Below are 101,240 nucleotides of genomic sequence, written 5' to 3'. Positions count from 1 at the left end.
AGGTATTCAGGTGTTAGGGAAAACTGGCACCCTGGAGAGCTGCTGCCAGAGGAAATTTTATTGGTCTAGATACAGCCATTCATCTGGCTTGGAATACAGCAAATTCATATGTTCAGTACAGCCAGTAAGTTGGATGCATTGCATTTATTGTTATCTAGCCATTCTTACTATTTGCTAGTTATGGCAGGGTTCATAAAAGAGATCAGTGAGAGAAATCATTCACAATCCTGTCTTTCAGAGTCGTGCTGAGGCTGAAAATGCCATGGATGAGGCAGCCTTGAGCTGTGATTCAATTCAGACTCAGTCCAGTCCATCGGTTAGTCTGCTAAACTGCACAGGATACTGTGGCTAAACTGGATGTGACAGAAAATTCAAGTGGGCTTTTTTCACTCTTGCTTTTTGACCCTTCATATTTGCATTTTTAATTTATCCTTGTACTTTGTTTTTTGAAATTAAGATTTTCTTTTAAGATTCAAGATTCAGTCTGCCAGAAGGGCCACATGGAGCACTTGGAAAAGATAGGGTCACCTCTGTCTGCTGTATTTTGATGTGACTTATGTGAATGTAAACGTTATGCTAATTGCAGTAATAATATGCAGTGACAAATCCAAATTAGCCACACCCAACCTTTTATAAGAGGGCATGTGATGGATAGCACAGGCACATCTCAAAATCAAATACAATATTGGAGGACAGCAGGAGGGAAGATGAGTTAACCAGTCACAGGTACTATTAATAAAGGATCAGACAAATCAATACAGTAACTAAATTAAATGGCTATGTTTGAAGATACTAAACCTCTGAATACTGAGTTGTGAGAGATAAACAATTGGAGTTGCTGCCCTCATTGTGTGCTTGGCAGTTTCTGGGAAGTAAAAAAAGAAACAAAATAAGTACCACTAAATAGAAACGCAAACAATAGATATATAAATAATTACATAAATGAAAAATATTTGTATTTATTAAAATTGTAAACAATATATCACAGTGATGTATTTATTATTAATGTTTATGTTCACATTCCTTTTGTTGCCTCCTCTTATTTTCTGTGTATAAATGTTGATATTTATGTTTTTTCTCATTCATTGCTTATATGGTGTTGATTCTATTATTTATTTTGTAATTATATTGGTTATATTATGCACAGATCTATCACTGTGATATTTGTTGATACACATAATAATTCAAATGTTTTTCATTAATATAATTATTCTCAACATTGTTTGCTACTCTGATTCAGTTTCCTAATTTATTTATTTATTCACAATTTGGAGGATGGCTTCTTTTTAGTTGTGTCCCTCAAGTTTCTGGCTGGCAGACCGCTGTTGAAGCTATTGAAGCTGAGATGCAGTTGGACTAGATCCAGACTAATCTTAAGATGCAGAGAAAACAAACAGAATTTTTAAAAATGCAGTGAGGAAAAGCTGAACTGCTGCCAAGCACATCAGCCATCCCTGGCAAGGAATAGTGGAAAAATCTCCATAGCAAGTACTTGTGAAATGGGGAGACCCACCCAAGTCAAGGAACATTTTGTAATGGTGGGAGGTAGTTAGATCAGTGGCACTGTTTTCTGTCCTTGAGTGAGATGTGAAGTGGGGGAGCCAACAGCCCCAAGTGAGGTTATATTTATTTTATTTATTTATTTATTATTTCGATTTTTATACCGCCCTGTCCCCGAGGGGCTCTTATAGATTAGCTAAAAGGAAGAGGAAAAGCTAGTATGAGGGTGCCGATGGCACATAAAGTACAGGTGGAACAAAACCTTCCAGGGTTAGTCTCCTCAGTTAGTCTCCTCAGGAGTAAAAGGCTGTCTTGGAAGTAGAGATCTTCTTGGAAGTAATAGCGTACTTAGAGGTAGATCAAGAGAACCAGGGAGTGTGGCAGGAAAAAGAGGGGGGAGAAAAGACTTCTGGGAAAGTCCAGGAGTTCCAGAGAGGTGATGACTAGGGGCCCCGGTCAAGGAATTCTAGGAAGGAACCTGGAGCGCAAGCAGTGTCTTCATGGAGCACACAAGGGAATAGGTAGATTTCTGGGCAGAAATTGGTTTGAACCCAGAACTTTTTTGTTTAGGAAAACAAACACAAACAACAGTCTACCCAATTCCTCTGGAGTCAGCCTGTTATTGAAGAGTCTGGAGACTGATGGAACTCCCAGGTAAAGAAGCAGCCTCTGTGATAAGGCAAGTACTGGCTGCTATAAACAACCTTGGCGCCTTCATAGCCTTGCCAGTAATGAGCAGATAACCCTGTTCCTGGTGAAGAGGAAAAGGCTCACTGCAAATGTGTCAATACACTCTTATTATATAAGATGTATCCTTACAGTCTGTGGTGCTCCATTGAGAGCTGACCTACTATAAGGAAAGCCCTGCGGGATTAGTACAAAGTAGGTCTATCCAGTGCAGTATCCCATTTTCCTCAATAGCCAGCTTTCAGGAAACTGCTGAACAATGTATGAAGACAAAACTCCGTGCCTCTGTTCCCCTGCAACTTGAGATATACTGCTTCTGAACATGTAGTCCCTTTTCTTGACTACAGTCATTGATGACATATGTCACCCATTAATACATCTCATATTCCTTTAAAGGCACCTAAGCTAGTGACCATCAACATAATTAATTTATGGAACTCATTACTACAATGTATAATGATGGTCACTAGTTTAGATGTCCTGCATATACTGCCTATCACCCCCACCCAACCCTTTTTGAATCCCAGCATTTAATAAGTTGGGAGGACAGGAGTTCTCCCTATCCGTTTTCTCCACATCATGCAGAATTTTAGAAACATCTAACACATCCTCCCCATGACCTCACCGTCATCTTTTTAAAAAAGCAATTTAAAACCTCCAAACTCTTAACTTTCTTGGTAGAGAAATCTGCTTTCTGATGGGAGCCAAAGGTGCATATAAGCAAGCAAAGGAAGCAGCTGTGTCCAGAATGTTTTTATGCAGAAGCGAGTCCCATTTCTCCCAATCGCTTTAACTTTCCAAAGTAGCAGCCTGCGAGACTTGACTGCAATTCAGTGCAGAATTCTGGTTATGAATTTCTGACTGCGGTCGGAACGAATCTGCTCTTCTCTAGGAAGACGAGAAAATCGAGTTCTAGAGCTCCTACATCCTTCACGTACTTTTGGGGAAGGAAATGAAAAAGAGAGTGCAGGACCGTGTTATCATCCACTGTCTTCCTATTGGTTGCAAAAGTTGCCAATAAGGAGGGAGCTGCTAACATTTTGGGAGCGTGTTCATGTTTTTCCGGGTTAAGAAGAAGGAGAGGTTCCTTGGAGAGGCTCCGGAAGTTTATGGCAGGGGTTGAACAGCTGTTCCTGTGACTGGCGAGAAGTAGGGCTGGGTAGCATCATCTGCAGCAACAGGTGAGCAACGTGGGGGTAGGGACTCGAGGACTGAAGGGCAGGGAGGCTGGATAAGCTTACACTTTCGGAGGGGGGGGGGGGGCGGGGTTGTAGCAAGAAGAAAAGCCAGGAATGGAATGACTTGACTGCTCCGTCCTCAGGGAAAAAAGGACGGATTGGCAGCTTCTCAGAAGGGGGTGACAAGATGCAAAGGGAATTTTTACTACTGTTAACAGCTGGATAGAAAGAGAATTTGGGCAAGGGCACCTTCTTCTCCCTGTCCGACCAGCTTCACAGGCTCAAATCCCTTTTCCCTGTGCAGCTATTAATTCAAAGGCTGTGCTGAAATAAGATTTCTCCTCAAGTGTTCTTGTAAAAATTGAACACTTTGCCATACGAATGCTGAGCTTCTCTGAATTCTCAGGGGTTGCAGTCAAACTGGTTCTGGTGGGTTTTCGGGCTGTGTGGCCGTGGTCTGGTGGATTTTGTTCCTAACGTTTCACCTGCATCTGTGGCCAGCATCTTCAGAGGTGTACCACAGAGAAACTGTGTCTAGTGAGAAGGGAAAGTGAGAAGGGACCACACTAACTTTCCCTTCTCACTTAGACACAGTGTGAAACAGACTTTTCTCTGTGATACACCTCTGAAGATGCCAGCCACAGATGCAGGTGAAACGTTAGGAACAAAATCCACCAGACCACGGCCACACAGCCCAGAAAACCCACCACAACCAGTTGAATCAGGCAGTGAAAGCTTTCGACAATGCAGTCAAAGTGGCTTTGCAAGTAGGCTGCTTAATGGTGCAGATATGTCAGGATAGCATGTAAGCAATGGGAAGCTGTTGAGTCTTTAAAGCTGCATCAGTTTTCTCCCCTTTGCCCTTCTCTGCCCGGTAAATTTCAACTTTGAGGGGTTTTGTGGGCTTGTGGGAAGAAGGTTTCCCAAGAAAATGAGGAGCCAAACCGGGGTGGGGGCAGACATCTTGGGGATTCTGAAGGAGACAAACAGAGGCATGTGGTTTGAAGAGAGGACCAGCCAGATGGAGGGGGAAAAGTAAAACCGAAATGAACAGTGTCTGAGCAACAAACCTGGAACCATTGAGAACTTAAACAGGGATATATCTGAGAGTTACATAAAGAGGGTAGTATTTAATCTTTTATTTTTCCTAAGCTCAGATGCTGTAGTATTTTTCTGTTCAACTGCTGTAACAAGATATTTTTATACAGTTAAAATATGTTTTTCTTTTTCCTGAAATTATAATTATTTGATCTTTGAAACAACAAACTCTAAACTTGTCCCTTACTTACCAGCGTTTGGACTATGGACAAACAGCTTGGCTTTAATCTTATCTCAAGTGTGAGATTTTTAAGCTTTTCCTGTATCACTGTTAGACATAGAAAATATTTTGCATTTGGAATTGGAACAGTCTAAAACTACTAACTGTCAGGTTGCAATACTTCAAGGACCCTGTTGGTGATTGTAGAGAGTACTTAATCAAAGAAATAGGTAGAACACGCTGGAGGGGTTAAATAGTCATTGAGGTCTAGCAGCTTGATCTGGTTAAATAGATCGCATATTGCCATTGGTAAAAATGGGGACCTATGGGGTCTATTTTACTGCAAAGGCCTCTTTTACGGGATGCCATACTGGGGAGGGGTATCCCTCTCCTAGTCTCCACTCAGTTATTCATTCAGCAGTTGAAATAACAATCACAGTTCATCTTCCTACGTAAAGCTGGTAACCCTATATTTGCTATGGGTCCACCAAGTGTTGGTGTATAGTTCAGTTTCCTGAAGTAACATTTTTATTATCTATAAAAGTAAAGGATTATTAAAAGGGGATTAGAGGGAAAGTCTTTTCCCTGTTACAGTTAGATTATTTTTTTATTATGATTTATAAATATTATTAGAAATCAGAGTTGCTAACATTGTAATTTGGTGTGGGGTTTTTTTCCTTTGACCTGTATTGACTTGGGCCACTTCTCCACACACTGAAAATCCCTGCTAATTATTACTAAACAAGCAAGGACCTGCAAGGACTTGGGGGAGGTGTTTTATTTTCTCTTCTCCCAGTATTTCTCTTTCTCTTTCCTCCAAGCTCCCATAGCCCCTCTCCCTTGTTTTTCAAGTATGTACCTGGAGTTCCAATTTGTATCATGTTTATGGTAAACAGGGAGAAAGAGCATAAGTCTCCCCCACACAGCGTTTGCCCCCTCTTCACCATCTACTTTAGTCACAAAGCAAGTCAGGCCTGTATGCACCCAGGGATTTCTGAGCACAGAATTTCAGAACCACATCTGTTCACCAGGGATTTGAGGGACATGTAAGCTTGATCATGTGTGATATGGTCCTCCCCCTACAATTATGAGAATTCTTGGCTTGTTGAACTTCGCTTTTGTGTGTTTCTTCTCAGCAGGATTGTGGCCATGGCTGCCGATTCAGATGTGCTCCATTTTCAGTTTGAGCAGCAAGGGGACGCCGTGCTGCAAAAGATGAACCTCTTGCGGCAACAAAACCTCTTTTGTGATGTGTCGATTTACATCAACGACACCGAGTTCCAGGGCCACAAGGTGATTTTTGCTGCATGTTCCACTTTCATGAGGGACCAGTTTTTGCTCAACCAGTCCCAGCAAGTGCGCATCACCATCTTGCAAAGTGCTGAGGTGGGCAGGAAGTTGTTGCTGTCATGCTACACTGGTGCTCTGGAGGTGAAAAAGAAGGAGCTTTTGAAATATCTCACGGCAGCAAGTTATTTGCAGATGGTGCATATTGTAGAGAAATGCACTGAGGCGCTGTCACGGTACCTGGAAATTGATGCCTCTGTGGAGGGCAATAATAGGAGCCCTGAAAAATGCCATTCTTCTGACATGGAGCTGGGGGACAAAGAAGCCAGCTTGGATAAAGATTGTGAAATAATCGAGATTTCAGAAGACAGTTCTGTGAATGTAGAGGATCACATAAAGCAGGAAAAAAGGGATGTTCGGCAGCCACCCTTCCAACATTTAATATCTGAAAGGAAGGATGTAAACAGCCCTGAGATATCGACTGTTGAGATAGGATACAAAGACGATGAAATCTGCATTTTCCAAATGGATTCTATCAATGCGCCTGGTGTAGAAGATGAACAGTATTCACAACCATCTACCTCCTCCAAAACAAACTTATATTTTCCTGAAACTCAGCACTCCTTGATCAACTCAACGGTTGAGAGCAGAATTTCAGAAGTGCCCGGGAGTCAGTTCCCAGGTTTCAGGGGCGAGAACCCAGAAAGAGCTGTGAGTGCTGTGGCTGGGTTCCAAAATCCAGAGGACTCCAGCTACTCATGGCGCCACCAGTGTCCAAAATGCCCCCGGGGGTTCCTCCACCTCGATAACTATCTCCGCCACTTGAAAATGCACAAACTGTTCTTGTGTTTGCAGTGTGGGAAAACCTTCACGCAAAAGAAGAACCTGAACCGGCACATCCGAGGGCACATGGGGATCCGCCCATTCCAGTGCATGGTGTGCCTGAAGACCTTTACGGCCAAAAGCACCCTCCAGGACCACTTGAATATTCATAGTGGAGACAGGCCTTACAAATGCCACTGCTGTGACATGGACTTCAAGCACAAATCAGCCCTCAAGAAGCATCTGACATCTGTGCATGGGCGGGGCAACATGGACAAGGCAGCCTTTGAGTCTATTACTGAAGTCAGAATAGACTATGATTAATGCATGTTTAAATAAGGCCAGGATCCTTGTAAAATAGTGAAATCAGCCTCCCTCTGAGACCCCAGTTCAACATGCTGGCCAATATTTCTAAAAGTATTAATTTCAGGCTTGCAAATTTCAGCCTGGTTAACTTATTTAAGGATCTCCTCCCAGCAGGGAAGCTTAACAAAATGTGTCTTGTTTCTGTTGTATAAATTATTTATGTAGCTGTATGTGTGGACAAATGGGGTAGTAGTTGGTTTTGTGGACTTGTCTACTACTTCTGCGTTGTGTTAGGTATCCACAAATGAAAACTATTAATAATAATCATTATTACTATTTATTAGCAAGGCTACTCAGACTTTGGGCCTTAAAGAGGAATGACTGCACAACTGGTGTTTCTGCTCAGGCAAATCTGAATTATTTCATGCTCAGAAAAAAGAGTTGGGGGCATTTTCACACTTTTCTGCTATCCCAAAGATTATTGATGAATCAGTTAAGACTTTCTGTAATGGAAAGCAAACTGCAGGACTGAGATCTTATTTAAAAAATATTATACATACATACATAAGCCTTTGTTGGCATAGTCAGAAAGAGTTACATAAATCGGGAACAATTGCATGAATACATAATAGATAAAAGGCCCCATGGGGAGCACAACAAATACGTTCTACTAGGAACTCTCAGCTATCTCCGCAATGAAATTGGCGATCTCTTCACAAAGACTGGGGTCCGAGTTGTTTAACAATAGAGTTAACAGTCAGATCAGGCAGCCCAGATTGGAAGAAAAAGTGTAAGTTGGTATATTTAGATCTGATGTTATCGAATCTGGTGCAGTGCAAGAGTTGGTGAGTCAGGGTTTCAACCACTTTAAGTTTGCAACTACATAACCTTGCGAATTTATCTAAATTGCTGAACCTACCCTTTAATAGGGCAGAGGGCATAACGTTAAAAGGCGCAATGGTAAGGGCTCTCCTTGCGCGTGGGTTCGTTAAGATATGGAGGTAAAAAAATATTTATGAAGCAGCACCTTCTTTTCTTCTTCATTCAGCTGGGCATCAGCATGACCAGGGACCACTTCAGGAGATTTGTGGAAATGTTATATTTTAACCCCATTTACACCATGAGATCCAGTTTGATCTGAGGGTCCCAAGCAGAAGGGTCTAGCTGAAAATTCAGTGCAATGGCTATATCCATAGGCTTCCTTTGTCCCATGCAACATCAGCCTAGTTTGGTTTCCTTTTTTGCTAGTTAGATGTGTTATAATCACATTGTTACCCATCCTTATTTTAAGGGACTCAAGTCCGTTTTGATGGTTCTCTATTCCTCCACTTTATCCTCACAACAACCCTGTGAGATTGGTTAGTTTAAGCAATAGTGGCCCAAGGCCGAGCGAAGGTTTAAAGCTAGGTGCTCCAGTTCTCCACTCTAACCACTTCTCCTGGTGCAGTAGGAAATAAATTTCTTTGCCTTCCACTTTGTTCACTAGCAAATGCATACATATATAAATATAAAATTGTTCTGTAGCAATTTAATAGGCTGGTCTATCATATGATCGGTTGGTCTTAGCTTTGGTACATTTGGATGTAAATATTTTGGTGTATTAATCATTAACTTCTAAAGCCGCAGAAAAATGTTTACTTGTACAATATTCCACAATCTGGAATGTAAACCCTCCTTCATCTCCAGTTCTTTGTAAAAGTGTTTTGTGTGTGTTTTATGCAAACAGCTGTGTCACAACTTCATGAGGGTTTCATTAGCTACTTCATTACAAAGTGCAGTTTTGTAATTACATACTGTTATATTGTTATTGCTTTGCATACATCTTTCCTCCATGTGGTTGTGCTGAAAATAAAGACTCCCCGTAATATCTGAGATACATGGCTGATACCAAATGATTTTCAGACATACCTATCTTCTGAAAATTACCTGAAGCGTCAGCTTGGGTGATGTCCACTTCCTGCTCCAGCAACAAGACAGCAGGAATGCCCACTGTGCTATGCAAAATTGTTTGAAAACTGAGACATTTTAAAAAGTGACCAACTGGAGCAATGGAAGTTGTAGCAGGACCTGCTATAGTAGAGCATTCAAATGGAGATGATGCCTGCCTGTACTACTCGTGAAGTAACAGAAGCAGTGTTGCCATCCAAAAAACGCTGGCCAATGTTTTGGGGCTACAAAAAAGAGTGTCTTATGTGTGCCAAAAAGAAGAGTAGAACAGTTTGGATTTATACCCATTTTTTCTGTCCTGTAAGGAGTCTCCAAGAGGCTTACAAACCCCTTCCTCTCTCCACAACCGACACTTTGTGAAATAGGCAGAGCTGAGAGAGTTCTGGGATAATTGACTAACCCAAGGTCACCCAGCAGCAGTGGCGTAGTAGCGCACAGGGCGCGCGGGGGGGGGGGCATGGCAGGGGTGCGCACATGCCCTGGGTGCAGTTTCCCCTCGCTCCAACTGTACCCAGCAGATTTCATGTTTAGGAGTGGGAAAACAAACCCAATTCACCAGATTACAGTCTGCTGTTCATGTGGAGAAATCAAACCTAGCTCCCCAAATTAAATTCACCACTCAACCAATACACCAAGCTGGTGCTGCTTTAATTTTTGAAGTTATGAAATGTATGGACACTATATTAACTATATTAACCATCTGCCCGTTCATGAAGTCGGGCAGATGGTTCGAGGGCTGAGGGGAGGGAAGCCAGCGGGTCAATTCCAGCTGTCAGCTAACCTCGCCTGTTGCAAAATGAAAGGCAGGATAAATACGGTAGGAGAAAATTAAATATATAGGAAAGATTGTAACATAAACCTGTAATTTCGAAACCTGAGCTTGCAGAATGAATAAGGGTACATAGTTAAATAAATATTAGGGAAAGGATTTGTTTGGCCTTTTTAGTTATGCATAAATTAACAGAAGCCAATAAGCTCCTGAGCACCTTTATCTGTCCCGCCCCTTTTTGGACTTTCTTTGGAGCAGGGCCGCTGCCATTCCCGGAGAGCCTCTATGATCAACTATATGTCCCTTCTAGTTCTTAGTCTCCATCGTGCCCTCCAAGTGGGATCGGGCGCCTCTTTCCCGTTCCGTTTCAAACGACCAGGAAACGCGGTGGGTTGGGCTTCGCTGGGAGAGTCTCGCGAGAGGTGGGCGGGGCCGCGAGACGTGGGCGGGGCTCCCGGCTGTCACCGCGATGAGGAGACGCCGCCGTCGCCGCCGACGCTGGGCCGCTCCGGGGTGCCCCCCTCAGGGGGTGTGAGGAGAGGCCGGGACCGACCGCAGGTACGGGAGGTGGACGGTAGCAGCAGGACCGCCGCCGCCGCCGCCAATAGTTGAGGGGTGGTGTCCCCCCTAGACCCCGCCCCCTCCCACCCAGACTTCCGCGGTGGGGGAGGCTGTTGGGTCCCTCCCTTGGAGGCCTCCGCGAGCCTCCCACCCACCAAGGAGATAACGCCTCTCAGGGCAGCTGTCTACCCCCCCCCCCTTTCCCGGTATCCCCGTGTAAGACGGAGAATGGAGGTGACTCTGTGCAGTCTCCATCCTTCGGGCCTCCTTGAGCCCCATCCCCTCACTGTCCCCCCGCCCACACACACAGGAAGGCTGTGCACATTTGCAGGGCAGCCCTTGTGCGGGAGAAGGGTCTGCCCTGGTAGGAGAAAGCAGGGGCTCCCCATCTTCCCTTCTCTCCGACGAAGACATCTTCTTTTCCTCCTCCTCCTCTTCCCCAGCCATTGATGTGAGAGAGGGTGGCAGTTCAAGGGTAGCTGCTTCACCCTCATCTTTCTGCTCCCAGAGAGGTGGGGGCTGATACTGACATTCGGGGAAGGCTGTGATCACTTCCTTGGGGAGGGGTTAGGGGCATACTGTCAGGTCTATGAGGAAGGGAATGGATTTATTCCTGTCTTGTGGTGTCGGTAGACTGGGAACTAGGAAGGGGGTTGGAAGAGGGAGAATGTGCGTCTTGTAGCCCCATGTCTGTTCCTAATGCTGTCAGTGGTCTCGTTTGGGGTGATAATGCCTCACAAAAGTGGAAGTCCAAAACAAGTGTATGCAAATTTGAACACAGGCAACCTTTTTTCCAGCCCACCCTCCCTTTTGTCTTCTGTTCTCTCTTGCCTACCCCCGCTCATTCTTTTTCCTTTTCTAGCTTTCATTAGATAAACACCAATAACAGAGGGTGGATGTGTCAAATACCCCTCCCACTGATTTAACACGTGCAAGGCCATCTCTAATGTTTAAAAGGCTGAAAGTCAGTTTTCATGTTACAGAGGACTGGTCTTCAGTCTTTGGTATTCAGAGCACTGTTAAGGAATGTGAAGTTACATATCTAGATTGTTAACCTTCTAAGCAGCCTATGTGTTGCCATTAATATAATGGAGCCAAAAGCAACGTATTTAGGAAGCCCATCCTCTTGTCATAGGTTTTCCTCAGATACAATTTGAACACGGGAAACATTCATGTGAGAAGTTTCCTGAAAACAGGTAGATGCTGCTGATCGCAATCACAGATACATGTATTTTGCATTCCTGGAAGATGTGATTGTTCTCTGTTTGTGTACAGCTCTCTATACATACGCATCTGCTTATCTGGCAAGTGACAGTCTACATATGTGATACATGCTTTTTCCTATGTAGAGCTGTTTTCCAAGTAGCAGTGCTATCATGTTTGAAGCAGCCCCTTAAATATAGGTAGATGTCAAGCAGAACTCTCCTCCATACTGTAACCTGCTGAATATTTAAGTTTCACCAGTCTTCAGATATTGCTGCCCCTTTAGACTTATTCAGAAAGAGTATACCAACATTCTGTTGTGCATATTCTGATACTGCAGATGAGGAGCAAGCTAATTAATTCTATGTGTTTTCTGCCATTATACCTTCTCTTAGTGAGGATGTTAATGCATTCACACTCAGCCATCATCTTCAACTTTTGTTTCACTCCTATGAAAACATGGGAAAAGCTCCTTTGAATGTGGGAAAATTGATGAAAAATCAGTAATGGTGGCTTTGAAGTTCAGAAAGAAATTTGAAAGGCCCAAATTTTCTTTCAACTGGCTTGTGCTTTACAGCATCAAAAACATTTGCTTGGTGGTTGAAAGGATGTTTGCCAGTTAGCTTAGCAAGTGCTGATTTTTTCCATCTTTTGGAAAAATTCTGCATTATTCAGAATCTTGCTTTTTTTCCCTCAGAGACTTACCCAATAATATTTTAATGGTGTGGTTAAGCCAGAGGGGGACATCCGGAGGCCAAGGTGTTCTTATGGCAGTAGCTACGACTCCATGTTGAAGGGACAGGGATTGGCCCAATAAAACATACAGCCTTATTTAGGTGTTTATGTTTAAAACTCAAACAGGTCAGTGTTTTCCCCTGTATTTATTTTTTTGTGTTCTTTGTTCTTTTGCTTTTTTGAAGTTGGGGGTGGGGGTAAGCTGTTGATATTTGAATAAAATCATCGTAAACGCTGAACAAACTGAATAAAAACCAGTCAGCCTGAATTAGTTTTTTTTTCATTCTTCTTCTGACTTAACCCTTTCCACCAACTGAAAGCCACAAGCAAGGAATTAATTGAGTGTCAACATTCATGAGCCATTTTTCTTTTGAAAGACATGTGATGTGGTTGAAGGGAAAACATGGGGAGCTATGAAGAAATATGTATGGGTTAATGTGTATAGGCCAGGGGAAGATTGTTTTGCCTTAAACTATTTGCTCAGAGCTGCCTTGGTTTTAGTTATTAAGTTAGGAAGTCTGGTACAGTCTCTTGGAAACATGAATTCAGATCCTCCTCCCCTAGGCTTAATCTAGTCTGTATTATCCACCCACTGACTGAATGGGAGGGAAGTGTTGGGTAGGGAACTCTGGATGTGGTTGGTGTTTCACACATAAAGACAGGTGTCAAACTTGCCAGCATTCACACCACAGAATGTAGAAGTTTTACTTCTTGAGGCAAAAAGGACTTAACCAGAAGTCTAAGAATGGCGTTCTGCACATGGCTAGGGCCACTGTCATCTATATTTAATTGCATCTTCCAAGACTCATCCTTGCCTCTAAATGAGCCGTGGTTGTGGCAGACATCACGCAACATGTTCTATCTAGAGGAAGTTTATTTAGGCGTCAAATCATCACGTCTAAACGATGCAGAGGGCTATTATTGTGACTGCTGCTCTTTCCTTGACTTTGGCTATGACTCAGGTCTCCTTATGTCTCCTGTGGAAGCAAACCAGTGTGTAAAGAAGCAAAGGCCTCTCTGTAAGTAATTGCATATTTGCTCCTTGATACGTGGGAATAGGGAACTGATTTTTGGGTACCTCAGAACTCTTTTCCTTCTTGTGTTAACAGGATGGATAATTCTTATTCAGCTTGGACAGATGGCAGGGTAACAGTTAAAAATCTCACTATTTGCAATGGTGTCCCAGATTATTAAAACTAAGATTATGGAATACTGTATATTTTAAATGAAATTTAATTCCTGATAAATCTGATTCAGATTGCAGCCTCACACCAGGTAGGTGTAACTACTTTAAATGAAACCTGTAGTCCAGAAGACCGCTGAAGACATTCACTTAAAACCAAATTAGGTAATCTAAAGATTATAAATTGTTGTCCCGGTATCCTTTGTTATTTGTCTTGAGCGTTTTGAAATCTGAAAGATACTGTATCTAAGCATGAAAAATCTATTTGGTGATCATGGTTCACAGTCATTGGTATTCTTTATTAGAACAAACTCACAGAAATCTGTTAGTGGGTTTAGAAAGTTCAGCAAAGATAGACTAGCTTTCCTGGAAGATACTTGCCTACTTTCAGTTGACTTGGATGTCCGCTGTTCAGTTGCAAAAGAATGTAGGAGTGTGTTCAATGGCATTTATATAATTCAGTTCAAGCAGCCATGGGGCATAGCCGGCCTGACTAGCTCCCTCCACAAACTGAGCATGTGCTTTAGAACATGTTTCAGAATTCTCTGCAGCAGGTTGAAGTTCCACAGTGTCCCAGTTGATGTGGAAACCACTCCCTGAGTTAGCTTTAAACCCTTTGATCTTTTGAGCTTAACTCTCACAAAGCAAATTGCTCTTGAGATGCTTTCTAGAATATTCTTGGAGTTCCAGAAATCTTCAAGGGGAGGCAGTAGCTCAAGTGGGAGTGAGTTACTAAGGACACCCCTCTGTGCACATCCTGCTGTACAAACCTGGCACAGTGGTGGAGGAACTGAGAGATCAGGATCAGTCAACATTGATGGAACATTGTGGAAGTGGCAGCCTCACATATGTTTGGCCCATACTACCCTGCCTTATTCATTGTCTCATGTCTGTGGGAATGGTCTACGTCAGTGGTTCTCAACCTGGGGGTCGAACAACCCTTTCACAGGGGTCGCCTAAGACTCTCTGCATCAGTGTTCTCCATCTGTAAAGTGGATAAATGTTAGGGTTGGGGGTCACCACAACATGAGCAACTGTATTAAAGGGTTGCAACATTAGGAAGGTTGAGAACCACTGGTCTACGTTTTGTGTTTTTGGGCTGTGCAGCCGTAGTCTAATGTTTTTTGCTTCTAATATTTCGGCCACATCTATGGCTGGCGTCTTCAGAGGCATGTCATGGTAAGACACGTTTCTCTCCATTACACAGCCATAGATGCAGGCAAAATATGAGGAGCAAAACCTACCCAGCCATGGCCAGTTGATTCTGGCAATAAAAATCTTCAACAATACATTGTCTAAGTTTTGCGTACAAGACTCTGTGGAGCAACATGTACAGTTATGGTTAGGTATTAATAAATTAATAGTAAGAATGAGTTCGATCCTGCCAGCCTTTTCAATAGTCAAAAAGGAAGAAAGTGGTCCATTTTGACCAGCAACAAGGCCATCCTTGGTAATAAAGGATCAAAGCCATGTAGGACGGGGTAGTAATGAAGAGGAGAATTGTGTGAGATTAATCAATGAAGCTAGGATGCAGCCTAGAACCTTTTAATTGTGCCCAGAGGAGAGTCCAGTGCAGCCTAGTTTTAATAATCAAAAAAGAAGAAGAGAGCAAGAAGTCTATAGGAACACCTTGTCTAAAATTCCGATTGCAATCACAAGAAGCCGCCAAGCCATTAACTCCTTTTGGTGCCTTCCCATCAGTTAAGGCTTTTTTCAGAAGCCCTGCTCTGTGTGCCTCCATTCTCAGAGATGGGATGAATGGCTGTCAGAGACATGAATTTTGAGGTACCTTCTCCATCATGTTTAGCGTGGCTTTAGAAAGTTGATGAAAACTCTACTCCCCCTCCCCCCAGGTTTTGATTGATTCACACACACACCCTTCTTTGAATGCTATTTTAATTCTCATTTCAGTGCTCTTTTAAATTTAAAAAAAACTGTTAAATGCTCAACTCCTAGTTTTGACTGTGGGTTTTGGCTGTGGCTGCAGCTACGTTCAAAGACTTGTTTCTTGTTTCATTGGGATTAATTTTTTAGTGATAAATTTTGTTGCCTCTGAAGTCAATGTCTTGAGAGACTATAAATATTTTAAACCTAAAAATACATATAACATGTTGTTTTTTACTAGCATCGGCTGCTCTGATGTGGTTGCCTCCATGCTTGAGCGCTATTCTCCCATCGAAATCAAAACTTACTCCTAGCTGTGGTTTTGTGGAGATGGACTTTTAAAAGCATTAAAAACTGCAGACGGGGGTTACTTTAGATGCTACCGGAACATGGAGAATTTGTGCTGTTCTTTGGATCTCTGATAAGTGATTATTGCCAAACTCATTAAATTAAACGTTTCTAATAACTTGCCGCTCCACTGTCATTTTATTTAAACCTTTGAAATTAAACTGCTAAAAATAGAACAAATTCTGATTGTGAAAGATTGCTTTTAAGGTATTGTGGTGGTCATAAGGACATAAGAAAAACCAGGCTGGATCAGGCCAAGCCCCATCAGGTCCAACAGTCTGTTCACACAGTGGCTAACCAAGTGCTTCTAGAAAGCCTGCGAATAAGACTACCACAGCAGTATCATTCTGCCCATGTTCTACAGCACCTAATATAATAGACGTGCTCCTCTGATACTGGAGGGAGTAGGTACCTCATGACTAGTCTTCATTTTGACTAGTAACCGTGGATAACCCATGAACATCAATACTCCTCTTAGAGCCTTCCAAATTGGCAGCCACCACCACGCCCTATGGCAGAGAGTGCCACAATTTAATTATGCGCTGTGTGAAGTAAAACTTCCTTTTGTTTGCTTTGAATCCCTCACCCTTCATCTTCAGCAGAAAACCCCATGTTCTAGTGTTATGAGAGAGAGAGAGAAACTCCTCCCTGTCATTCTCTCCATACTGTGCATAATTTTATAGACCTCTACCATGGCTCCCCTTAACCATTTTCTTTCTAAGCTAAACGGCCCTAAGCAATTTAACTGCTCTTCAAAGGGTGGTTGTTCCAACCCCCTGATCATTTTGGTTGCTCTTTTTTGCATCTTCTCAAGTTCTGCAGTGTGGTAACCGAAACTGCACACAGTGTTCCAAATGTGGTCTCACCATAGGTTTGTTTAAGGGCAGTATGATTGCAGCAGTTTTATTCTCTGTTCTTTGCCTAATTAATGGCTGGCATGAAATTTGCCTTTTTCACAGCAGCTACACACTTGGTTGACATTTTCATTGGGTTATTCACTACCACTCCAAGATCGTTCTTGTGGTCTGGCACATCCAGCATAGGTTTCTTCAGTGTATATGTGAAGATTGGAGGGTTTTTTTTGCCTCAATATGTATCACTTTACACTTGCTCATGTTGAATCTCATTTGCCATATTAATGCTGAGTCCTCCAGTTTGGAGAGATCCTTTTGGACCTCTTCACAATCTGTTTTTTGTTTTAATCAGCCTAAATAATTTGGTGTCATTTGCAAACTTCGTCCATGGTGTTAATGTGCCCTTTGGTGTTATGATCCCAAACAACAAAAGTTTTGACTACTGTGGGATGGTGTGGTGATGAAATAGACAATTATATAGCTCCTCTGTGTGTGTGTGTGTGCGTGTGACTTATAGCAACCGTAGGCAAACATTATTTTGGGCATTGTTGCATCCACTTGGTGATGAGTTAGTGTGATCCTTTCAGCCTTATGTTTTTGAATTGTATGTTTGACTGTTTACATTGACCATCTTGTAGACTGGATGTTTGAAAGATGGGGATAGCATTGTGTTGAAGGAAGACTCGCCATGGTTGGCATGATGCCCTTGCCTTGGAAGGGTAAAATATACCATCAAAACGAGTTCTCCACTTCAGAAATACCACAACAGCACACAGATCAACTTTGAACAAATCAGAAAGAATAAATCTTTCTCAAAGCTAGAAATTTTGTATGGAGATAGGAACACTTTGTATCAAGTATATCCTGTTGCATTGAAATAATTAGGTAACCAAGGTTCCAAACATAATTTTTAACAGATGGTTATAATTAAAATACATTTTTTTAAAGGGAGAGAGGAGCAGGTCCTTAAATCAGTGGCATTCTAGTAAGCCTTTTAATGCGTTCCTGGGGTGGTCACCCAGGGAACTAGAATTTTTAATGACAACTGTAGAACCAATTGGGAATTTGACTGATGGGTTTTTTAATTTGTTTATGTGTTTTAATTGTTGATATTTTTGAATTGTTAGCCACCCTGAGCCCAACTTTGGTTGGGGAGGGGTGGGATGTAAATCCAATAAAATTAAAATTAAAAAATGAATTGTCAAGTAGCCAAACCCAACTGAACTATGAAGCTAGAAGTTGTTAGAAATTCAGTTCCAAATCCACCTCACATGCAAGAGCAGCAAAAATGGGGGCGGGGGGTGTCTTTGGTTTGTTGCTGAGCAGCAGAAGTGCTAACACAGAAGGTTGTTAGCTGCAAGAAGCTATCCAACTGGTTTACCAGATTGTAATACCCAAAAGCTACCCAGGATTGTGATACCCTGTTTGCTACTGGTTTACCAGATTGTGATACCCAAAAGCTACCCGGATACCTGTTTGCTACCCTGTGTTTTAGCTTGGAGTGTAGCTTTGGAGTATTATTGGGCAACTGTTAGTTGGACAGTAATAGTAATGCAGAATGTGGATGCTGACTTCCCAAATGTTAACTGTTTCAGTTTTATAACTGTTTGTTTTAAGCATCCATGCTGAGGACTCTCTGTACTAATTTTTTATTTCAATAAAATGCTGAAACTTTGCAGCCTGGCCAGGTCATGCAAATGCTCTTGGGTCGAATCCTGTGCATACATTCCACTAACAGTGGTACTTTCCCTATGCAGAAAGCCTTTCAAGATAGCAGAATATTCCTTATACCAGAAGAAAGCATTGACATTAAGTGGACACATCCATGGGATCTGACTCTCGTTTTGCATAATTTTTGTGAGTAGCAGAGCTCTGTCCTCCAGCTTGTGAGGATGGTATTAAGCCACTTTTGGGGTGTATATTATTTCACCAGGCATTCTCGCACAGCTGCATCCATAATGACCAGAAACTTCAATTTTACTGAAGGCTGAGTGTGTTGACCACTCTACCTATGTTCACAAAAAGTGATGTCCACCCTTTTTTTCTTTATAAATATATAATAAGTGCTAACTAATGTTTATTCCTTTAATTCTTCCCCGTATGGTAGCTGCCACTAGGAATATAAATTTTTTTAATACCCTTATCTCCTTTTAGTAGTTTGTACGAGCTTATCAGACAAAGTGGATGGTTTACATGGACCTAAAGAAAACAGGGTGGGATTCCAATGTTTCTTCAAACAAAGTGGGATTTTATTTATAACGGATAGGTAACTTCGAGGTTTCACGCAAAATATTTACAAAATAAAATCAAACTGAAGCAGCAAATACTTTGAGGACTTTACAACGTAAATTCACTCTGACACTTTCTGACAGGTTCTCTCTCATAGTTCTCTCAGACGCTCTGTCTTTATTTTGTCTAACAATTTATTGAGGCTCTGACTTTCTCTGCATACTTTCTGACATACTGACTAATTCTCTCAACACTGAGTCTTTTCACTCCGAAGCCCTAACATATTCTGCCATGCTCACACAGAGCTTTAACTCTCTCTGACTAGAGTTTTGACACTCCCAGTCCTTTCACTCTGAAATCCTGTCACCTTCTCCTCTCTCTCTGACACCTGCCAGTCCAGCCCTCCCACGTGCACACTCTAGAATCAACCAATCGTATTGCTCTCACCCGCCCTTTCTCTCTCCAACTCAGACCTCAATTTAAAGTCACACACATTAAAATCATTACACTGGTCTTCTCAGGAAGCTGAATTCTCAGGCCAATACATCATTCTATAATTTGTCTGTCTTCCACTTTATGTGTTAGACATGTACATATCACTAGGTATATAGGGAAAACTTGATTTGAATTGAATTGGGGGAGGTATATGTTTAGGCTGGAGTTTGTGTTAAGTTTCCCAAAACTGAGATATTAAGAAGGAGTATGTTGAAGTGGATTCACAGCAGTATCATCAGCACTTGTCCCTAATGCTGTGCCTATATTTTAACTGCGTAACTGAACTGCTCCAATCACAGAAGGCCATATTTATGTTTCGATGGGGGAGCACCCTGAAAAAGCCACTAAAAAGTGGCTGAGTCTACGCAAGAGATTTGTGTCTTAAAAACCTCCTAGGGTTTCCTTTGGAGTACATAGATCCATGCATATCTTTGATGCAAATGTCTTTGATCATTTCTTAACTGCTTTCCCCTCATATATTTGAAATAAATACCAATATAGAAATGCAATGAAGTTATATCAAGAGATACGGAAAATGGTCGTTATCCAAGCCTGTATTCCCTACATCTGCCTAGAAAGAAGGGTGTAAATAGTCTGTGCACATGTGCAGATCCTCTTGATTACCATTCAGCTACACAGCTTCCATATCTTACTTGCATATCTAGTAGGCTGCTGGTAAGCTAGGTACAAGCCTTTTTGGGTGGAGTCAAATGAAAGATATTGATGACGGAAGTGACTATTTTGTTTTCATGTTTGGTATTGTAGTGTGGTGTTGTGAAGTCATTCTATTTTCTGCTGGCGATCATGGGACCAGCATGTACAGAAGCCAAATGAGACGGGGCTGAAGAGAATCGTGCAAGACTGAGTGAAAAAGCTGCCTCAGATTGGAGAAATAAAAATTTAAAAATCCCAAATGAGCTCTTTAGCAGATTGAGCAGGCAGATGCATCAAATTTTTCCCCCCTGCACATTATGTAATTACGTCATATCTTCTAAAAGATGCATCTTTTTCCAAGCCCTTAATCGTGCTACTAAAGTAGAACAGATATGCAGATCAGATGTTTGGTCAAATGTCAAGTATCGTTAATTGCCTGGCAGATTTATCATAGTCAAATATCAAATTTTCCATGAGTTCAAGAATGCCGTTGTTCTAGTGGCAACTCCTCCCTTTTATTTCATTATTGTTTTATTGTAAATGACAGCTGTCTTTAAAACCTGTTTTTGGGTTTTAATGGTTGCTGCTGCTTTGCTTAATTTCTGTTCTCATGGCACTTTTAGTGTTCCACAGTAAAAGCAATTAGAAGATAACTAAAGGCAGTGACGTAGGTATAGGTTTTTATGGGGTGGGTTCGGAGGGCGGGGCCACACCCCCACCCGCCCCTGGGGCATGGCCATGCCTTCCAAGCCCTGCCCCCCAGCCTCAGTGCTTATGAAAGCAGCTCTTCGAGGCTGGGGATGGCAGTCTCTTCTGGGGGGTGCACGGGGGTGTGTGCGGGTGGAGCTTCGGACATGTAATGGGGGTTGAACCCGTGAAACCCCCCCTTACCTATGCCCTTGATAAAGGTAAAGGTATTCCCCTGTGCAAGGACTGGGTCATTACTGACCCTTGGGGTGATGTCACATCACAACATTTACTAGGCAGACTATATTTACAGCGTGGTTTGTCATTGCATTTCCAGCTCATTTGACCATCCTCAGAAGGATGGAAGGTTGAGTCATCCTTGAACCAACTGCCTGAAACCGACTACTGTTCAAGAAATTGTTCACCATTACACAGATCTTAACCATTCATTGCATTTTTAAGGAGGATAAATCTTTTTTCTTCCTGCCATATGAGTGAATCTGGTTTTTTGTTTTTGTAATTTGTGTAAGTTTTGGTGCTGTTGATAAATGAGGTATCTTTTGAGTTGTTCTGTTGAAGTCAGTGCTTTCAGAATACATGATAACATTTGTCCAATCAGTTGACCAGATATTTTTGACTAGGACTTCCTACCTGGTGGTAAAGTTGGTTCTTATAGTTGGACTTCTGATAAGACTGGTTGGGTCAACAGAGCTGCTGTTCTCTCACAGCATCTCCATCACTGAATTATTTTTGGTAAAGCGTAATAAATCTTGTTCGTGTAATACAATCCAGAATGACCGTTGTTTTTGAGACAGAGAGTGCTGCTGTTGTGCAGAATTAATGTGTTTGAATTGTAATTGCACTCTTTCAGCTTCCAGGTTAGGCTGAAGCCTTTCTATCAGCCCATATTCCAGGGCATGGTATGAAAGCCCATTAAGTAATTTTCTTGTCATATACACCATCCACTTTTTTTTTTGAATACCTGAACATTTCTTAACAAAATAAATATGGTCTTAGCAGGATTTCATCTTGAAGTGGGGGGGATCAGTTTCAGGGCCGGCCCAAGCAACATCTGCAACATTGCAAAGAAGCCTACTGTTTGAATCTCATGCTGCCTTATTGATGCTCAGATCTCAGGTGGAATTTAACCAGCTGTTCTGCTGATGAAAAAGGAAGAAAGGGTCCCCTTCAACCTCCTTAAATGCCATGGCAGGGAGCATGGGACCAGCATGAACCCACGCCATGTGGAATTGGGGAAATAGTATGAAGAACTGTGTGAGAATGTAGACTAGCCCCCACCCTTTGTTCTCTGCTTCTCTGCATCTTTTTGCATTTGTGAGTTCTCCGAACTCCAGTCTTCCATTCTCTGTTTGCACTATTTTTTCCCCCACTGAGTCATTTGGATTCTGCTACATGAAGTCTCCAGTATGATAGCCACCACAAAATGTAAGGAACAAAGCAGAATTTGCCTACTTCATTCCAGTTGTATAATATTGGGCAGAGATATATCCAGGCTTTTAAAAATCCTCATGTATCAAATAGTGAGCTGAAATAGGCTATCTGAAACCAGATAATTGCTGAACAGTTTCTTGCATTGTTCTGAGTCATAGGGAAAAAAAACACCTAGTACTTTGTATACTACGTTCCTGGCCTGAGGCGAGCTAATTCTTTTTCTGTGTTCATGTGCTTTTTTTTGCAACTGAAGACTAGCTTAAAATTTGCTCAAGCTGCCGTAACCCACCTGCCTCGGAGAGATATTTTCATCCGCTTTGCTAGGATAGAATCTCAGACCTCACGGGTCATGGATTTTTTAAACTGGTCTTCCCAGTGGTAAAATGTGTAAACCCCCAGTCCCTTCTGAACATTAATCCATTTCATTTGTTTCCCAGCTGCCAAACACTAGACGGTGAAATAATGGTTTGCTAGCTGTCGGGGTGAGCGCCCATCTTCCACAATGCCTGTGCAGGCAGCACAGTGGACAGAATTTCTGTCCTGTCCAATCTGCTACAATGAATTTGATGAGAACGTGCACAAGCCCATCAGCTTAGGCTGCTCCCACACCGTTTGCAAGACCTGCCTGAACAAGCTGCACCGCAAGGCCTGCCCTTTCGACCAGACAGCCATCAACACTGACATCGACGTGCTTCCTGTAAACTTTGCACTTCTCCAGTTAGTTGGAGCCCAGGTAGGAGCTTCTAAATCCATTTTTCTCTGTGTAGCCAAAGCTACCTTCCGTCACGTGGATTTATTTATTTTACCAAATTCATGCCCCATCTTCCTGCCATTATAAGGAGCATCTTATGGGTCTGTGTTCCAATTGGGGTAAGGGTAGGGGATGCAGATTGGTTTCTGCTGCTCTGGTGTGGGTGGGTGACTTTTCCTCCTCACATACAGTTTCTGTGATCAGAAATGGCCCTACTGAACTACTTTTAAACCAATTTGGGGGTGGGAACTGCATGGTGCCCCTCCTTTTTGTCTCCTGGGGATGAAAGCAGGGGCTGTTTGTTTTATTTATTTATAAGATTTATGCCCTGTCTTTATGCTACCAAGGAATTTTAAAACAGAATAGCATACAATGTATCACAAAATGCATTGAAAACAAAACAAAAGAATATATATATGAGAAAAAAACAGAAATATCAATTAAAACACCAAGCAGGGACGGGGGGATTATCGAGGAAACACCAGACAACAAAAGAAAGTCTTGAAAAAAGAGAGGACAAAATGGGGGGGGGGGGAAGCGTTGTATATCACCTTGACCTTCACAGCAGCCCTGATCTATTTAGCACACACAGACTCCTAGCAACTGTTGTTTGCAGTTCAGTTTCATATTTTGAAATCCACATGTGAATTCCCCTATCACTTATGTAGCTTGGGCCCTAAGGAGTGATATAAAAACCCAAATGATGAGAGTGAGTGAGTGAGTGAGTGAGTGAGTGAGTGAGTGAGTGAGTGAGTGAGTGAGTGAGTGAGTGAGTGAGTGAGTGAGTGAGTGAGTGAGTGAGTGAGTGAGTGAGTGAGTGAGTGAGTGAGTGAGTGAGTGAGTGAGTGAGTGAGTGAGTGAGTGAGTGAGTGAGTGAGTGAGTGAGAGAGAATCTTCCTAAGTCTACTCAAGGGGTAAAAAAGAATGTTGAAAGTTCAAGTGCACTATTTGTTAACAGCCAGTGAGGAGACGAATGTCTTGAGCCTTGGGAAGGTTGGAATGCTGTTGTATATCTACCTTCCCGCACAGACATCAGTCAGCTGTGATCAGAAACTGGGTGTGGAAGAGCTGGGAATGACCTTTCTGTGTTTATCACATGTGCACATTGGATTCGTAACTGCTTGAATCAGCCCTCTGTCTCTGTTCTGTGGAGAAGAATGGCTAGCTGTGTTATCAGGCTTGAGTGACATTCTGTTTTTCTTCTTGGCCAAGTGTTTCCCAAAATTCTTGTATCCTAAACAACTCCCTTTTCAGAGGTTTTAAATATGGAGCAAGATCCCTCTGCTTCCTTTTCCTTGTTAGGTCAACATTTAGAGCTGTTTCAGTTCAACCGCTGTGGCCTTTTGGTCCATCACACTATTTTTTTGGCCTGTATTTCATTGCGGTCCATCTTGTTTTATTAGTTCTTCTGCTACATCTCTGGTTTGAGCTGTACTCAGGTTAAGCTGTTGCTTTCTCGGAGTGCACAAGATTTTCCAACTTTGTTTCCTTCCTGAGTGGAGAACTTCCAAGTCAAGCTCTGCCATAGCCCACTTTCTCTGACGCTCCATAGTGTAAATTAGCTGGTTTATCTGACCACTATAGCTGGAAATGGTCTGGCTACAAAGAAATAAATCTTACTGGATCAGCCGCATTGTCAAAATATTTTTATTGTGGATTTATATACTTTTCACTGTTGAATTCATGTACCTGTGTGCGTTAACCTGTGCCTGGTGTCCCATGCAGCAGCAGGAGTCGTGCCTGCCAGTAACTGTTCTTTTGCGCCATTGACAGGTACCTGATCACCACACTGTCAAGTTAAGTAACCTAGGAGAGAACAAGCATTACGAGGTAGCAAAGAAATGTGTGGAAGACCTGGCACTTTATTTAAAGCCGCTGAGCGGAGGCAAAGGTAAGTTCTTACTGAAGAATCTCCGCGTGGGTAAGCGAAAGCAGCCAAGCCAAGTATTGGTTTGTCCTGTTAAAATCAAAGGCTTTTGGAATTAAATCCTCTCTGTTACTGTATCCAGTGGCCAAGTGGGTGGTTTGTGACAGCCATGAAAAATAACAGCAACAATAAACCAGACCACCTGCAGCTAAGACAGATTTTTGTGAGTGAGTGTGTGTGAATATCTATATCTGCACACACATGTACATACATATGTACACACACACACATATGCATATAAGACTTGCTCTCTGTGTGTGTACTGTGTGTGTGTGTGTGTGTGTGTGTATTTTGTAAAAGTCAAATAAAACAGGGGAAAACTCAGTGCATATACTCCAGGAAGCAAGGAATGTTGAAAGCAGTTGACTCAGTTAATGGAGGAAACCAGAGGGAAATGAGGAAATTATTCTGAGATTTTCTGGAATCCTAGAGGAGGAGGTTTGTGAGTGTGTGTGTGCCTGTGTGTGAGGAAGGGTCTTACAAATTGCTTATCTGTAATTCCTCCAGGCTGTAAGCTTGTTCCTCTACTAGCCACTTTCATGGCTGATTGGCAGCAGTGAAACAGAGCCCCTCGTAGACAAGAGAGCATTTGCAACTATTTAACAAAACCTCAAAAGGAAATGAATTGTTGTAAATATATTTCTTCTCTTCTTTTTTCTTCTTTGTATCAAGCTACTTTATGTATGCAATAAATAAAATAGACAAAATATGTCTTTCGGCATACTGGCTTTCTGTACACCATAATGTACAAAATATGAAACTGTGAACTTAAAAAAAACCATTCACCTGTTAAAGATTAAGCATGCCCATTGGCATCAACAATTTGTGTGAAGCTGACAGATAAAACTGTGATGAAATGTAAAATTTGTGCTGAAGATCCTAAGAGCTTATAATATACAGAGCAGAATTTCCCAGTTATTTATGCTTCCCCATAATTTTTCATGGGCCCTCAACCTGCCACTTTTTCTTATAGCAAACTTGGGACAGCAGGTGGGAGAAAACTGACATCGCCTTCACTCGTAACAGTTTAAAATAACCTGGCTACGGAGATGAAAATAGGGTTGTGGGATTTTGCTGTGAGACACGTATCCCTTTACCCTACTTTCCTTTTCCATATCAAAAGCTCCCTCACTATACCCCCTCAAATTTTTATTTCACCAGCCGCTTCCTGCTAACCTTTTCCTTGTCCTCAGCCATCAGAGCTCTGAGTCTGTAGCAACTGGAATATAGGCTGCTCAAATCTGGGGATACACAAGTAGAAAGCTGCTGGTTCAGCAATAGCCTCACTACGGTCCATGTGTATGTGGGGAATTTCCATTTGTCTGTCCTCTTCTTTCACCTGCACGTGGCTATTTGCAAGCTTCTAACTTACACCTCTTCCTGGTATGTCTGTAATTCATATCTCTCCCCCTCCCCGCTTTGCGGACTAAGTGGGGAAATAGTGACATCTTACCGTTGAGAGTGCCTTCAAATGCCCCTTGGCTAACCTTTGCCTCTCCCCCTCCTGCTTTCAAAGGTGTTGCCAGTTTGAACCAGAGTGCGCTGAGCCGTCCAATGCAAAGGAAGCTGGTGACGCTGGTGAACTGTCAGCTGGTAGAAGAGGAGGGGCGGGTGAGAGCCATGCGGGCAGCCCGCTCCCTTGGTGAGAGAACTGTGACGGAGCTGATCTTGCAGCATCAGAACCCTCAGCAGCTGTCTGCCAATCTCTGGGCTGCTGTCAGGGCACGAGGGTGCCAGTTTCTAGGGCCAGGTAAGCCCTTGTGTAAAGGGAGGTGGCATGGTTCTTTGTTCTCGCTGTTGTATTCAGATGACGTAGGTATGGATTTTTTGATGGGGTGGGTTTGGTGACTGAGGGCTTTCGGGCTGTTCCATTCCATGCATTATTTTAAGCAATCCGGACATGTAATGGGAGGGGTTTGAACCTGAGGACCCCCCTCCCCCCCCATCTACGTCCCACTTCATTTAACATCTCTTGGGAAAGAAAAAAATAGTAATGAATGGAAGGGGTAAAGAGATATGGTAGCTAGGGATGGAAGAGGGGCAGTACTCTTTGAAGGGCCAGATTGAAGCTCTTGTGCATCAGCTGGCATGCTGTGATTGATTTCACAGTAAATGTGCAAGGACCTGTTCCCTGGAATTGCCCCAGAAGTTTATCCTACAGCAAAATTTGAAGCAAATTTGGGGCTCCTACTCAAAAAAGTTAAGGAATTTCAAGAGAAGCCAAAATAATATGGGTAAGATGAGTAAGATTTCACAGGAGAACTTCAGCATGTGAGAAAAGACAAAATGGGGAATAGTCTCATTGCCTTGGGGTCAGGAGGCCCTCAACATTTGAGGGACATCTGGGTGTTCCCTCCAGCAATGTCTTTGAGGGGAGCTGCAGTGTCATTTTTGGGGAGAGCAGGAAAGAGTGTTCCAATGGGTGAATGGTGTGGACAGCTCATGCAAAAAGGCCCAAGAGAGCTTGCAGCCTGTATTATTGAAGAGGCTGATTGCCAACATCTCTATTGTCTGTTTGTCTTCACTGTGGTCTTAAAATTGGATGTGATTGTGAATGCTTCACTATGTGAGAAGTCTGGCTCCTCTTTTTCCCTTGCATGTTGCAGTGGGTGGCCTCTGTTCACTTTTTGAAGCACTAGTTAGGTTTCCATTCCTCACTGTTTGCAAAGGCACAGTCAGTGTCTGATTCAGCTTAGGAGCCCCTGCGTCCTTTTAGCCTGTGGCTTGTCCTACGTGTCCATCTGACCATAACTTCAACTTGTGGACTTGTAGCTATGCAGGAGGAAGCCCTGAAACTGGTGCTGCTGGCCTTAGAAGATGGCTCTGCCCTCTCCCGGAAAGTGCTGGTGCTTTTTGTTGTCCAAAGGCTGGAGCCACGATTTCCTCAGGCGTCGAAAACTAGCATCGGCCATGTTGTTCAGCTGCTGTATCGAGCTTCATGCTTCAAGGTAAAACGTTGAATCAGTTGCTTTGGGGGCGGGGGGTGGGGGGGTGTTAGTTTGCTGGCAGCTCACAGTTAGCAGTGTTATTTCAGGGAAACATTGGCTATAAAATTAGGTTTGGTTAATAATTATATCAAGTACCCATGAAAGGGTGTTTTTGCCATTTGTACGTTTTGCTTCTGCTTTTCACTGTTGTTTTGTCCAAAGAAGAATGGCCAGGGCCAAAGGATCAAATTTTTAAAAGTCTCCAATGTTTTATTGTTAAGAACACGTTAGCAGTCCAACTAAATAGGGACTCTTCTTGAACCACAAAGACAATTGAAAATTTCAAATGTGGATGCCATATTTAACATGCTTAGTTATGGTCAGAAACAGATATTTACACCTAGCTGGCTTTTTTTGTGTAGGTCACCAAAAGAGATGAAGATTCTTCACTGATGCAGCTAAAAGAGGAATTTCGCAGTTACGAAGCGTTGCGCCGGGAACATGACGCTCAGATTGTCCACATCGCCATGGAAGCAGGACTTCGGATATCACCAGAGCAGTGGTCGTCCCTCCTCTATGGTGACTTGGCTCACAAATCCCACATGCAGTCCATCATTGACAAGGTGAGTCTCGTCTTTTAAATGGCTGCGTTTCCTTGTGCCAACATGACATGTCTGGTGATGAACATGCATAGGGCAGATTATGAGCTGAGAGGCCCAGCCTCTCATCACTGATCCTCCAGTTATGCAACCTGAAGACACCTTTCTTTTAAAAACCATCTCTTGTTGCCCATTTAAGCTTCTCGTCAAGCAAATAACGCCCCCATTTTAAAATACAAACGTTAGAGCATTGTCTTTCACGAGCAACTGTAGATTTTTCTTCATATGATGCACATAACTAACACATTTCTTGCCTTTAGCTTCAGTCCCCAGAATCCTTTGCAAAAAGTGTGCAAGAGCTGACAATCGTTCTTCAACGCACTGGTGACCCTGCAAATTTAAACAGACTTCGACCCCATTTGGAGCTATTGGCCAACATAGATCCTAATCCAGGTATGTGAGTGATACATGTGTATACATGCACTCATGTTTTATTTGTCTCAAGATAAGAAAGGAGGGAGGCGTTCTTGATTTCTCTTGTGGAATTTCTCTCTCCCGGACTTTGCTTCGCTTGTGCACAAATATTCCATTGTCACGTGGAATAATCTACCTACTATTTCAGGAGTACCTTTCATATATCAGTTTTGTTATGTGGAATACACCACAAGGGTGGCCCAGAAATAAGTAAGAATAGCTGCTGTATTTTCTTTCTTTCCATGAGCTGAGCCTAGACTCCCCTCACTTTTATCATGCAAACAACCAAGTCTGCTATTGAGATTCTGATTTTATTTTGCCACTCATCATATCCTTTAAGCAGGCTGTGCATTTTTAAACAATAATTGTTGCTGGGAGAGTGATGGGGAAGTGCATCCCTATTAATTCTCCTGGACATCTCAGTGGCCTTTGATACCCTCAGACATGGTATCCTTCTCGGGCTATTTAACAGTTACATGAAACAGCTGGGAGAGGTCATCTGGGGATTTGGACTGAGGTGTGACCAATGTGCGGATGGCACCTTGCTCTTTTTTTCCTTAACAGCTAAGTCAGGAGGGTATGTGGACCTCCTAAATAGGTACCTGGAGAAGATAATGAGATGGATGAGAGCCAGTAAACTGAAGTTTGGTCCAGTCAAGAGTGATGTGCTGTTGGTCAATAGAGCAGCTGCTCAGGGACTGCAGGATTAGGCTGTCCTGGATAGGGTTTCACTCCCCCTGAAGGAGCAAGTTTGTAGCTTGGGGTGTTGCTGGATCCTGGCCTGCAGCCCAAGTCTTCCTGTGGCACCTAGCTCTTTTTATCAGATCTTGCTGGTTTGCAAACTATGGCCCTTCGTTGAAAACTGTGATCTGGCCACAGTGGTTTGTTCTGTCATCACATTTATCTTAGACTACTATAATGTGATCTATATGGAGCTGCCTTTGAAAATGGTTTGAAAATTTCAGCTGATCCCAGTTGTGGCAGTCAGACAATTGTCAGGTTGGTTACAGGCATGCTATCCTGCTTGTGCTGAAACATCTGCACTAGTTACCTGGCTGTTTCCTGTCACAATTCAAAGTGCTGGTTCCTATATTTAAAGTCCTAAAACATCACCGCCCTGAGCCCTTCGGGGGACGGCAGTATACAAATACAATTAATAATAATAATAATAATAATAATAATAATAATAATAATAATAATAATAATAATAATAATAATAATAATAATAATAATAAATACAGTCCTAAACCCTAAACCACAAAGTCCTATATTTAAAGTCCTAAACCTATATTTAAAGTCCTAAACCAGTTGGGCAGAGTACTCCAAGGACTGTCTCGTTTCATTCTATCTAGCTGTGGTCTGCCTAACCTCCTGCTCTTTGTGCCCCATTTTCAGAGGGGTGGCAGGTGGCAGCTTCAGGAGGCAGGTGGCAGCTACTGAAGGAGCATTTTCTGTGGTGGTATCTTGCCTTTGGGATGTACTTCCTCTTCAGGCTTACTGAGAACCTGCTTTCCTTTTTTTGACATCAGGCCAAAACACATATTTTTACTCAAAACTTTAGGGTTTTTGCACATTTTCCAAAAAGAATTCAGCTCAGTTGATTGCAGCGTTTGTTTTGACTATTGAAATCCATGGAATATTGATTTGCCTTTTCTCCCTCCCTTTCCCTAATCTTCCAGATGCAGCATCTCCAACATGGGAACAGCTGGAGAATGCCATGGTGGCTGTGAAGACGGTAGTCCACGGCCTGGTGGACTTCATTCAGAACTACAGTCGGAAAGGCCATGAAACACCACAGGTGATTACTTCAGTGCTCGCCACAGGTTGTCCTGTGGTGTTTGTGGAGTTTACGTGAAAGCTGTCCTTGTGCTGTCTTGTTAGTAGATGATGGAGGAAACACTGACTCCTTCAGGGAGATAGATGCATGTGCATATGGCTGCTGTCTTACAGCAACTGAGGCAGCATGTCTTTTCGGCCAGTGAGAGAAGCAGGGGGCAACTCTGCCGTACTGTTTCCCTCCCAGCCCTTTTATTGAGAGTTACAGGTGGAAAATCAAACAGGGCATGCAGGTGGGGGAAACGCGATACAATGGAGAGAGCAAAGAGCACGGGGGTTAGAGTAGAGAATTAAGTATTTGCACAGACACATATTGGGGCCAGAGAGTCTGCAATGTCAGCAGTTTTCTTCGAAACCACCTTTGGAAGGAGAGGTCAGTCGGGGGAATGTGAGAGACCCTTTTCCGGCGGTGTGCCACCGTACTCGAGCGTTTCCCAGGCACTCAGGCCCTCCAACATCTGGCATACCATCACTTCCTCAGGGAAGCTGGGTAGGGAGGGAACAGTGAATTCCACTGAATAATCTACAAGAGAATACCTGGGCCTGTTTAAATCAGTGGAATGAGTAGGAACACAGGTGGGTGCATTCCAGATTGCATGTAGCCAACAATCTCTTTTTCTCCTCACTGTCTTGAAAGCCACAACCAAATAGCAAATACAAAACCAGCATGTGCCGGGATCTGCGACAACAAGGCGGGTGTCCGCGTGGAACAAACTGCACATTTGCTCACTCTCAGGAAGAGCTGGAAAAGTAAGTAGTGGAAGGAAAGCTGCTGTTCGTTTTCACTTTCCATGGATTCCTGATCTTCACAGGGTTCTCTTAACAAACCAAAGATCTTCCCTGTAAGCAGAGGTGTTCTTAGCACCTGTATCTTTTGCACTGAGTTGCTTGCATGTTGTATGGCAACTAGTAAGGTAATACAGCCTAGGCTGTGGTGGTATTAAGCTTTTCCTTGGGGTGGTAGCTTCTGATCAATAGTTTTGGCAGGCTGTTTCGAAAACCCATTTGACTTGAGGAGATAATTGAGAAAAAAATAGATGCCTCACAGGTGTGAAGGAAGGCACTCTCATCATGTTCAGCTGTCTTTTTAAAAGTTGTCTGTTTCCACCCTTCAAACAGTAGCTCCCCAAAATCCAAGAACTCTAACACAGACTAGAATTGGATTTTTGCAGTCTTTTTCAAATTGCCACCTTCTCTCCTACTGTCCAAATCGTTTAATTTGACTGCTTCTAGAGGAAGCTAGATCTCTTCCTCTTGCTTGCAAATGATTTTCTCCAGTTCAGCTGCCCAGGGAGATCTCTTTTTGCTTTCTGAAACTGTAGGTATCGACTGAGAAACAAGAAGATGAGTGCCACGGTAAGGACCTTCCCGCTGCTAAGCAAAGCCAATGTAACCAGTACGGTTGCCACCACAGCAGGCAGTGTCATTTCCATCATAGGAAGTGCAGAATCAGCAGGGAAGGTAGCCCCTAGCACCAACGGAATCACAAGCCTGGAGAGTGGCCTGCCACAGCTCATTCCGCGGTGCACTGACACCTCTGCCATGCGGGCTCTGGAGAATGTGAAAAAAGCAGGGAAGGCTGGAACCAGCACTCAAAATGTCTCTGGATCTCCAACAGATCACCTCCTTGAAAGGTATATGTTAAGTGTCAGAAATGTGCTTATGGTGCATCATAGGTGTTTACAGAGCAAATGGTTCCAGATGACTCCCAGCAGGTCAATCAAGCTGTGTTCAGGCGGAAAACAAAGCACATGTTAGAACAGGAATGTGTACCTCCCCCCGCTGCAGGGAGTTTGTCTGTTCTGAGATGGTGCTTCCTGTGACGCTTGTGTGCAGGATTAAAAAAAAATCAAAGGAAGCACTTTTTTAACCTTTATAACATTGTCTTGGTTCATATACAGAATTGATGAACTAATGCATTTCATTTAGCTAACATTAATTGCATAATTCTAACATGACCTTACATTTTCTTCCCCCGCAATTTTTTTTTAGTAAAATTGGTTCTCCTCCAAAGACTCCTGTCAGTCAGGCAGCAGCTGCCTCAGCGGGCCCACCTCCTCCTCCTCCTCCACTTCCTGTTGGCACAGAGATGGGCTCTGTGCCGCCCAAGTCCAGCCCATTTGCACCAAGAGTGCCTATCTACCCTCCACGCTCTGACAACCTACAGTATTTTCAAGATCCTCGGGCCCATCTGTCCTATGAAACCCCACAGTACCCACAAGCAGGTGAGAAGCAGGTGCAGAGGGAGGCAAGAGGTGCCTAGAAATGGACACACAGATAATTATAGCAGTAATTAGTGATGTGGACAACTGGGTTGGACAACTGCTTTTCGTTATGCTGCTTTTAGTGTGTTAATCTGTTTTTACTACTGCTCTCCAGTTGTTGTTTTTACTTGAACAGGAAATACTTGCTTGTTAATGTTTATGTGCTGCCTCTCCAGAAACTTTGCTTGAGGTGATTCTCAATATAAAACATAATTAAATTATTAAAAAACAGATTAAAATTATCAACCCATAAAATCCACATAAACCATTTAGCAGCCTATAAAATGACTATTATAAATATTCTCTCTTGGGGAGAGAAGCAGAGTGTAAAAACAATTTTAAAAGCCCAAATCTCTTAATAAAAATTCTTGATAATTTTGAAAATTATTTACTTATTTAAAATATTTACTATATATTCTCACGTATAAGCCAAGTTTTTCAGCCTGGTTAAAGGCTGAGAAAAGCCACCTCGGCTTATATGTGAGTCACCATTTTCTATACATCACAAGGAGGCTGGGGGCGTGGCCAGGACAACCTCCCTGCCGCTGGGAAGCTGCTTGTTGAGAGTGAAGGGGGAACCCTGAGGCACCCTGGCTGGCTGGGCTTCCTCAAACCCCGCAGAGGGAGCTCCTTATTTGGGCAGTGACATCTGGGGGAGTCATTGCCGAAATAAGGAGCTCCCTCTGCCTGCAGCTAGCTGGGCTTTGTCAAACCCAGCCGGGGAGTCACTGCCCAAATAAGGAGCTCCCTCTGCCTGCCGGCTAGCTGGGCTTTGTCAAACCCAGCCGGCAGGCAGAGGGAGCTCCTTATTTGGGCAGTGACTCCCCCTGATGTCACTGCCCAAATAAGGAGCTCCCTCTGCCTCCCGGCTTCCCACCCTCGGCTTATACCCAAGTCAATAAGTTTTCCCAGGTTTGGGCAGTAAAATTAGGTTCCTCAGCTTATACACGGGTCGGCTTATACACGAGTTTATACGGTATATCCTGACTTATTTCTTTGGACTTAAAGCACCTAATAATGCAACAACAAGTTGTAGCAACTTAAAGCATAGTAATCCATTAACAAATAAAATATTCTACAATTTAAGAATGGACAGAGATTTCCGGGTTTCCGGGCTGTATGGTTTCCGGGCTGTATGGCCGTGTTCTAGCAGCATCCTCTCCTGACGTTTCGCCTGCATCTGTGGCTGGTATCTTCAGAGGATCCTCTGAAGATGCCAGCCACAGATGCAGGCAAAACGTCAGGAGAGAATGCTGCTAGAACACGGCCATACAGCCCAGAAACCCAAGTGATTCCGGCCGTGAAAGCCTTCGACAACACAGAGCTAAATCTACTGAAACAGTTTACTATCCTTCAAATGTCCTCTGAAACTGACTTACACATCTTCTTAAATGTAACCCAGTCACGTAGCTACCATGGGGCCCGCCCTGGGGACACGCCATTGGTGTCACGTGGGGGGCAGAAAATCACCCCCATACCCCTCTCCCTTGCCCTGCCCCCCCCCCCCCCCCGGCCCAGTAGCAGCCCAGAGCAGCCTGGTGGGCCCAGCCAGGCTGCTTTTTCAGTCGGCTGCTCTTTGCAGCTGGCTGAACTAAGGTAAGTGGGGCAGGGGCCTGGGCACCATTTCCCCCCCTCCCCCCCACGCCATTGATATAACCAGTAGTCTCCGTTTTGGTACACCATTCGGGAGGAGTTCACCCACCCCACATAAATCCTGTGTCTTCATAGTAGCTGTACAAACAATCCTAAGAGCAGGCACCACAAGGAGAAAGCTGTCTGAGGAATGTAACTGGACCATTGGAGTAATCCTGGAAATGAGTATGAAGGCTATAGGTGGTCAAGAGCTCTAAAGGTAATTACCAACACTCTGAATTGGGCCCAGAAGCAAACAGCTAATAAATGTAGTTGATGCAGCACTTACATACCAAGTGGCTGACTCCTGACAGCCACTGCATTTTGTACCAGTTGAAGTATCTGAGCCAACTTCAAAGGCAGCCCCATGTAGACCATATTACAGAAGTTTAATGTGGTGGTGACAATAGTGCAGATCAGCATGGATAGGTCTGCAGCATCTAAGGGGCTAACTTGCAAGGAAGATGTAACTGAAAGGAGGGATTCTTAGCAGCAGCACTGACCTGTTTATCTATTAGCAAAGGCTGGGTCCAAGATTAGTCCCCAAGCTTTTAACTTGTATTACTGAAGAAAACATAACCCCATCTAGACCTGGTAAATCAGCAGCAAACACTCAACCTTTCCAACCAGGATCATTTCTATATTATCTGGATTAATCATCCCTCAGCCAATTGTCTATAGCCTCAAGGCACTGGCTCAGGATCTTCACCTCTGTTTCTGGAGACTTGGACAGGTGTTAGTCACCTTGCTCCAAACAAGGAGAGATTGACCGCAGGTTGATAATTGCTCATTTTCCAAAGGACTAAGAAGAGTTCTAGTTGTAGCTTATTTCAGCTCAAAAAGAAATGTTTTGTACAAGGGGCAAATTGTACTGATCTGCATGCATCTTTTGTTCTCTCACTCCTGTACAATTCAGTCTGTACAGGAAACGTGTGTGTACCATGAGTGGCACTCCGCCTGGTTATTTGTTGATAATAGGCAGGATTTATCCGTTAAGAACATATCTCTTATTTTAGGTTATTCTTTCAAAAATAATTGGAAGAAAATGCTGGTTGCTCCTTTGGAGGTGTGTCAAAAAGGGAAAGATTCTCACTAGACCTGGTACTAAACAGATGCCTGGATTTTACAAAGGCAGCCAAGTAAGCTGTGTTAAAACTGGGGACTGCAAAAAGTTGCTGTCTGGTCCCCAGTCAAGCCACCCAACAGAATAAGTTGTTGAATTAAATTTCAGACTGCCTGAGGGTGGATGTATGTTGCTTTTGAATTATTTTCTTTAAAATGAACAGACCTGCAAGTAGAAAATAAGCACAAGGAAGCAAGACCAATCTTTGTATTGTCAAAGGCTTTCACGGCCGGAATCACTGGGATGTTGTGGGGTTTCCGGGCTGTATGGCCATGTTCCAGTGGCATTTTCTCCTGACGTTTCACCTGCATCTGTGGCTGGCATCCTCTGAAGATCCTGTGAAGATGCCAGCCAGCCACAGATGCAGGCGAAATGTCAGGAGAGAATGCTGCTAGAACATGGCCATACAGCCCAGAAACCACATAGCACCCAAGATCAATCTTGATACCTACTGTGCTAGTCTTTTACTTACAGGGAGAATTTTTTTTTCCAATTGAAGTGTGATTCCCCACTGTTACCACCAATTGAAGTGTGATTCCCCACTGTTACCACCACCATGCACACAACTGCATTCTGAAGAGGTATAATCCATTCAGTAACCTGATGTTACTACTTGTATAGGCAAGCTTAGACATGTGTGAAAACCTGGATGACGGTAAGAGAGCTGTAAATATCTCCTCTTTTCCTAGGATACTACCCACCACCACCAACGGTCCAGGCCGGCGTAGGTCCCTGCCTCCCTCGCTTTGTGCGGTCCAGCAACGTTCAAGAGCCCCCACTTCCACCTGCTTCCATGCCCTACAGCGACCATTACAGCACTTTCCCCCCGCGAGACAGGTTGAGCTCTCCTTACCAGCCTCCACCACCACAGCCATATGGGCCAGTCCCTCCTGTTCCGTCTGGAATGTATGCCCCCGTCTATGACAGCCGGAGGATTTGGCGGCCACAGATGTACCCCCGAGACGACATCATTCGGAGTAACTCCTTACCTCCCATGGATGTTGTGCACCCCTCAGTCTATCAGACCTTTTTGCGAGAAAGATACAACTCTTTGGACAGTTACTATTCCATGGCCTGCCAGCTGTCAGCTGAGCAAAGGACTGTGCCTTTGTCAAGGGTAGGTGCTGTGTTGGTCTTTGAGGCTTCAGTCCTCCCATGCTAAGCCTCATGACTAATTCTCACCTATTGTTGAGTGTATATCCTCAAGGGCAGAGGGGAAGGAAGGCCAAGTCAGGTATGTGGCCAGCTCACAAGGGGGTGGGACTGTGGCTCAGTGGCAGAGTAGGTTTGACCCCCTGCATCTTCAGTAAAAAGAATCTAAAAGAACAGGTGTTGGACGATAACTTTCTCTGCCTGAGACATGGAGACACACAGCCAGTCAAAGCTAGATGGATTGGCTTGCTATAAAGTGTGTCCGTGTCTCACTGCCCTCTTTCTAGAATGTTCCTTGGTGGTGAGGCTGGCCTTCCTGCGGTCCCTTCCTTTATCTGAGAGGTTTGCAGATTCCCTTGGGTTAAAGATTCTGCTGCAGGAAACCAAGTAACTCTCACTAGCTGCTCTCACTTCTCAGCTTGGACCTCCTGCGGGCTTGAGTCCTGACACATATCTAGGCATAGATGTTGCGGGTTACAGCAATGTTTTCCAGGCATACTTAATCGCCAGCATCTCTTTCTGGTTAGAAATTGGGCAGTGGCAGTTCTTGTGTTTACAGCATAGGCTCCTGACTGGCATATAGTCTTCAAGGCACTGTTTGGTTACATTTTTGGAGAAGTCTTGCACATTAAAAAATCACATTTTCCCATCTATCGTTGGGGAGGGGGGTGCTTTTGTTCTGATGTGATCGACATTAGGATAAATTAGGGCTTTGCAGGTGTGGGGAGGTGGTCTTTACTTTCTGATTTCCAGCCAATGAATGAAGCTTACGGCTTGTATCTGATGTGGGCTGCTCCTTGTTTGTTTTGCTGATCGGCACCTTTTTTTTTAGGAACCTTGTGGCCACTTGAAGCCTGCTTATGATGACCCACTAAGGAGGAAGCCAGAGCAGTGGGCCCAGTGCCATGCACAGAAGACTCCCCTGGTGTCCTCTGCCCTTCCCACGGCTACTCAGTCTCCAACACCGCCTTCCCCTCTATTCAGCGTAGACTTTAGCACAGAAGTAAGGCACTGGAGCATCAGGGTGGGAGGTGGCACTTCTATCAATTCCTCTAACCCCAGCTCTGTGAAGTCTTAATCTGTGTGAAGTCTTAAGTGAGAGCCAGCGTGGTGTGGAGTACCGGGTTTGATTCCCCACTCCTCCACCTGAGTGGCAGAGGCTTATCTGATGAACCAGATGTGTTTCTGCACTCCTACATTCCTGCTGGGTGACCTTGGGTTAGGCACAGTTCTCCCAGAACTCTCTCAGCCCCACCTACCTCACAAGGTGTCTGTTGTGGGGAGAGGAAGGGAAGGCAGCTTGTAAGCCACCTTGAGTCTCTTTACAGGAGAGAAAGGTGGGGTATAAATCCATACTCTTCTTCTTCTTCCCACACACATACACACACTGAAATGCATTGTTAGCACAACTGCATTTTATCACATTCATCCCTTGTAACCCTTGCATCTCCCCTCCCTTTGTGGACTCCCTCCATTTGGTGAACTCCTTGGAACAGATTTCTTGCTTGCTGTGAAATGCCACATAATATATAAACAGTCAGAAAGGAACCCAGCCGTTGGTGAGATTGGGTTGCCTCGCATTATAATAAGGAATAGATCTCTTCTTTGTCTTCTGTTCCCCGCAGTTCTGTGAAAGTTCAAATGACTTAAGCAACACCAAGTACGAAGACAACCACCTCTCCCACTACTCGCCGTGGTCCTGTGGCACAATCAGCTCTTGCATAAGTGCCATCGAATCGGAGCCCAAAGATGTCATTGCCAACTCCAATGCGGTACTCATGGTATGGCAGCTTTGCTCCCGATCCTGTTGTGTTTGATAGCCAGCTGGCGATGCAGTATGAAGAGCTTTCTTGGATCCACTTTATTTCAACCTGGCCCACGGCCTTCAGCAGGGGCTGTGCTTTGCCTGTAGAAAGGTCCCTGTTCAGTCTTTGGCACCAAGGAAGTCTGGGGCTCTGGTGCTGAGGAAGGCAGATGGAAAACTGTCTCAGCTGATCTTTTGCCTTGAAGTCAGTTGCGACTTGACAGCACCGTGTACTTTATTACAAGGATTTTTAAGAGCTGATTTTTCTGTTACGAAGTCCATGTGGCCAGTCAACATATGGGCTGCTTCCACAGAGATATTCTTCTCTCCCCTTTGCTTCAAATCTGCATTGCAGTTTTTGATAGCATTCACATTTATGTATTTATTTATTTATTTTCCACCCATCACCCAAGTCCCTGGGTGGGATGACATCATCCTTTAATAGTCCAGGTTTTTCCTCATCCTCAGCATGCTGTCTTCAGAAAGAACAAGAGTCAAGCTGTTTTACCATGCTGTCTGGATCGGAAGGTCCTACCAGCATTGGTGCCATTTTCTTTCCGTCAGCTCTTGCTGTGTGGACATAGCAATGTTCTGGGAGTTCCCCACGTAGCGGGAGGGTACTTGAGCCTCTACCCCTCCCCCAGTGTTTTTCTAGGCTTAAACACTTTAGGCAACTGTTGTTTACTCAACTGGGAAAATTTAGCCCAGAGCCTTTTCACATTGAACAACTGCACCTTCTCCTTGTGTGCCACCGCCCTGATCTGAATTGGTCCTGCATGTGCTATAAAAATGAGTTCCCAGAAGAAGAGCTCCCAGGGCCATCTGACTGAAGGTCCTCACAGTGGCCATGAGGGCTTTGTAACGTACAAATCCACTCTGCGCTGGTGCAGGTGAAATTATTTGAATGTTCTGGTACAAGATAAGAAATGATAAATATTGTTATAATTTACACTTCAGTTCGAAAGGTTCCAAAATGTAGCATCCAGATTGGAATTGAATGCTGCAGTAAGTCTTTTCCTTTTTCTGTCTGGCATGCGCAGGATCTGGACAGCAGTGACATGAAGAGACGAGTGCATCTCTTTGAAACCCAACGAAGGCCCAAGGAAGAAGACCCCATAATTCCGTTTAGTGATGGGCCTATCATCTCCAAATGGGGCGCAATCTCTCGGTCATCCCGCACGGGTTACCACACAACAGACCCCATTCAGGCCACTGCTTCCCAAGGAAGTACTACTAAGCCAATCAGCATGTCAGGTACAAGCCATGGTTTAGAGACTTGGACAGGTATAGAGGGGGTTGCCAGCATGACTGGAAATACAACAGCAGAGGCAAGGGGTGGGAATTTTCTCTTCCAATAACTGTTTGTTCTTTTATCTCTCACAGATTATATCCCTTATGTCAGCACTGTTGACTCAAGATGGAGCTCCTATAGTTCAGATTCTACTTCATCTGCACCCTTTACAGAACGGTAAGCAAAGGGGATCACAGCTATCAGGCACGCTTTAGAGATACGGGACTGATTTTTGTGGGCTGTCTATCTCGGGGGCAGGACCTAGAGGCCACATATCCCACTCTGACCCTGTGCCCATTCATAGTACAGAAATGAGGAATACCAGACTGTGTGTAGATACTGCAGCTGGCACAGAGTCCACAGTTCCTCAGCCAATTTTTGCACGTTGAATGGGGTGTTTTAGTACATGCATTCTCCCATAGCAAAGGCAGGCTAATGCTAAAATCAGAAGGGCTGTTCAAAGCACAGGAACATTACAGTGCAATTATAAGTCAGCCTTTGATTCAGAAACTGGGCACAAGCACATTTATAACTAGCTCACATGAATAAAACTTAGTGTTAGTATACTGTTTTCTGTTGTTCAAAGCATTTCCTACACATTTTCTTGTAATCCTTACAACATCCCTGTAAAATAGGTCAGACTTGCATCTGGGAGTCGGAGACTTACCTAAGGTCAGCAAATTGGTCTGTGGCAAAGGTGGAATTCAAATTTAAAACTTTAGGATGTGGAACACATCCAGTTAGCCACTACACTTAATAAATTATATATCTGTGTCGTCTGATTAAGGAGAGTGTTCATATTGATGTTCTTCTCTGCCAGCTATGAAATTATCAAGCAGGAGTGCCCTATTTAATTTTGAGTGGAGTGGGGAGGAAGAGCAGGGACACAGAGTCTCAGTGCTGGTTTATATGTCATGCAAATTGTAACACTTTACCCCTTCCTCTTCCAAGGGACCGGTTCATAGTTACTGATATATCTGCTCCAAGAAGGCATTCCAGCACTGGAGATCTTCTGAGCATCGAACTACAGCAGGTAGCTTGTTCCTGCAACTTCATACTCAGCATTGTCATCTTGGATTTTTGTTAGGCAGTTTGGAATTTCAGGGAGAAGACACAAAATATTTGGCTCTCATGCACAGCCTTTTGCTGTACACTGCATGCATACCAAAGTCACTAATCTGGACTCTAATCTTGAGAACTGTGTTTGATTTCCCCACTCCTCCACATGAGCAACAGACTCTTATCTGGTGAACTGGATTTGTGTCCCTGCTCCTACTCATGAAGCCTGCTGTGTGACCTTGGGCTAGTCACAGTTCTCTTAAAACTCTCCCAACCGCGCCTACCTCACAAAGTGTCTGTTGTGGGGAGAGGAAGGGAATGAGTTTGTAAACCGCTTTGAGACTTCTTACGGTTTAGAAAAAGTGGGGTATAAATCCAAATTCTTCTTCTCTGAAGAGCTGCAACTTGTCTGACTTTCCAGCACAGTTTCCTACTCTTTGCTGTTCCCTGTAGGCCAAAAGCAACTCACTGCTACTTCAGAGAGAGGCAAATGCTCTGGCCATGCAGCAGAAATGGAGCTCTTTAGATGAAGGCAGCCACCTCACCTTGAACCTTTTAAGCAAAGAGATTGATCTGAGGAATGGAGAGGTAAAGATGCGGAGCGTTGGTGGGCTGTTGATTTCTTATGGGAGTTTGTGACGGTTTGCGACCTGCTGCGTTGCCACAGTTGGACACTTGAAGCTGCCTTCTCCTGAGTCTGACAATTGGTCTTTCAGCGTTCTCCAGGGTCTTGGGCAGAGCTGTTCCACACCACCTACCACCTGATCCTTTTAATTGGAGATGGTGAAGATTGAACCTGGGATCTTCTGCATACCAAGCAGATCAAGTCCTAGTTCAGCACTGGCATCACGTTGGCTCATCTGTCTCCACACTGGGTTCCTGTCCTGAGTGGCACCTGTGTGTGATCTCTACCTGTTTTTTAAAAAGAGCCAGTTAAGTTCCTAAGAGCAGTGGACGCTAATCTGGAGATTCCCCACTTCTCCACATTAGCGGTCCACTCTTATCTAGTGAATTGGATTTGTTTTCCCCCACCTACTCGTGAAGCCTGCTCTCTCAGAACTCTCTCAGCCCCACCCACCTCACAAGGGGTCTGTTGTGGCGAGAGGAAGGGAAAGGAGATAAACGCTGAGAGATAAACCAGGAGATTAATGCTGGGCATGAATTCAAGCTCTTCTTCTTCGTGTTGTATGTTCTTTCCCCACCATCCTATCCCCAGACTGACTACACAGAAGACAATGCAGGCAGAAAGCCAGATCGAGATATCGAGTTAGAACTTTCAGCCCTGGATGCTGATGAACCAGATGGGCAAGTGGAACAAATGGAAGTATGGAATCCTTTCGCTTTGCTTTACATCACGTGGGGTAGTTTCCTTCTGTCTTGTCTAAGCCTGCACAGGTGTCAAACTCGCAGCCCTCCAGATGTTATGGACTACAGTTCCCATCATCCCCTGCCAGCATCATGGTAACTGTAGTCCATAACATCTGGAGGGCCACTAGTTTGACATCTATGGATGGAATTCAGGGCAGGTGGCCATGCTGTTAAAATATGGAATCAAAATGACAGCCTGATCCCAGCTGCCAAAGCAGGTGTTTTGGGGTTTTTTTTATGCTTTCAGAAAGCTGCTCACACCTTGACTGTCCAAGCAGAGGAGATCCTGTTTTTTCTCAGAACAGCCACAGAGAATGCCACTGTCTCATCTCTATAATAATGATATTTTGCATTTCTCTAGTGCTCTGTGTTCAAAATGCTTCATATAAATCATCATCATAATCCTTACAAACAGCCTTGTAAGATAGGCTGGTATTTTATCCCCATATTGTGGTGGGTGGAGGCTAAATGAGAGTGGGTTGCATAAGGCCATCAAGTGAGTTGAAGACCAGAGTGAGGTTTGCACCAATGACCTTCCAGATAACAGCTCACCCTCTTGCCTATGATGTGAATACCATCTGTCTGTTGTTTGCTTCTGGTCCCTATCAGATCTGCAGAGCATGTCTGGCTAATTCCCCAAGCACTGTCCTCCCCCCTCTCCACTGCACCCTTCTCTGTACTTTTCAGTACTACCAGAATTTTATTTCAAGAGGCAGGAAACCTTAATCTGATGCTCTCATGGGTAAAGGGTGCGGGCTGACAAGGACAAACTTTTTATGTTCTATCTTCTTGGCTTTTTATGTTCTATCTTCTCACTTCAGGAGATTTTGAGCCTACAGCTTGGAATCAGCGATCAAGATGATCATCTGTTCAATGGGTCAGCTCTGGAGAATGGCCACTCATTGGAGCAGTCCCAGAAGGAGCCCAGGCAGCAGAAGAGGCCCAGCTTAGGTGAAGACCTTACTATTCTGTGAGTGTTAGACAAAACCAACAGTGTCTGATCTCTTTAAAGCTCTCTCTCTCCCTCTGTCTCTTCCTCCCCTGAGCTCTGAAAGTATCTTTACTGCATGCTGGGCTTCTTAGGCCACTCCTGTGGGGTGTCTCAGCCTGTTCTGGGCCAGGCTGAGAGCCCAAAGGAAAATAGAACTGAGCATCGACAGTAGTTTTAGAGCTGAGGATTATATCACAATATTGACTCAAGAGCCCCATACAGGCCCCATTTTAATTGGGGAGGAGCAGGGCCTGTATGAAAACTGACAGATCTGAACAACTGCCAATCATTTTTCCCTCGGACTTGTAAAGGTTCAGCGTTGGCTGGATTGCCTTCCCCTCCCAAGTGAAAAGCTCTGTGTTATTTTGGAGGTGATGCTCTTTTTTGCAAATGGATGATGGTCCAATGAAAGATGACAGGTTCGTAGAAACTAGGAAAGGTCCAGCATGCCACTGAGCCCAACTCTTAACAAGAACTGGGTACCCTCTAGCTGAAGCATCCCAGAGAAATACTTGTTTAAACTTGCTTTAAGCTCAGCTGCCCTTGATCATCAGGCTACCCAAACACCAAGTTGCCTGAGCTGAGAGCGCCACTCAAGTCTACACTTGCTTAGCTAGCTTCTGCTTCCAGCTTACTGAACTATTATTTCATCCTCGAAGGAGAACGGGGTATGGGTGTGTGTTAATCACAACAAGGAAACTTTTGTTTATTTATTGTGTGGGTTGAAATAAAGAGTGGCAATCAATTTAACAAGGGAGATTCACAAAACGCTATTAATATTTCAATTTAACAAGGGAGTTTCACAAAATGCTACTAATATAAAACAACCACCTTCTTGCCTATGTGATTTACCTCTCTCCAGAGAGCCAGGCCAACTCAAACGGATTTTCTTTTAAGTTGTGCTTGTTTGATCATGCATGAGATATAAGCGTTCAGACACACTGTAGTGAAATACCTCTTTGGGATTTGGGCTTGGGACACCCACCCACCCTCCAATATTTAGTTTTAAAAGTTTTTCTCTCTTCTAGCAAAAGGCAGGCAGGAGAGGGAAAGTCAGTTGCTCCAAGCATCGCCCATGTGCCAGCCATCAAAGTTTTGGAAACCCTGATGGCCATCATGGCCAGGAACAGTGAAATGGCCAGCTCACACCTTTGCTAGAGTCTGTAAGTGGCATCCCCGCTGGCCCAGGGACACTTACGCTGGTGCTGGGGAGTCACGCAGCCACATGATGCCCAGGTGCCAACACTGCCGCATGCTTGTGCTCTTCCAGCACAAGTTGGAGACTCGTAGACTTAGGCCAACAGAAAGGGTAGCACAATCTATAGAGGCCTTTCAGAGTGATCAGGACAACTTATCTGTGTTCTTGCTCCCAGCATCTCTGCACTCTTCTTTGAAGGCAGCGGGGCTACGCTATGCCCAACTACTGCCCATCTACCTCTCTTCAGGAATGGGCTGCCTGTCCAGTAACTATGTAAGCAGGGAAAAATGGGTACTAGATAGAGCCTTAGAATGGCAATGCAGAAGGGAAAATGGGAGCATTGGTAGGTAAGTGACCAATTGATGGCAGCATACCAAAGGAGGAGCAAAAGAGAAGCCCCACCAAGGGTCAGGTGATCTAGAAGAACTACACACCACCAGGTGGAGACTCAGAGTGGTTCCTGGATGCCTCAGAGGACTGCCTGGAGCATCATGGGGCAGCACATACACAAATGTAATCTGCTTTTTATCTCCTTTCTCTTCATCCCACTTCCCAACCAGGGAGAAGCAAAAAACAATCCTGCCAGTGACTTCCTGCTTCAGTCAGCCAATGTCCTCCTGCACAGGCTCCCTGCCCATTACAACGTCTACTGGTGTGGGCAGCCTCGTTCTCAAAACGGCTCATGTCATGGTGGAAGGGAAAAATGACTTTTTAAGGCCAGTTGCAAATGGCAAGTTGGTGAACAGCTGAGAGATGTTCTGCTTTCGAGCTTCTGACCGTGCTTTGGAAGCATCTACTCTTGCTTTTATATATATATATATAATATTATATTATATAATGTATATTTTTTTTAAGAAAATACTATTGGGGTCATCTGTTTCCTGTGGACTCTTTGATACACCAAGGCCCTCTCAAAATAGTGTTCTGGAAGAGGAAAAAGAAATCACCAATTCTGCTAGGATCAGGTGTTCTCTTCCTATGAGTGGTAGAATTTGGACTTTGTTTGACTTGAGCTTAAAGCAGCTTTTTAATGAGTTCGTAGAAGTCCAGGGCACCGACTGAGCCATTCTTATTTTAAAATGGCTTCCTGAGGGAAATTGAGTCACGTATTTAAGCCAGCAGGATCCTCAGGCAATGCATCTTGAGGAAGTTTGAACTAACTTATTTTGCCTCATTCGTGTTTCACAGGAGAGGAATTTTGCAGCTGCTTGTTTCTCCAGCTGTGGAACCTTTGCATGGAACAGTGTGTGAGAAAGGGAGAGGGTGGGGTTCTTCTTACCATAAGACTTTTAATTCAGGGTTGACACAGTTCTTTGTTTTTTGTGTTTCCCCCCACTTTGCACTCCTACATTATATGCAGCGGTGCCTCACTTTGTATCGTCATTTTCCTCCCAAACCCCTCCCCCCTCCCTTTCTGCTTGGGGACTTGATATTTCCATATATCAATCACCTTGCCTGTGTACAAATTATAGAATGCAAAACCAAGTGCCTGAGTCTTTCCGCTTACGTGCTTGGTCTTTGACTGCTCCAAGTTGTAAGCTGAATTGCTACGTTCCGTTTTGATAACACAGTGTGCTCGTTCTGTGGGTGCTGGGCTGAGGCGGAGGTCCCTTAGCACAGTCTCCAGGTGACTTGGCATCCAGAGCTTCATGGATTCCCTGCGAAAACCCTGTATATGTTTGTGTTTGCACTGACTTGACAACACAGTATTGCTGTTGCTATACTTGATTAGCAGTTATTTAGAGGCGCCTGATGTTGTATTACTGAGAATCTTTGGTTGTTGGGTTCCTTACTGATTATTCAGACAAGGCCCTGAACTTATTAATAATATAGCTTTAGCTGAGCTCATACGGAAAAAATGAATACATGTGTCCTCTGAAGTTGTGACTGGGAAAGGAGAAAAAAAAACACCATTTGATAGAAACTATCGACTAAAATAATATATCATCATCCTCAATGTTAGCATTTGAGCCATTTTTTTTCTCGTTTAACAAATGCAGCCGCTCTGGAGTTAAGAGGGGCAAGAGGACTCCGGCAAAAATAATAACCTCTCCTAGTTTGCCCTCTGCAATTTCTTTCACAAATTATCTTTTACGAGTTTTACAGTTCTCTCTCTTTTTTTTCTAAATGTTTGTTAATTAACTTCTGTGAAGTTGTTTACTCTGAAAAATGTACTGGAATATTTTAGCCAAGCAGAACTTCTGCCAGGTGTACTGTACACGAGGGCTATTCCTGCTAGCAAATGGCTTTAAAGGAAAAAAAATAGACTATCATGTTACTAGCGAAACGGAGTTGTTGATATTCTGATTGCAGCTCTGGATGTGGGATGGAGCTTTTTGATAACCATCATGTACTTCTTCTGGGGCTGGGGTGGGTGGGTTGGGACTGGCATTTCCCTGAGGGTTGCAGATATAACTTGGATCGATTTTTTGAAAAAACTCTCATGACTCACAGGGTCGTGCAAAAATTATGTTGTATATAACGGAATACAAGCTGAACATTCAAGGACTGTTGTTTTTTTTAAAAAAAATCTATACATCTGTATTCCAGTAATGTTGTGGAGGCTCTTGACTACTTATTTAATACAAAAGCTATCTGTAAGTGACAACCAAATGCCACCTCTTAAATCCTTTTAATTTCTCTAGAATCTTCTCCACCCCACCTCACTACCACAGTGACGCAAACAAGGCGACTAGAAATTGCTCAGACTTTTCTCTTGAAGTATCACTTCACCTTAACCTTGTGACTGTTAAGAGATTTTGATGTGGAATGTCACACGTTCATTTGCCACAGCTGTGCTCTCAATCTAGCTGGGCCATTCTGTATATATGAATTTATATAGCTTATTTGAAATGCTTCCAGAACAATTTAATTCAGACTCTATGTACCTTCAAATATACACACACGCACACATATATACATACATACATATTTGTGTATATATATGTATATGTATATATATATGCAAACTGCTATCTCTCTTAAATGGATATTTGAACCGTGAGATTTTCCATGTTGAAGGCTGATGTAATTTTTAAAATGCTATTTTGTTACAAAAAATAGATAAATGTTTAAAAGTTTGAGAGATCCTGCTATTTTGCCCTCAGGGAAATTGTCCTCTGTGAACCAGAATGCCACCTCACATCTTTCGCGCAATCTGAGGGTCGATATTTCAGTACCTGAATAGTTCTTGCGTATTTTAACTTCTTAAGTTTTCAATATGTGTAAATTGTTTTAAGACCACGGTTGCGCTCTGTGGGATGAAGGGATGTGAGGCAGTTGTTTACAAATCTTTGTCTGCTTCTCCAACGAGATTACTTTGACAGAAAACCCCATTCCTGCTATTTACCAGCATGTGTAAGAATGAGCTCACTTTTCATTTATTTGTCTAGTGATGGCAGCAGAAGACCCCCCCATGATAGCAGCGTAGCAAGAACCGGGGGTGGAAAGAGTCTGTTCTGGGATGTTCTTGAACTTTTGCTACTGAGGATCGTGGGCATAAGACCCTGGTGGCCATTCTTTAAACCACGTGCCATTCTTCTCTTTGAGCCTTAGCAACCAAGCTTTGTGGTCTAGCCATGAAACTGTGTTCTTAGGATCCAGTCAACGGAGCAGTTCTGAGAGCATGTGACAAACTCCATGTCTGGTGTCTGTACTAACCAGTATGCCTGTGTTTGGGGCCAAAAGCAGTTTTATTTTGTTCTGTTTTCTTGAGGCAGGAAACTGGACAGATGTTTGGCCTGGAACTGGAGAGGTACTTAGGCCTACCCAGAAACTAGGTCAGCTGAGAAAATGGGCCCTTGGTAGCAGAAAAGGGGGAATCAACAGGAAGCAGGTGGCATTTTTGGAGAAAGTTGTAGAGAGAATTAGAAATTTCAGAGACCAAAAAAAAAAGTGTCGGCAGGAAATGTACATTGCAATGTGGATTTCTTCTCCTTCCATGTGACTAGGGATTTATGTAGCTAGGTTTCTAGTGTGAAACTGGAGGGAGTGGTGCTAGTGCATCTGATACCTCTTTGTGTACAAGAATAGCCAAGTGCCAGTTTTAAGCTGATGCCCATCATGGCATTTAAGTGGCAGCTGACCTGCATCAACAAGGAAGGAGTGGCAGTGGATCAAGGGTGCACATCAAAGCCAGGAAGAAAAAGTTCAGCTCTGTGGAATCTCTGTGCAATCCTTGTGCACAGCTAAACATCTTTTGCACTGAGATTGGCTTATTGCAGAACTTCTGTGCCAGCCCCGGCGGAGGCTACACAGCAACAGTGTCTAGCAGATTGTCTCTCCTGTTCGTCGGGTGTCCCACACAAGAAAGCCAGTAGCACGCCATGTATTGTGCTAAATCCCAAGTCATGTATCACTGCTGGAAGTGTTGGAAAAAGATGGGCACTCAGCTGTTGTGTGTGGTGAATCATAGAATGTCCTTCTCCCATGCAAGAGCCAGCCTGACCTGATAACGATCAGAACGGGAGTGCAGATAGAATGCTTTTAGGTCTTTTTTTAGGAACCCAGGCCAGTTGCTAGAAATGTCACACTTGTGTTCTAAACACAGAAAGAACACATTCTTGGGTATTCAGGATGGTATTGCTGAATAGACTCCATAGTGCAGGACAGAAAAAGGGGAGATGCTAGCAACACTGGGACCCTGTATTGTGAGTGGATCCCTCTCCCCAAATGTATTATGCTGGCATACTTTGCGAAAGTTTTTTTTTTTTTAATCTGAGAGCATGCTTCCCTCGTAACAAAAATAGCAAGGGGCGTCCACTGCGCTGCAGTATATGTTTATTTCTTAGCTCCATGTATTTAGGAGGTTCTTTGATCTTTTGTAACTTTCCATGCCACCGGAGAATGTGATATAAGAGACAGACGTGGCATGACCCAATGTTTGAGTTGGGGGGTGGGGGCAGCTAATTTTCCCCAGCTGGGATAACCAGCTAATTCCTTGACATTTGGTGGAGGGCAGAGTTTACAGTACACAGCTTTGCTGGCAAAGTGGTACATTTAAGGAATCCTTGAACTGTAAGATAAGGGGATGACTAAAGCAGGGAGAGGCAAAGTTGCTGGACATCCCATCCCTACAAGGTGCAAAAGCAAAAATTGTTCACACAGCGTGCTTTTTTGTGAAGCTTTTAAATGGACACTTTATATATTTGTCACAGTTTGAAATAAAATTAATTCTGGCTGCATTTATTTGAGCCAGAAACCGGGGCAAAGTACATTTGCACAGATCCCACTTGTTTATCCAGGGGAGTCCTCCATTAGTTAGTCCAAGACATGGGAATGCATGCATTTTCCTTAGCTGGGCAGACGAAACCATTATACTGTAGTTGTGATACAACACATGTGGCTTTTATTTGTATTGCCCCCACTCCCACTGTACAGCCACTCCAAAGTAGCGTGGTTAGCTTGCAGTATCTGCTGTCTGCATTCTATACCATATCCTGCATATTCTTTTCCCTGGAAGTTAAAAGGAAAAGAAAAAAAACTTTTTTCTTGTTGCATTGATTAACATTTATAAACTTGCTTAACCTAGGAAGTTTGGGAAAAGAGGCCTGTTTGTCAATTGTACAACCGGTTGTGAAGCTCAAGTGTGAATATTTTTACGTCTGTATTAGACATTTTCTTTCAAATCTATTGTTCGATTGCAATGTAAATGAAATATAAGATGGTGTACACCCATCATGTATAATAAAGCAGACACCATCGCTACGATGGATTTAATGCTCATTTTTAATGGTGCATTCTCAGCTTCTATTTAAAAATATAATTTAAAAAATTCTGTAAAATGAAATGGGGGATATATTTGGGTGGTTGGGGGTGTGAATTCTATTCCATTTAGTTCCGTTTTCAATTTCTTAAATTGTATTGTTTTCCCTTTTGTGTTTATAGGAATAGGATTTTCATGGGAAAGCTAGACCATATGGTCTGTATGGGGGGGAGGGGATAGTTGAGAGTTGGGGTGGGGCTGGGGCTTTGTGATTAGCCTGAATAATAGCGTGAATACTGTGTGTGTTTGCTGTAGCACTGAAGTGGAGAGAGAATTAGCTTTTGGGCTGGTCACAGACTTCAGCGAATTGTGTTGGGTTTTTTTTCAGTGTTTGAAAGAGAATTAATAGAAAAAGTTTGCAGTACTTGACATGTATTTGCATGCCGTAAAATAAAAATTTTGTCCACCTGAAGTTGTTTTGCCTTTCTTCTTTCTATATGGTGTGTGGAGATCTCTTTTGTCTAGCAGTGTGGTAGTGGAGCATAAGTGTGTCCTTTCATAGCCTGTTGTTCTCCAAGCTTCAGGATGATTAACCAAAACAGAAAGGAGGAAAAAAACTTCAGCCCAGAAAACTTTTAAATAAGAAGGTTGACCAAAAGCTTACTGCAAGTAGTAGCAGTGGCATAGTGGTTAGGAGCAGGTGTACTCTAATCTGGAGGAACTTGGTTTGATTCCCCGCTCTGCCTCTTGAGTTGTGGAGGCTTAGCTGGGGAATTCAGATTAGCCTGTGCACTCCAACACACACCAGCTGGCTGACCTGTAGAGCATTGGTGGCGAACCTATGGCACGGGTGCCAGAAGTGGCACTCTGAGCCCTCTCTGAGGGCACGCGTGCACAGAGTTTGTCATGTGATAATAGTGTAATTATTTCAGGGAGATTATTAGCATTAAACCTAAGACCTAGTTTTGGGGAAGTAGCGTAGGTAACCCTGTTAAGCGTTGTTAAACCCTACTGATTTTCACGAAAGCATGATCCTTTACCTGGGAGTAAGCTCGGTTGCTGGCAATGGGGTTTGCTTCTGAGTAAACCCTCTTAGGGTCGTGATTCACCCATTCGAAGTGTTGCAGTTTCTTCAAAGCAAAGCCACTGACTACCACCAAGTTTACTCCCGAGTAATGCGTGCCTTGGAGCCAACAGTTTTTTCTATACTAAAACCTCAGTATTCAGGTTAAATTGCCATGTCGGCACTTTGCGATAAATAAGTGGGTTTTGGGTTGCAGTTTGGGCACTCGGTCTCAAAAAGGTTCGCCATCGTCTCAGCTCTACAGCTGTCTGAGAGGAGGGCAAACTAGTCTTGTTCTCCACTACTTCAGAGGGCTGCAGACCACTGGGTTGAACTGACTGAAGGGGAGATATGGGATGAGAATGGTCAGAGCTGTTCACAGGAGAACCAGTTACACGAGAGTAAGGGCTCTTCTTGGACAGCAATCTTGCCCTAACTTTGGATGAACTGCATGAAACAGGAAGTTGGACGATGAGCCCCCTACAGCTCTAGGACTCTGTCATTCTGTGGTCTTCCGGTGCCTAGTGGAAGGTCATTGGTCCTTTGGGTAGCATTGCTGATCAAAATACATGCCCATCAGCTGCTGTTTGCCACACTGAAGAAGCAGCTTGGATTCACGAAAGCTAATGCTGGGGCAGATGCCCTGTCTTTACAGCACCACCAAACTCCTGTTTATTTTGCCACTCTGATGAAACACCCAAGCAAGCAGATGGCAGCTTGTAGAAGGCACAGACTGAGACAGTGCTGCATGGGAGAAGAGCTGCTTCCTACTCAGCACTTTCATTTGTAGCCCCCCCACCCCACCACCCCATGGCCAGAGGTCTGACGCCTATCCTTTCCAAAGGTCTCAGTGCTGCTGAAGTCACTTCAGCCGTTCTGGTGCCAACTGCTAAAGAGGAGCCATCCCTCTGGAAAATGGCTCCACCCCCACCCCGCTATGTGAATCTTTTAGAACAACAAGAGGTGGGATGCAGAAAAGGGTGAATTCCTCTCCTGGCTGACCTGCTGTTCCTCATGGGCATCCACACCTTCCTCAGTGGTATAAATAAATCTCAGAACTCTCTCAGCCTCACCTATCTCACAAGGTTTCTGTTGGGGAGAGAGGAAGGGAAGGAGTTCGTCAATCACTGTGAGAAAGGGGGGGGAGTATAAATCCAAACTCTTCTTCTTCACTCAGCGACTGAAAACAAGCAAGAAAATATGTTTAAACAGCATGTTCATTTAAAAAGAAAATCTGTGAAACGGAGTTCTTCCTGAAAGATTACTGCTTGAGTTATGCATGAGCTCATTCCTTGACAGGTTGCAGTTGTTTCCACCTCCTATGGTAGCCCTTTCTATGAATGCCTTCACCATCTTCAGCAACTATATTGTAACTACACCCACCATCCCTGAGCAGAATTCCAGCAGAGCCTGCAAGGTCAAAAGGTTGGGGACCCCTTGATAGACTATGCTCTGAGGGGAAAAAACCAGCCAATATTCTTATGTTTAAAATGTCCTTTGGATTTTGCAGCTGTTCACCCTCCCCTCTCTCTTCAGGCAAAGGAAGCTGGAGCTGATGATATCCTTGATATACCCAAATGTGAACTTTCAGAGGTATGATGCCTATTCCCATATGCTGCATCAGTGGTTTGTGGAAAGATTGGGTTGGAAAGCCAAGCTATTCGTGGAGTTGCCAATTTGCAGCTGGAGCCTGGAGTTCTGGAATTACAACTGATTTTCAGATTAGAGAGATCAGTTCCCCTACAGGAAATGGCAGTTTTGGATGAAAGATATTAATACAGCTCTTTCTTGTCTGTAAATCCAGTCTTCCCCACGCATTTCCTCCAAATCTCCAGCAGTTTCTCCAACTAGAGTTGGCAGGTAGCTGTTAAGGGCTAAAGGGTCAGCTGGTTTTGTTTCCATGATATGGTTTGGGATCAATATGGAAATCTTTGGAGGAAACGTCCAGTAGATTGAAAATTATCTTACTGTCACCCGATTGTAGACTGAAGATTAATGTTGTTCAACAATAAAGCAGGAACTGGGACAGTAGAAGGCAAGGCAGAGGGGTTAAAGTTTAATGTTAAAGCATGTATTGTTATGTAACGTTAAAGCATGATGTATTGTCGAAGACTGGAACTTACTTCCGAGTAAACATGCATTTCTCTGGCTCGCGAATACAGGTAGTATTTAAAGAACACACTATTCACGCGCATGCGCCGCATGAACGTATCTACCGGCGGACTACAGTCGGATTTACCGGCGCTTTCCGAGTGACGATTTCCTTGTGCGTCTGTCAGTGCTTTGGGCATGCGCAGTTGCGCCAGCAGTCGTTCAGTCTTCGTGGAGATGTCGGTGCGGGTGAAACGGGAGCGGAGTTCCCGTGAACTGTCCCCACGGAAGTCGCTTTCGAGCCGAATTAAACAAGAGCCGGGTGTAGAGAGCGGGGCGTCTCGAGGCTTGGTGGGTCGGGACCTGCGCGTGAAGCGAGAGCCTGAAGACGAGGAGCTCCGAATTAAGCAAGAATCTGAAGATGAGGACGAGGATGAGGAACCCACCGGTGGGTGAATGGGGTAGTAGTCGAACCACCAACTTGTCAAGAATGTAGCTGTTTATGACATTTCTTCTCTTGTGGAGCTGCCTGTGCCACTAGTTTAGAATGGGCTTTACAAAAAGATGAGATACATTTCCTGTCTGTTAAAACAGTTCGAAACCCACTTTTCTCTCAGGCAAAAATGAGATTTGAAGCAGAGGAGGATGGTTCTTATGTGTCTCCTAAAGGTGCAGGTTCCTTTTCAGAATCTGGCTTGGGCAATTTATTAAGGTTTTTTGTGCTATGGAGTTGTTCCATGGGCAAATCATATTCCCAGGGACTCATATGTGTACAATAGGAGCAATAGTCTATCTGCCTTGCACAGTTATTGTGTGGCTAAATAATAAAGACTGTAAAGCCTTTCATTCATTAAAATGTTAAGTGACAGTGTTGTACGTGTAATTAGCAGTAATTGAATCCGGGTAATGGAACATCAACTAATTTGCTGTCTATGATGGCACTGAATCAAAATTGTTGTTCCACTCATGACAGAGTGTATGGAACTCCTACCCTGGCCATGCCCCTGGCCCGCCCCTGCTATGCCAAGAGCAGCAGGGGCTCTGGGATCCTGCCATGGTGTCCAGCACTGCGTTCCACAGTGCTGGGGAAGGGGGCAGCAGTGCTCGCACACCAGCAGGATCACTCCTCCACCAGGATAAGTGCCCCAGGGAGGGTGAATCTTCTGGTGCTGCAGTGCGCTCCTCCCAAGAGTAGATTCCACCCCCCACCTTTTGGATGGGGCTCTTTGGCTGAGAAATATAGTAGATAATGTTGCTACTGTTGTCCTTTACGCTGCTGTATATTTTGGATTTCATTTGTTGGATTTTTCTTTGCTGCCCTTTTTTGTACATCATTTCAGCACTTCTGATAGAACTGCACCTATGAAAATGTATTGCGTTTTCTTCTTGTCTATTTCAGTGAAATATGGTCGATTTGACCCAGAGGATCGGCGAAGCAGGCATTGCCCATATTTGGACACCATAAACAAGTCAGTATAGAAGGAAAATAAAATGTGTTATGGTGGGGAGCATTACATTAATGTATACAGTGACTGAAAATTTAAACTGTTAGCAGCAGAAATTAGTAGGTGACTAAAGTCTGCCAAGTCATTTTTCTTTTACTTTGCATGCTTGGATTTAGTTCTGGTAATGCATTCATGGATTTAGATGTTGTCATGGTGTTTTGTCCAAATAAGTGTACAAGTGGCACTACTAGACAAGTGCACCACTCCTTTAGTCATATCATTCTTAACATGCTGATGTGAAAGTATAGGTGAGCTACACGTGCAGCCTCCTGAAATATCATGTTCATATTAAGATTGACCTTGTTGAAAATGATGACTTCATTCCACAGATGTTGCTGAGTGCTGTTAGGTTGAGTTGTTTGATTAATTAATTAATATTCTTCTGTTCTAGGAGTGTTCTGGACTTTGATTTTGAGAAGCTGTGCTCAATCTCACTCTCACATATTAACGTTTACGCCTGTTTGGTGTGTGGAAAATATTTCCAGGGTGAGTCAAAGAGAGTGTACTGGGGAATACTGCCTCAGAATTACTAAAACTCTTTAGTAATAATTGGCTTTATGCAAAACAAAAGACAGGCCTCCACAACATTGGCTTAATATGTGGTGTGTAGGTCTTTTTTCACATCAAACTTATGAAACTGTTTCTAGAGGGATTGCTATCATGTAATCTTCAACAGTTCTCATTGCCCACTGTAGTTTTTCAGCTATCTGTTTTCTTGCACTATCTTTAATGACTCTCTCTTCACCTTTCTTGGAGTCCTTTTTCCTCCCATAACACACACGCCCCCATCTTAAAGTGAGATGCCTTCAAAGCTTCCACCACCCTGTCTTATGCAAGCCTTAATTGAGTTTTCAGTTAGTTCAGCTGCCAACTTTAAGATGCACTCCTGTTCATGGTGGTTTCCCTGTCTTCCTTCTCTGTAGGCCGAGGCTTGAAGTCCCATGCTTACATTCACAGTGTACAGTTCAGCCATCATGTCTTCCTCAACCTTCACACCTTGAAGTTCTATTGCCTGCCAGACAACTATGAAATCATCGACTCATCCCTTGAGGATATCACTGTATGTGACCTTCTCAATTGAATGTGTGTGCATGTGCATTCAGTCAACACAAGGTTGCTATCCCTATTGGCTATTTGTCAGAAACAATTTCTGTTGTGTCACAGGAGGCTGCTTGTGCCTGCTTCCCTTGCAGAGCATATCTGTGGATTGGATTGCTGCAGTTAAATGTGTTTGCAGGTTTTATGTCCTGAATTATAAACTCATGGTATACATCTAATTCTTTGTTTTTTTTAAATTTAAAATGTTAAAAATTCAAACTTTATCTCCTACATTTCTCAGCCAATGCAGACTCCTTAACTTGGCTTGTGGATCGCTGGATCAGGTTTTGCTCATGTTTGAAAATACCTTCAGAATAATAATTTAGGGAAGATGCTTCCTGGCTATTTGATTTTTGTCACTTTGAAAATCTCAGTTCAGAGACACATACATATTTGTCATTTGGAAAGCAACATATTGTTCCTTCCCTCCCCAGTCTTGAGCCAAGGGTTTTATAATTAAGGAGGGTTTTGAATGACCCTTCAGTAGATACAAAGAATTTAACTTCAAGTTGATGTACTCTCTCCCTCCTATTTACAGTATGTTTTGAAGCCCACCTTCACTAAACAGCAAATAGCCAACCTGGACAAGCAGGCCAAACTTTCTCGGGCCTATGATGGCACTACGTATCTGCCTGGCATTGTGGGACTGAACAACATCAAAGCTAATGATTATGCCAATGCGATACTCCAGGTAATGTTTTTGGAATGTTTTGAAATAAATATGCAATAGGTTATGACTATTCCACAGTCACCTTCATGGTTGGTTCAGCTATACGTCAAGCATTATCCAAAGGCTGCTTGTGGAACCACTTGTGGTTAGAGCCATCCCAAGTCTCTGGTTTGTGGCAAGACACCTTTTCTCCACTTTCCCGAGTTGCGGAAAACAAACTAGGTAAACAAACTAGCAGCTTTCATTTTCTGCAAATTAGAGTCAGATATATAGGTAGCACTCTATACCTGCACTGCTGTTTAGGTGGTCCATGCTGTTGTTGTGCCAAGTTAAGGGTGAGTGGGCTATATGCTGAAACGGGAATACCTTGTTGCTGACTTCTAATATGTATGCCTAGGCACTCTCTAATGTTCCACCCCTGCGGAATTATTTCCTGGAGGAGGAGAACTATAAGAACATCCAGCGCCCTCCCGGAGACATCATGTTTCTGCTTGTCCAAAGATTTGGGGAGCTCATGAGGAAGCTATGGAATCCCCGGAACTTCAAAGCTCATGTTTCTCCCCATGAAATGCTGCAGGCTGTAGTTCTCTGCAGCAAGAAGAACTTCCAGATCACCAAGCAAGGTAAGGCAGGAGAGGAGCCTAGCTCAAAGCAGCAGCCTCTTTTTTGCTGCTACAGACTAACACCATCGAAATAATATGTTCATTATCAGAGCAATTACTACAAAAATGCTGGTAGTGCTGAGTACAACACTTGCAACCTTTGTGAGGGCTTAAACTCTGATCCCCTACCTGCTGAAGGGATGTTTTATATTCAGCCCTAGAGGCTGGACATCTAATGTCATCACTGTGTCAGACTACAGTCCCAAGCCATCCTTCTTTCACGCTGCCCATCTTTTCTCTGTTTGCCAGGTGATGGAGTTGACTTCCTTTCCTGGTTCTTGAATGCCTTGCACTCTGCTCTTGGTGGGACAAAGAAAAAGAAAAAAAGTAAGTCCGACATTTTTGCTTTATTAAGTCGCATTGCTGCTCCTGGTGCTCTCAAGTGCTAACTGTGGGTGTTCTTGACTTGGGTTTGCATGGCCATTTTCTGTCATGGTCATTTGTGCAGTCCGATTATACAGCTGAGTCACTCTCTGAAGTATGTTTCATAAGTGAGTCTGGGTAGAAGCACATATGCATTGTCTCCTTTTTCTGGGGAAGATCAGCAGATATACCTGTGCCAGTTTTGTTAGGAAATGAGAGGGAGACAGCAACGGCTGCTTTTGGGAAGAGGTATTGAGGCCATGCATCTCACTCCCCCTCACCATTGTAGTATGCCTGTCTGTGGAGAGCAATCCAAGGGCCCTGTCAGGAGGCCTGTATTTAGGGGGTTTGCTTATGCTGCACTGTGTTTCGCTGGAGGGAGGTTGGTAGGGGTTAATTCTGGTTCTAACTGTCTTTTCTTGCTACTGAAGAATGTGTGGTGAGGCCAGGTGGCGCCAAGGTCAGTGAATGCTCTCCTTAACTGTTATCTATATGCATTTTCTTTTAGGCGCTCTTTCCCAGGCTGGGAGGGGAAGTGTCTGTGCTGTTAAATGTGCTGTTTGAGCGGGAAAGCCTCAGTCTTGGCTTTGCCAAGGAAGACCCTTGGATCAATAAAGCTGCTGTTCTACAACAAGAGTTTTGTGGATTTATTGGGGTTCTGACAGGCCCACTCTCTTACTCCTTAATCCCAGAGCTACTTACTTTCAGTCCTAAGAAGAATTACTTCTTTCTAAGTACCATTGACTTAAGTGGGTTTAGAAGGGTGCAGCTCTGCTTGGGATGGCTCTGTTAGATTTTCAGCCAGCTCTTGCTGCTTGGAGAGAGCAATGCAAAACTGAATGACTTGGTGGGACAGCAAAGGTGATGCCTGACTGCAGAAAGAAGTGGTTCAAGAAGAAGTGGGAAGTGACTGGCAGGGTTAGTTATGTTCTGTGAGAGCAGGAAATATCTTGGTACTGTGGCTTAGATTTCTAGGTGAGGAGGAGTAGGCATATACTCCTGGGCAGCCTAGGAAAGCATAAAAGCAGTGTAAGAATAGCTTCATCTGTAACATTCGACTCAGAACAGTGGCAGTTGAACCTAGACAATTCCTACAGTGTATTGTCGAAGGCTTTCACGGCCAGATTCAACTGGTTCTGGAGGGTTTTCCGGGCTGTGTGGCTGTGGTCTGGTGGATTTTGTTCCTAACGTTTTGCCTGCATCTGTGGCTGGCATCTTCATCTTCTCTGTGATACGCCTCTGAAGATGCCAGCCACAGATGCAGGCAAAACATTAGGAGCAAAATCCACCAGACCATGGCCACACGGCCCGGAAAGCCCTCCAGAACCAATTCCTACAGTATTGCTTAGGGAATCCACTAGTCATTCTGGGCAAAGGCAGGGAGAAATAAGGCTCAGTGAATGAATCGTAACTTTCCCTCCCCACTGTTGGTTTTTGCAGCTATCGTAACAGATGTGTTCCAGGGCTCCATGCGGATATTCACCAAGAAATTGCCACACCCAGATCTGGCAAGTGTTCTGCAAGTGGGCTTGTTCTTGTTCACAGAATTGGGGGGTGGGGGGTACATAAGAGGAGTCATGAAGGTAGGAGGAAGTTTTAATTAGGGTGAGTCATGCACAAAGCTAAAGAATCCTTCCTCTGACTGTAGAATTTAATTTTGCAATGGCTGGGATTCATCCCAAATAGCTCATGAGCGACACTGAAGAAACTGAAAAGTTCCTCGCAGGATCCCGCTAAGTAGCTCGTGTAGCTTGATGTAGCTGTACTGTATAGGGTGTACATACATGCATGAAACTGTTTCTCGGTGAAGGATATGTGAGTATTTTCTCCTCGTGCCTGACTCCTGCTACAATGGAATGATAAGCTGCCACATACTGAAGAATTTGGTCCCCTAGTTCTAAGAATGATCCATTGATTGGCTGAGCCCTGCCTTTGTAGGTGAAGTGCAATTTGGAAACTAGTAGCTTATGAAGAGCTCTCACCTGAATAGCCCCATGCCAGCCTGATCTGGTCAGATCTGAGAAGCAGCATCGACCCAGGTTAGCATATGGGTGGGCAACCTTCAAGGAATACCGGTGTTATGATGTATAGGTTGCCAATGGCAAACTACCTCTGAACTTCTCTTGCCTTGAAAACCGTACAGCAATGCCATAAGTCAGCTGTGACTTGACGGCACAAAAAATTATGAAGAAGCCATGGCTGTTCATTAGACTCCCCTCCGGAGGATCAACCAACTCGGTTAATTATGGTCACTTTGTCTCCCCTTCTCAGCCAGCAGAAGAGAAGGAACAGCTGCTCCAAAATGATGAGTACCAGGAAAAAATGGTGGAATCCACCTTCATGTACCTGACCCTGGACCTCCCCACAGCCCCCCTGTACAAGGATGAGAAGGAGCAGCTTATTATTCCCCAGGTGCCACTTTTCAACATCCTGGCCAAGTTCAATGGAATTATGGAGAAGGTAAGTCCTTCCTCATTTGCTTTTCCAAGAAGAGCTGTGGAGGGTAGAAATGTTCCTCAGTCCCATCAGATGCCTGTCCTGCATTTTCAAAAGATTTCTGAATTTAAAACTTTTTCTTAAAACCGAAGTTGTGGTTGCCATGATTTTGCAGCTGGTCGTCTTGCAGTAATTGAAAGCTGATGGTAGGGACTTGTCAAAAGTCTACAGAGTATGTCCAGTGCTCTTGAGTAGATGTTGGCCTTTTTAACCTAACAGGACAATGCCAAGCCAGTGCCAGAGGCTGCCATGTAAGAAGCCCTTATTTGCTCTTCTGTTCTAGCACAGCAGTGCTTTTTGCTTCCTAAGGCTGCTTTGTGGCCTTCCACAAGATGTGTACCCAGAGCCATTAAAATTAGAGGAAAGAGTTGGAGGCTAAATTAACCAGACTTTTCAGTATTACTGATGGTTTGCTTCATGTACCTTCTACCGACTAAACAAAAAGAAGAGAAGAAGACGACTTTGGATTTATATCCCCCCTTTCTCTCTGATAGGAGACTCAAAGGGGCTTACAATCTCCTTGCCCTTCCCCCCTCACAGCAAACACCCTGTGAGGTGGGTGGGGCTGAGAGAGCTCAGAAGAACTGTGACTAGCCTAAAGTCACCCAGCTGGCATGTGTGGGAGTGCCCAGGCTAATCTGAATTCCCCAGATATGCCTCCACAACTCAAGTGGCAGAGCTGGGAATCAAACCCGGTTCCTCCAGATCAGAGTGCACCTGGTCTTAGCCACCACGCCACTGCTGCTCCAGTGTTAATTTCCTTATGTTCTATTATGTAAAATGACATCTGGTCCCACAATAATGTTGCAAAATGAATGAGCTTAGTGGTCTTGGTATGCTGCTCTTGCGATATTTCTTGTTTGTACTTCTTTTGACAAACCAGGGATCTTAAATGTGTTACTTTGGCACCTATGTTAGCTCATCCCTATCTATCTGAGTGAGTGCTGAGGTCAGTTGTGCTAGGCAAGAGGTCTGCATTTCCAAATGCATGATGACCTTGCTTAGGTTCTCCTTGACAATATATCTGCAAAAATTGCTTTCCTCAGGAATACAAAACCTACAAGGAGAATTTCCTGAAGCGCTTCCAGCTCACCAAACTGCCTCCGTACCTCATCTTCTGCATCAAGAGGTTCACCAAGAACAATTTCTTTGTGGAGAAGAACCCGACCATCGTCAACTTCCCCATCACGTAGGTAGTCTTCCATTGTCATGTCATATGCCTCTGTCTCCTTGGCTCTGTTGGGCTGGACTCTTTCTGAAATCTGTAGCTGTTGGTGACTCCTGTCCAGTTGGCTTCTCTCACTCCCTGTTGCTGAGACTTCTGAAAGAATCCCAGAGAAACTGCCCTTCCTTTCCCCCTCCAACTTTTTTTTGGGCTGACTCAAGCATGTGGTCATTAGGATCGGTATTCAGAGTGTTTGAAATTGGTTTGTCTTCTGCCCATGGGGATTCTGAAGGTGGTGCTAGCAGCACCTCGCTGCTATTGCTGCCTCCTGCAAAAGCATGGCGGAAAGAGGGCTGTCATGATGTATAAATCCTGTGCATATAGGACAGACCACTCACCAGAAGGGAGGCTTACCAAAGTTGCAGATTTATGGCATTCTGTGTGTGGGAAGGGAAGTTTCAGGTATTCCCGTGTCTTATAGTGAAGCACAGCCCTGATGGTTGCTTCTTTTTTCTGCTGTAGGAACGTGGATCTCCGGGAATACCTCTCTGAGGAGGTACAAGCTGTGCATAAGAACACAACCTATGACCTCATTGCAAATATAGTGCATGATGGGAAGCCGGCTGAAGGGGCGTACAGGATCCATGTGCTGCACCATGTGAGTTGGCTCAGGCTTGCTCTTGTTTCTTCCTGCCGTCAGAAGTGATGTTCCAAGCAGTCCTAATTCCTCTTTTCCCAGAGGGATTGCAGTGTTCCTGCCAGTGCAAGCACATTATGTGCCTGAGCACTCTGCCCTGGAAGCTGTTCACGTCCCTTTTGTTTCCTAGACCCATTCTGTGGCCTTTGACTACTTTTTAAAGGCCCTTTTTAGGCCTTTCCTCACCTTGGTGATGTAGTGCTGCTGGGTCAGAATCCAAATTGCAGCCTAGGTGGAGTGACCACTTGTGCCCTATTGTCTTCTTTTCACACACACAACCTTGTCGGCCCAGATCTTAACCTCATCCCTTGTGTTATGGCCTTGGCAGGGCACAGGCAAGTGGTATGAGTTGCAAGACTTGCAGGTGACGGACATCCTTCCCCAGATGATCACACTCTCTGAGGCGTACATTCAGGTGAGTGCTTGGACCAGTCTGCAGGCAGAGGTGGCTCTTCTGCACGAATCACTGACTGAAATCAGCTGCAGACCTCATGTGTGGAGAGCCAGGGAGACTTGGCTTTGGGTTTCAGAGGCAGACTGGGATACCAGGGTAGCTGGTAACTCAGTATTTTTCTCTGTATGCTTCCCACCACATTTCCTACACAATTCAAATTCTGCTCAGCCTTTGAAAGCATTGCTGTTAGGACAAGGTAGGGATGGCCTACCTATGGTGCTCCAGATGTGCGTGGACTATAGTTCCCATCAGCCCGTTGGCCATGCTGGCAGGGGCTGATGGAAATTGTAGTCCATGAACATCTGGAGCACCATAGATTGGCCTCCCCTGGGATGTGTACAAATTAAGCCAATAGTCTGAACCCAATCTTCATGTCATACCTTTTGATTGGAAGATTTGGTAGAGGTTTGCATATAGCCAAAAAGTGTTGCTGAAAGTTCAGAATACATCACCAGACTAGAATGAGATTTGGTTTATTCTTTAGATCTGGAAGAGAAGAGACACAGAAGAGGAGACTAACCAGCAAGGAGCTTGAAACCACAAATAGGAGCCACTGAAGGATGAAGAGAGCAGAATGCTGGGCTCACCAGTTTCATCTGCTGAGGTGAAGAGTCCAAACTTGGATTGTTCAGTTGAGCCATTTCTTGTGCCAACAAATGAGCAGTGTGGACTTGTTTCTTTTAGAATCACCTACTTGTGGCGGTGACTTTTCTGCTGCCCACCTCTTGGCTCCTTGCTCCCTCTGTAGTGTTGTGGGCACAGGGTGAGAGAGAACAGGTCACAGCCAGTGTTTAGACGTGGCTTACTCCTCACATTTCACCATCCCCATCCTGTTGGCCTGCCTGAGGAAAGCATCAGTTCAGGCACCATCCTGGATCCTGAGTGACTAGCAAGGACCTTTCCTGTGGCCTGTGCTGATTATTCTTGTGCCTGCCTGTGCATTAAATATATGTGATTTTTTTACACATCGTCTGTCTTTAAACAATTGATTTTCTTGAAATTGTGCAGGACTGCAATAGACTAGAGTGTTTAATTGTGTACAGTTTACAAGTGTGCAAAGCTACAAGTTCTGTCATGAGCCCTCAGGAGTGGTATTGCCAACCGTAACTACTTAAAATCATAAGACTAGCCAATTTTTACTTGTGAACATTTTCACTTGCTATAGCAGATGTGGACACCCAGGTAATGATAGCTGTGAAGGCAGCTCTTCCTTTTTCTGAAAAAGTTCTGGATGGAAGGAGGTCTATGCAGGCATTTCATGGTGTAACTAGTGGACAATGGTAAATGTAGTCCCCTGCGCAAGCATTACTGACCCATGTGATGACATCACATCTCACTGTTTATGAGGTGGTTTGTCATTGCCTCCCCCAGTCATCTACATATTATTCCTAGCAAGCTGGGTACTCATTTTACTGATCTGAAAGGATGGAAGGCTGAGTCAACCTTGAGCTGTCTACCTTACCCTTACTTCAGTCCAGACTGAACTCAGATTGTGAGCAGAGCTTTTGATTGCAATATGGCAGTTTATGCACCAGGTCATTACTAACCCATGGGCTGATGTCATATCACGATGTTTACTAGGCAGGTTTTGTTTACAGGGTGGTTTGCCCCTGCCTTTCCCAATTGTCCGCACTAGCGGATACTCAGTCTTTTTGTGCTGATGTTCAAGCATAGCCTAGTTTTCTGACAAAAGAGCTAACAGGCCATCTAATTCAGTTCTCCACACCATGCAGGAAATCAAAGCTGGGATATTCCTAACAGAGGACTACTTTGAAATACTAGGCTCACTGAATTTCATCTTTGTTTGCTAAGCCATTCTTTTTTATATGAGGATTCCTTCAAGGATCCCCCCCCCTTTTTTTTTTTTTTGGAGTGGTAGCCAAGCAAGTTACTTTAAATGAAAAGCTTTGCCATACTGGGTGCATTTCCATAAAAAAGATCCTCATATGTAGGGGCTGGGGAGGTGCTTTTTGCTTATTGTTGCAATGCTATGGCACCTCCCTTTTTTATGCTGCTTCTGGAAGTCACCTGCCCCCCTGGAGTGGCACATCAGGGGGTATTTCATGCTATAGCAGAAGGGGAAGGTGGGGAAGTCACACTTGCATTGTATATTCCTTGCTTTTTCCTGCATCCTCCCCAGTACCTCTTGTCCCTACTTACTTCCTCTCCTCCCACTATGAGCCATCTCATCATTCTGCCTTATTTGCTATTCATGAGCACAAAGAGTAGCCGTTCCTTTGTGGTATGTGCAATTCAAGGACAAGAGTCCATGCAGTACTGTGTTGAGAGGAGTTTTAATATTCAGCAGCAGGCAAACCCTTTACATTCTGCCTCTTAGAAATGATCAACAAGCTGGAAGAATCCACATGACTGGGGCAGAGGGCAGGAACTTGTCCCAGCATCTAATAGCGCTTGGTTTCTTGTCCGGCTACAGCCACACCTGAGCCTGGCAGTGCTGCACAGCCTAGAAGAGTGTGAGAACGGGGAGAAATTAGATTTCAACTCAAAAGGGTGATGGTATCTACAATCTGTGGAGGGGCTTCTAGTACCTGTACAGTTCTAGCTTGGTTTTTGTGTTGGGGCCATTCAAAGGTCTAGGTCAATAGCCAAGCCGGCTGAAATTTATTCACATGTGAGAAACAGTCATCAGAACAAGTTCCATATGCCCTGGAGGCCCAGTCCTATTTTTGTATTTCACTTTTCCCCTGGTGGAGGCCCAAAGTGGTATATTACATTGTTCTCCATCCTTTGCCTTATCCCCACAACAACAAAGATCATGATGGACCCTGGGCCATCTATTGAGTTTCTACAGCACAACAGGGACTCAACATCAGTTGTCTCAGATGCTAGTCTATCTGCTCCAGCATGCCAGCTCTCCCCCCACCCCTGCTCCATCTCTTTAGCCTGCCTTCCTAGCAGCCTATCTAGACCCAGAATATTTTACTGTAATGATTTCTGTGCTGCCTGTCAACCATCAGATTCTTGGTGGAGGGTGGCAATGACATAATAATCAAAAGTTGTCAAAGCAGTCAGCAACCTTTGGTGGTTTTGATCTTGCTGCATGCTCCAGCTGTCTGAGAACACGGCTTTCCCATAATGCGGACACAGTTCTTACCTTGCATTGCTCAGCAGCTCTCAAGCTGGAGCACCAGTAAGTAGGGCCCTGGGCACATGCTGTGTCTCCTGGAAACAGGTCCCCCTCAGCCTCACAGACACCCAGTTCCTGTTAGCAAGGATAAGAAGAAATAAACTGGAGGAAGAGAAGTCAGTGCGGTCCCATGTCTTAGCGGAAATAGTAATCCTGTTGTCTTGTACACTGGAACTGCCTTTCCAAGCCGAGTCATGCCATGGGAGTGTCCATGACCTATGATGTGGCCTTTTGTGGTTAAATGTTTGAAATGTTCCCCTGTTGCTAATAAATGTTTGAAATGTTTCCACCTGTTGCTAATAATAATAATAATAATAATAATAATAATAATAATAATAATAATAATAATGTTTCCACCTGTTGCTAATAATCCCCAGGGGCTGAAGTTTGTGCGATCGTAACCTTGGCGCTCTGGTAGCATTTCTTCAGCACTTTACTTTTCTGCGTGGATTGCCTCATGAACCAGCTGGAGACTTTTGTAACTGAATTTGTACCCAAAGGGTCAAGACTAAATTCACATATGGGGCCGACAAATTCAATTTTGAAAATTATGTAAATAATTTAAAATTATAATATGGAATATTTATCTATTGCCAGCTGAAAGCAATAACTCAAACAGGGCCCTTAATAGCCTGCATTATAAATATATCCATACACAGTTATAACACAAATACACAAACAGTTCCAGTTTCCAACCCTGACCAAATATTTTTGGCCAAGTGGCCTTCCTCAATGGTCAAAAGCTACCCAAGTTTCAATTCCAGAGGAAAAAATATTGCTTTTTAAAGATCTGTGAGACTATGGTAGATTGTTTCTGGAAAACAGGAAAGTGAAAAAGAAAAAGATTTATACCCTCCCCTCCTTTCTCTCCTGTAAGGAGACTCAAATGGACCTACAAACTCCTTTCCCTTCTCTCCACAACAGACACCTTGTGAGGCAGATGGGGCTGAGAGAGTTCTGAGGGAAGTGTGATTAGCCCAAGGTCACTTAGCTGGAATGTAGGAGTGGAGAAACAAATCTGATTCATCAGATAAGACTGCTCATGTGTTGGAGTGGGGAAACAAACCCAGTTCTCTCTCTGTGTCTATCTAGAAGAAGAAGAGTTTGGATTTATATCCCCCCTTTCTCTCCTGCAGGAGACTCAAAGGGGCTCACAATCTCCTTGCCCTTCCCCCTTCACAACAAACACCCTGTGAGGTAGGTGGGGGTGAGAGAGCTCCAAGAAGCTGTGACTAGCCCAAGGTCACCCAGCTGGCGTGTGTGGGAGTGTACAGGCTAATCTGAATTCCCCAGATTAGCCTCCACAGTTCAAGCAGCAGAGCTGGGAATCAAACCCGGTTCCTCCAGATTAGACACACGAGCTCTTAACCTCCTATGCCACTGCTTCTCTATCTATCTATCTATCTATCTATCTATCTATCTATCTATCTATCTATCTATCTATCTATCTATCTATGCTCAATGTAATTAATTACGCAGGAAATTAATTTTAAAATTATGACTTACTGCAAGACTAATGATAACACCACAACTTTCTCATATAGGGTAGGCTTTAATCAAAAGATGGTTCATTGACCCAGTGTATATCTTTCTCTAACATGAATATGTTGGCCCTATATGTGAATTTCGTTTTGACCCTTTGAGGACTTAATTCTGTTGTTTTATGGTTAAGCCCCCCCCCCCTTTTTTTTTTCTTTTAACTTTTGTAACTGACCTTTTCCATCCGGCTTGAATTCTTAACAGAGGAAGTCAATAAACAAAAATGGTAAATGAAATAGTGGGACTGAATGAGGTTTCACTGTATGGAGGGCAGGAAGCTGCTGGGAGGTGATTTAAGGATGAGAACCGAGCTCTGCAGAGCTGATGTTACCCAAGGAAGTTCCATATTGTGTGCCTCCCCCCTCCCCCCCCGCCCACTGAACTGGTTGCTGCAACTTAAATTCACTTCCGAAAACTCCAGATGCTTTGGAGACTCCATATTGTGATTTTCACCAGTATTAGAACTGGATCTACAGCTAGGCAAGAGGCATTTGAAGGATGCTGTCTGTGATGGACAGGCCTGGCATACCTGGCATGTTTTCTGTGAACTCCATGGTTTTGCAAGCAGAGGGACCAACTTTGAATGGTACTGGTGGACAAAGCTTTTGCACTGCAAAAGAGTAAAGGAGTAACTTTAGCATAATATTGTTGGATGTAGCAATGTCTAATGTGCAGAGAAACGGAGAAGACCCAGCAGGGGGCAGACAAGCGGTCAGCTAGAGAGGACTTTAAAGTTAGTGACCCCTCCATCCTTTTGTGTCACCTCTTGTCTGTCCTTAGACTGATAATCTCAGGTCTAATATCCTGCTTCTTCTCGGAAGTTAGAACTGAGATTCTTCCTAGCTAGCAAGATAGCAGCATGCTATCTTTCCCTCTTTCTTATCCTACATGTGCTTCCTAATAAACAATTTCTTTTGCCCTTTTAATCGGTGTGTTAGCTGCTTCTCTGTGCAGTAAATTCCAACAAATATAGGTTGGATTCAGCCAGCTTTTCTGCAAGCAAGAAAGGAAGGAGGTGGTCTTTAAACACTCAGAAAGGCTATGCTGAGACTCACGGTGCCTGAATATACAAGAGCCTTGGGGGTGGAGGGAAATTGTCATATGGAAAATAATTAAGTGAGCTTGAATGGAAAAGCTGACTGCATCCTCAACCCTAGATCCATTTATTTTCCTAGAAGTCGTTAATACCCCACTGTGTCTTCAGATCACTTTGTCCTGTATGGCTGGAAAATGGAAACCACCCCTGCCAGTTGGCAAGAGGGCATATATCTACTATTGTCTAGGTGCCACCATAGCCTTGTTGCAATGATGAATTCCTGTCACTGATTGCCTCTCGGATATTTGGGATGGCAGAAGGTGGCATCTCTGCTTAAAATCTGTCATTCACTTAGGGCGTTTGGAGGAGGGGGTCTCCAAGTTCTCCTACTCTCTTCTTTAAACAGAAAAATACATAGTTTTGTGTAATGCTGAGTACTGTATTTCGTATGTGAGCCTTGGGCAGGTGGTTGTGACCTGGAATCTTGTGGTGCTTGGCTGGCCAAGAGCTACCTGAGCCCCCTTTCCATGCTGCACCTTAACTAGGAGCATGAAGAGCAACTGGTGGGTCAGACCAGCAGCATCTTAGAGGCCAGGGCTTCCTCTGAATAAACATCTGCCAGCAAGAACTGGAGCTGTGGGAAGGTGCTCTAGCCTCTTCTTAGCTCCAAACCCTCCCCTTCCTACAGCAGGACAGTACCTTGAAAACTTGCCGTTTGCAGTTTCTCCTCCCACCCCATTGTCTAGCGTTTTCCTTTGTCCCACTTAAGGTTCCACAATGTGTCTCCATGCTGATTTCAGGTACTGCTTGAGCAGAAGCAGATTCCTGTCATTTGGGGGGGGGGGGGGGTTGAGGCCAAGACTTGGGCAGGTTGCCCTGGGTTGCTCTCTTCTCTCTTTAGGCACTCACCTCTTCTTGCCAGCCTGGATAGGTACTGCTGCAGGTGCGATGCAAGGCTGCCTCTATTTCGGCCAGGGTGCTGTTTGACTTCAGGGACAACTTCACCTGGCTGCTGATAGCGAGGCAGGCTTGGCAAGGGAGCAGCCCTGGATGGATCTCTGTAGTGGAGAAACAAACAGTTCTGGTGAGAGGAAGCCATGGTGCTTCCTTGCTTTGCAGGGCACCTTGAAAATAACCCCCTCAAAGCAAACTTGCTTCTGCTGCTGCCTGCTCTGTCTGTATTTCAACCCTGGTAGCTAGCCACTTTGAAGCCACCCTTCTTGATTTAAAAAAACTCTGTGCTGAAAAACTGATTTGCCCATCGTACTGAGGAGACATCTCCCATCTCCTCTTCAGGGCCACTGTACTGAAGGGACAGCTGTTACCACCTCCGGTTCAGCCCCATCCAATTATTTTTATCTATTTCAGGAACATGGCAGGGAGGGGGCGGAGATTAAGGAACTTCATGGTGGCTTAGCAGTTGTACACTGCAAGCTCTCCTAAGCAGGAAGGGAGTAAGAAAAAGATGTCCTGTGGCTGCTAGTGAATGTGTGCTATCTTCTCTCTCAAAGCTACCCAGTGCGCCAGGATTGATGGGTAATAGAGGAGGGAAAGAGGGAAGAGAACTGTACGGTCCACAACCGGAACAGTCAAGTCCATAGCATTGGCTTTCTCCCTTGAGAAGCTCTGCCCTCTTGGGTGCTGCTTAAGAACATCTCTGTCTGGGTTTGCATCTACTGCCAGTTATAAAGCAGCCCCTTCCACCCCTGCTTCTGCTGCTCTGGAGATCACCACACGCTGTTCTAGGCATAGGCAACTGTGGCTGTGCTTGGCTAGAGATTCTTGGGAGCAAGCGAACAGCACTGGCTGCATCTCATGGATTTATCTTGGACTCCGCTGCTGGTTGTGCAGGTGTAGGAGACAATGATGGGCATAAAGCACATTTGTTGTCTTCCCCATGCCACCAAACGGCGCTACCAGTGAACTAGGCCATGGGAAAGAGCTGGTCGGAGAGTTTCTTCTTAGCTGGAAGTGGCCTTGTGAGAAACAAGTACATCACACCTGAGTTTGAGAGAGAGTTCATCTTGGCTAGCCTTGTACCTGGACCACAGTTTTCTTCTGTGACACACATGAGCATCATCCCGCAGATCAGGCGAGGTCCCAGCTTGCCCAAGATCATATCCATAATGATTACGGTATATTTCTCCATCAAACACTGGCACATTCCAGCAATGGCTCCTGGCAGAATCCGGCAGAGTTGCGACAGGGACTTGCCAATTGCTTCCTGAAGAAAAAGCAAGCGTGGATGAAAGTTAGTGGGCAGGCCAGTGTCTAAGCTGAGAGATCTCGGCTGGGCCTGAGGCTACCCAGCCTCCTGGTGGGTCTGGGAATACTCTGAGACTTATAGCTGATCTTCAGTCTACAGAGATCACTTCCCCTGGAGGAAACAGCAGCTTTAGAGCATAGACTCTATGGAATTACATCTCTACTGACTTCTCTCCCACATCTAAATTTCACTTTGCTCAGACCCTGTTCCTGAATTTCCAAGAATTTGCCAAGCTGGAGATGTCAGACCTTCTGGGTCTAGAAAGTTGCTTGAAAGCTCTTGTCCTACTTTGCAGTCGTAACCATGGGCAGTTCGGACCAACGAAGAAATTGTATGCTGTTGCAAGTGCTGTGCAAATGTCTGTGTCTGTTGAAGGCATTCAGGGCCGCTTAAGACTAGATGACTGTATTTGTGGCACCTTCCTTTGGTCGCTCAGAATGTTCTATGCAGGGGACAGTATGCTGGACCCAATCCCAATGCCACATGAAGAATGTGCCTCTTCTTCATTGATCTGAATTATTTTTTGCATTGGGGTGGGGTGGGGGGATACAGAAACCTCATCCCTGCTGTGAGTTTCCAAAGATAGGGAAACCAGGCACCTTGGACCCTGAGGGTTAAGAGTTCTGTTTGTTTTTAAAGACAGAAGACTTAGATGCTTGAGCAGCTGAGTGCCGTACCTACTTGTCCCTGTTGTGTAATGAAAATGGCATTTGTACCTTTGGGATAACAGATTCAATCCTGCCCACGAAAGATCTGCACAGCCAACAAAGGGGCAGGGGGATAGGCAGCTCCTCCCCTGGCATCTCCTAGGAAAAAGGAATAAGTATAAGCAACCTTCTTGTTGCTGCAGTAAAAGCCACACTGAAGCAAGTCTAAGTTTCGTTCATTGCTCATCCTGGAGCAGAAGGGTTTTGGCCCTGTTGGCCCCATCTGGTCAGTGGCTTCTTGGCCCTACAAAGTCCTGCTGCAGCCAGACTGGGCTCACAGATGGGTATCGCTTCCCTCCCTCTCACCTTTTTCTTGTTAACCACTGCTGGGTCCACTGGACTCCTCTGCATGGGAATCGTTGTCTATGTCCTAGGCAAGTGGATCTCCATCATCCTAACTCCTCATTGCATTTCTTGCATAGTGAGTAATTACAGCCAGCTTTGGCAGCAAAAGCACTTTCCGATCAAGGGGCCATGACATACCTCTTGGACTTGAGCTAGGTTCATGTCAGATTAAGGTTAGTCTTGGAGGATAAAGGCTTCTTCTTCCCCTCCATCTAGGTCTGGCAGGGTCAACGTGATGAAGCAGTCCTTACCTGAGTCTGGCTGTTGGGTGTGATGAGAGCTTTGCTTTGCAGCAACTGAAAGAACTGCTCCACCACTGGAACCAGCATCTTGAAAGTGTCCTTGGTCTCCAGTGACTCAGACTGGCACAGGCCCAACTTTGCACAGACAGAATGCGGCTTCTGAAGGACAGAAGGATCCAGGGTGGGAAATGAATAGTCCATTCCTTTTTCATAGGCAGCCATCCCCAGAAGGAAAGGGAAGCAGCTTCAGAGCTGGACCTTGGGGCAACAGTGTCTGAGGAAGCTCTCTTGTGCATGCCCAGAGCAAATAATTTATTTCCATGATGCTTGTGCAAGAGATCTTCACAACTAATTGGTCCAGAGATGTCTGTCTTCTGTTCCCCTTTATAAGTTTTCTCATGCTAGAGCAGCTTCCACCTTGGCTTTCTCCCCACATCCCCACTATCACTCAGCTTCTTGTTACTAAATTACTAAGGAAGGATTCATGGCAGAGCTGGTCCAACGGAGCTACTTACAATCTGCCCTTCCAGGCTGGAAATGAAGAGATCCAAGTATGTATCCACCAATGTCTGGCAACGTGGGATCAGTGTCTGCAGCGGCAAGGTGGCACATTCATGTTCCAGGTACTTCTGGATGGTCTCCTGTGTGAGGACAACAGCAGGACTTGGTTAGGGAGGGAGGCAATATGTGTATGCCTGGGTTGTCTGTCCATTTCTCTTCTCTTGGGCTGCCTCTCTGGCTTCTATTCACAGTCAACTTAGGGAGGGATAGCTGCCTCTTATGGGATGTCTGTTCTGCTGTCACTCATCCCAACTCAAAGTTGGGGTGTTTGGAGGGTACAGTGATGTGCAGCACTTGCTGGATTATCCATGGTCTCCTACATTTGCCACAACTGGAGCTGCAATATTTGGCCAAGTGGGTAGATTGACTAAATATGTTTTGATCACTAAAAGACTGCCTTCAATGAATCAGTCCGCAGATCTGAGGGGAGATCTTTCTTAGCACAAATACAACTGCATTTCGTTAGCTTTATTTTAGAAGAAGCATTCCCCCTTCCCACTACTACGCAGGAATGCCTCTTCAGAAGCCAAGTCTGCCACAGGGTGGATAAGTCCTTTCCCATACAGAAGAGAGCTGAACACTTGAAAAAGAAAACTCTAGCAGCTCCCAGTAGTAACAGTTTTAAGAAGATGGCCCTGCACAAGGCAAGAACAGGGGTAATGATTTGCCAGGGACAAGGAGCAGACAAGAGAGTTTGTCTTTGGTAAATGAATGATGAGCTCCCTGGATCTGTTGATTACCTTGAAGGATGACTCCTTGGCCATGCGAGTGAGGATGGTCACAATCTGTTCACAGTCTGTGCACGAATCTTCCTAGGAGACAAGAGTCAGTAGGACATCACAAGGTAGAAGCAGACCCAGGGCTACGGCTGCCAATTCTGAGTGATTCTATGATTTGGGAAATTCCAGGAAATTTGGAGGGAAAGCCTCAGGAAAACAAGGTCTCGACAGTGGAAGGACTTCAGCAGAGTATAATATATGAAAATATATACTGGTAGTATCATAGTAGTAAGTTCTAGTACAAGGGTCTGCAACCCGCGGCTCCGGAGCCGCATGCGGCTCTTTCAGCCTTATACTGCGGCTCCGCGTGGCCTGGAGGTCGGAGGGTAGCGTGGGCGTGTCCCTACAGCCCTCCAGAGAAGCGCTGGAAGGAGAGGTGAGTGGAGGGGCCAAACTGGAGACGACTCCATGTGTGAAGGTGCTGCTTTTTGCTTCCCCTCCATTCACCTCTCCTTCCAGCGCTGCCCTGGAGGGCTGGAGGGACATGTCCACGCTGCCCTCTGACCCCTGCAGGTCAGAGGGTAGCATGGGCGTGTCCCTCCAGAGCAGCCGCCATCCCCCCTCTGCCCCAAAGAGCAGGCAGCTGCCTGCTCCGTCAAGCAGAGGAGGCTTCCCTGCCCGGTGCCTCTGCCTCCCAGCGCTGGAAGGAAAGGTGAGTGGAGGGGCTGAACTGGAGGTGACTCAGTAGATCTTGGGGCCCATGGAAAATGGGTCCAAATGGCTCTTTGGGTGGTAAAGGTTGCCGACCCCTGTTCTAGTACATAGTAGTACTGTGTAGTATGTGTATTATACATAGTACAGAGTATAATTCCATAGAAACCAACATGCAAAGCGGTCATTTTTCTCCAAGTGAACTGATCTCTGTCGTCTGGAGATCAGTTGTCATTCTAGGAGATTTCCAGACCCCACCTAGAGGTTGGCAACCATGAGTACACAGTACATGATTCCCTGATACAGTCCCAGGGTGGGGTCAACAGACATATTCTGTGCATCCAAGATACACTTGGGACCTTGGCACATGGGTAGATGGAGTCTAAGCATATCCCTTTGGGTAGCTTTCCAGATGTGAAAAGGCCCAGTGAACCACAATATGCCCTACCAGGGAAGTTTCATGCATCCTGATGGGCTATAAATTAAGTTTCCCCAGTGGAGCAAACAGCAGCTCCCTCGGGATGTTTCAGGACAGCAAAAGAATGGGGGGAAGGAAACTCTTAAGACTACTCTCCCTTTGTACTATAATCTCAATACAAAGAGATTAGCATATACAAACCCTCTTCATGGCCTTGGACACTCATATCTTCAAGACTGCCTCACCTCCTCTGCGGCACCATGACATCTTTGCTCATCTGAGCATGGCCTTCTGAGGGTACCATCTTGCAAATGGACAGGATCAACTAATGCCTATGCATTCTGTGTTATGATGACCCCATACCTTGTGGAAAGCTCTGGTGAGTAGATCGGGAAGGCCTTCCTGATCTACTCACCAGGGTATTCCACAAGGCATGGAGTCGTCATAACACAGAATGCATAGGCATTAGTTGATCCTACCCATGTTTTTGTAGTTCTGTAATTTATATAAAACCGAATGGCTCAGGATGGCATTTCTATAATGTGGCTATGTTAGAGTGGTTCAGGAATGTGCTTTTATAAAGGAAATAGCACTATGGACTATTGCACTGAGTCCGGAATGCATCCTTTTCCATACAGAAGACTGCTGAACACTTAAAATGTGTTTGCTGTATGTATTTTCTCACTCTAACTTCATTGTCTTATGCAATACAATTATCTGCAGTGTTTAGTATATCATGTCTAATAGTCTATTTTTTTTGGGGGGGGGGGGGAATTCTGCAGTCCTGATTCTACCACACTACTTTTTAGATGTCTTGTCCTGCTGATTGCATGAACTTGCACTGTAGATATGAATAGAATAGAATAGAATAGAATCTTTATTGGCCAAGTGTGATTGGACACACAAGGAATTTGTCTCCGGTGCATATGCTCTCAGTGTACATAAAAGAAAAATACATTTGTCAAGAATCATAAGGTACAGCACTTAATGATTGTCATATAGGTCTAGTAAGCAATCAGGAAACAATCAGTAGTAATGAAAACATAAAATGTAAAATCATAAAATAAAATAAAATAAAATAAAATAAAATGTAAAATAAAATGCCAGCACAGGCTATAGTCATACAGTCATAAGTGGGAGGAGATGGGTAATAGGAATGATGAAAAAAGTAGTGCAGTAATTATATAATAAGTATATAATAAATAGTTTAACATTATCGAGGGAATTATTTGTTTAACAGAGTGATGGCATTCGGGAAAAAACTGTTCTTATGTCTAGTTATCTTGGTGTGCAGTGCTCTGTAGCAACGTTTAGAGGGTAAGAGTTGAAACAGTTTATGTCCAGGATGCGAGGGGTCAGTAAATATTTTCACAGCCCTTTTTTTGACCCGTGCAGTATACAGGTCCTCAATGGAAGGCAGGTTAGCAGCAATTGTTTTTTCTGCAGTTCTGATTATTCTCTGAAGTCTGTGTCGATCTTGTTGGGTTGCAGAACCAAACCACACAGTTAAATAGTTATGGTAAATAGATAATGGTAAACATGGTAAATCTAGACTGTAGATATGGTAAATAAATACTTGGGGGAAGCTTAGCCTTCAGAAAAGCTATCTCCCAGCTATCTGAGTGAATGGGAGGGACCCATTGTGCCTCTCAGCAGCAAGCCTTTGTCTTTGCCCTTTGCCTGGTGACCAGTTCAGCTGCAGATTCTCCCAGAATCAGTCATTCTATTCTGTGATGACTGCTGAGTATGAATGGGAGAAACATCTGGTGGAGAAAGAGATCAGAAGATACTTACATTGGTGGTCTGGTTCCAACCTGCTTGAATGCAGTGCTGCAAAGTGCCACACTGGATGGCCGTCATTAGGTTCTTACACCAGTATGTAGGACCTTGGGCACATTGATGGTGAATGGAGATCTCGTTGGCCAGGGCTGAAAAAGGGGAAGAGAGAACCAGGCTTGTATAGTAGCAGTGCACTGAGGACAGAAATATGAGTTTTTGGAGGAGTTATGACCAAGTGCTTCAGCAACGGGCCAGAGTATCAATTGGCAGCATAAACAACGGCAATAATTAGCCTTACCTTAAGCATCCAAAGTATTGTGCAAATTTTATCTCCCTGTTAAACTTTCTCCCCTGTTAAACTTTCTCCACCTTCCACCTTCCAAACTCTGACCACCATAGGCTCAATCCCAAGGATTTCTCCAACCTGGTGTAGGTAACCTTGTCTCCAGACTACACAAATCAGTTCTCCTGGAGGAAACGGTGGCTTTAAAAGGCCTCCCCATATTCTGCTGTGCTTCCAAATCTTCAGAAGTTTTCCATGCCAGAGTTGGCAACACTAATGACACCTCACTCCAAGTCCCCTGAGAACCTCATCCTTCAGTTTTCTGAAGATGTGTGACCCAATATAAGAGATGCTATAGAACCTTGTGGCGTGCTACATTGTAGTTGCTGTCAAATGGCACATAAATTCCCTTCCGGAATCTACCTGTCAGGAAAGGCAAGCCAAAACCATTTCAGAAAGTTAGACCCAACTCCCAAATTAGGAAGGTGATTCAGAAAGATACCATGATAGAATTAAAAGCAATGGAGAGAATCACAGTTCTTCCATCTGTCTCCTCCATAGCAAACCTGGCCCTCCAACCAAACTGACTTGAGTTTAGTATAATTCAGGAGAGGCTGGGGCTGCATTATCTCCATGGGGTCAATAATGGAACAGGGTAGAAGTTGCAAAAGCCATCTGAATTCAGTTAAAGTAAAGTAAAGTTTCCCCTTCAGTCGTGTCCAACCCTGGGGTACCACTGCAAGCAGTGATTTCATAGGCGAGCCTCTTTTGTGGGGTAGTTTGCCATTGCTTTCCCCGGCTATTCTTTACCCCCTACTCATTTATTTATTTTATTTATTTTATTTATTTTATTAGATTTTTATACCGCCCTATCCCCGAAGGGCTCTGGGCGGTGTACAACATTTAAAACGCAATATAATTAAATAAACATTTAAAAGCAGCGATAAAATTTCCCAATATAATTACCAAGTATAAAACTCAAGTTCAGATTTAAATTTAAATTCAAGATGTAGGTGGCGTCCAGCGTTCCGAAAATATAAAGTCCCTCCCTCCCCGCGGTAAAGGGAGGCATGGCGAGTCTCATTAGGTGGTTAGCGGCCCAGATGTTAAGGGCCAAGGAAGGGGCACTATTAGCGGCTGGTTCCTCCAAAGGCCCGGCGGAACAGCTCCGTCTTACAGGCCCTGCGGAACTCCCCAAAGGTCCGCAGAGGGCCCGGACAGCTGGTGGAAGAGCGTTCCACCAGGCCGGGGCCAGGGCTGTAAAGGTCCTGGCCCGTGTGGAGGCCAGCCGCATTGCCGAGGGGCCAGGGACCATCAGTAGATTGGCCTCCGCCGATCGGAGAGGCCGCGTAGGGACGTATGGGGTGATGCGGTCTCGAAGATACGATGGCCCCAGGCCGCGAATGGCCTTAAAGGTCAGCACCAACACCTTGAATATGATCCGGAACTCTACTGGAAGCCAATGCAGCTGCCGCAGCACAGGCTGAATGTGTTCTCGAAAGCCGCTGCCTGTGAGCAGACGTGCTGCTGCATGGTGAACCAGTTTTAATCGCCGGGTCAAACGCAAGGGAAGGCCCGCGTAGAGCGAGTTACAATAGTCTAATCTGGAGATGACCGTTGCATGGATCACAGAGGCTAGATCCGCTTTGGAGAGGAAGGGGGCCAGTCGCCGGGCCTGACGAAGGTGGAAAAAAGCATTTTCTCCTGATGTTTACCAATCAAGAAATGGATGGATGGCTGAGTTGATCATGTGCCAGCTGCCAGGATATCTGACCCACAGGGGGCTTGAACTCCTGACCATGTGAGTGGCAGTGCAAGCACTTAACCACTACACCACGTGGCTCCTGAATTCAGTTAGGGTGAGGTTTAGGGAGTGGTCTTAACACTTTCTCTTTCAAGGCAGTAGGCAGCACCCATCTTGTAAAGAAGCATTAACAATCTCCTGGGTCCACCCAGTCAGATGAAATTAGCCCCGAAGGCCATTGCATTTGACTGGCTGTTTCTATAAACAGAAACCATACAAAGATATAGCACGCATGTATGCAAAATTTTATAATAATGGATGCACTTCTGGATTGATGCAAGAGAATACAGACATTAGCCTGACCTGTTCTAACTAAATTAACTTGTTACAAAAGAGAAAGAAGATCAAATATGTATTGTCAAAGACTTTCACGGCCGGAATCACTGGGGGGTTGTATGATTTCCGGGCTGTATGGCCGTGTTCTAGCAGCATTTTCTCCTGATGTTTCACCTGCACTGTGGCTGGCATCTTCAGAGGATCCTCTGAAGATGCCAGCCACAGATGCAGTCGAAACAGAAGAAAATGCTGCTAGAACACGGCCATACAGCCCGAAAACCACACAACACCTCAAGATCAAATATGTTTGTGAAAAACTGGATGTTGTTTATTGAACATTGGGACATAAATTTTGCTGGTTCTTTGAGACCATATGCATTATTTTATTTGATATTATTTGAAAAAATATATAAATTTTATACACTGATTTGGATTAAAAAATGAAATTTAACTTTCCAAGCAAAAAATAAAATCACAGTCCAAGTAACCATAGCTACTTAAATAGTACCCTTCAATGAGTTCCAGTTCACATACATGGGCTTCCTCTCCTTCATTTTATCTTCACAACAGCCTTATGGGGTAGGCTGGCTAACAGAGAGAGTGTGTCAGTGATAAATTGAGGATCATCTAGTGATCTTCAGGCTGAGTGAGGATTTTGCCACAATTCTCTCCCAGCACAATTCTCTTTTCATGATGGAGAAAGGTCTTCTTGTCACTCAGTCCTGTCCTTGGTGGAGTCCAGTTTCTGTTCTTTCTGTGTCCCACAGACATTGAAAAAGAGATTTCTTTATTCTTTGGGTTGGGAAATACAATGGGAATAATAAACCAGGAAGTTCTGAATCACAGAACCCATTGAAATGAAGGAGAGGTCATGCATGAGCACAGCTTCACTCTTTCACAATACCCTCTTATGGGGCTTGTTCAGAAGACCTACAGTTTTACTTAACCCCTCCTTTGCAGTAGTAAAAGTCACAGATTGGTAGCCCAGTTCCCAGAAAAGTGTTTCATCAGTGCCCATTATGAACCCCATAAGTGTAGTATCAACATCAGCAGGAACACCAAAACGTTGGGGAATTTTTTTAATTGCTCATTGCTCTTGTCCAAATATTCTCACACTTTTTGAGTCTTGGAGTACTTTTCAGGAGAGAAGTTCGTCATGGAGGAGCACTATCGTCATGCATTCTTCTTGGCTGTTTACTTAGCACCTACGTAGGTACTAAACTGAAGGACAACAGCATTGTCTATGGAAAGTACTTTTAAGCATTTGCCCGTGTTAAGCATCATACACAGTCCATGGCCGCACAAATTCACAATTTTGAGATCTTGTCACATGTATTCCAGTCTCTTTGCGGAGCACTCGGAGATGCTTTGCAGAGCACCAAGTGCTCCCCAGAGCACTGTTTGAGAACTACTGCGCTAATGCCTCTATTTGCTGCTGACTGCCAAGAGATTATCCAGACTCATTTCTATGGAAGTCCAGGCTCTTGAATTAGACATTGTTTGTTTGAAAGGTGTGATATAACTATTTAAATACAACCCAGCCGGCTGTAGTGGGCAAGGTGGTGGACTAGGAGGATCTGAGTAAGCCAGATTCAAATCCCTGCCCTGCTATGAAGCTTGCTGGGGATGAGGATCACCTTCGGCCCTTCACTTTCTCTCAACCTAACTTTCCTCCCAGAGTGGCAGTGATAACAATGATACAGAGAATGATATACAACGTCACCCTGAAGCCCTTGGAGAACAGCAGGATAAAAAAGTACCAAACAAAACACTGAAGGATAATAAATAAAAGGTAACTGTTAGCTGATCATCGAGTGGAGTTCAAAGCAAGTACCAGAAGTGACCAAAGAGTAGAAGACTCTACTCAGAAAGACAGCAGACATAGTCAGCCTGTGACAAAATACCAGGGAAGGAAGCAGAAAGTGACCTTAAGCCAGTTTGGGTAAAGACAACAGAACTACTGACCAAGCCATAGATGAAGTGCTGGGTTTGGACATGGAACTCAGCAGCTTTTCATGTGTGAAGCTCCCTGGTTGGTCAGAGGTCAGCCAGTGTCTTATAGCTACACCCACACGCACAGGATAAAGACTTGTTTTTAGATACTCATATGCTACTTTTGTCCCCACTGGAGACCCAAAGCAGCTTACAACATTGTTATTCCCGTTTTAGCCACATGATAACTCTGAGAAACAGGTTAGGCTGAGAGAGAATAGCTGGGCCAAAAGTTGGAGGTTACGTGTACCTTAGAAAGTGTCATAAGAATAACAGTGCTAATGCTAATCAGGTCCTGTGCACATGAACCCTTGATACCCTCAGGTCTGTTTACGTCACTTTGTTTGCAACACTTTTAAGAGGTAAAGAGTCTCATACTAGGAAAAGGAACTGATCCACTTGAGAAGTTTTCCATGTTTGCAGCTCAGCTCAGGTTTCCCTTGGCTCTCCCTCTCCTGACGATGTGGACATGGAGTATGTGGACATGATTCAGTGTTCCCATTCATGCTGTTTGCTCAGCTAGGCTTGGCTTGTGGTGAGAGCAAGAGAGGCTGCTGTTGGAAAACAGCAGGTTTCAAGTTCTTCGTTGTTCCTAAAAAGGGTAACGCAAACCCACAAAACACCCGGCCGAGACATTTTTCTCTCATGATGAGTCACAGAAGATACTAAGGTTGCAGCCCTGTGATCCAGCACTTTCTAGACTAGACATTATAGGATATTGTCTAAAGAAAGATGAGCCAGAGTGCAGTGATATATATGTGTTGAATCTGCAGTTTTTCTCTTTATAGAAGCTGGTGAAGTGTGACTATCTTGAATATTACCATTCAACCTTGAGAAAATGCTGTCCTTCTAACCAATTGGAGTTTCTGCTGCTGTTCACCTTGTATAACATTCTGTTTACAAATCACTCCATCTAAGCCCATCCCCAGCATTCTGGTCCAGTCTCCTCCAGCAGAGGATAAGGCAATGTTTTTATTCTCACTAGCTAGTTTTATTGAGTGTTGCCAGCCCAGGGGCAGGTTTTTTATCTCCACCCCAGCAGTTCTTCTGATCACCCTTCCCCCACCAAATTTCTCATGTTGCCATTAATTTCAATGGGGGAAAGTACTGTACTTAGGGTCCATGCGGGAAGGAGGGTAAAATCCACCCATTGCCTGATGCTAGATTCCTGGCCTTTTTGTGCATGTAGAAACACACATACACACACCGAGAGAGGATTCTCTGCAGTCTACAAGCCTCCAACCCACTCTCCCCTATCTGTACACAACTCACGTTTTACTAAATTTGCTAATATCATCCTATGTATAAGACATTGACAGCAGAACTGGGAGCTCTGTGAAGTGGGGGCTGACTGTTCAGACATGACTCTTGCTTTTTTTCCCAGGATATATGGGCACATTTGCTTCCATTCATCCCTTTTGACTTGGCCATTCCTCTTTTCATGCACTCTCAAGCTTTAGGCAGCTTCTGGAGATAACAACCTCTCCTTGCAAGGTTGTTGCTCTTGATACGCTAATGCAGTGGTGGTAAACCTATGGCACCGGTGCCAGAGGTGGCACTCAGAGCCCTCTTTGTGGGCACGCGCAAACAGAGTGCCCCACTCCACATCTAGGCTGGCCTGCACCTCTGGGCTTGATTATTAGCATTAAACCTAAGACCAAGTTTTGAAGAAGCAGTTAAGCACTGTTAAACCCACTGATTTTCATGCAAAGAACAAAAGCGCAATCCTTTACCTGGGAATAAGCTCAGTTGCTGGCAGTGGGGCTTGCTTCTGAGTAAATCCTCCTAGGATCGTGATTCACCAGTTGGAAAAGATGCACGGTTGCTTCAAAGCAAAGCCACCGACTGCCACCAAGCTTACTCCTGAGTAACGCACGCCTCGGAGCCAACTGTTTTTTCTAAACTAAAACCTCAGTATTCAGGTTAAATTGCCGTGTTGGCACTTTGCAATAAATAAGTGGGTTTTGGGTTGCAGTTTGGGCACTCAATCTCAAAAAGGTTCGCCATCACTGCGCTAATGGGTCTAATAATGGGAATGACCAACAATAACAATGGTTGACAAAGTCATCTCCCTTACAGGACCCAGCAATACTTTTACTTATTCATTAAAACTTTATTAGCCCTCTTTCTACCTTCTGGAACTCCAAGTGGCTTATAAGGCATTCAGAAATGATTATAAAAATATATAACTTCAAACCACACTTACAACTGCCAATAAATAAAAGCTAATCAAATGCAGTAATAAATTTAAAAAAAACTTAAATACATACTTAAAAACTTAAATACATTCCTGCCAAGTGGTGAGTGGAATGTTTTCATTCCTCAGCCTTTCCAGATTTCTCACTGGGGTAACGAATGACCCAGTGTGACACAATACAGTACAATATATAGATGAACAATCACTAAGCAATGACATGTCTTCCCATAGTAAGTTGCCATCTGGAAAGAGATCATCTGTATTTGTTCTGACCAGGTCACCTTGGGGTTAGGTTTGGAACCCGGAGGTGGATATTCCTCCCCATGTCCTCAGCCAGTGGGACTTACCTGAGCCCCCACAGAGCAAACTGAGCAGTAGCAGTTGCAACATGGCCATGCTGTCCTTTCATACCAAAGTGTTCAGGAAGGTATTCCTTTTATAATACTGTTGGAGAAGGAGGGGCTGGCATGGAAAGTGCAGAACCACTGGGCCCAGCCAATAAAGATGAAATCCCTCCCAGGGAGAGGCCTCATGGTGTAGTGGTTAAGAGCAGGTGGATTCTAATCTGGAGAAACGGGTTTGATTCCCTATTCCTCTACCTGAGTGACAGAGGCTTATCTGTGTTTCCACACTCTTGCATTCCTGTTCGGTGACCTTGGGCTAGTCACAGTTCTTCGGAGCTCTCTCAGTCCCACCTACCTCACAAGGGGTCTGTTGTGGGGAGAGGAAGGGAAAGGAACTTGTAAACCACCTTGAATCTCCTTACAGGAGAGAAAGATGGGGTATAAATCCAAACTCTTTTTGTTCTCATGTTCCTGGAGTTTTCCATCATATCAGACTTTGAGACTGTCTTCTACTCGGGAAAGTGGCCACTCCCTGTTCCCCATGTCTTGGGGCTGGGGAGCAACCACTAGATTCTAAGGTATAGGGTAGGGAAGATGGGTGTGATCTTTAAGTTTGAAAATGGCTAAATAATTGTGCTCCTCAGATGCAAATCACAGATTACCCTTGTAGCCATATCAGTTCTGGGGAATTCATCCAGCTGAGAACTCCCTGTCTCTCCATCCATCTCTCAACTGCTTTACCCAGTCTTTTTTTTTTTCTTGGAAAAGTATCTATAATTTCCCCACTTGATTGTTGTGCGGAGCAGGATGTATAACTCCCCAAGCCATTGGAAGAAGAGTTGGATTTATATCCTCCCTTTCTCTCCTATAGGAGACTCAAAGGGGCTTACAAACTCCTTTCCTTTCCCCCCTCACAACAAACACCCTGTGAGGTAGGTGGGGCTGAGAGAGCTCCGAAGAACTGTGACTAGCCCACGGTCACCCAGCTGGCGTGCGTTGGAGTGCACAGGCTAATCTGAATTCCCCAGAGAAGCCTCCACAGCTCAGGCGGCAGGGCAGGGAATCAAACCCTGTTCCTCCAGATTAGAGTACACCTGCGCTTAACCACTACGTCACTGCTGCTCCTCCATTAGTCCCCCCTCTTTCTGCAATTTACATGCTTTTCAGTGATATCCATCCTCTCTCACCAATTCCTCCTCCTCTGTCTTCCTCCTCTCACAGTTCTGTGTATATTTGTGGTCTCCTGGGATTGCATCAGCTTTGGGCTCCTCCATCTCAAGGAGAGTTGTCACCAAAGAATGTCCATCATTTATAAATAGTTTGCATTTATACAGCATTTTTTTGATTGCTTAGACACACAGTCTCAGTAGTCCTTAGCATCCCTGTTGAATCAGGATTATAATTCCCATATTTCAGATGGAAGACTGAGGCTGAAATTCCCTTAAAAAATTCAACCACAGGTTCTTCATTTTGTTTTCTTTTTTTGTTTAGGGTTGGGTTTTCCAGTGGTTTCCCATTCAGTTGCTGACTAATCCTTGCTGGTTGAACTTCAGACCATAACTAGTTCCTTTTTCATCCAAGGGAGCAAATTTAAGGATAGGTGGAGTAATTATAATTAGTTTCTAAGGCTCATTCGCACATGCAGAATAAAGCACTTTCAAACTGCTTTCAGTGCTCTTTGAAGCTGTGCAGAATGGCAAAATCCTCTTGCAAACAGTTGTGAAAGTGGTTTGAAAACGCATTATTTTGCGTGTGCGGAAGGGGCCTAAGGTGCCAGATGACTTGTTAACTTGGTTAATGATTACTTCCCTTTATCCAAATGGTGGCAGAGCATCAGATGCAGAGACACGTGATGGGGAGACTAGATGGAGGGTGACCAGGTGTGCCTTTTCTTCTCTCCAGGAGTGTATATTTATGCACTTGGCTTCCCTCTCATTCAGCTGAGTGGGACTCTTGAAATGGGCTTGCATAACTGAGTAAATAGAACCTGAATAGAGTCATTCATTTCCTCTGAGTGGTTTGGGAGGTCATCCTTGATGAGTGTTCTAGGACTATTGGCAGAAAAAAAAATGAGAGGAAAATGGGTCTTTTCTTCTCCATGCTCTAAAATGGCTGTGAAGTTCAAACTATGCATACATACACAGCACAGACATGTCAAATTGCTTTTCTTCTGGACACAGGGTTTGCCCACAGATCTACAGTATATGGAGAGTGGAGAAGAAAGACAGAAGGGGCCTCTATTTGAAATTATTAAAAAGGTTGCGTTCTTTCTGGAGTGGGAAAGCAAACTCTGCATTTTTTAGTCCTCCATCCTATGCCAGGATCTTGATGTTCTTTACTGGGGCATTCTTACAGGAAAGAAAAGGGTGCAACCTCTCAGGGTTGTCCAATGACTTGGCTGAATACAAAATGCTTGGTGATGCTTCCTTATTACTTCACATTTCCAGGACCCTTGAATTCAGAACCATTTCTAGGACTAGTATTTGATAAAATCACCTTCTGTTGCTTCTGATATTGAGGAATTACCCAAAGAACATGACATTGCTCTTTTTTCCCAAACCTGCCCTTGGCTTTATACACACACACACACACACACACCCCGAGAGAGGATTTGCTGCAGACTACAAGTTGCACTTGGTGGAAGATGTGGGAAAGGATTTTTTAATTATTATTTATACTTTCCAAACTTTGGAACTCCCTGTCACAAGAAGCTTCCTCAGCTTTCTCATTCCACAGGATGGTGAAGACCGTGCTTTCAAGGAAATCCATTGGTAAAGGAATAAGTTTGAACTCTAGTTTGATTGAGTGCTTTCTTGGATACATATATTTTAAAATTTTCTGTGTTTTTTTTTAGTTTTACTGACTTTTATTGGTGATCTGTTGTTTCTTCCTGATTAGTTTGTTTTGCTGCGTTTATATTGGTAGAATACTATAGTAGAATACTATTGATGCTGTGACTATTTTATTTTGCATTTCGATGTTTTAATTTTTGTAAGTTGCCTTGAGTAGAAGGGTGGGGTACTCTTAAACATGCCTTAACCACACACACTTGCCAATCTAGACCAACCAGCAAATCTCTTCTGGTGGCTCCAGTGATCTGCCAAGTGGATTTGGCTGCTGTAATGGCTTCCTTCTCCTGCCCTTTATTCTTACACTCTTTGACAGCTTTCTGGAAGAAGGGTGGATAGCGCCTTCCTTCCACTAATTTAATAGAGCAGAGATCCCCAACCTTTTCAAGCCTGTGGACATTTTTGGAATTCTGCTATAGGGCGGTTGGGCACAATCACAAAACGACTGAACTGGGAAGTAGAGCCAACCACAAAATATCATGGAGATGGGTTAGATATAACTCTCATAAGTCTTCAACATTTCAAGCAGAAGCTCTGTTTAAGAGGGTGGCTTTTAAGCTGCACAGTCAAACTGCCTACTTAGCTGCTTCTACTTTCTAAAAGCACTTGGCAGGTACTACGGTGCCCATGTTGGAGATCCCTGTCAAAGAGTATGTACGTCTGTTCTGCCAGAAGACATCTACCAAACTGATTATTTGCTATTTGTATTAGCTTATCTTTTATCTTTGTAGCATTCTGAAGTCGATTTTGTTTTTGTATTTTTTTGCAAGAACTTTCAGACTTCTCTGGGAATATGTGGATCAGATGATATATTGCATAGTGATACAGGTTGATTATATAAATAGTGATACAGTGTGATTATATATGAATATATGTATATATATTAATAGTGATACAGTGTCATACAGGTTGATTCTATCAAGACTGGAACAAACTCTAAGGGGTAGCGCCCCCCCCCCCATACTGATACTTTTGAATAGGCGAGGAAAGGAAAAGGAGGCCTTGAGACACGTGCATTTGTCACTTTATTGCAGCTGTCACTTGGCAACTTGAAAAGGACGAACCCAACAGACTCGCCCTCCAAATACATTGGAGTTAGAAAAGGCCGTCCCTTTGCTTAACACGCCTGGCGAGAGCGACCTGAGCTGCGAAACTACCTAGCTCGCTTTAATCGTGATCCTGGCGTGGCAAAGAGCATCCCTGGACCCTTCTGCGACGGTTCAGCCCGACGCCCCAACAGACGCCAAGCCGGCTACGCCCGCTCGCCTCCTTAAATCACAACACAATAGCCACGGGGTTCCGACGAGCACACAACACACAGGCAGCTGCTTGGCAATGGGTGGTGGGGAAGATCTTCGCGTCATACCAAGGAGAAAAGAAAAAAGCAGATGCGAGACTTGCCAGTCGAACCAGTCGTGGGAAGTTGGCACGTGTAGCATTTAAAGAGGGGCGCCGGCGGAGTCGCCCTCTAATCCAAGTCCAACCCTGTCCACGGAGCATCATTTCCCTTTTTCCACATCTTCGTGAGGAAGACCTGGCTCAAGGGGTGCTCAGCCCCGAACTCCAGGCCAGCTCAGTTTCCTTATGCGCAATCCTCCTCAGCGCAGCGGCTGTGCAGGAGACCGACCCCAAGAGATGCCCAGCGCAGACGCGATCTGCACTTTGCCCACCAGGATCTTTGCAGCAGCCTTAAACTCTGCTGAGCGGCAGCAGCAGCAACTTTTTAAAACCCAGCCGGATTCCGCCTCCTCCTCCGATTGGCCTATTCGCCAGGGGCGGGAGGAAAGGCGGCGAATGGGAGGAGAGGGAACGCCCGGCAGCCACAGTAACCGTCGAGGCGACCCAGAGTCGCGATCCGAAGGGGGATTTCTCCGGCTCCGACGGAGGGGGCCTGGCCATGGTGTCGCGGATCCTCTGCAGCCTCGTGGTGTGAGTTTGACGGGCAAGGGACCTCACCGGGCGCCCTGGCCTCGCCGGGCGCCTCTCCTGAAGCCAGCTGGGAAGCGCCGAGCACTTTTGGGACGCTGCAGCTGCAATGGCCCCCCTCGGGAGGGGGGCGGTCGCGGAAGGGGCAGGTTTGCCCCGATTTCTCGCATGCTTGGTCCGGGAACTTTTCTGTAAGCGCCAGTCCGGGAACTCCCGGGGAGGCCACGAACTCTGTATCTCCCCCTAGGCTGTTGTTTGCCTGGCCTCTCAGCCCCCCGACAGCTCCGATATACTTTTTACTGTAAGGAAGCTGATGGTGCGCTGCGGCCCCTTCTGAATGGGGACAGACAGGGCTGCGCCTTGCGGGGTTGAACAGCCGCTCCGGAGCGACTGCAGCCATCCCCGGGAAGGTAGGGGGAGGCAGCCCCCGTGGCTGGTAGAGACTCCTTAGATCGCTGTTCCTTTGACTCCAGCTGGCTGAGCTTGTTCTGGACCTATTTGGTGCCTTCTGGAGTGAGAGTTGACTTTAACTCCTCCAAGGCGGCTGCAAGGACTCCGGGCAGCTCAGAGGTTAGCAAAAAGTCAACTTTATAAAAGTTATCAACTTTAAAAATTTCCGCTGCTCTGGCGGCGCTAATTTCCGGATTTGTCTTTGACCCTGACGTGGGCACCGCCAGGTTTCCTGACCTTCTTGGGCGTCTCGTTTGAGTGGCAAAAACTCGTGGCCCCGTGCTGTGGGCTACCTTTGTGGTGTGAGTCTGGCCTGGCGATTTGCACTCCTGCCTTAGGGCCATTAAGCAACTGCTTTGAGTCTGGCTGTGACTTCCGCAGTGGCGCCGTTTTGCTTTTGGGACACTCACACCGAAGGTCTCCCAGCCCGCAGTCGAACTCCCTGTTTGGGTGCTGACCTCGAGGGAGTGGCAGCCCTGCCCCAAAGAAGAGGTACAAAGCCCTGAGTTTGAAGGATTAGCAAGCCTGAACTTGCCCCCTTCTGGTTAAATCTAGTCTTGCCCTGAATTTTCATCTGATACAAAGAACTTAATTTTTTTTTCCTGGTGTCATCTTAAATATTATCGTTCCCTTATGCACCCTGCCTGAGTTCTCTCTTACTCTATACTGAAGACAGGCAGTTCTTTCAGCTGCAGCTCAAGTGACTGACCTGGTTCTGAACCTGTTTGGCACCTTCTGGCTGAGGATCTTGTTTATACACCCAAAAATAATGTGGATTCAGTTGGCTTTCTGTAGACCTTGAATGAATGACATCTCGAAATGCCCTGGTCTCTGGAGGAAGGGGGCAGAATGCTGAGAAGTATCTATGTTTCTCTCCCCATAAAGGATGTAGAATCAGGGCTTTTCTCATGTAAGAACTTGCCTGCCGGCTGTGAGCTTAGACTGTTTTGAAGTGGGTGATTTTATTTTTATTTTACTACATTTTAATTGCCACCCTTCCTCCAAAGAGCTCAGGCTGGCAAATGCCAGTCTTCCATTTTATCATCACAACAACGCTGCAAAGCTTGAGTTGCTCTAGATCACCCAGTAAGAAGAAGAAGAGTTTGGATTTGTTCCCCACCTGTAAGGAGACTCAAGGTGGCTTACAAGCTCCTTTCCCTTCCTCTCCTCACAGCAGACACCTTGTGAAATAGGTGGGGCTGAGAGAGTTCCAAAGAACTGTGACTAGCCCAAGGTCACCCAGCAAGAATGTAGGAGTGTGGAAACACATCTGGTTCACCAGATAAGCCTCTGCCAGGTGTATGAGTGGGGAATCAAACCCACCTGCTCTTAACCACTACCAGGGGTAGGGAACCTGCGGCTCTCCAGATGTTCAGGAACTACAATTCCCATCAGCCTCTGTCAGCATGGCCTAGTAGGGGCTGATGGGAATTGTAGTTCCTGAACATCTGGAGAGCCGCAGGTTCCCTACCCCTGCTACACCATGCTGGCTCTCAAGCTGTGTGGTAGAGTGGGGATTTGAACCTTTCAGATCCAGCACTCTTAACTGTTGCCTCAAGCCACTTGGCTCTTCCTCTAGGAAGCAACTGGTCAGGTTGTGGTGCCCTGGCCCATCCTCTTGTTTACAAGGAAGCATCGCCTCTGATGTTGCAGAGCTGGTCTTGTCTCCACTTGTGCAACAGCAGCCATGTGTGTGGGAAGGGGGAGGTCACATAAATGATCAGCTTATCCTTGGGAGTAACTTGCATCTGTCTCTGTGTCAGTGCAGCCTGGTTGGCCAGGTCCAGCACCTTTTTGCAGGGAGAAGGCAGCCTCTCAAGCTGGGCTGAGCCATGCCTTCCTCTCCGGCTCCAGGGCAAACAGAAGCACCCCTCCCAGGGACCACTGTGGTTTTTGAAGCCGTGAAGGCCAAACTACAACGCTGGGGCCGGCGGAGCTGCCTCTGGCTGTTGGCAGGATTGTACAGATGGTGGCCGGCTTGCTTGACCCCTCCTTTCCATTACAGGCTGCTCTTTGGGATGCTGTATCCTGCCTATGCCTCCTACAAGGCTGTGAAAACAAAGAATATCCGGGAATATGTAAGTTGGTGCTGAGAACAATGGAGGGAATTCTTGCTCCAAGTAGTTATGGGAAGGTGATTCATGGAGTGAGACGTAGAAGTTTGTGAGCCTAAAGAGTAGTCTCTGAGCAAATGTATGGGGTGGGCTGTTGGGCTATGATTTCTGGGGCAGCTACCTCTGCTTTTCATACCTTGGGCATTGTTTTGACTGCAGAGCATGCTTGTATATTTCTTTTCACCATTAGGTTGCAAAAGTCTCTTTGTTTAATAAGGTGAGCTGATTTCAATGTGGGTTTTTGGGGGGATTTTGATTTGTTTATTTTCAAATAATTACCAACCTATTTCATTTTTTAAATTTTTTAAAGCACTGTATGTGCTTGAAAGCACAGTATGTGCTTTTAATGGCTTTGAAGCACTGTATGTGCTTTTAATGGCTCGTTTTGTTTTTATATGGATAATGTATACTGTTATGGTGGTGTTTTTATCCGTAAGCTGCCTGAACACCACTCTGGGTAGGTGGCATATAAATTCTTCAGAGATACTACAGCTGGGTGGGCATGTAGTATCCCTAAGCTGAAGTAAAATACTGGAATGTCTGAGGCCAGGTTCTGCAATGACTTTGCTCTCCTGCCCTGTGGTTCTTTATTGTGGGGGAGGGGAAAGTCAATGTCCTTTAATTCTTCTACCGTGTATCCTTACAGGTGCGCTGGATGATGTATTGGATTGTGTTTGCCCTATTCATGGCTACAGAAACTGTGGCTGATATCTTCATTTCCTGGTGAGCTTTTGCTGTTCCCTTTCATTCTCCAATTCCACAAGTCATGCTTAGTGCCTGATTCTGATTTTCACCTTTGTTGGCCAAAAGCTCCAGGGTTTTGGCTGGATATGTTTTTTGCAGCCTTTAGTAACTGAATTTATATTCTCAAAATGCTGCCAGAGAGAAAGGAAAAGGGAGACCCTTTGCAGCATACACTGCCAGACTTTACTGGCCCCCCCTTTTTTTTGGGCAATCTTGCTACCTGTTGATGTGGCTGCTTTTAATCAATTAAGGCTATCTCTGAAGCTCTGTCGTGGATATGACTGCACCCAAGGTGTAAAATGCTTGCTGATATCACTGTCATTGAACTATGCTTTTTAAAAATCCTTTTCTTTATTATAATCTTTGTCATTCCTTTGATGTAACTGTTCCTGGGGGAATTTTTATCTCTCTTGACAACATTGTCATTTTCAGACCCCTGGTGGCAATTATTGATTAGAGTCTTGCAACTTGATTTCAGAAGTTCAGTGTAGTTTTTTTAGAATGGGTAAAAATCACTGTGCATCTCTCTGCGTTCTACTAAATTATTTGTCAAAAATACTCAGGTGCCATTTGATTGATCACTCAAGTACTTTCACCATGTGGCCAGTAGGGTCTGACCTGTGAACTTTAGTAACAACACATCAACTGTGCCTTCCACTAAAGCTGATGCATGGATTTACATATAGCAAGTTGGTGGGTCTCCCTTTATTGGAACTGCAAATGTCATGCTTTTGTTTATGGAGTCCTAGACAGAGAAGGTGCTTGTGCGTGTCTGTATTCTGAAATATGGATCCATAGGTGACAATTTTGTGTGGGCTGAGGTGCAAACTAGGTCTGGGCCAATGTACGTGACTCACTTTTTCTGGATCTGGTGTGGGCTGATGAATGATCTGGGTCAGCAGTGAAGCATCCGACAAGTGAACCACCCTGCACTTGCTATGGTGTGGATTAATCTTGTTCTATCTCTCATTAAAAATATGGATGTATTTAAAATTACTACACAGATTAATAGAGATAAGATTACATGGCTGTGGTTTAACCCCCCTGAATATCTTTAATATTATAATGTCCATCTCACGTTCCAGGGTGGGTCTAAAGCGGCTCATGAAACAATTCTCTGAGTACTGTAACACCAACAAATTAACAATTAACTATCAGAAAACCAAAATCATGGTTTTTGCTAGATCCCGCAAAAAATATTTCTGGAAACTAAACAATGTACTTCCTGAGCAAGTTTATTGTTTTAAATACCTTGGCATCACCTTTTCACACAATCTTTCCTGGTCCTTGCACCAAAAGGCAGCACTCACTCTGTCCTCCCCTAGTATCTCTGGAATCCTTCGATTCTTTCATAGCAGAGGGCACTCATTTGTTCCGGCTGCATTAAGGATCTTCAATGCAAAGGTTGAATCCCAACTACTCTATGGGGTACCCATCTGGATCCAAGCAGTGAACCAAGCTCTGAATGTCCCCCAATCCAAGTTTTTCCACCAAATAATGGGAGTTCCAAACTGCATCCCTTACGCAGCCCTGTGTTTAGAACTGGGGCAAAACACCATGGAACATAGAGCTTGGCTTACTGCCTTTAGATTTTGGCTCCGCCTTCACTACCTGCCATTCGAACGCTCTCTTGTCTCATTGACACTACAGGACACGCAGGCTAACCCCTGGTTTTCTCTAATCAAGAGAAAGATTATTTCCATCGGCCTGCCTATTGAAACACTCTACCTAATTTCCTATTCAGAAGCGTACAATAGGCTCAGAGATCGGCTTTTAGATCTAGAATTTGCAAATTTGCATCTAGCAGCCAAATGAACCTGCTCCCCAACACAACTCCTAATTCCATTTGAGCAGAGACGTATGGCCTATTACCTCCATTCCTTAAGGAACCCTCGCGCAAGGAGAGCCCTTACCATTGCGCGTTTTAACGTTATGCCCTCTGCCCTATTAATGGGTAGGTTCAGCAATTTAGATAAATCCGCAAGGTTATGCAGTTGCAAACTTAATGTGGTTGAAACCCTGACTCACCAACTCTTGCACTGCACCAGATTTGATAACGTCAGATCTAAATATACCAACTTACATTTTTTCTTCCAATCTGGGCTGCCTGATCTGATTAGGTTATCTCTATTGTTAAACAACTCGGACCCCGGTCTTTGTGACGAGATCGCCAATTTCACTGCGGAGATAGTTGAGAGTTCCCAGTAGAACGTATTTGTTGTGCTCCCCGTGGGGCCTTTATCTATTATGTATCCATGCAATTGTTCCTGATTTATGTAACTTTTTCTGTTTATGCCAATAAAGGCTTATGTATGTATGTATAATGTCCATAGCAGTGTCCAAGTAGTTGATGAACTGCAACAGTTTTACAATCAGTTATTGTGTTAACTGGAAAGCCATGCTCTTTTATACTAACCCATCTTTGCAGTTTTAAAGCAGGCACATGAGCACAGCGAGACAGAGTTTTGCAGTGATGCTCTAGATAGAACATAGGTGTCAAACTTGCAGCCCTCCAGATGTTATGGACTACAGTTCCCATCATCCCCTGCCAGCATCATGCTGGCAGGAGATGATGGGGACTGTAGTCCATAACATCTGGAGGGCCGTGAGTCCACATGTACTCTAGAACCTTTGGGAGGCTCTGCCAAACTGGGAAAAGAGTATCTTGGATGTAAGGCTGATATTGAGCATTTCCAAGCCCTCCTGTGGCTAACCTGGCCTGATTGTCATGTCTTCTGCCCAGGTTTCCCTTCTACTACGAGATCAAGATGGCCTTTGTAGTATGGCTCCTGTCTCCTTATACAAGGGGGGCAAGCCTGCTGTACCGCAAGTTCATACATCCTACATTATCTCACAAGGAGAAGGTAAATACCATCTAGCACTGCTTGTTAGAGAAGAGTCCAGGCTGTCATGTGGGCTGGGAGGGTGCTGAATCTGGCATCCACTGAGCTTCTTGCTCTGTTATCAAGCCGACTCTGGATTCAAGAGTGGTTGCCATCTGCTATCCAGGAAGCTGTTGCTGTTTGTTCCTTGGAAGTGTGAAAATAGGCACATTCAGGGAAATGCACATAAGCCATTCTGGCCTGTATCATGTGGGCAGATGTGGCCTTTCGGAGCGCTGCTCATCAGCTTGCAGACAGTCCAGTGGGTGAAGCTTCCTCCAGTGACGGATGCTGCCTGTCTGCTGTGATGCAAACCATCAAGGGTAGTGTTGGGCACAGGTGGATTTGGTCAGCCAGTAAGCAAAGTGGCTTTCTGCTGCTACTTTTCATCCAAGTTAATTTAAACATAGACATTCACGTTCCCCCCACACGCACTGTTTTTACAGGAAATCGACCAATTCATTGTGCAAGCCAAAGAGCGTGGCTATGAGACTCTGGTGAGCTTTGGGAAGAGAAGCCTAAATGTGGCGGCCACAGCTGCTGTCCAAGCTGCAGCCAAGGTAATTATGTTTTTTCTGGCTCTTTGAAGTGAGATGGCTGTGAGGTCCTGCCATATCTAATGGCAGTGAGGCCTCCTCAACATACCAGCCATGCTCCCATTACCCTAAAAATAGGGGCTTGAGGGACCTTAGAATGGAGAGGTAAGGGGCATTGCCCCTCCTCCTTTTAACGGGTACCTTTACCACTACCATGGTGTTCCACCTCTTCCTCTTTGGGTTGGCACCTGCCTCCTTTTAATCCTTCCCCCAGGCCTCTTATGCCTGGTCAGTGGGCATTTTTTTTATTTATTTGCTTATTAGATTTCTAGATCACTCTTCCTGTCACCAGAGGTTCAGAACAGTTTACAATATTTACATTTTCATTAAAATCAATATAACAATAAGCTATAAAAGCTACAAACTGTGGCACTTTAAATAAACTCAATGAAGGGTGGAATAATCTAAATGTAACCATACTAAAAATATTAATAAAGAAAACCAAACAAACAGAAAGGGGGAGAGGGGAAGGGAGGCCAGCTAAGATGGATAAAAATTGTCACTGCCCTTAATCATATGCCTGGCAGAGCAGCTTTGTCGTAGGCACTGCAGAACTGCGATAAAATCCCGCAGAGCCCTGGTCTCGTTAGACTGAGCGTTTCACCAGGCCGGGACCAGAGCTGAAAATGACAGCCAGATATTTTTTAGGCCAGGGGTTGCCAGTAAGTGTTGTTTGCTGAGCATAATGCTCTCTGGGGATATATTGGGAGAGGTCTTCCCACACTATTTAGGGCTTTGTAATTTAACACTAATACCTTGAACCTAATCTGGTACTCCTCTTGGAACCAATGAGAGCCAGCGTGGTGTTGTGTTTAAGAACAGGTGGGCTCTCATCTGGAGAACCAAGTTTGATTTCCCCTCCTCATGAGTGGCAGACTCTTATCTGGTGAACCAGATTTGTTTCCCCTCTGCTACATTCCTGCTGGGTTACCTTGGGCTAATGACAGTTTGTTCAGAACTCCCTCAGCCCCACCTGCTTTACAAGGTATCTGTTGTGGAGAGAGGAAGGGAAAGAGTTTGTCAGTCACTGTGAGAAAAGTGGGGTATAAATCCAAACTCTTCTCCATTCTTCAATTCAGCTGATGGAGCATAGGTTTAATATGGGCTCTCCACGGCATGGATGTCAGCAAGGATCTCTGCCCTGGCAAGAGGCCTAGACCACTCAGTTGTCCGAAGTGTGGCCAGGCCTTTCCCCTCTTTGTCCTCCCCCTTTTCCAATCAGAGCAGTTCTCCCTCCTTCTGCTTTCGGTGCTGAGATCTTAAAAGGCGTGACCACCAACCCAGTTGCCTGGCCAGGATGTGGTATCCCTTCCCCCAGCTGCGAAATTAGTTTTGGTAGCGCCCTACTGAAGTGGGAGCAGTCCTTTGAGTGTATCTATGGATGGGTTTTCTTGCAGAAGGAGTTAAGTCGGGGTTTGCCAGCAGGCTGAGGTCCAATCAGTGGAATGGGTGGGGATTGCATTGATGTCTAGCTGTGGAGCTTCTTAGGAGAAGGGTGTTGTTTCCACATTCTAGACTACAGGATGTCTCATCTCTTCTCCCTCTCTTCTGTCCAGCCTTCCTAGGCCTTATGCCTAACTTCTGCTCATGGTTTTAACCTTGACTTACGACTGCCTTGTGCTTGATCTTCTCAGTCACTGGTGGTCTTTCCTGCTATCCCTAACTTTTCCAGGATCCCTTCTGTCCCAATGAGTCTTTAAACACTCCTTCAAATGAATGTGGACACTGGCGTGCACCCTGCCAAGAATTTCCTTGCATGCAAAGTGGATGGGTGATTTTTTATTTTAATTGCCCCTTCCTGCAGCATCCCAAAACAGCCCCTGAAATGCTACTCTGGGGACTGGGAATCCCTTCGAATAGCTTGAGGAGGGAATCAGAGGTCTCTTTTGGGAGGGAAAATCAGCAAAAATAAACCCCCTTCTGTAGAAATTCTGAATTATTAATTCGCCATAGTGAAGTGTGTTAATGTTGGGTTGCAGTTTCTTTTCCTTGGCAGAAGAAATTTTCTGGTAAGTTCCACTGTGGATTCTTCTTGCACCCTTTTCACCTCTGGAAAGTTGGCTAGGAATCTTCCGTGTAGCTTACCATTTTCTCGCTCCTCTCCAGAGCCAGGGTGCCCTGGCTGGCCGACTGCGGAGCTTCAGCATGCAGGACCTGACTTCGATTCCTGATACAAGCCCGGTTCACTTTTCGGATCCCCTTTACCTGGAAGAGCAGGAGCCGCGGCCACCAAGAAGTAAGAGCCTGGCCAATCTGTGTGCCTTTCTCTGCCCTTGCAGGTTCTGAGAAGGTGATAAAGGGAGGAGGGTCTGAATGGCTTGAATCAGAAGGCAAATAGGAAAAGAAACTAAAAACAAACAAGATCACACCTCTTAAAATAGAAGCCCAGAGATTGTTGCCCAACTTTTTGTTGCCCAAGAAGTACAAATCTGCAACCCTTGCTTTGATTTTATCTACATTGTTTTTCGGCTGCAGTGTTTGAGGCACACGAATACAATACTCAAAGTAGAAAAATAGGAAAGGGGAGGGGAATATGAGGAAATGCTTCTTTTCTCTCCTCAGATCACTTGCCAGGTGCAATGGTGGGGCGGAGCCCCATGGCACCTGGCTCCAGGCAAGCCAAGGGCGGAGCCTTGTTGATGTAGCCCAGCCTGGATGACCTTGGACAAGCACAACACATGTTATGCTGGCAAACTGGTTTCCCAAACACAGATCTGGGGGGATGGAGTGTGGCTGTGCACTTAACTCTTTCTGTTCTGACCAGTTCTCCCATGCAAGAGCCCCACATCCCAGACTGTTAATTCATTGTGGCTGGACTGAGAGAAGCAATGATGTAATGGGGGGGAGGGGCTTGCAGGGGAGAAACAGCAAGCATGGGCAGAGGTTTGAACCTCTTGCTTGTAATCTGCAAGTGGCCTCTCCCCTCCAACCTTCTCTGGGACAATGTAGAATTGGGAGCCCCATGTTTGATTTGCAGTCTGATGTTCTGTCCTTGATATAATACTCAAGTGCCCCCCTGAGTGCCTTGGAGGGTGGGATGTACATTATGCTGGGTTTGAAATGGTACTGGCAGGAGCCAGTGAGAGCTGCTTTTTTCTCCTGGAGGCGATCTCGGGCATCTTGGATGGGTGATTTCCAACCCATTGTCAGGGAGGCAGGAACTGAAAGTTGCTACTTCCTGTGGCAGGCTTGGCATCCATCTTAGATCCCCAGTATTTTTCCTGCCTCAGCAGGGAGAGCAGTGCTTGTCTAGGGCTCCAAGCAGTCTTGACAGGATTTTTTCCGTTTCGTGTTTTTCTTGTCAGTTCTTGTGTCTACAGTCTGCTGTGAGTTTTGTGATCTCCATTTGTGTTACCTCCGAGTCTTTTGCCCTTTTGCCTTCTTAGGGGTTTTCCAAAAGACAAACCTGGGTGTTTTCCAGAGGCAAATCACAGCTGTTGTTCATTGATGGCACTTCAGTGCCTAGCGTACAAAATGAGGTTATTCTAAACAGGGCCTTGTGGATCAATCACTGCATTTGCTTTGATCAGGGCACTTTGTTCTTATCTTCTAACAGCAGCGCCTCGTCCTGTCAGACACAGGACTGCTGCCCGACAGGTAGAGTATGACAGCAACGAGGAGGACTGCTGGTCAGATTCTCAACTCTCCCCTGGGCCCAAAGGCCGCAGCAAGGACTCTTTGATTTCCAAGCCACTGTCTAGGACTCAGAGCCTTCGGATGGTGAAGAAAAAGCCTTTGACCAAGGAGGTAAGACATCCATTGGTTGTATACACAATTCAGGTGGAGGTCCAGAACCTTAAGTAGCATCTCCTAGTACTGATGTGGGGAGGGGAGTGTTGCCATCTGCCTGGCTGACTTAAACTTTGGCTCTTGGTTTGAAAGTATTTAAGGAGAAATGACAGCCACCCTGTTTCACATGTCCCCTTTCTAATTACAGAGTTCCACTCGACTGGTGAGAAGCCGCCCAAGGAAGAAGGTGGTGGATCAGGACAGCTAGGCTGCTTCAGAGAACTTTCTTGGGCAAATGAATTGGCACGTGGCATGGGGAATGGTGCTTCACAACTTGTATTGCTGACCCTGTTAAGGGAGCTGGGAGTAGGTTCCCACCCCTGCAATTGGACACAGTCAAAGTTGCCCCTAATGAGTTGCTTCTCAGTGCAAGTAACGGTTTTTACCCTCCTGAAATTAGCCCCTTCTGGGGAGATGATGACAGCTGGGTTTTTTTTGAAATGCGCCTCTTCTTGGTTGCGGGGGGAACAACTGAGGAGGAATCTGGTTACTGGCTGGCAACCTTGTGTGCTATTGGCAGCTGAGCTGTTGGCAGCCTTGGTACTTCCTGTCCCTTGGTGGGGTTAGCTCTCTTGCCTGTGCGCCCCTCCCATGGTGCCTTGACTTAAAATAGTGACAACAGTTTTTCCTTGCTGACTCTTGAACTGTGTCTGAGTATCTTGCTCAATTCAGGTGTTTGTATCAAGAACAGTCACCTCCCCCACCATCACGTGTCCTCACCACCACAACTTCATGGAAGTCTTGAAGTGGCAGAAGAACAAGGGCAGCTTGGTGCATCAGCATGCAGAAGTTGGGACGTTATAAAAAAAGACTGGTGCAACAATTTGCTGAACTTTGAGCAGATGTCCCTTCCAGCTTGTTTACAGCATCTCAGAAACTTGTTGTGTTGCCTTGCTGCTTAAGAGTTGCAAGGGGAGAAAGCCAGAACCTTGCAACTAAATGTCCTCCCCTTTTTTGGGTCTCTGTCCCCAAAGAGCCAGACTTGGTTATCTAACATGATTTGAGTTATGTTGTATTTTGAGTGTGTTTTGAATGTATATTAATTAAATATGTGTTCTTAAATCTAAGCCTGGCTTCACTCTGTTTGTTTCAGAGGTGGTGTGTTAGCTATTGAGTCTTGATAAAAGAAAAAAAAACTGTTAAAAAGAGGGGGAGGGGAGGCAGGCACATCCCCCCCCCCCCCGCTGCATTCCAGCCCACAGATTGACCTTTAAGCTAGCTGGAAAAGGCGGCACTGTTGAAGAGTTGAAGCTGGCCAGGCTAAGAACTTGCTTGTATTTTTCCTATCTGACTGTTGCGGTGCAACTAGTATCGTATGCTCGCAACGTTGGCTCATGTGCCTGAGCATATACGTGGAGAATGAGCTGGTGCTACTGTGCTGTCCAACTCCCAAGCCGCTCTCCACTACATGTGCTAGTGAGGAGGCTAAAGAGTGGGAGAGGTTCATTGAATGTCTGTGATGAAAGACCAGCTGGAAAAAGGAGTCTGTTCTGCTAGCCAGTCACAGCTCAGCTTGCTTTGGGTTAGGATGAGCTCCTTGCCTGTCCAACTTTTTTGCAAGGAGGCAAATGCAGCTACATTTGTGGATTAATTTTAATTGGCCTGTTTCAGCAAATGCTGCAGTTGGCTTAAGCAGACATACCATTTGGAGCCCAGAGGCCAAATCTACCTTATTTCTTCAACAAGAGTACAGGGGTTCCTTTCTTCCTAGAGCTAGTGGTGGATCATGCCAGTGGAGGATTGGATCTTTCTCTTCTGTTTTCCTGTCTCTACAAGTGTTGGAACTAAGCTTGAATTCCACTCCCCCTCCCCACCCCAGTAGTGTGTCTTGCTGATACCACCAGTAGAAGCAAAGTTAACTCCCCGAGCCAGCACAATGCCAACCAAGTCCAAACACAACTCTATATAAAGTGTTTTATGTATTTATTTGTTAAAACATTTATATCCCACCATTCCTGATAGGCAGGTTAGTGTAGTTAAACATTTTCAGTTAAACCCACAAATAGCAAACCCAAGCAGGAGGTCAGTAGGGCATGCGTATCTTTAGCCAGATCTTTCCTGTCCAGGGCAGCTGCTTAAATGTTGCCCTGAACATACTGTAGTGCTGACTCCATGAATATACTCAACCTATGACAGTGATGGTGAACCTTTTCGAGACAGAGTGCCCAAACTGCAACCCAACACCCACTTATTTATCACAAAGTGCCAACACGGCAATTTAACCTGAATACTGAGGTTTTAGTTTAGAAAAAACAGTTGGCTCCAAGGTATGCATTACTCGGGAATAAGCTTGGTGGTAGTTGTTGGCTTTGCTTTGAAGCAACCATGCAATGGGTGAATCACCACCCTAGGAGGGTTTACTCAGAAGCAAGCCCCATTGCCAGCAACCGAGCTTACTCCTAGGTAAAGGAGTAAGCATAGGCACCAGCCCTCCCAGCCTAGTCCTATCTGCTTGACACGGTGCGCGCACGTCATGCCCAGCAGCCCAGGCCAGCCTAGATGTGTGTGTGGGATGATTTTCTGCACCCCCACATGACAAACTCTGTGTGCATGTGCCCACAGAAAGGGCTCTGAGTGCCACCTCTGGCACTTGTGCCGTAGGTTCGCCACCACTGACCTATATCCTTCCACTGGAATGTGACCTCAGTCCAAGCATGGATCAGTTATGTTCTCTCGTCTTATTTATTTATTTACTGGGCCTGGATTTACTGGGCCTGGATTTAGTTCCAGCCAGGTCAACCTTCCACCTGCTGCCAATTGGAGGGACAGTAGGAAATATGCCACAGGGCCTGAATCTAGCTCAGCTAAGAAATACCTCCCTAAGGGACTGAGTTAAATGGCAGATGTGAATTTGACTCCTGTATGTGCTGCCTTTTAAGTCATAAAAAGCAGGATAAAAAGAAACTAAACCTCAGCCAGCACCTCAGGATCTCCAGCAGACATTTTACTAGTTCCACACAGAGGTAAAACTATAAAGATGGCAACCTGGATATGACCAAGCACCCAGCAGCAGTATCACAACTTCTTCTGTCACCTTCCTATAGGCTGTTGGGTTCGGTTTGAATTTCAAGAGTGGCTTCTGCCACTGGCACTCCTACATGCCACATTGTAAATCAGTGT

General features: G+C 44.7%; 5 protein-coding genes and 1 non-coding gene across 9 annotated transcripts; 5 read left to right on the top strand and 1 right to left on the bottom strand.

Annotated features, from left to right (window-relative positions):
* The first annotated feature begins 3,096 nt into the window (after nt 1-3,096).
* On the top strand, nt 3,097-7,685 carry ZBTB6 (zinc finger and BTB domain containing 6). 2 transcript variants are annotated; one of them, XM_048512428.1, is made up of 2 exons: nt 3,097-3,368; nt 5,763-7,685. In XM_048512428.1, the coding sequence occupies exon 2, from the start codon at nt 5,773-5,775 to the stop codon at nt 7,054-7,056; it is 1,284 nt and encodes a 427-aa protein (XP_048368385.1). In that variant the 5' UTR covers nt 3,097-3,368; nt 5,763-5,772; the 3' UTR covers nt 7,057-7,685. The 2 variants fall into 2 exon arrangements, with proteins under 2 accessions (XP_048368385.1, XP_048368384.1); XM_048512427.1 differs by having other exon boundaries at nt 5,760-7,685.
* A 2,514-nt stretch (nt 7,686-10,199) lies between these two features.
* Nucleotides 10,200-46,794, top strand: RC3H2 (ring finger and CCCH-type domains 2). Of its 2 annotated transcripts, none has more exons than XM_048512530.1 (21): nt 10,200-10,312; nt 22,477-22,772; nt 24,564-24,681; nt 26,234-26,467; nt 27,490-27,665; nt 28,067-28,267; nt 28,564-28,696; nt 30,397-30,515; nt 31,191-31,303; nt 31,876-32,187; nt 32,546-32,778; nt 36,262-36,689; nt 37,557-37,727; nt 38,350-38,505; nt 39,569-39,782; nt 39,912-39,996; nt 40,771-40,852; nt 41,332-41,466; nt 42,095-42,202; nt 43,068-43,216; nt 44,996-46,794. In XM_048512530.1, the coding sequence occupies exons 2-21, from the start codon at nt 22,542-22,544 to the stop codon at nt 45,183-45,185; spliced, it is 3,588 nt and encodes a 1,195-aa protein (XP_048368487.1). In that variant the 5' UTR covers nt 10,200-10,312; nt 22,477-22,541; the 3' UTR covers nt 45,186-46,794. The 2 variants fall into 2 exon arrangements, with proteins under 2 accessions (XP_048368487.1, XP_048368489.1); XM_048512532.1 differs by having other exon boundaries at nt 43,068-43,197; nt 44,996-45,165.
* On the top strand, nt 28,316-28,404 carry LOC125442324. Its single transcript, XR_007245977.1, has one exon. It is a non-coding gene; the product is annotated as a small nucleolar RNA SNORD90 (small nucleolar RNA).
* A 6,703-nt stretch (nt 46,795-53,497) lies between the features above and the next one.
* USP39 (ubiquitin specific peptidase 39) lies at nt 53,498-63,366 on the top strand. The gene is made up of 13 exons (XM_048512799.1): nt 53,498-53,741; nt 54,693-54,762; nt 55,190-55,284; nt 55,722-55,858; nt 56,435-56,587; nt 56,964-57,189; nt 57,478-57,555; nt 59,032-59,099; nt 59,863-60,051; nt 61,134-61,276; nt 61,775-61,910; nt 62,278-62,364; nt 62,888-63,366. Exons 1-13 carry the CDS (start codon nt 53,531-53,533, stop codon nt 62,936-62,938), a joined length of 1,644 nt encoding a protein of 547 aa, XP_048368756.1. The 5' UTR covers nt 53,498-53,530; the 3' UTR covers nt 62,939-63,366.
* A 1,312-nt stretch (nt 63,367-64,678) lies between these two features.
* Nucleotides 64,679-82,854, bottom strand: SFTPB (surfactant protein B). The gene is made up of 11 exons (XM_048512800.1): nt 82,774-82,854; nt 75,890-76,023; nt 72,988-73,059; nt 72,202-72,327; nt 71,696-71,845; nt 71,109-71,198; nt 70,167-70,350; nt 69,036-69,184; nt 67,620-67,700; nt 65,519-65,626; nt 64,679-64,867 (listed from the first exon to the last, which is right to left on the bottom strand). The coding sequence occupies exons 1-11, from the start codon at nt 82,820-82,822 to the stop codon at nt 64,832-64,834; spliced, it is 1,179 nt and encodes a 392-aa protein (XP_048368757.1). The 5' UTR covers nt 82,823-82,854; the 3' UTR covers nt 64,679-64,831.
* Nucleotides 82,855-87,396: 4,542 nt separating this feature from the next.
* On the top strand, nt 87,397-99,187 carry REEP4 (receptor accessory protein 4). 2 transcript variants are annotated; one of them, XM_048513497.1, is made up of 8 exons: nt 87,397-87,548; nt 90,001-90,073; nt 90,756-90,832; nt 93,597-93,717; nt 94,182-94,295; nt 96,438-96,567; nt 97,888-98,078; nt 98,269-99,187. In XM_048513497.1, the coding sequence occupies exons 1-8, from the start codon at nt 87,517-87,519 to the stop codon at nt 98,326-98,328; spliced, it is 798 nt and encodes a 265-aa protein (XP_048369454.1). In that variant the 5' UTR covers nt 87,397-87,516; the 3' UTR covers nt 98,329-99,187. The 2 variants fall into 2 exon arrangements, with proteins under 2 accessions (XP_048369454.1, XP_048369453.1); XM_048513496.1 differs by lacking the exon at nt 87,397-87,548 and having other exon boundaries at nt 89,786-90,073; nt 97,891-98,078.
* The last annotated feature ends 2,053 nt before the right edge of the window (nt 99,188-101,240 follow it).

The sequence above is a fragment of the Sphaerodactylus townsendi genome, linkage group LG12, assembly GCF_021028975.2.
Source record: "Sphaerodactylus townsendi isolate TG3544 linkage group LG12, MPM_Stown_v2.3, whole genome shotgun sequence".
Classification (NCBI taxonomy): Eukaryota; Metazoa; Chordata; class Lepidosauria; order Squamata; family Sphaerodactylidae; genus Sphaerodactylus; species Sphaerodactylus townsendi.
This window is presented reverse-complemented; position numbering and strand designations above follow the sequence as displayed.

Bases quoted from the DNA above. Each gene is read 5' to 3' on its own strand.
- ZBTB6 (XM_048512428.1), top strand. From the start codon at position 5,773: ATGGCTGCCGATTCAGATGTGCTCCATTTTCAGTTTGAGCAGCAAGGG.
- RC3H2 (XM_048512530.1), top strand. From the start codon at position 22,542: ATGCCTGTGCAGGCAGCACAGTGGACAGAATTTCTGTCCTGTCCAATC. The intron at 28,697-30,396 runs GTATGTGAGTGA...CTAATCTTCCAG, and splicing joins CAACATAGATCCTAATCCAG to ATGCAGCATCTCCAACATGG. The intron at 32,779-36,261 runs GTGAGAAGCAGG...CTCTTTTCCTAG, and splicing joins CCCACAGTACCCACAAGCAG to GATACTACCCACCACCACCA.
- REEP4 (XM_048513496.1), top strand. From the start codon at position 89,828: ATGCCTTCCTCTCCGGCTCCAGGGCAAACAGAAGCACCCCTCCCAGGG. The intron at 90,074-90,755 runs GTAAGTTGGTGC...GTATCCTTACAG, and splicing joins CAAAGAATATCCGGGAATAT to GTGCGCTGGATGATGTATTG. The intron at 90,833-93,596 runs GTGAGCTTTTGC...TCTTCTGCCCAG, and splicing joins GCTGATATCTTCATTTCCTG to GTTTCCCTTCTACTACGAGA.
- USP39 (XM_048512799.1), top strand. From the start codon at position 53,531: ATGTCGGTGCGGGTGAAACGGGAGCGGAGTTCCCGTGAACTGTCCCCA. The intron at 56,588-56,963 runs GTAATGTTTTTG...ATGTATGCCTAG, and splicing joins ATGCCAATGCGATACTCCAG to GCACTCTCTAATGTTCCACC. The intron at 60,052-61,133 runs GTAAGTCCTTCC...TGCTTTCCTCAG, and splicing joins TCAATGGAATTATGGAGAAG to GAATACAAAACCTACAAGGA.
- SFTPB (XM_048512800.1), bottom strand. From the start codon at position 82,822: ATGGCCATGTTGCAACTGCTACTGCTCAGTTTGCTCTGTGGGGGCTCA. The intron at 69,185-70,166 runs GTACAAGGCTAG...TCTCCACTACAG, and splicing joins AGAAGAAAACTGTGGTCCAG to AGATCCATCCAGGGCTGCTC. The intron at 67,701-69,035 runs GTGAGTGCCTAA...ACTCTTTTGCAG, and splicing joins ATCCAGGCTGGCAAGAAGAG to TGCAAAAGCTTTGTCCACCA.